At 43.4% G+C, this 137,072-nt stretch overlaps 11 protein-coding genes across 18 annotated transcripts; 4 read left to right on the forward strand and 7 right to left on the reverse strand.

Moving 5' to 3' along the window:
* Positions 1 to 256: 256 nt before the first annotated feature.
* Positions 257 to 8,508, reverse strand: zgc:153738 (uncharacterized protein LOC558115 homolog). 2 transcript variants are annotated; one of them, XM_063465814.1, is made up of 19 exons: positions 8,426 to 8,508; positions 6,970 to 7,297; positions 6,748 to 6,867; positions 6,400 to 6,582; positions 6,232 to 6,303; positions 5,948 to 6,153; positions 5,757 to 5,841; positions 5,568 to 5,678; positions 5,324 to 5,399; positions 4,803 to 4,909; positions 4,519 to 4,605; positions 4,376 to 4,437; positions 4,213 to 4,295; positions 3,675 to 3,782; positions 3,392 to 3,591; positions 2,837 to 2,923; positions 2,590 to 2,767; positions 2,252 to 2,490; positions 257 to 1,625 (listed from the first exon to the last, which is right to left on the reverse strand). In XM_063465814.1, exons 2-19 carry the CDS (start codon positions 7,174 to 7,176, stop codon positions 1,515 to 1,517), a joined length of 2,322 nt encoding a protein of 773 aa, XP_063321884.1. In that variant the 5' UTR covers positions 7,177 to 7,297; positions 8,426 to 8,508; the 3' UTR covers positions 257 to 1,514. The 2 variants fall into 2 exon arrangements, with proteins under 2 accessions (XP_063321884.1, XP_063321883.1); XM_063465813.1 differs by lacking the exon at positions 8,426 to 8,508 and adding an exon at positions 7,719 to 8,073.
* Positions 8,434 to 16,815, forward strand: alkal1 (ALK and LTK ligand 1). Of its 2 annotated transcripts, none has more exons than XM_063465815.1 (6): positions 8,434 to 9,232; positions 9,524 to 9,805; positions 11,898 to 11,951; positions 12,508 to 12,591; positions 14,092 to 14,165; positions 16,345 to 16,815. In XM_063465815.1, the coding sequence occupies exons 2-5, from the start codon at positions 9,535 to 9,537 to the stop codon at positions 14,154 to 14,156; spliced, it is 474 nt and encodes a 157-aa protein (XP_063321885.1). In that variant the 5' UTR covers positions 8,434 to 9,232; positions 9,524 to 9,534; the 3' UTR covers positions 14,157 to 14,165; positions 16,345 to 16,815. The 2 variants fall into 2 exon arrangements, with proteins under 2 accessions (XP_063321885.1, XP_063321888.1); XM_063465818.1 differs by having other exon boundaries at positions 8,454 to 9,232; positions 12,511 to 12,591.
* A 5,807-nt stretch (positions 16,816 to 22,622) lies between these two features.
* mindy4 (MINDY lysine 48 deubiquitinase 4) lies at positions 22,623 to 32,380 on the reverse strand. Of its 2 annotated transcripts, XM_063467066.1 has the most exons (18): positions 31,291 to 32,379; positions 30,841 to 30,960; positions 30,570 to 30,763; positions 30,178 to 30,445; positions 28,674 to 28,921; positions 28,510 to 28,562; positions 27,593 to 27,705; positions 27,381 to 27,497; positions 27,209 to 27,300; positions 26,937 to 27,038; positions 26,680 to 26,743; positions 26,444 to 26,509; positions 26,283 to 26,350; positions 26,129 to 26,192; positions 25,419 to 25,580; positions 24,369 to 24,549; positions 24,100 to 24,178; positions 22,623 to 23,965 (listed from the first exon to the last, which is right to left on the reverse strand). In XM_063467066.1, exons 1-18 carry the CDS (start codon positions 31,348 to 31,350, stop codon positions 23,917 to 23,919), a joined length of 2,100 nt encoding a protein of 699 aa, XP_063323136.1. In that variant the 5' UTR covers positions 31,351 to 32,379; the 3' UTR covers positions 22,623 to 23,916. The 2 variants fall into 2 exon arrangements, with proteins under 2 accessions (XP_063323136.1, XP_063323137.1); XM_063467067.1 differs by lacking the exons at positions 22,623 to 23,965; positions 24,100 to 24,178 and having other exon boundaries at positions 24,422 to 24,545; positions 31,291 to 32,380.
* A 3,578-nt stretch (positions 32,381 to 35,958) lies between these two features.
* On the reverse strand, positions 35,959 to 42,119 carry LOC134620838 (nexilin-like). The gene is made up of 11 exons (XM_063467148.1): positions 41,923 to 42,119; positions 41,694 to 41,842; positions 40,124 to 40,324; positions 39,859 to 40,032; positions 39,247 to 39,435; positions 38,705 to 38,896; positions 38,307 to 38,351; positions 37,855 to 38,049; positions 37,515 to 37,736; positions 37,238 to 37,423; positions 35,959 to 37,155 (listed from the first exon to the last, which is right to left on the reverse strand). Exons 2-11 carry the CDS (start codon positions 41,814 to 41,816, stop codon positions 36,775 to 36,777), a joined length of 1,908 nt encoding a protein of 635 aa, XP_063323218.1. The 5' UTR covers positions 41,817 to 41,842; positions 41,923 to 42,119; the 3' UTR covers positions 35,959 to 36,774.
* A 691-nt stretch (positions 42,120 to 42,810) lies between these two features.
* Positions 42,811 to 43,476, reverse strand: LOC134621307 (uncharacterized). Its single transcript, XM_063467730.1, has 2 exons — positions 43,165 to 43,476; positions 42,811 to 43,064 (listed from the first exon to the last, which is right to left on the reverse strand). Exons 1-2 carry the CDS (start codon positions 43,474 to 43,476, stop codon positions 42,855 to 42,857), a joined length of 522 nt encoding a protein of 173 aa, XP_063323800.1. The 3' UTR covers positions 42,811 to 42,854.
* A 7,282-nt stretch (positions 43,477 to 50,758) lies between these two features.
* On the forward strand, positions 50,759 to 58,898 carry tab3 (TGF-beta activated kinase 1 (MAP3K7) binding protein 3). Its single transcript, XM_063465857.1, has 7 exons — positions 50,759 to 51,007; positions 51,673 to 51,844; positions 52,004 to 53,267; positions 53,749 to 53,909; positions 54,489 to 54,582; positions 56,949 to 57,032; positions 58,048 to 58,898. Exons 2-7 carry the CDS (start codon positions 51,743 to 51,745, stop codon positions 58,185 to 58,187), a joined length of 1,845 nt encoding a protein of 614 aa, XP_063321927.1. The 5' UTR covers positions 50,759 to 51,007; positions 51,673 to 51,742; the 3' UTR covers positions 58,188 to 58,898.
* A 65-nt stretch (positions 58,899 to 58,963) lies between these two features.
* tmem47 (transmembrane protein 47) lies at positions 58,964 to 65,588 on the reverse strand. The gene is made up of 3 exons (XM_063465858.1): positions 65,136 to 65,588; positions 61,052 to 61,192; positions 58,964 to 60,944 (listed from the first exon to the last, which is right to left on the reverse strand). Exons 1-3 carry the CDS (start codon positions 65,359 to 65,361, stop codon positions 60,766 to 60,768), a joined length of 546 nt encoding a protein of 181 aa, XP_063321928.1. The 5' UTR covers positions 65,362 to 65,588; the 3' UTR covers positions 58,964 to 60,765.
* Positions 65,589 to 71,194: 5,606 nt separating this feature from the next.
* On the forward strand, positions 71,195 to 76,498 carry prrg1 (proline rich Gla (G-carboxyglutamic acid) 1). 2 transcript variants are annotated; one of them, XM_063467380.1, is made up of 4 exons: positions 71,195 to 71,280; positions 71,903 to 71,943; positions 72,694 to 72,854; positions 74,312 to 76,498. In XM_063467380.1, the coding sequence occupies exons 2-4, from the start codon at positions 71,934 to 71,936 to the stop codon at positions 74,771 to 74,773; spliced, it is 633 nt and encodes a 210-aa protein (XP_063323450.1). In that variant the 5' UTR covers positions 71,195 to 71,280; positions 71,903 to 71,933; the 3' UTR covers positions 74,774 to 76,498. The 2 variants fall into 2 exon arrangements, with proteins under 2 accessions (XP_063323450.1, XP_063323451.1); XM_063467381.1 differs by lacking the exon at positions 71,195 to 71,280 and adding an exon at positions 71,485 to 71,806.
* Positions 76,499 to 76,884: 386 nt separating this feature from the next.
* On the reverse strand, positions 76,885 to 81,785 carry cpox (coproporphyrinogen oxidase). The gene is made up of 7 exons (XM_063466277.1): positions 81,114 to 81,785; positions 80,859 to 81,002; positions 80,663 to 80,773; positions 80,398 to 80,539; positions 79,321 to 79,539; positions 77,586 to 77,690; positions 76,885 to 77,486 (listed from the first exon to the last, which is right to left on the reverse strand). The coding sequence occupies exons 1-7, from the start codon at positions 81,673 to 81,675 to the stop codon at positions 77,402 to 77,404; spliced, it is 1,368 nt and encodes a 455-aa protein (XP_063322347.1). The 5' UTR covers positions 81,676 to 81,785; the 3' UTR covers positions 76,885 to 77,401.
* A 4,373-nt stretch (positions 81,786 to 86,158) lies between these two features.
* On the forward strand, positions 86,159 to 90,808 carry ccdc181 (coiled-coil domain containing 181). 3 transcript variants are annotated; one of them, XM_063467512.1, is made up of 6 exons: positions 86,159 to 86,311; positions 87,721 to 87,836; positions 88,202 to 89,215; positions 89,300 to 89,446; positions 89,615 to 89,775; positions 90,085 to 90,808. In XM_063467512.1, exons 2-6 carry the CDS (start codon positions 87,732 to 87,734, stop codon positions 90,254 to 90,256), a joined length of 1,599 nt encoding a protein of 532 aa, XP_063323582.1. In that variant the 5' UTR covers positions 86,159 to 86,311; positions 87,721 to 87,731; the 3' UTR covers positions 90,257 to 90,808. The 3 variants fall into 3 exon arrangements, with proteins under 3 accessions (XP_063323582.1, XP_063323581.1, XP_063323583.1); XM_063467511.1 differs by having other exon boundaries at positions 86,160 to 86,311; positions 89,300 to 89,467; XM_063467513.1 differs by lacking the exons at positions 86,159 to 86,311; positions 87,721 to 87,836 and adding an exon at positions 87,844 to 87,943 and having other exon boundaries at positions 89,300 to 89,467.
* A 579-nt stretch (positions 90,809 to 91,387) lies between these two features.
* Positions 91,388 to 136,830, reverse strand: p3h2 (prolyl 3-hydroxylase 2). Of its 2 annotated transcripts, none has more exons than XM_063466329.1 (15): positions 136,302 to 136,830; positions 102,304 to 102,456; positions 101,602 to 101,791; positions 99,361 to 99,492; positions 98,022 to 98,149; positions 95,584 to 95,673; positions 95,188 to 95,228; positions 94,725 to 94,816; positions 94,482 to 94,609; positions 94,305 to 94,400; positions 94,010 to 94,160; positions 93,750 to 93,867; positions 93,580 to 93,655; positions 92,878 to 93,018; positions 91,388 to 92,382 (listed from the first exon to the last, which is right to left on the reverse strand). In XM_063466329.1, the coding sequence occupies exons 1-15, from the start codon at positions 136,716 to 136,718 to the stop codon at positions 92,290 to 92,292; spliced, it is 2,046 nt and encodes a 681-aa protein (XP_063322399.1). In that variant the 5' UTR covers positions 136,719 to 136,830; the 3' UTR covers positions 91,388 to 92,289. The 2 variants fall into 2 exon arrangements, with proteins under 2 accessions (XP_063322399.1, XP_063322400.1); XM_063466330.1 differs by lacking the exon at positions 136,302 to 136,830 and adding an exon at positions 129,970 to 130,021.
* Positions 136,831 to 137,072: the final 242 nt, after the last annotated feature.

Genomic DNA, 137,072 nt, shown 5'->3' on the forward strand with positions numbered 1-137,072 from the left:
CAGCCTTTATGCTATTGTTTTAACAATTTTTACGTAGCTCAAATTTGTGGGAATCCCTCATCAAAAAGAAGAAAACCAGTGCCAGGCAGCATTGTGTAAAGCTCAGTTTGACAGACAGTCCCATGTGCCACTGAGCCCCATCCAGTGAAACTGTATCAGCAGAGATTATCTCTGTGGGGCACAAAAAATAACCTGTCATCACTGAGAAGGAGAACGGTGGTCCACAGAAGCCAGTCTCAGTTTACAGAAGCTCATTTATTACAATGTTTAACAGGTAAAATATCGAGTCAGTGTAGGAACATAAAACATTTCGTTGTATTTCTGACTATGTTTTTCTCGAAGGCTGTCACTGTTCCTGAAGATGGAAGACGAGCAGCCTCTGATGTCTTGATCCTGTGAAGATGTCCAACAGACGAGCTTTGCATGATGAAATGTGGATCTTTGTGCACAAACTCTAAAAATAGAGTCACGGTAAAGGAACCAAGTCAATGTGAAGATCTGCTGAGGGAATTTAGAACTTGACGAAACAGCTGAACGCTCCAACTAAGCCTCTGGATCATGTTGGAAACACTCCCCCTCGTGTGTTTGGCATTTCTTCTGAGCCTGACTCTCTGCACCAGACAGAGGCAATAACAAAGAACACACTGTAGGACTCTGCAGCACGCTGTGATTATGTAAAATGTGGCTATTGTAGTCATCTAGGTGGCCTGAAAATAAATTTTACTCTGGCTTTGTGTGTGACACCTAAAAAAAAAAGAGGATATCCTTAACCTTCATAACTAAACGCTACAGCCAGGAAGCCACAGCCTGAACATTAAATGTCCTTGACTGAGCCGCCTTGGCCTCTAATAACAGCTTAGCCTTCAGTCTGACAGCCACAGGAGTCTGTCCACCAGTTTAACAGATCAATGGTCATATTTACATATTTAAAGCTGAGATATACATATATATACAAACTGCACCTCAGAGAGGCCAGGTCATTCAGAAGTAAGGATGAAGAAACTGCGTCTAGATCTTCTTCTTTTTATGGAAGGCCATTTTTAAGGTCGAGTTCATAACAGAGGTGCCCACAGTCCCGGCCTGGCATCCACCCAATACAAACAAATACGACAAAGCTGAGAGGATAAAATCCGACACCAAGCGAGCGAAACGCAGAAAAAAACAACACACTGCAGAAGTGGGCGTCCTCGTTCCCACGTGCATACTGACTGCATTAAGAAGAAAGGAACACTGTAGCAAAAAAGACGTTTTAGAAACATTTTACTGACATAAAATTGAAAATCATCAAACTACTGCATTCAATAAAATGTAGGATGCTAATGATTTGAAAATGACTGCGTTCTTTTTACAGGTAACACCTGCACAAGAGAGAAGACAAACTCTTCACTGCAAAAACACAGTGACTGCACCGTAATGAATGTTTTATTCCTTTTAGTCGTGCTGACACAGGACAGTGTAAGCCTCACTGAGGGTAAAACTCACACACTTCAGTAAAAGACAGAAAATAAAAAGATTCATTTTTTTCCTTTCTTCTTGGTATTTTTGTCTTTAGGTGGTTCTTCTTCTTCCTTTCCTGACGCAGCTTTACTTCTTTTCTTTCCCAGGGGCGTCTTTGCATACCAGCCCTGTTGGAAAATGGAAAGAAATCCTTTTATGATTTTAATGTCAGTGACAACAATACTGTCAAAGAATGAAAATGTAAGCAAATCCTAAAGAGTAACTTAACAACCTCTAATAATCTCGTGTTTAACCTTTCGCCCAGCTATAAAGTGATCCGCAGTACTTTTAGTCCATTTTTAGCTACAATTATCACAAATTCTAAAGGGCCAGAGTAAAGAAAATCTTTGTGGTTGTACAAAGATGTATTTTTTGTCTGCTTATTTTGTTGGTTTTTGTTTTTTGCCCTTTATCCCCGTCCCTCTTCTCCACTGTTTTTTTTCCCCCTCTTTCTTTCTCCCTTTTCTTTTCCTCATTCAAGTCTGTCCCGTATCTAGCAAGTGAAAATAAAAAATAAAATAAACAATAAAAGGTGAATCAAATAGACCAATACGGCAAAGCTGGGATGGTCCATTTGGTAAAGTAAATCCGTTGGGCATCTTCCTTCGCCTTTAGACAATAATTCTGATGGCAAAAGAACCAAACGGGACAGGCAAAAAAAAAAAAAAAAATCTTTGTGACACAGACGGGCGTCAATATTCTGCTTCTCAGCCTGCCGTTAAGTTACTCTTTACATAAAAGACATCCACATTACCTTCAGGGCCTCCTCCTCCTCCTGGAACACGGGGTCAATCTGGGCTAACGGGGCGATAAATTCAGCTGCAGTCAGCGGTCGTTTTGCCTGCTGGAAGACTCGATGTTTGGTAAGAACACTCTGAATCACTTGGACGATGTGACCTGGAGTATAGCCGTCAGAAATCTTTGCCAGAGAACTGAGGTCCAACGCCTCGGTCACTCCACCTCCGTGCTTTCTGATGAGTTGCTTCCACAGGACTGAAGGCAAACAGAGTCAATTTTAACACCAACGTAATCAAAATATCGTTATATTCATTACAAAAACATGAAGTTTAATTGTGGGTGTCTTGTCTTTACTGCGTCTTGAGCCGTAGTCAGGTCTTGGGATGAGGAGGATTTTGCTGAACATTTTGCACAGAGACTTAATCTCGGCACTGTGCGGGTCTCGAGTCGTTCCTATGATCAGGACACGATCCTCCCCTTTGATCAGTTTCAGGAACTTGGGCAAATCTTTCTTCAGCCGCTTAGGGTCCAACTATTAACCACATGGAAAAATCAGCTTTACAACATTTGTACACAATGATAATCCCTTTGTCTGCTTTACCTCTTTTTCCTCCTTGGGGATTTTCTTGTAAAACATTTTCTCTGCGTCTTCGATCCAGATTACTGAAGGCTGCATCAGCCTCGCAACCTGTGTGTAAATGATTAGGAGGAACTTACGGTCTAGCTAAGCAGGATGCAAATGTTCATGGCATTCATGTACAGGCCGGTGGTGATGTGGGTCATTCCTGCTGCTACACCACCCTGTTCTTTAAATGCACTCTAATCTGTGAGTCTGTATCTCAGGCTGTCAGCTGTACAGCCCTCTTTCTTCCACCTTATTTGGGTTACACTCACGCTGCATTTCAGTGGTTTGCTGCATTTTTCTATACACTGGCTTCTTTATTCTGCTTGACATTAACCAGTTTTTCATGTAAGTTCATTAAGGTTATGCCTTCATAAGTTTAAGTCTTTAAGATTATGACAGAAAAATCTGAATGCAGTCTGATTTTACCTTTTTTAAAGTCTTTAAATCACCAAATTATTCTCATTTGTGCTGTACACACGAGATTATAAGAGTGATTAAAAACATTACAAAGATTGTGGTTGGCCGTTTTACCTTAAACACCACGTGAAGCATCATGGCGAGCCCGCTCTTGCCTGGGTACTTTCCGGCTGTGTTCAGGGGAGACAGATCAAACAGGCAGGCGCCCGTCTCGTGGCAAACCGCATGGACCAGCATCTTTTTACCCACACCTGTGGGTCCGACCAGCAGGACTGACTTTATCAGAGGAGCCTTCTCATGTACCACCTGAGAGCCTGAAAGTGACGCGCATATTATTTTCAAACTACAGATGTTTTCTGTCCCGTTGATGTTAAATCTCAGTGGCTGGCTTTAATACCTAACGGCAGAACTGCATACAGAGATATGACTTGTCGCACATCTGACAGTGACGGCATGGGCTCAATGTCATGTTGCCTCAGCGTGGTCCCCAGGTAGCTATAGTCACCTAGGGAGTATACAGCAAGTCGCCTGTTTATTAGCTTTACATAGACACAATGCAAATGTTCTGCAAAACCATAATCAGTGAATAAATCTTACCTTAACAAAGGCTGGAATATAAAATAATGTAATAAGTTACAGCATTTTCTGCTATTTAATCTTTACTTAACTGAACTGTGATGTTTGAATATAGACAGTCGGTGCAAAATCATCACACATTACATCGAACGACTGCGTTAGATTAGTTTTAGCAACGTGAGGAAGTCATAAACCAGAAGAGGGCAGCACATCCACACGCCATCGTTTCTACTGAATACAGCTCAGTGGTGAACTTCCTGTGGAGTACCAGCACATCATGTACAAGCACACAAAAACAAGACGACCAGAGTTACAATTAGACAAAAGGATTTCTGTCACAACAGTATGTCGTGTCTTACCCAAGAAATCCTGCAGCTGAACGTTATGTGTGTGTTTCAGTAAGCCCTGCTCCACCAGCTCCTGACACAGAGACTCCAGAGTCCTACAGATGGGAATAAAAGATGAACTCTAAATCTCTTCTGCATTGTGCTGAACATCCAATCAGGCTCCGCGTGACCTCACCGATCAGCCGTCAGGTCTTTTTCCTTTTTCTTCTTCTTTCCACTCTTAGAGCCTTTCTTCTTCTGCAGAATGAAGCAAATACAATCAGGAACACGCTTGAAGGAGTCAGCGTAAACTGCGGCCGCCGTCTCTCAGTGAGGTACCTTGGCGTTTGCTTTCGTCTTACCGCCCTTGTCTTTATCCACAGACAGCTTCCACTCAGCCAGTTCGTGTCTCATCTGCTCATCGACCTGGTGCGAGCAAAACATCAGCAGTGAGTGAGACAAACCCGAGCATTACATCAAACTCTCTGTTAAGACCAAACAAAATGTTAATTTAAGGCTAAGCAGGAGTAAACAGGTGTTTTGTTGTGAAAGAGCCAGGCCAAAGGTTCAGGACATGAATTGCTTTGAAAATGGTGGATTGTGTGCTGGAGCCTTCACCGTACCTTCACTCGAATTTCCGCCTCAATGACTTTCCTCTTTTCTTCCTTGATCAGCTCCGGGTCATGCATTTGGTTAAAGTTTCCGTACTCGCTGCGATTGTGCCAAAAGTCTGAGGATGACAAAAATGCACTGCAGACTCTAAGAATGCGCATGAACGGTTGGTGCTGCTCATCAGGACGCAGCGTGGGAGAAACGGTTCGTCACTTGGAGACTGAAGAAGTCACCTGGATGAGCGACGAAACGTTTCTCCCACTGAAAACGTCCAGATGAACAGAACTGACAGATTTACTTACCTGCATGACTGAGCATGCATCAGGATAAACTATTATACTCACAAAGACGTCATTATTGGCCAAAACAAACAAAAACCTTTACGGTTTGTTGCAAACCCAATTTAGCAGATCACTAATTGAACGAGACCCTTTGTCTTCAACTGAATGTGAATCATGAGTTTTAGTGTTAAAAGTTTTTAACATTTACGGGGGCCGTAAACAAACACTCACTGTTTAGAGCTGGACCGTACCTGCGTAGATTTTACTTTCAACTTCGAGGTCCAGCAGAAATGCAGAGGGCAGCATCTTCAGCCCCGCCTCCTCCACCTGATCGTGATACAGTTACAGCGATGAACACAAAGTGAAGCATTTGGTTTTGCTTTGATTGAGCTCAAATTTTCCCAGTTTTGCTATATTCTTATCTAAGATACAGTAATAATCATTTTACAGATTGTTCTACTAAATTAAAAATGAAATACAGCGGTGTCTCCCCACCTCCTCGTCTTCCCTCTTCTTGTCACTTTTCCCCTTTTCCTTCTTTTCTTCTTTTCCTTTAGCTTTGGCGTTGGCCTCTTCTTCTTCTTTTGCAGCAAATTCTTCCAACAACTAAAAAACCCACCAACACCACTGTTTACGAACAATATTAAAGCATGAATAAATCTTTTAAATCAGACTGGATTCTACCTGCTGAGGGGTCTTTTCAGCAAAAATGAGGGCAGAACCTCCATCTTCTTCATCTGGGTAGTCTGGAAATGTTCCTGTAGCATTGCTATGGAAAACATCGAAGATTCAAACGTGAAACTAAACCCACCGAGTGTGAAAAAGCTCCGTGACCAGAGGAAAAAATCATGGAAACAAACTCTCTGCCAGCTTACCGGCACTCAGTGAACCACTGCTGAATTTGCACCTTCATGCTTTTGCTCATGTCGTCCCCTTCCACATCCCGTAGTTGGTTCATGACATCCACTGTGGCCTTTTGGTAAGCTTCCTCGTGCTCCATCTGTTTTACTCGTGTGGAAGCCTCGATGGCCTGGGCCGTCATTTCTGCAGGGCGTGGCACCTCATACTTTGGATCCATATTCTAGAACAAAAATTCAGCACTCTAGTGTTTCCTTATAAACATTAAAAAAGTATCTTGATGAAGCCGCATTTTACCCACCATTCCCAGAAAAATCATCTCTTCCTCTCTGGCAATTTTTGTCCTCTTCCTTTGCACGTAGCCCTTCCACACCTGCAATTACATTCAATTATACCTGTGAGCATGAACGAGTGCCTACACAAAAGAAGAAGATGGCATGTGGCACGTGGTGTGTCAGTAATGATGGACCTTTTGGATGCAGACTGCAGCTGATTCAGCACTTTCTGCTCCAGGTTCCTTGATCCTGTATATGGTGTTCATATTTAAGTTTTTCATATTGAACTTTGCCCTTTCACGTCCTTGTCGTGCCCGCTCTGCCACTTGAATAATCTTCACTGCCTCCTCTTGACTCATCTTCTTGGTCATTACAGGCTGTGGGGACCAAAAATAGATCAGACAAAAGTACGGAAACACCTTCTGCATGACGCCGAATCATTAAATGTAACAGTTGTTGCATAAGCGTGTAACAAAATGACAGGAACGAATTAAGCGAGAAAGTTTCAGGGCTTTAAAAGATTTGGTTGCTTTTCCACTCACTTCAGGAGTTTCGGTGACCTCCGCCATTTTCAGGATGTCAGTCAGCATGGCCTTCCTTTGCTGCACCTCTTTGCTGCGTTCACTGTGAAAATAGCGAGGGATGGGGATCTCGAGGTCGGCCTAACAGGACATGAGAGTAAACAGTGGTTACTATGTTGGCCCTGGGCGTGGGTGTGCGGAAGCTTAATTTGGTTTTATCTTGAACTCAGAAATCAAACGTACAGGTATGAGCTTCAAATCGTGAAGCACATCATCCATGTAGTGGTACTCTGAACACTCTTTCTCCACCATTTCATTTTTCAGCTCTAACACTCTTCCCATCACGCTTTCAAGAGCTGAATGAATAAATCTTCTCTTCTGAGGGTGGACCACCAGGTCATAGGCTTTCTCCAGCTGTCTGAAGATTTGGATGTAGCGCACAAAAAGCATGGCCAGACGCTGGAAGAAAACTACTCTGTCTTTTTCAGGGCGCGGGGGCTCAGCTGGTAGTTCTTCGGCTAGCAGACAGCTCAGCTCTAACTGGGCATCTGCCCACAGCTGGTTGTATGTCCTGAAAAAGTGGAAGCAATCTGATGAGTTTGTGCCAGAACGAACAGTCAGAGTGATAATCCTGAAAAGTACATAATGCAGGTTAGTGATTGTTCAAAGAATAATAAGAAAGATCATGACTTGCAAATGCTAATAACAACAAAGCTAAACATTTAAAGAGCAAAAACCAGCACACTTGTCAGCGCTGCTATTCAGCTGGATGGAGTCTCATTACTCATTAGGATTGACAATAATAATAAGATGAATAACCCTTTATTTATTCTATGATAAAATATGCTGCCAAATTTGAAATATCCCTGCTATGATACTTTCTTTAGTTTGACTTATTGGGTACAGATATTTTCACGTTTTACGCACAACAAGCAAACATTAAACTAACCTCACTTCACAACAACAGAGCACGTGGCTTTTGAAAAGGTTACCTTTGCGACATATTTTTGCCTCCGCGGGTAGAAAACGTGTCTCTAATCAGACATGAAACAACCAAAAAAGGTCCCACGGAGCCTAAACTAAACCAAGGTTAGCTACAGCTTATTAAACGTTAGCCTTCAGTGCGTGGTCTGTTTCCATAGTAACAGTAATACAGGAAGTCTGTCCGCTTTGGAAAGTCGTGTTTCCCTCCGCAGTTCGAGTCAGGGCGCAGGATAAGTTGAGGATATGCTGAACACAACATAACTGATACGTGTCAAGATACCTTTGGGCTCCAGTTGCGCACCCCAGAAGACGATCAGTAAGGATTACAGAGGCAGTGGTAAGGTTATGTTCAGGTAAAGGTAAGCGATGGGGAACACCTGAAATGACGCACAGTGCTTCTTTTCCACAATTAATATAAAAAAAATATAAACATCTACACCAACAATAATAATAAAAACAGTAATATCATCTTCCTCCTCGCGTTTGTGCTTTTTAAACCACCAATAAATATCGAATGACGAAATGCGCATCTAAAGCTTCCACATGAGCTCTTTACGCAACTAGGTGACGTGAATACATGCAAAGTGCAAATGTGCATCTCTGTAAGCATAAATAGAAGCCTGTTAATAACTGATTACAGATTAAACAATGAATCAATCTAAAGACTTCACGCATTAATAGATTTGCCTCAATATTACACTCATACAAACCACACTTTGTATTTTAAACTGGATTGGAGTCACAGTTCCAGGAGCTGAGTCAGCAGATGTGTCAGTATCAGATGTATCTGAAATGTAGCGACCCACTAATTACACCACTCCGTAACCCTGCCACACCTGTAGGTAAAGTTTTAGAGTTATACACGGTTGTTACATGACTCTGTTCAGCATGGGTGGGAAAAAGCCGGATGGCTGCTCCAGGAGGCGCAATATCTGCGGCGCTTAGGCGGTCACAAGACTTGGACATCGGTGAGCAATAACATCGGCACGCTGACAGGTCAGCTAGAAGCTCACATGCCCACAGATTCTTCACTTCTCTACACCCAACATCCAACAAGTCGCTCTTTTCGGAAAAGTGGACTCTCGTGCGCTTCCGCGCCACTGTCTTTGTCGGCTTTTTTTTTTTCTTTCTTTTTTAATGGAAGTTATAGTGCACGGGGGACTTTTTCAGATCTTCGCCCATTATTGCATCTATAAGAGGGTCGTTTTTATTTGAAAGTAGCCTGTCCCGTTCAACTACAACTAGTGATGTTTTTGGTGCGTAAAGGAGTGGCTCATGCCTAAGTGAGCGAGTGCCACTGGAAGAAATTACACCAAAGATGTCAACATTGCTTTACCACCCACTCAAAATCGATTGTATTACCTTCAAGAAGGTGGCTCCTCGTATAAATAGGAACGCATTATTTCAAGAAAGACGGTGGTGAGCACAATCTGTCGGCTTTCTCTCCTGTCGGATCGGAAGAATTTGCTGAAGACAACTGTGTCCACCCTCCAGGACATAAGCATCTTTAACTCCTAAACTAGTAAGTTTGAAGTTCAATTAAATGCATTTGCGTTACTCTTGTATTAAACAAGGGGAAAGTGGAGATTTCTTTAGAAGTTACCTATTTTATCTCCAACATGCAGATTTTATTAATTTTGCTGTAATAATGAAAATGTGAAGGACTTCAGATATCAGTGCTGATTCGTCCCTTCATGTAAATCATAATGCAAACTGTCCAAGTGTGTTTTTGGTCAGTCCAGTCAAACAAATAAGGCATTTCTTTTCATGTAATGACTTTCATGTAACAAAACCCGTCTGCTCATGCTTTCAGACAGTAAAGTCATGCAGGTGGAAAGGAAATGGCACATACTGCTCACTATCTTCTTTCTGCTCATCACTTCGGGTCAGTGTATGGACAGCAAGGAGGACAAGCAGAAAGAACGAAGGACCCTGTTGGATCTAATCTTACAGGTTATCAGAGACAGCCAGCAACGGGAGAAACCCATCTCCAGGCGCTGTAGCAGTGGACTCTTCACTTCAGCACAAGACATGAAGTTCTCCTCCCGGGAAAAGCCTTTCTATGTCCCTAGGCTGGATAACAGTAGACTCTCAGGTAAGCTGATAAGATTTATTTTTAGGTTCTGATGATGAAGGCATAATCCCCATTTTACAGTTGGGGACAGCTGTCAGTGTTCTGGGCAGTGCTGCACGTCTTATTCAAGAGCTTCATTTAGCTGAATGGAAACTGGTTTGTTCGAGTTAAATTTTGTAAGCACGATTCAGTTTTACATGTGTATCAATGGTGCTCAGAAAGGTCAGCATCCAGATCCGTCTGTCCTCAAGTGTCCAGCTAAATTTAAAGTGGTTTCCATGAACACAATGCAGGTGTGCTTCATTTTGAAGACCTGTTTTTTGACCATGTTTCTTCAACACGTGTGCCTGTGTTTAACTGACTGTTGGACAGATGGAGATGTGGATAGGCTAATTAAGGTAGGAGGGGCATGGTGATGCTAAACTTGTGAATGAGTCATTCAGTATGATTGGACTCTTTAACGTGAATGATGAGCGCCCAGCATGCACACAGGCACTGTAGTGTCCTAGAAAGCATCTCCAGTCACATTCACGTGTGCAGACAGAGCAGATAAAGCAGACTGGTTGTGCTGTGTCACGTACACGGCATTGCATCAGTGATACTCTAACTAAAATACTTTTTTGACCGTTATGGAATGAAGAGCCTGTATGAGGAGACTATAAACACTGGACTTTATTTATCTGGGATGACTATCCAGAGCATGTTACTGAATTTTGCCCTTGCGAATGACATTTAACAGGATTTTTACTAAAACTGAGTCGTCTCAGACATTTCAGTAAATCTGCATTAATGCTGCAACTCTTCAAATATCTAAAACCTGGCAAAGAAGGTGCGCTCGAATGTGATAAAGAAAAGGAATCCAGAAAATCCTTCTATGCAACTGTTTTTACAGACAGTTTAAACTCAGAGAGTAGTCGAGGGCTGTGCCTCATTGGTATGTGTGGGTGTGGGAGTATATTAAGGGCTAAGTTAACATAATGTGCTGTTTATTTCCAATATCAGACTGTCTCCAACAGCACTATCAATTAGATCATGTTGTAGAGATGTTGTGCAGGCGTTATACAGCTTAAAATCTTGGCTCCAGCTCATGCAGTTGGAAAAGTACCTTTCAGACCACTGACTGGATGGAATTCATCTTTTGAGGATATAAAAAGCAGCACATTAGCAAGCGGTGCGTGCAACGCTACCAAAGATTTGTGGTCACGCAAGGATGGATGTTTTGAACACAACGAGGAGGAAGGAGAAACATCGATAAATCCACTGATGTGTGCGGCACACTCACCTCTTCCTCTAAAGCTACGGTTGTTTCAAGAAACACGCCCTGAAGCCAGGCACTTATTTTCTAGCTGGTTTTATCTGTTACATTGTTACAGTTTTGGACTGGCAGCTAAAAACAGTGTCGACACATTCACTAATCCTCCACATATGTAGACCCTTTGTAATGAAAACCTGACTCGTGTTGCTCTTATGGACGTCCACTTGACGGCAAGGTTGTCTTCTGTCCGTCTTCCTAAATTAATTTTGTAATATTCTATTTTCTTAGTGCATCTAAGTGATTTTCTTCCATATTTATCCCCCCGTAGAGCATTGCACAAATCTCTGGCTCGAGGGTTAATGTAGCTACTTACTTCTTCTGATGAGCATTAAACTCCCATACAATAATCTCTTTAGCCTGTAAGCATGGCCATTGTGTTATGAGACTGCTGCCTGTGTTGCCTGGGTGGACAGTTAATACAAGCAGAGGTCCTTGGTGTCTTTATGAATACACAAAATTTCCCCAGAGTGCAAACCGTGGACAAAAACATGAGTGTGTCAATCAGTTGGAGAAAAACTACATTTGTTGCACATCTGAGGAACTTAATAGAGAATGAATAATGTTCATTTATGATTCTGCAGTTGGGACGTGTGCAGTAAAATTCAAAAACATTTCAAAGTTATTAATCATGCAAAGCAGCTGTGCATCGTCACGTAAAGCAGCGACACTGCTGAGATTCTGGAAACATAATGCAGGATGCAGGAGGGAGACTGTTAACAATGACGATCCCTCCGTCACTGTGATTCATGCATAACTTTGCTCAGATGGTGAGAAGCTAACAGTGAGTTTCTTTTCCAGAAATCTTTTCCAGAGATGCAAACATGAAAGAGAAAATCATTGAGCATTTTGGAGGTAAGAAACTCGACACCAAAGACGACACTAGGAGCACAAACTCTGTCTCTAATGCAAGACCATTTGTTTCTGACAACTAACTGTCCCAGCATAGATGGCACTAACCCAGTGCAACACTTTACTGGAAATTCCTCCTTTTGCCCCTGTGAAAAAATCGTTTTCTTTCCAAGCCAGCATACAGTATGCTCAGGTCATAGAAAACATCACGAACACTGGGGGCTGCAGTAAGTTAAGAAAGGGTTGCTTGTAGGGCAGCAGTGCTGAGAAACAGCACATGGTCTGAAGCTGACAGTATTAAGCTGAAGGCAGTGGCACATTAAGCTGATTATTTGTCTCAAGAACTATGTGCAGGGTTCATTAGTGATGTGAAAATCTGGAAGCTTAAATGTTAGATGTGCTTATAATTGAAGACTCGATTCCCCTGCACACTAAGGCCAGTTCCAGCTTTAGTTAGCACATGTCTGTTCACATTAACTGTGAGCTCAAGCTTAATTACACCTGCAAATAAGATTTAAAAAAATGATTGTTTTATCTGATGAGACCTTTTTCTGTTAAGCAGGACCAGTCAAGTTCTCATCGGAGTGCAAAACACACTTTCATAGAGTTTATCACAACACGAGGGATTGCTCAACACCAGCGTGTATGTATGACTTCTTCTCCTGTTCTGTTTCTGCTGATGTGCTCGATGTCTTGATCATCATCTGTGCTTCCTCAAAACCTGTTTTTACGGGTTTACTGTAACATGTTAACAGTTTGTTCCGTTCTTTTGGGTTGGAGTTGTCACACGCTGGTAATATGACATTTAAACCAACTACCAGTCAAATCTGATCCGAGTTCAGTTTATGAGTGCTAAACTCTGTGCTTAATAAGACAAACTTTATTGCTTTAAACTGTTCTTAAATTATAAAATCATTTTGATTTGTGGATGAGGGGTATATACACCCCCTCTGGCTAACATTTAGGGAGTAAAACCTGTAGCGATTGAGGACACAGTCGGTGGCCTTTTCTCTGTATTTATGCCAGAAGCATAAATAGAGGATCATATCAGAGCGGCTGTCCAAACTGTTAATTTTATCCAAGCCAAAGTCTGAATCACTGTCAGCCTTCTTTGTGACAGCGATATAACCCACGGCCTGCAGTACCACACTAAACTGTGTGTGTGCAGACTGACTGCAAACAGAAATCGCAGCTACACTGGAAATGAACATTATGTAAAAAAACTGAGTGTGTTTTTAAGTTCTTATGCAATCGTTTTTACTTCTGAGATCAAACCTGCGTCCACGCAGCATTGAAATAAAATGAGTTTGACACTTGAGCTGTACACGATAACGTCGAGGGTTTCTAGTAAAAGTAAACAGAGCTAACGCGCCGCAGGGATTTGAAAGTTCAAACACGATGTTTTATTATTTGATTCTGTTTTTAAGACAATTTGTGATGTATTATGAAAGTCCTGGTCTTCCTTCTGGGATATTAATGATATGGGAATTAAGAGGAAAATGTCCAGCAGACATCATCAGTGAGTGCAGACGGTAATGCTGGGTGTGCATTTGTCACACAATAAATTAGAGCGAGAAGCTCCTCCTCTTCCTGATGCCTTTCACACATGTGACCGAGTCAAACAGGCATCAAATCACATAATCAGGATTGTTCCGAGGTTAAGGAAGTTTATTTAAAGCCTGACAATAGTGAGACAATATTGGCAAATGGGTCGCATACAGGATGCTGGGTTGGGATGGCCCAGAGGATTGTGGGACGCAGTTCATGTCACGCAGATATTACAGATGTCAGGGTCAGAAAACGGGACTCTGTTTGTACTTCACTCGCAGTCAGGAATTATCATGTGGCAGCAGCGCTCAGTACCTTCTCTTAGGTCTATTTCTTTATATATATATATGTTTATATATACACATACATATATATATATATATGTATAATTGGCTTTTTATCTTTTACCAGTAAGTTAAGTATACTTTACTATAGATGCCACCAGCAGAACACGGTTTTACAAGTATTTCACTATGAACCTGAGACCTCATGTCTACGTTACTATTTTTACCACAAATCAAAACTTTTCATGTTTGTTTTTTACTGATATGGTTACCAGGGAGGCGTTATATTAACAACATGTTTTTCTCCCCAGATTACAAAAGATGTGCGAGATTGCTAACACGATTAGCGATGAGTCCACTCTGCATGCAGTCCTAGATGTTGCATGTAAGTTTTTTCCTGCTTTCCTGACTGTTTTCGTCATCATCCTCTGAATAGAAAAAAAAACGAGGTTAAAGAAGACAGAAATATTAATTTAGAGGTCTTTGTTGCTTTTGGTCAGTTTAATTGAATGTGTGATACAGAGCTGAGGGGGGAAATTTTCATGTAATTAGAAATGTTAAATTCAACATTTCTTTACTTAAGAAGACTGTATGCTTTGATGACATGCTAAAACATTAGCCTGTCAGAACAGGGTTTAAATTTAGGTCTGTAGTGGAGTGAGAGAGTCAGAAAGAACAGAGACGCAGATTTTATACATTCAGTTCTCTTTATGCCAAAAATGCACATTAGAGCATGTAATTCATGTTGTCAAGCAAATGTGAAAAAATGGCACACAGAGATAATGAGACTTCACCCGTGGTCTCCTGCATCCACAACAACAGAAGGGTTAAAGTAAAAAAAAAACATACATACATACATATATATATATATATATATATATATATATATAGTTTTTTTTTTAAACTCCACGAACGTCACTGCTTCCCGACGTTCGTGGGAGAAACGCCGCTCGTGTACTTCCTCACACTAAATCTATTAATATGACCGCTCTTAGGACAGAGGACGGACTCTGGCTAACATCAGTGGAGTAATTTACGACGCTGTCGTTGTCAGGCCTTTTTAAAATTGATCTTCTGTGACAGCAGGTCTGAAGGGTTCACTGCTGTCTAAATCCAGCAGGGTAAATGCACACATTCAGTACAGGAAATTAGCTGGAGAGTGATTGCTCTTACAGGGTTAATCTCTACAAGCGGTCATCTTGGTTCATTTGATTTTTTGGTAGTGGAGTTGGTGATTATAAATTTGAAGAGGCTGACACATCCCCAGGTATTCAGTTTCTCAAGTGAATCAGATAATAAGATCCTGTCGGCGCTGTGCTGACGAAATCTGACAAATGTATCAATTAGAGGGAATATTAAAGGATTCGTTATGTCGTCATTATGGTCATTTCTTAATAGAGATGTTAGCAGAATTACATCTTTGAGTGGAAAACAACAACAATTTGCATGGAGGTGTTGGAGGTGAACGTGGAAGTATAATTAGTTTTCTAGTTTTAGTTTTCTAAATACAGTTCCTGCTTTGCGGGGGCGTCTTAGCCTGCGGAGAACCTTCTTCTGTTTGCCTTGCATGGAAAATCTGATTTGCAAAATTTTAGTAATGAACAAATCTACTGTAGCTAGCCTAGCGGTGCCTAATCGTTAACTGTTAGCAGAGGAGCTTCTGAAAACCATCACATTTGCAAAGAAGAAATAGAGCGTGGGAGACAGGAAGCAGAAGAAGCAGTGTAATGGCGTGCAGCAGTGGTGCACAAACACGTGGGGAGTGAAAAAGAAACAGTCTGAGCCTGTTCCAGCTGAACTAAAGGATGACTCACGGTCACCTGATCCTAACTGTAAGGAAAAGCCTGAACTTACATGTACGGTGGGGGTGTCTGTCTCCTGAATCCACAGTGGGAGCTGCTTCCACAGAAGACGCTCTGCCTCCTATTCTACAAACTCTCGGAGCCACAAGCAAACATGCAGAGCAAAGTGCTCTGTTGGGATAATATGGCACTGTGCACCGAAAGACACGACAGGGCCTGATTATCGAAAACTTTATATGTGAGGAGACAAAACATAACTCTGTCTTTAAGAGCCCATGAAGAGTAAATATGGGTAAATATGGTCTCTCGTTACTATAAGAATATTAATATAACACAGACTGAGAACCAGAGAGAAACAAATGAACATGAGTCAGGTCTGTCAGTGCTGAGAGGATGTTTCAGTCCGTTACACTCGGTCTTTCAAACTGCATTTATTTCTTGACCATATCACAGAAATGGCTGAAAATAGCTTTATTGTTATTGTTATTATATAACAATTAGTTGTATTGGGTGGACGTGCGTTATTATATAATAGACACGCCCCTGTTTGTGGATAAGCTGAGACGTAACACGGAGGAACGCTGCGATGGACGCCACTAAGGACACATTTTTAAACGCTGACTTCCTCTGAAATTCAAGACCCGTCAAAATCACCTTTTCACTTAAAAGAGTGGTTGTATTATTTGTTTAAAGGGGTGAAAGGATGCAGGAACGAGTGACGGTTCATCCTCATCAAGGTTTTATATTTTCTTTTGATTTCAGGTCCCAGAATAACAGAAGAAGGATCAATGTGGTGCCAAGGAAGTGCCTTCAAACCCACAGCAGTCATGAGAACGTGGTTGTGTTTCTAGTGTTTCTACTTTCTGTTGTTCTCGCAGTCATCGATGGACGTTGTTGGTTGTTTTTGAATGGATGTACCTGTATATACCATGTATCTGTAAAGAAATATTAATTTAATATTAAATGCACCTATTTATTGAGAAGGAATGTATATAATAATTTCACAGTCATTCAAAATTTGATTCTTTTTTGGTTATTACAGTTATGGATGAGGAAGAAGCTTCTTTTCTCATCCATATATATGACTCCCACTATTATACTGATATTACGCTGTCATTGTCTTCATTACATTTTATTTGGCACTGGAGTGGTGGCTGACAATGAGAATATATGGAATAAGAGCAATGGTGATAATGCACTGCAGTACTGAACAATAAAGAATACTGAAGCACAGCATGTTGCCATCATTGAAGATGAGGGGAAACTGGTGGAGAGCAGTGTGATGAGTTGAGCTCAGGATTAAGCCAGTCTCTCCAGTTTGCAGAGGAAACACCGTTCGGTGTGGTGAACACGACTGCGTTTCATTACAGTTTTTATGCTGTGGGAATCCGTCTTTATGTTCCTTCTGGCCCGAGTATTTCTTCTTCTTTCAGCACCTTTCTGACGCTGTCTCTGAACAGGACCACCATTACTAAACTCTCTCCTCTAACTGGAGCTTGTTGCAAAATTTCTGGCAGATTCCTCTGCTTGTCTCTGGCAATCACACACTCCATCATAGCTGTCAGATATCTTGGACTCAACGGGATGTTGAGCAACTCGAGCTCCAAAGAACCAGCTTTGGATAAGCTCAGCAAAGGTTTGGTGAACTCCTCAAGTAGTCACACGTGAAAGGCATTTTTCAGAGTTGTAGCTGTTGATAGGGAGAATCTAAATTAGCTACACGATGGCTGATGGTGGGCTTTGAAAACATCTGCGTACCGTGCGGAAGACTTGACAAATTGGCTCTGGTGAAAGTTTCTTGCAGTTTACAAGTGCAATCAAGCAGGGGGAGGAAAACCGTTTGAAGAAAGTTTGTTCACGATAATCAAAATTCACTGAATGAAATGTGCTTTGTGTTCAAGCCTCAGGCCACCTGCTATATCAGTTAACAGGCTGAACTGAGCGCAGTCTCCAACTCGTCTGACTTCATGCCAGAAAAGAAAGAAATGTGTTTTTTTCTTCCAAAGGTTCTCTCGTGTTTTCTTTTAAAGCAGCAAACACTGTATGAGAACTGGAGGTCGTTCAGTGACTGATGGAGGCGTCCGAGCTGCTTTAATTGAGTTCACTGTGAATTTCGGGGAGGGGGTCAACTTGGCTGTGGTTACAGTAACAGAGCGCAATACAGTACAGAGCGCTCTAAACTGCTGACAAAATAAAAAGGTCAGAGATCTATTTTTCTTTTTCATGTCGTATCGTCTCGTACATTTGTGCTCTGAGAACAGTGACAGTGATTGCTGTTTTTATTTGGGGAGTGAAATAAATGATCCACGTACACGTGGGGATGCTGATAAGCTAAGAAAACATACCCTAAGCCAAAGATTACAACAGCTCTGTTCTCACGTCAGTATGTCTCTGCAGACTTAGCAGGAACGTTTTTCTTACACTGGATCATGCATTATTCAACAAAGTTTGGCCTGTTGTGGGATCGTTAAAAAATCATCTGCAGCGGACATCAGTTCAAAGGGTTGTGAACTTAAACATTGTTGAAAATATGTGCGTGGGGGGGTTGGGTTGTTTTTTAGTGCTGATGATGTACAGATCCTATCAGTGCAGTGTTTTCAGCATGATATGAGATGTCCTTGCTCTGCAGGGCAATAAAATCGGTGATAGCCTCCCTTCCACAAATCAAAGTTACTTAGGAACAGACGAATCCGGCTCAGAAATTTATGCTCCACCAAAACCCCGCATATTGCAAAACCTGCAAAACCAAATAGCCAAAAGGATCCAGATGAAGCACTTCCTCTGTGGCGTACTGTGCGGTAATGAACTGGACCAATTAGGCAAAAGGGTGATGTTTTCAGCCCAAACTATAAAAGGATTAGGAAGCTAAAAATACTGCTCACACCCCACGGGATGCACTGGGGATCCCTTTCCCTTCGGGCAGGCAGAGCAGGGACACCGGATCCTAATCTGAGGAGGATATCACTTATCTGGAGACAAACAGCACAGATTAGGAGAGGAGACAGAAGATGCACAGGGGACAGTATGTGGGAGGGCGTTAATACAATTACACACAAGCACCAAATCCTTCCTCTGGTACCTCTGAGAAATGCTGCTGTAATAAATAGCAAATAGAGACCAAAGCCATGCCATTTCCTTCCTGTCAGGCGGTACCGGGCTCCATCAGAGCTCAAGATCAGTGAGGAGAAACGTGTTCATGAAGCCATCTTTAGATGGAGGATGGAGGACACGTTGCTGTAAACTTTGGGCCTTGTTCGGATGTGATACCAGCTCACCAAGTGGATCCAATGCCCTGATTCCTGCAGTTTTGTTAGCCATTTGGCACTTACTAACATATTTCATGCTAAAACCTAAATATGGGCTCTTATGACGTAGATATCAAAGCCCCTGCCCCATCCACAGAAGAACACTTTAATCCAATTGCTTGGACCCCAAGGCTTCATTCAATCAAACCGCCTTATTTATAGTGATCGCAGTCGTCTTGATGACTGTAAAATTGTTGTCGAGGGTTCATTGATTCACTTCATGTCTCATGATTAATTCATCTCTCTTCTCACGTCTTTTGTGAAATGCACAAATCCTACATGAGTCACCAATAATGTCAATTCAGATAATACATCCTTCATTGGGAATCTGACAGCTGAAAGATGACTGCATTGTCATCTTCATCATCATCACAGTCGAGTTCCTTCGTGGCTTTTTCCATCGTGCTGATTGTGCCATTGTGGGTTTGAGTAATGTGAAGAAAACACCTGTTGTTCTTTTGTGTGTTTATAAAAAGATTGTTTGGGAATTCTGTGACCCCGAAACCACCGCGAGCAGCCTGGGCCGGTCCGTGCCGTGCCGTGTGATTTGATGAGAAGTGCGCACCGCAGCTCTGTCTGTGCGCCAGCCTCTTTGATCGCGTGTCCTGGAGGTGTTGGAGCTGTCTTCCTGCCACCCCCTCTGCATGCCCCACACTGAGTGTGCTGCTATGGTTAGGACTGAACGCACCGATTAACTTCAAGGCATCCTTTTTTTCACCCAGACGTGACATATAGTTAAGAGTTAATTTACAGTGAGCTCTCAGTTTGTTCCCATTATGTGGAGAAATTACATAAACCCTCCTTTTTCATGATCGTTAAAAATAAATGCTTCACATCACAGTACATCAGCTATTTCAATGAAAGTGATTTGTACACGTGGAATATCATTTAAAGTAATGTTTCTGGGGATTTTACTGTGTTTTGAATTCATGCCAGAGCCACAGACAACCGGCGATAAGCACATCATTTTCCACAAGATGCTTTCATTTATTTAGCAATTATCTATCTTCAATTCCACATATAATTACAAACACTTCTCAACCTGTGCAGTCTGAAAACAATAACGGCTCCATACGGGTTTGAAGTTAAAAGCCGTGCCGAGTCCGATCCAGCCAGCTGGATGACTTTGGGAACATTTTAGAGAGGGAGGGAATCTTTTTTTTCCAGGGAACATTGTGTTGCAAGTCATTTAGAAATGATCGAGTCTTGATCGCTGTTGTCCGAAAGTGGATGTTTTCATCCGAGACGGGGCTTCAAACATAGTTTTAGAGCCTTCTCACAGACAGAGAAAAGCATTACCCACGGCCTCGCAAACTACAGGAAAGTACGATCTTAAAGAGCTCTGCTGAATTGTGAATTGTGTTAACTAATTATTGAGAAAAGTGAAAATCACACTGATTTAATGGTCAATAAAATGTGCTCAGACTTTAAAAACTGATTCATCTCATAAGTCACGACTCTATCAGCGACACTGACTCTGTGTTTACCTTTCCTGTACTGCACAGTAGTGATGTGTCGGTCGCGAACGAAACGGCTCTTAGAGCCGGATCTTTGACGTGAACGAGGCGAGCGTGGGGTTTTTTTTTCTTTCTCTCACCCTCTCTCTCGCACTTTTTTCCGCTTCACTCCGCACGTGAGCCTTGTGCTTTGCACTGGGCAGAGGGGGGAGGGGCGGTAGTTACACTCGCAGTAGCACAGGAACAGAGTGGGAGGGAGAGAGAGAGAGAGCCAGGGACAACAACGTCACATTAGAAAGGTATAGTAATCATCCACAACTATTTTCAGTTGCAGATGATAAAGGATTCAGAAAGTTTATTCATGCAGGCCCATATGACAGAGAATGTGCATCTTCTTTTTGTTTTCATATTTTAATTTATATTTAATTGTGTTGTGGTTTGCAGTGTTTTGTGTTGTTTCACTTTAAATTTGTTTAAAAGGAAAAAGCTGAAAATTTAAATAGTTAAAAGCTGAAATATAAATAGTTGGTTTTTGTATTATATGATTTATTTATTACATTTTATGTGGAGTGAATAAATAAAAGTATATTTACGGTGGCCCCTAGAGACAAAACACGTACAAACTCCAAAACACGTACAAAAGACAACAGAAGTGCTCCAGGATGCTAGGGGGCAGTGTAGTGGCTACACAAGCCAGCAAGTACCAACGACCGGATTTGGTGTGTGGTAGTAACAGGTAAATGAACATTTTTTTTTTAAATTATTTGAATATATATGAGTGCTTGTGTATAAATACACAAACAATACACATATGCTTTCAATTGTGTAATTTAAGTGATCTAGGTAGCTCTGTTTTGGAAGTTCAGTTAACGCTAGAAATGTGTTTTAGAGTTTGCACGTGCTTTGTCTCTAGGGGCCACCGCATATATTTATATATAAACATATATAAATAAAACCACCTTTTTTTTTACATTAGTAATTCCTTTTGTGCATAATTTTATATTGTTGTTAATAATAAATTAATTAAAGCAACAAAACAACCTGAGGAGCCGGTTCAGAGCCGAAAGAGCCGGTTCTCTAAAAAGAGCCGGAAATCCCATCACTACTGCACAGGACTCGTTGACAGCTTAGAGGTGCACCTGACATGCCAGTACCTGTTTATGAGTTGTTGCACACATACACACAGACACATTTCAATTGTAAATGTACTCAAATACTGAAAAAAAGTTTCTTTTGTTTTTTTGTTTTGTTTTGTTTTTTTTAACAGACTCAGCGGTTTTATTGGTCTGGCTACTTGAGAACTGTCCCAGAGTCTAAAAGACTTTGCATCTGGATGTGAGATTTCAGTGATTTCTAACAGAAAGCTAGTCTGGTAACCTGCCCATGGACGCTAACTTTGCTGGCAACAACTTTGCAAAGAGTATCCAGGAGGCAGATCTGGTCAGTCTGGCATTAATTGCTGGCATGCATTTTGTCACTGGTTTCTCTATTGGATCCAGCTTTCCAGCTCTGTCCTCTCATCCAAAGACTGTTATTTCAGACAACAGAAAACAACATGGCAATAGCCATGCCTTACAACCATAAACTGTGGGTGCACATGTCCATATCTTTTAATGAGAATCCCCCCGATGAACAGAGCACTAGCAGAAATCCTTGTGGTCATGTCCCTCTGAGGTTTGCTTGTGCAGCCTGTTTTTCATTTATATTTTATTTATTTTATTTTTCATATTCCTATGAGTTGGGTCCAAAACGTTTCTGGATACATTTGATGGATAAATGTAAAGATGAAGCTCGGTATAGTTTTAGTTTCGGCTGCCTGTCAAGTACAGTCAGCAGCTAACACTGTAATAACCAATTGTTGGTTTTGCTAACTGAAGTGGCTTTGTGTTCAGGACTGTTCCTTTATTTCTCTTTAAAAAAAGTACATGCTCACCATGCTCTCACAGCGGTGACCTGCTATTACAGACTTATTAAAATAGAGCATCAATCCACAATAAGTAGTTACATTAAAGCTGTTGTCTTTGTATGTGTGTCAACTGGGCGGGGGTGGTGAAGTATCCGTGGATTTTCCTGTCCCAGTCTGACCCTTAAGGCTATGTTCATGGTCTTTTCTAATTACCAATATACAGACAACAATGAGCAGCTTACATAACAAAGTTAATGCACTGCAGTATTCAGTACATACTACTCGGTGTTCTGTAGTTTCCATTAGGATGGCAGGCAGCAGGAGGGTACAGTGCTTAGTGACAATAAACACGTAGAAAACGTCAAGAATGGAGACAGCTGAGGTATTCAATTATTTTATTGTCCACACAGGTGGTTTGTCCAACGTGAACAAGCATCAAGGCAATTATGAATTATGTCACACTCATTAAAAGTTAATCTAGATTATATGTGTGTGGCATGTCACAAGTCCTTAAAATAATAATATGTTACATATATTTTGTATGGAGCGCTTTGAGTACTCCGGGAGAGTACAAAAGCGCTCTATAAGAATCAGTCCATTTACCAAATATTTATCAGCAGAGAAATCAAATAAATTTAGTGTAAAATGTGGATACGATGCTTTTATGTTAAAAGGACCAGCTGACAGCAGAAGGCCACTGTGGTGAACAACACATCTAAAATATTCACATGCACATATTCTTATTGCTAAACTTTCAAAAGACCAACTATTCTCCAAAATATCGTAAATGTCCCGGCAGCAGAATCAGGCTGTAACAGACGACATGATGGCAGCCAACAGCTTTCCATGTGTCAAGTCTGCACAACGCTTCGTCTCAGACGGACAAAACAGTAACGCAAGAAGTGCAATCAAAAGGTTCTGGGAGTGTTCCCGTTACGCGTGAATGGAGCACATCGTGGTCGTGTGCATCAGCTGACACGCTGCCATCAGAAATAAAAACGTCATTTTAAGAACGTCTTTATTATTAGGAAACGTTTTGGCCTGAACAAAATGTGTCAACATTAAAGTGTTTTCTTTCCCCTGTTCTCGGCTCTGTTTTTATGTTTCTGCTACATTGTTACCTTTAAAGTCAACTGAGGACAAAACCTGCAAATTATGACGAGCTCTGCGTGGACCGCCCCGGCTTCATTTTACTAAAATGTGGCAGTAGTCTGTAAATCATCCCTGTTGAATGAAAACAAATGAAAAAGTAAATAATAAAAACACACAAACAGTAACTACGCTGAGTCATTATTCAGAGAGATGTTGCACAACCAACATCAGGAGTGCACACTTTTTTGTGACCAGCGGCAGATGCGCTTCTAAAAGTTTAACTGCGGACCTCAGAAGCAGCACTTTGGACATTCAAAATAAATAAATATATATCCATTAAAAAGCTGACTTCCAGGGAATGTGTCAGGCATGGCAGGAGAACAGGAACAAAGTAACTACTTGGAAAAGGATGGCGGCCAAATTTAAACGGGTCACAGTTTTCACTTTCTTACGGGCTCAGGCTCTGAACCTTTCGATCGCACTTTTTTGTATCCAATGTCAAGTTCATACTTAATAAAACCGACGTGAAATAAACCAGCAGAATAACAAAAAGAAACTGAAAACAGATGATCACTCAGAGAATAGGCTCCGTGTCATTCCAGCTGACAAATGCATCCTTCCACCTGCAAAAAGAAGAAAAGACTCGTCTATTATAGCTTCAAAACTCGTTACAGGATTAAAAGGAATTTGAATAAAGCAAAACATGTCAAAACATTTTATGGTTGTTTCAGGGATCTGTCTGTATGACGGCTCTCACCTTGTTCGGATACAGAGCTCCAGAGGAGGAGTGAGGTCAGTATCCACATCCTGACTGCTCTGGGTCAATCTGCCGACAGCTAAAAATAAAAACATTTTTATTTTGCAGCTTTAGGAACACTCGGAAGCAACGACTTGGAAAAATCAGACTGAAAACAGGTCACGATTAACCCAACACATTTTAGACGTCATGTAAGAGAGTTATAAACAGACTGGAAACACGGGGCTGCAGACCAAGACAAAGACAATCTGATAAACGATGCTACGTACAAACAGTGAGGCGGATCTCCTCCTGCTGGTTGGCCAGTCCATCGAAATAGTAGAGGTCGAACTCCGTGCCGCCGCCCTCGTTGGTCAACAGCTCCCTCTGCAGGCCAAACAGCACGCTGAAGTGGCTTTCACTGCACACCACCCAGATGGGGTAGCGTGGAGTCTTCAGGTAAGCTCCTACCTTAGAAGAAGAAGGCCAATTGTTTTTTCAGGTGATTCACCTGTATTTGATCACATCAGCCAGACAGAATCACTGAGTGTTGCAATATGTGTACTGAAAGCAGCGCAGGCATTACTGCTCTGTACGTAAGCCAAACCTAACTTAACCATTTATTCCCGCCGACCTGATGTAAAGACATCAGCAAAGCGTACTACGACAGAGTCGACGTAACAGAAGGTCGCCGAGCAGAGCAGTAGAGGAGTGAAGTCAGACACAGATAGTGCTCCAAGATTTCATGATGTTCATGATGAGTTTGGAAGCTCTGCACCGGCCAAAGAAAAAAACTACAACAGCTTTAAAGGATTTGGGTGTTTTTGGAGCTTTTGGTGTCCCAGGTGTGCACAAAAACAGCTAAGCCGTGACGCAATCCAAAACAACCAGACTTTCCAATCATTCCAGTGTTTGTTACGTTACCTCAACTTCACTGTCTGCAAATATCTCCCAAACTACGCCCAACAAACAGTTTATTCAACCGTTTCGGACACAAACCCATATCCTCCTTATTCAAACTTTTCAACTATGAGAGGAAAACCCTCCTCACCTCAGGGTGTGACCTGACCAGACAGTCTGTGAAATTCAGCCCCTTAATAATGCCGGTGGCCTTTCCGTCTGCGTGGACTCGATCGAATGATCAGGAGTTTACTCATTTACAAACACGCTACAAGTTTTTAGGAAAAATCAAGTTAAAAATGAAGATTTTTGAGTACTGGTTTCCAAATGCTGCGTCACATATGTTTACTTGAATATCATATAAATTAGGGTCAGGGTTTGTTGGTTTAAACATGAATCAAACTGGTATGTGGTCTGTTAGAGGGTCAGGTGTTTCTCACCTTACAGATGTTATAATGTTCAAACAAGGACAGCAGGCCAACGTCACAGTGACCTTTGATTCCTTTGAGCAGAGTCATGTTGCCGTTGCCCGAGTCCAGCTCCATGTCATTATCAAACACATTGGAAACTGCTCTGCCACACAGCAACAGGTTGACCAGCTCCTAGTGAGAAAACGCACACAGTTATTACTGGAATGTGTCGTGTTTCTGTGTGTTACCTCCTCTAAAGCTTAGACAGATAAAAGCTTTGGAGGTTGGGTACGTCCACCAAGGTCTCTACAAGTTCAACTTAATAATCTGTTGGTCAAAAAAAAAGAAAAAAAAAGAAGCCCTTATAACTTTGAAAGTATGATTCTTCTAAGTGTGGCGCGTACTGTCAACACGTACGTTTAAAAACAACAAAGACAACAAAATGAAGAAATGCTCCTGTAACAGTAAACAGCGCAGAGAGCGAGCTGCCTCTGCGGAGGGTTTTATTGTTTTTTTACTGTTTAGTTAAAGAGTATTGTTTAGGATTTAGTGACACCTAGAGGCGAATCTTCCAAACTAAACTTTAAAGACACCTGATGTCGCACCATCAACACACTGCAAACAGCAGATTTTAGATTTACAGCCCAGAAACACAACAACACTGTGACATCAGCTTTAAAAGCAGCTTAGAAGCTGAAGCTAACGTATCTGAATCTTCTTATATCCAACTAGCACAATACCTGTGTGCAGTACCCATGGGCTCCAATCAGCGTGGTGGTGGGCACATCCATATCTTCCTGTACTCTAAAGAAAGAAGAACCGCATCATAGTTGTTTCACAATCTGGTTCCAGCTACTTTATTCTGCATAAAACATGTTTTTAAAAAAAAAGTACTTTTGAATGGATCGCGAGAGAACAGCAGACACAGCCAGCAGCATGCAGCCCAACATCCCAGTTTCAAACTGTGGGGAAAAAAAACAGAGATAAAAAGGAAAGTGGATGATAAACTTTTGTGCCCTCGAGAGGGAAAAGGAGAAGAAATGTCCTTCTCTCACTTGCTCAACATGCTGCTCAAGGATCAACTCCAGATCTTTGAGGTTCTCCACAGTCAAACAGGTGATCTAGAACAAAGACAAGTCGTAAAAACTTCAACAGAACAAAGAAAAAGCACAAAGTTTCCTGGTTATGGCTCTGAATCTTACATAAGTTTGACAAATATCATTTTATGAACCTCACCAGTTATCTTACATTCATTCTGATTAGCTTCAGTGCAAATATAAAAACTGTGTACCTTTTCAAGCACTCCCTCAGATCTGTAGGGTCGAGCTGGGATGAACTGATTTCTCCCTGAATTTCTGTTTCGAAACAACAAAATCACAGCAACACCTTCATAAACGTAGCAGGCCTGTTTTGTGCTGCAGGTAAAGATAATGATGGCAGCGACGCGAGAGCAGAGTCACACCAACGCAGTTCTTAACATCTGTACAATATCTGCAGATATAACGCCAATAAAATGGTTGTGTGCATCGGTAAAGCTGGTGACCTCACATTGCAACTGTGGCTTGTTTTTCCTCGCCAGCCCTCCACAAGATCTCAGCCAGAGCTAAAACGAGACACTTTCTCCTGATGCTGTTGGACGGTCTTAATCTCCTGAAGGGGGAAAAAATCTCATCTGAGTGAGAAGCGGTCATCTCTGGTAATAAAACTGAAATACAGAAGTCACTTGCTGAATATGATTCACTGGTGTGAAGTAACAGCTTTAAAAAGTGACTGGAATAAAGTGCTCGGAGGTTCATGCCATGAACTAAAGCGTGACTTACTGCAGGCCCACGGTACAGCTCTCAGTGCTTTCAAAGAGCAGTTTCTTAAGAACAAAGGCTTGAACAGACGCCAGAACTCCACAAGGACCTCCCTTAAAAAATTCAAATCCACAATTAAATAAAGCATGTGAAAATAAAAACAATTTAAGCACACCGGCTTGATTAAAATCACCTTTCTCTGCACAATTCCATATCGGAGGTCATGCGTGTCTGAGAATGTGAAACCCTGATTCCTCCACTCAATATTGAAACAATTTAGGCTGGAACCAAGAAGAAGTGTTTTTAATTCCTAGAGGGAATAAACGGAAAACAAAGACATAATCAAAGGCAACTGCAGAAAGTCTGCGCAGCAGTTTGAGAGAAACCCTGGTGTAAATCACCCACCGTGGCAGTGCGCTGGTCCATCGGGTGACCGGCGAGGCTGTGTTCTGGTAAGGTTCCCCGCAGAGGGGCGTCGCAGAGTTCTCGCAGATCGTCATCATAATCCTCGATGTCATCTAAAAAATTAACACAAATAAATCCTTGAAAATCAAAAGTTAGGCACCGATTTGTTTTCAAAGGGCGAGAAACAATCAGTGAAGCCCAGGACCGTACATACAGAAATCTGAGGAAGTATTTGCCCTAAAATAAACTTTAATATTAGATGAAGACAGCCCAAGTGCTTACAGAATGCAGTTTTTAAATGATGAGTTCACTTTTAATGGGAAAAGATTATCCAAACCTTAAACTAATAACTGGTTGTGCCACAAACAGGAATTTTGGACCCGCTTTTTGGCAGAATTGTTTTAATCCAGTCACAATGGGGGCTTTGTTTTTGCATGCCCCTTTTTTGTTTAAGGTCATTCCAAAAGTATGATTATTTGTTTTGCTGCCGGTGTGCTTCAGGGCTTTGTGCACTTGGGCTTCACAAACAAACATATGAGTAAACATTCTCCTTCTGGATTTTATAGCAGAGAGCAGAATTTGTGGTTCCATCAATTACAGCAAGTCGTTCAGGTCTTAAAGCAGCGAGGCAGCCATCTAACTAATACTACTAACTAATCAGGCGAGTCAGGGTGTGGCTGCTGACATCCACCTCAGCTTTCCCAAAAATTAATTAACCACAGGTAATTTATGATTTAAGAAGGTTTGGATAACTTTTAAAATCTGCGTTTTGTATTTACTCGGGTTATCACGCTCTAGGGTTAAAATTTGTTTGGTTTTCTGAATGCTTAGGTGTGACAAATATGCAAAAGAAATCAATAAATCAATAATCAGAAAGGGACAAACACTTTAACAGCCCTGTACTGCACAGCACTTACCCAAGACCATCGCAGACGCATCCAGATCAGCCGCACTTGGCCTGGTCTTTGCTCTAAAAAAACAACGTGTAAATATTGAGAACAAAGCCTGGGAAAACACTTTCAGCAGTGAGCATGAAGCCATTACTTATTATGTGGAGTCAAACAACTTAAAGCTATTTTACTTTGTTGTCGTCACCATGTTCAGTCTCACTCGTTCAAAGCTGTTTTCACTCTGTGTTCTCTGTGAAACACTCAGCGCCTCGCGTCCCTCTCGTACACAGTCAGCTGAGCTGATTTCACTTCTGCTGCCTTGTAAACTTCCTCGGTGGAAGCCAGTCACTAAACGTCCATCCTGAGTGGGTCTGTTTGCCTCTTCTCTTCTGAGTAGTGGCTGGGACACCTTTCGACTGTTACGTTTTCTGTTTGATTCCTGAAAGGAGAAAGTGAAGGATTAACATCAGATGAGCACGCAATCTAGGGCTGTTACAAACGATTATTTTGATAGTCGACTAGTCACCGATTACTTTTGCGATTAGTCGACTAATCAGATCATACGTCCATTGGATGTAAAACGTACAGCTTATTGCACCAGCAGCATCTGCTCTTATATAACTATCATTAGCTTACAGCTTTAAGTGTTTAAGGTGCTAACTAAAAATAAAGACAAGATGATAGTTTATTAAATTTTAATGAAATTTGCAGATTGTTTCGGTGGAGTTTAATAAACTCCTTGCTGTCTAAAATATAACAGGACACCGGAGTATATTCTTGAGCATCTCACACTTCTGATAATCAGCTGTCTGCTTGACGTTTATTCAGCTGTGTAAAAACTATAACTTTAATCTCAGCCAAACCGATTTACTCAGGAACAAATAAAATACTGAAAAAAGCCAAACAATAACATTTTTAAGTTATCTAAGTGACTTATATATCATGTTTAACCTGAGTAGCGAAAGACGGCGGTGGGTTTGAAAACGATTTGCCGGGAGTCCGGTGTTCTCAGCGGCTCTAGTGAGCCTTGAACCCCGGCTCGCTATCGAGCTGGTGGGTTAGACGTCTCCGAAAACGTTGGAGCGCTTTTGAAAATATATGGTGTCTTGATAAACTGAGCAGATATTTGAGGTTTACATAGCTACATTCTCGCCTGAAAAATATGTTAAACGTTTATTTTGTGACCCAGAAAGAGTAATAAGAGTAATATTAAAACTAACTAGCTGCCGCCATTGTTGGAAACTGAGCAGGGCCGCGCTATGAATTCTGGGATAGGTTGGGCCACGAAGTATACACCTGACCCATCCTTCAAATCTGGGGAAACGAAGGACACATTTGTCGGAGTCTTTGAATTTGGACAGTATTCGTCGTGTCGCTGTAACGTAATCGGCCTACAAATGCGGGCACAGGAAGATGCGGTTCCTGAATTTGGACACTGCTTCTTCTTCGGGGTTTAACGGCAGCTGGCATCCTTGTACATGCAGTGCTGCCATCTTCTGTTTCAGTCCGTTATTACACTCTTAAATCCTACTACTTATTCCTGCGTCTTTTGGGATCTTACAAAGCTTCAAACAACGCGTCGACTATTAAATTAGTCGTCGATGATTTTGATAGTTGACGTAATCGTGACTAGTCGACTAATCGTGGCAGCCCTAACGCAATCACATATGTTTTTAGGCATAAAAGCTTTAGTACCTGGGGTACCGGTCCAGCCAATATGCCTCTCCTAATGCGATTAGTTCTGCTCCTTTGGGTGGTCTCAGAGGTGGAAGTGTTTTTTTCTGGTTCTTTTTGGATTAAGCTCTTATTGTCTTGGAGGGAATCCATCACTGGATGGTCTTTTTGAACTCCTAAGTCAGGACCCCGGAAACCTGTTCGATTATTACTGGACTTTCTATCGTTTTCTGGCACCAGTGAAGCGTTTGTAGCTTGACTTGTAGGGAATGTTGCTGTTATATCAAGCCTGTGAAAGAGAACAGCATATTCATTTAAGCACATTATTTAAAAAAAAAAAAAGAAAAAAAAAAAGAAAAAAAGAAGTAAAATTAGTAGAAAATAATGCATCACAAACGCTGTCTGTAAAATACCTTGATCTGGTCTGTTTGCTTGGAACAGAAGCTGGGGTGCTGTCCTCCTCTCCTGCAGGAGCATTATCCATCGAACTAGTTTGGGCTCTCCGTGAGGAAACACCGTCACTGCTCACTATTTTCTCATTCTTTACTTGTTCAATGAGATGCTTTACAATAACCTCCAGTAATGTTTTCAGAGGGTTATTTTGAAGCTGCAGTGACAGAGAGATCAGCTACACACGTTACCTGTTATGCACCACAGCAGTCACCTTCCAGCTTTAACACTTACCTTGTTCTTCCTGTAGAGATCCTCAATGCTGAGAATCTGCCTCAGCTCCGACCTGTTGTTGATACTGGCCTCTGTGCGTGGATGCTCCTCTTCCATGCAGGCAATAGTCCTCTTGAGCCCCTGAACAACATTTCCAACAAAAAACAAACAAACTGGGAATTAGTGTATTTATTTTTTACTCATATTGCGAAAGCTTGCATCTTGGTCGCATACTCTCCCTCATGCACTGCTGCTACGACTACATGCACGTTTTCTTATTTTAAATAAAGCAGGGCTGCTTACAGATACGCTCGCTGGACCGGTTTAAATCTGCTGGACCAGAATCGCATCGATATAAACTCACAGCGGAGCTGCAGCTGCAGCTGGCTGGCTAGCTAGCAGCGTTAGCGGTCTGCACAGACACGCTGTGATGGGCTATCAGTCTGAATTACCACACGTTAGCCGACTTACCTTACGACTCAAATACTCCCGTACAAGGGACGAAGACACCTCTTCGACTGAAGGGACCATGCCGAGGACGAGTCTGTCCGTGTTAGCATAAATGATCAACGAGAAGCGGCCATGGTGTTAGCAAACAACAGCGGGATGCTGCGCTGCACCGACAGCACTGAAGAGCTGAGTTAGCTGCTTATTGTTAAGGTCTTAATAAATTATAGCTGGGTACAGTTTAGGTTCAAACAGGGTGAAAAACGTAATTTCCACTCGGTGTCGTGGGGTGTCCTCGCAGGGGCTACAGCTCCGTGAAACTGCGGCCCTTTCAGACCGTGTACGGCTGCTGGCTGCGTTACCATGGCAAAGCTAGTCGTTCACGGACGCTTCTAGCTTTTATGATACCCTAGGCTACTTTAGCTAGCCTTGGTGCCCTTCTCTCAGGTTTGTGGAGATGTACACTCATTCTATCAGGTACAGCTCCGTAGTACTGGATTGGACCCCCCCCCTTTGAATTAAATTTGTTCAATTTGTGTAGTGATTTGTTCACTACACATGATGCAAATCTCCTGTTGCACCACATCCCAAAGCGGCTCTATAGATTGAGATGTGGTTACTGTGGAAACCATGTGAGTACAGTGAAGTCACTCTCATGTTCAAGAAACCAGTCTGGGATGATTTAATATTTAAATACCACAGAGATGCACCACAGATAATAAATCAATATTTCGTATTACATTGTTTGTTATGGACAATAAACAGCTCAGGAGCGTGCTGCTGAAATGATGTTTCATCCTTAATTTAAATACATCATCACTGTGATTTTTTTAATATTTGATTCATGATCCCTTTCCCCTCCGTGACTGTTAAGTTTGGAGAAATCAGTGTGATTGTGAACTGTTTAAGTGTCACTATTTCAATTATCACACCCTGCCAACAAAGAGGAACAATGTGTGCTTGGAGATGAGAGAAGACAAAAGGAACAGACTGCCCATGAAATAATCGCTGTGCAGAAAAATATCTTAGAGCTTTATGTGACCTTGTATCTAATCCATGTGTCTGAAAGTGCTATGAAACTATGCTGGGAAACCCACTGTTCAAGTAAGAGAAGCTGACAGGACTTCTCTCAGATTATCACAATTTTGCTTCTTCTTGCAAGAATAAAAGAAAAAGCTTTTTCAGCACATCGATCGGGGTCTCCATTGCCTTGGTTTTTATTAAAGTGGTGTCACCTTTGGATTTATCTGACATTCCAGTCCTTCAAGCCAGATCCTACATCCCAACCCTTTGCCCAAAATAAGGAACCTGCAAATTGTGGGAGGCCTTGGAACCATTGCTGGATACCTTATTACTCCCATTGACCACAAATTCAAAAGACCTCTCCGACAACATTTGTGTTATCTGAATCTTATCCAATAAATTTACCAGGAAAATGTTTGATGATAAAATCAGACTTAAGTGTAATTCCAAGTGCAAAGGGAAAGCTAGCCATGAGGTTAGCGAAAGAGAAGCTTGCTTGTTAAGTCATTGAAGGGCAGGGAACTTCTGCAGCCCGATCCTCAATAACGTCTGATCTTTGCAGAAAAACCAAGACGTAATTATGCCATTTAGGACAACTTAGCAACAACTGTCAGAACTACATTGTACCTTATATTATAAACACAGATGCCTGACCTGATTTAAATGATCATCAACAGATCAAAATGGGAAGCAAGCCACACACAAAGAGATGATGTCTGATGCATTGGGAACTACTTTGAGATAACATAGCCACATTTAACTGTAGACAGCCTTATTGAGCCATGGGCCATGCTATGCCTAAACAAACAGGAGGGATGGTACAGGGTTAGAAAGATTTCTATGTGATGCTGAGGGAGACAGCAAGGGTGTACGATGTGCTCTGCCCTTCCAACTTTTCAACTGCATTGGAACCAAAGAGTGAAAAATCACCCTGCTCCAACCAGACTGGCCAAGCTCCAACTAAGTGATGTGCAGAGTGAGTCTCTGGATGACAGCACTGGGCAAAACTACTGGGCTGGTGGGGCTTGAAAGGTTCAGTGTAAGTAATTTTGTTTCAGTTATGGTGGGTGCTGCTAAACCTTTACAATGCTTACACGTGAAGAACATGTGACTCCACGTGACTCTACAAACATCACAAACACGAGAAAAGTTATTTTTTAATTGTTCAAAGTGTTTCCCAGAGAAGTTTCAACACCTACGTCGGATATGCTGTCGGCCCATAAAGGAGGTGTCTGCTCCACGTTTGCCGATGTGTGATGTATCATTCATTCCAAACAATACAGATGGTTCAGTAACAAAAGCATCACAACCCTTAAATCTTTGTCTGTTAGTAAATGTAGAGGAGTACAGCAGCTGTAATTGTAATCCTGATGTGTCTGACAATACTGACGATTACTGGTTGTTGCTGTGTGCCATGTCTTCACGGACTGATTCAGAAAATTATTATACAGCACTGATTAAGGTAGATTGCATAGATGATATAATTCTGTATACAGAGGTACCCATGAGATGGGCAGATGGTGGCCATGATGACAACAAGTATTGGCGATCTATAGTTTTGTGTTTGGTTTGGCTCCTTTTACATATGAACTTGGTTGTAGCTTTTCTTTTGCGTTTATTATATTTTATTTGCAGTCTGTTTGGGTTCTGGTTAATCTTCCAAGTTTAGTAATATTAAATTGATTCCCTTTGTGATCCCTATCCTTTTTCCCAGCCGTTGATGGTCCTTTGTCTCATGTGTGTGATGTTCTGCTTTGCTATCCTTGGTTCTTTTGTGTATTCTGTTCAGCTGTGTTCCCCAGGTGTTTCCACTCTGCTCTTACCTCATGTGTGTATCTACGTCTTCAGTCTTCCTCTGTTCTTTCTCACATTGTTGTCATATGTGTCCTCACGCTGTGTGCTCTACGTTTCCTCCATAGTTCATGGCTTTCCATGTGAGGTATTATTACCCTTTATACTCATGTATTTTGATCTTCTTGATATTGTTTATATATATATATATATACTACTGTTTATGCTTTTTCATTAATATGTAGCTAAATTATAAACAGAAGGGAAAGTTAATGAAGTTCTGAGAAATGTGTGTGCTTGTAAACTCTTGTTTAAGTGTGTCTGTTTCACCCTCTACTGCGCAAGAGGAACAATGTGTTCTAGGAGATGAGAGACGACAAAAGGAACAGACTGACCATGAAATAATTGCTGTGCAGAGAAATATTGTTGACCTGTATGTGACCCTGTATCTAAACCATGTGTCTCAAAGTACTATGAGGAAAAGCTGAGGGGACTGGCCCTCATCTTCCTCTCAGATTATAAGAGTGTTGCTCCTTCTTGCAAGAATTAAAAAAAAGCTTTTCCAGTGCATCAGTCTGACAGTGACGTAGTTCCTCCTGCAATGTGCATGTTGTAATTAGCAGCAGCACTGTATACAGAAGTATTAGCCTAAGCTTATGCTAGCACAACTTAAAACCTTTAGAAACCTCGCCCAGAGCAAGGAGGGCTAGAGGGGCCTCTAAACCACAGGCGTAGACCCTCCAAATATGTGGATAGGAATGATTAAAAAAGAAAATACATCAAATACATGTTTTTAAATTGACAGTGTGTAAATTGCTAAGACTATAAACCCCTTTTTGAGGAACTTGCTCCTTGGTTGAACATTATAACCACGGAAAGGAATCTGCTGTTGGTTCCTGCTGTGTAACTTCTCAAGTCTGAATGCAAACTGTATTTAAATCATGTTTCAGCTGTACGTGTTCTGAATACAAATTTAGAGATCCAGATAAAGAAAAATAACAAAACTCTAATACCTACATTTTGTGACAGAACAACAACTAAAAAGGTGCAAGTCTCATCAAGTCCAGCTGATGAACGGGCAGTGGGACGATGTGGTTCGAGGGCAGTTGCCTGCTTTGTCTAAGGTGTAGTCAACCAAGGATGGGATCCAAACATGTCTTTGTAAGGGAGGAAAACTTTGTGCGGCCTCCTCCTTGAAGCTGCTTCATCCTGTGTTCACATCGTGTTGCAGTTTACTCAGCAGTGTTATCCTGTAGTTACAAGGCCCTACTGCAAATAATGTCTGGTTATCTCTGCCCTTTGTAAGTATTGTGTTCAAATGCAATCAATGTCAGGTCACAAGACATTTTAAATACTAAAAAATAAAACTTATAGAAAAAAAAGCTATGAACCTATTCTCTGATTTCATTCTTAAAAGGTTATATTTATGTATTTGCAGTTACCTTCCCACAGTCTTTTCTTATGAACATGTATAATGTTCCTTTATTATGTGCATGTCTTTATTGTTGTATGTTTTCTCTGCACAGCTCTGTGTTGGACAAAAAGATCTCAGACGGTTTGGAACCATGGTGCGCTGTCCATTTCTTAACTGATCATTCTGAGTATTTGAACACATTTTCATCATTTTTATGGAGGAATTTTAATTTTGATAAATTACCACCCACTGCATTTCCATGGCATACAGCTCCAGCTCCATTCATTGTACTGTACTATGGATGCATGCTACACTGTGTTTGTGGAGTGATGACGGGTTTCCTCAGGTGTGGCTTGTGGTTACTCATTCTTGACGGGACGGTCCGTCCTTTCAGGCAACAGGTTGCAGTTTGTTGCTGCAAAGGTTGTAACAATGAAAGAAATCAACAATGCAGTTCTTTGTGTTCATTTTATTACAAGTTTTTTTTTCTATTTATAATATACGACAAATAATCGGACAAGTCTACTTTTATATTCATTATCAAACCTTAAAACAGTTGTCCTCGACAACTTTAAGTGTAGTACATTTAACACAAAAATGGTTGGTGCATGAAAAATTCATCTGTAGAGGCTGCAAGTAAAACTCAGGGATGCAGCTGTTTTGTTCCTGCAACACGTGGCTGCCTCTAAATCGTCAATATAACTGCTGTTCTTTAAGTGAATGCACATCTTACATTTAACATTTCAATACCTCAAGCTTAACATTTGCCATTTATGGACCAAAACATGTGATATTTACAGAACAGTACCAGAACAGTGCAGGAAATGTGCTGGTATGACGAATATTGTCAGGGCTGTGCAGGAGAGATCGTTTTGAAGTTTTGGTGCAGCCCGTGTCGTGGGAACAAGAATCACGTCTGTTTTTGGCACAGGTATCATCTTCCATCCTAGAGGGGAGTGCAGCTTTACATTTGAGCAATACGTAAACAACATCTTGTCTTTGTTTTTTGCATGTGTGTTATGTGTCCCTCCCTTAGGAATGCCAAGCACACTGCTATTTCCTTCCCTCTGTTTGACAATGCCAGGAGGGACGACGTTTTACAAAAGGAGTGAGAGACAGAGGGAAACTCTCCAGAACACGAGGCGGCATCAGTAGTCGTAAGCTGCAAGAAAGAAACAGAAGAACGGTTATCCAAATCGGCCATCTGGCCAGAGTCTACGAGGAAGAGGAGCATGCGATCCACTTCGTGAAGAGAGGTTCATATCCAGACGGGCATGCAATCACACCAAGGTGGTCTTACTTTCTATTGTGAGGATGCAGGTACTTGCTGCCGTGCCTCTGCTGTTCACAGCCTTGCACATGTACTCTCCCTCGTCCTCGGGGAAGGTCTCCGGCAGGTAGAGGCAGTATGTCTCTCCTCTCTCTATGTACTGATAGTCCTCACAATCTTGAAGCATCTCTCCCTCAAACCACCAGGTCACCTCTGGCTTTGGTTCCCCGGTGATCTTTACGGTGAACCGAACTGGCTCAGAATCTACCACCGACTGGTTTTTGAGGGGCTTTTTAAACCACGGGGCCCCTGACCTGGCGTGATCCTCCTCATCTTCGTAAGCCGCAGAGCCGTTAATGATGCTACCCTCGTCCTCCACGTCATCATCCTTCTGCAAACAGAGGACAAAACAATCACCAAAACTTGTTCGTGTGTTATCTCGGCGCAGTTTGTCATGAAAATGGAAGATTTACTTTTTGGAGAGCAGCATCAATCTCCTGCTGCTCAAACTGCATCCTCTGCAGTTTCTGCTCCTCTATCCTCCTCCGTTCCTCCTCCTCTCTGGCTTTGGCCATCTGCTCAAAGCGGGCTCGCATGTCCACTTTCTGTTTGAACGGTGACTCTTCGGCCCTCGCTGGAGTCGTTTCCTGGTCCTCATCCTCCGGAAAAAACAAAAACTTGTAATACATGCTGCTAAGATCATCTTGATATGAAAAAAAAACACTTACATGTGCTTTAAAGTGCTCTTACCTCCTGGAACCGCTCAGCTTCTCTCTCCTTAATTTCATCATCGATGGCCTTCCTCTTGGCTCTCTCCATCTCGATCTTCTTCTGAATCTCCTCCTCAGTCAGCTGCTTGATCTTCTCAAACTTGGACTTGAGGCTTTTGGCCTGAATGGAGCCGGTTCTCTTGAGCTTAGTGAGCTCTTCGTACTCTTTGCTTACAACTTCTGAGCTTTCATTTATTTCTTCCTGTAACGATATTTGGAACACAACTTTAAACATTTAGTTACATTTTTCTGTAAAACACGCTGTCCACTCGACTGGCTGTTGTCTGTATGTCTGATATTTTCAGCTGTTCGAGACTGACCTCGCCCATCTCTTGTCTGAGTTGTTCGAATTCCTGCTTTTCTTGCTCCATTTTCTTTTTGCGCTCCTCTGCCTTGCGTCTCCTCTCAGCTTCCTCCTTCTCTTTCAGCAGCTCTTCAAAGTTGATCTCCAGTTTCCTGGGGTGCAGGGCTTCCTGAGACTCACTCTTTACCATCCCTTCGTTCTCATCTAGTACCTAAACACAGAAGCACCCACAAAAGTGTTTCAGTATTTTAATGTTTAATGAAATCCTGCAGCAGTAACGTCTTCAATTTGCAAAAGCAATTACAAATCTAAAGCATTACAAACATTAGATAAACAGCTGCATGCAAAAAAACCCAAGATGCATCGTCTGGAGGCCACTGTGTCCTTGTATGTGTAGGGAAAACATTGATAATAAGACTCTTGGAGTAAAAATAATATATACTATATTTGAAACTGAAAATCTCTTACTGTTTCATCTCCAAATGCAGACTTTTCCTGATCCAGACCAGGGCTCTTAAAGAAATAATTGAGACAAGGAAACAGCAGTGCAGTTGTAGCATCTGAGCCCATCATTACTGATGTGCAGCATGAATCTATTACAGACAACACTTCTGCAGGGTCACTTAAAAAAAGTGTTGGCTTAATTCCACTGATGCTGAATGAAACTGTGTTTGATTGTTTTACAAATATCGTAAAACTGCTTTTTATGCATGTTTTCCTGCTCTGTAACAAGAGACAGCTGAGCAGCAAAGCAGCAGCAAATCAACTTGAAGCTTTAACAGCACAAAAAAGCTGTAACACATTAGTGATCAGTCCAATACATGCAGACTGTGCGATGCTTTTGTCACCAAGTGATGGACATTTACCATGCTCTTGCGGGCCTCAGCAAACAGCCTCTTTTCCTCCTCCAGTCTCCTCTTAGCCTCCTCCTCTGCCCTTTTCTGCTCTTCCTCTCTCCTCTGGCGTTCCAGCTCCTCAAAGCTGACACATATCTTCCCAGGCTCAGTGCCCTCCAGGTTCAGCAAGGCCATCAGCACCTCGTCATCCTCGTCTACAAGCTGAGTGAAAACCCAACAGTGCAAAGACCACATTAATGTTAGAAGTTTCTGACTGCCATGGTTTTAAAAAAGCAGTTGATCTCAGCGCCTGTACACACAGAGTAAAGGCAGCTCTGCACAGAAAGCTCGATAATTATCCAGACTAGTTTGTTTCACTAACCAAGCCAACCAGCTGCTGACTAGAGTCTAACATTCAGCTGGCAGATGATCGCTTCCTCACGCACAAAATTTCAATCTACACTTTTAAGGCAATATCAGACTTTTGACAAACAAATTCATTGATATAATCAACAGATATGTATCCACTCTGAGAGAAATGTTTTGTATTAAAATGCAGATTTAATATTGACCATGCTTTTCCTGGCTTCAGCAAAAGCTCTTCTCTCCTCCTCCATCCGTCTCTTGGCCTCTTCCTCTGCTTTCTTGCGCTCTTCCTCTACCCTTTGTCTCTCCAGCTCTTCAAAGCTCAGTCTCAGTTTTCCTGGACGAAACTCCTCCTTGTCTTCCTGTTCGGGCTGAGTGCTTTCCTCGTCTTCTTCCTGATGAGACACAAACATATCGCAAACCCTGATTAGGCCATCTTCACAACACAAAAGTGATTTGGAAGCGCAAACACAAATCCCCTAAAGTTGTTTTTTTGAGATGTTAATCCCAGGAGGACTTCTGAAATATTTTCACATGGCTCGTGATTTATATCTGCACTTCTTGCTTGAAATAACTGTACACTGGAAGATGATGGCAGTCAGAAGGAAGGTTGTTGTATCCGTCTGTAGATATGTATATGTGGCTTTTCTCTGGTACCGCCCTAAGCTTGCATAGAGGAGGGTTGCAAAGCAACATGCAGATGTACAGCAACTATGGGAATGCTAAAGCTGCTAAAGCGCACTTGTTGCCTTCATGAGATCTGCCAATGAATCGCACATGTACAAAAGCTATGCTTGCTGTTTTGCAGTCATGTGTACCATTCCCAGCCTGGCCTCCTCAAAAGCTTTCTTCTCCTCTAGCAGGCGGCGTTTGGCTTCCTCCTCAGCTTGCTTCCTCCTCTGCTCCTGCCTTTCTTTCTCCAGCTCCTCAAATGTCAGTTTCAGCTTTCCAGGAGTCACTTGAACCTTATCGGAAGCTTTCTCCTCTTCATCCTAATGCAAGAGAATGCAAGAAGGCAGACCTGTGGCTGTAAAACACAATATCTCTTGTTAACACTGCATTCATATTGATATCTTCATTTACCTGCTGATTAACTGAGCGTCTCTTCACTTCCCGGAAGGAGCGCTTGTTTTCGTCGTAGCGTCTTTTTTTCTCCTCTTCTGCCTTCCTTTTTAGCTCCTCCTCTCGATTCTTCTCCATGTCTTCAAAATTCACTTTGATTTTGCCGGGAGGTCGTGACGGCTTCGCTGGGACCACACGTACCAGGATTGTCTCATCTCCTTCCTAAAAAGTAAAAATAGCCGATAATCACGGTCTAAAGTATTCACAACAACAATATCATAACAATTTATATTAAAGCAAATGTGACGAGTCAGATATGTTTGTTTACTGTGGGTTTTTTGTCTTTCTGGCAAATAAACTCAAAGGGAACACAAAGAAACTGTGATTTACATCATTATTATTATTATAATGTGTGTCGTCTGCAGCACTGAGAGAGCAAAGCTCCCACATTCACTGGGACTGTGTGTGGGTAGGGAGCGACTCTGCAGTTCGCAGTAGGTCAGTGTACGGGTGTCAGTCTAAGATAGCAGCAGTCACAGCAGGGAAGGCTAGAGCTAATTCTGTCTGTGGGAGGTGTGGGAAACAGCTGCCAGTCATCTGCTGTCTACACCTGGCAGCTCTGTTCCAGCTGTTTCCAGATCACAGTCAGTGCATTCCTATATGTGAACAGGCTCTTTTTAATGGTGTGATCATTGTCTTATGTGGTCAACGAGGCACAAAGAAAATAGTTAAAACAGCAGTCAGGGGTCAGAGTAGCTTTTTAGACAAGCTTTGAAGAAACTGTGATTTGACTTCATGATCTGATCTTTACCATAATCTGTCCTGGATACACGTAATTTTGTTACATAAGTACAAAGTAAAATGGAATCTGTCGAATGAAATTCAGTTCACTGGTACAGATTCAGTCGAAATATTTGAATAAGCAAACATTTCAGTTACACTCAAAGTTATTGTTTCAAGTTTATGAGGACAAAATATCTTTTGGGTTTGTCTTTTTTCCGATTGTGTTTCAGTGAAACCAACAATGTTACGCTCCTGCTCTTTCACATCCCAGAGGAGAGGCTCACAGTGTTATTAGTGATGACTGAGGCAGAGCTTTGCAGCCACATTCAAAGTTTCAAACTGAACAGGATCCATATAAAAGTCCCATTTTCAGACAGCATTGTGAACCTTATTGTTTTGCTACAGCAGCAGAGTCAGGGCAAAGAAGTAGTGCACTGTTGCTTGTAATTGCCTATTTGGCACGAGATCACTTATGTAACCATTTCCAAGAACTGCACCGTCTGAATGTATAAGAAGCCTGAAAGTGGACTAATTGGAAATCTCCGTCTGATTTAGCTTGAATCGTTTTCCTGCATAGTGAGGTTAAATGTGTGCCAGCAGTTCACAGACTGGTCGTGTTAGCAATGCTACTGGTGGATTCAGACCTACATCCAGTCTGTGCCAACTCTTTGGATCTCAAATGCCAATTACAACTCATCCGAGAGGCAGCTGAGGATTAACCTAATCATTACAGTAGTAACCACACTGGTTCATCGCAGCCTAAACACCAAAACACACTTTGTTTTTGGTTGAGCCCAGGTTCACTGACCTCAGCGGCTTTTTGAGCCAGTTCTTTCTGGATTTTGGCTTTCTCCAGCTTATCCTGGGCCTCCCTCTTCTTCCTCTCTTCCTCCATCCTCTTCCTCTCCTCCTCTTGTCTTTGTTTTTCCATTTCTGCAAACTTCCCCTTCACGCTACCTGAGGATTTCACAAAGCGAGACACAACCCTTAAGCCTCGTCTTCCTCCCGGATCGTTATCGCTCATTACCATCCCTTACCTTTGATTTTGGGGACGTAAGATTTTTCCACCTTCGCTGGCTTCACCTCCTCTTCCTCATCACTGGAAGCAAGCAGTTCTTTTATCTGTGATCGAGCAGATAGAAAGTGTGACGAGGTGAGGTTACGGTTTAGCTGGGATCATCTCCTTTGCCACTCAGGAGCCATGCTGGTCCCAGCAAGAACACGAGCCTAATCCCTGCTAATAGCAGGGTCATGTGGCTTGCAGCAGGCCTCTGATTGGCCCGTCGTGTTGTTGAACAGATAGGGGATGAGTGCAGGTGTCCGAGCCTGGCCAGCTACGGCACAGCAGTACACAGGAAGGCCGTTTTGTCTGAGTGCCTGATAATCACATAACACCGTATCACTTTATTTCACCGCAGTCGATTAGGAAGAAAAGCCGTCTTAACCCTGGAATTCTTGATCTCTGACATTCCCAGTGGGGACTGTATGTTTGTATTTGTGATGTCTGCTTTTTTCTAATGGATCAATGACGTTTTGGTGATATATTAAATCAATTCAAAGCAGTTTACCATCATTGACTAATCTGATTAGTTGATCACTGGATTCAAACATTTCGGGCATCGTTGCTGTTTCACTATCATGTGACCCACTGGATATTTGATATATGGTGAATTCTGAATTTAAAGTAGTGGTGAGAAAGTTGTTCAGTGCACGACTGGCAATAACAACGTTTCAGTGCATATTAATATGGTTAAAGATGGCTTTTTATAAAAGGTCACTTTAACAACAAGCACAGGCCAGTTTGACTGAAAATGAGCTCATATCTAAAACGTTTAGCAGGTTAATACATGAGATGTGACAGATGTCGGTGCAGTGTAAAAAAATGAGTTCTCTCACAAACCGGCAGTCTCTGTCACGGCGCCATGCCTCATCATGCCATGCAGATCACAGTGGGAGGTTAGTGGGGTTATCAGTCTTTGACCTGCTGCTTCCTGCGATGCCACTCTCTCTCCTTGACGTATTGCTCCTTCCTCTTCTGCTGCTCCTCCCTGTTCCTCTGCCTGCTGCGCTCCTCCCTGGCCTTCTGCATGGCCTCAAATTTGCTCGTCACGTTCTCCTTGTCTTTGTTGAGCTTTGGCACGTAGCTTCTTGCCACCGGCTTTCTGGATCTGAGGAGTTTCTGTGGTTTAACAGTCGAAAAAATGATGAGTTCATTGATGTAGCTGTGGGAAAAAATGGTACCAGAAATGTAAAGATGCTGTCAGTGTTTTTCATCTCACCTCTTTTTTGAATGCCACATCAGAAATGTTCTGGTCTTCATTTGTTTCAGGCTCTTCCTCCTCCTCGTCCTCCTCCTTCTGTGAAACACCATTAACATCTCCCGAGCTCTCATTTTTCTTTTCTTTGTGCTCCAAGCCGTTCACGTGTGTCTTGTCGGTCTCATTGCTCGCTGTTTCATTCCTGCGACGAGGTTTTTTATCTTCTGTGGATGCTCTCTCACCTCTACCCTCGACGTCATTGGCTGTCACATCGCTTTCTTTATCTTCCACGTCGTGGGCATCTACAGCTGCCACCTGCGCCACCTCAGTCATGTTTGTACCACAGTGACAGGCCGACAAACACACTCTGTTTAAAGTTCTTCACCTGCAAAGCACACAAGTCATGGTTCAAACACTGATGACCAACCAACCTTTTTATTCCACCAAACGTGTTTTTAAGAATCTGCTGTTAAACACACAAAGACAAATGGTTTAGACACAACTCACTCATCGACACAGCAGAATAAAAGCTTCAAACTGAGCTGACAGATACATGCTAGGAGGGGTTTGTTAACCTTTGCCATGTAGTGCTGCACATAAGTGCTCCCTTTTAGCCGACAGCATGGCAGACTACATTCATTTTACATGATTAAAATCCTAATTTTAAAGTTTTTTTTTATTAATCTGTGTTTTGAATGAATCATTTTAATGCCATTTCCATCTTTGTCCAATTTTATTTTTCATCCTTTAGCTGAATATCAACGTAGTACTTTACTGTCATTTTGCTACATTTCGCAGTTACTGTCTGTCCGCATTGTCACATTTTTACCACTTCAAACAGAGCTGTTACTCAGTATCTGGAGAAAGAGTGCAATGGAAGCTTGCCGGCCCCTATTTATAGCCCACTTGTGGATCTAGGGCATGTGATCGTGACTATTTCTGATGACTGATAGGCAGTTGGACACAGCTCAAGCTGGCACCCACATGTCGCCCCACAGACCCTCGACAAAATGGCCAAACTGAGAGCAGGACAACTGGATGAATGAGAGCTGTTTGGACTGTTAGTCACCCCACACTAAAACTGTTGCTGTGTATCAGCGTCCCCAAATACCTTTCAGACTCAGATATGAAGATCTCACTGTGACCCGGCACAGCTAATCAGAAGCTCTGCCATTGAACCAACAGTCACCACACTGAGGCGGATCACTGTAGGCCTCACAGGTGGGCTCAGCCCGACTTCAGAAGTATTCTACGCACTTTTACATTATAGCAGAGAGTGGCTAATTGAACCAATTATAGTTACCAATTTAGTCCAAGCATGATTTTAGGCCTACAACACAATGCTGGAGCCAGGGCATCTGGTAGATTGTAGCTTGATTTAGGGATGGCTGATTTGATTTTCCACCCTCATTTTAAGAGGTGAATGCCAAAGTCAGACAGTGACAGTGTTTGCTGCCCTTTGTGGATTTTCACGCCATATTCTGACTGTTTAAAATCCAATTTAGAGGGATTTTGAAAGAAATCCACTATAAATCTATTGCTGCTGATAAATAAAAATAACCTGCTTTGTAATAAATACTCTCAATATTTAAACACCAGCGAAAGTAAAAACGCTAGTGTGATTTCTGTACACAGCTGGCAAAATCATGACATAAAAGCCTGATTCTAACCTCAGTAACGTTTAAAACAGTTATTAAGCAGTGAGGCTAGCCACACTAATGAGCATGGCGTAAACCAAAGAGTTGGTTAATCCTAATTCAGGGTGTAGGTAAATAATCTAAAAACCACACACTTTGGTCTTTTCAAATCCCCCCTCGTGCTACAGAATGATGAAACCAGACTTTACCTCTTCAGTGCTTTCGTCCTCCTGCTTTGATTTATTTGATTTCTTATTCCTCTGGGAAGCCACAAAACTTAAAGTGAGACCAAGCGGAACAATCCGAGGAGCGGCCGCTTCCACCACCTCGACTGGCTTCTGGTTGCTGGTTGCCTGTTGGTGAGCAGTTTCCTTAAAAGTACCGTTACTTTCTACCGGATACTGCATTCCGCGCGCGCCTGCTGCAGGTTCAGCTGTTCAGCCCCGCACGCGCTCCCACACGCACGCACGCGCGGACCTATCCCGGTCATTTACTCACAGCTGCATAAATAATCTCGAAGCCTTTCTTTTTAATTTTGTTTAAGATGAACAAAAATAAATACAGTAATTGTTTTGGAGGATTTCTGGCTACAGACACAGCGTTACTTTTGTCAGATTATTATTTATGTATTTATGAAAAGATCATTACCAAAGTGTAATTAGCGAGCTAATTATTGCTGTGATTTTATACCAATGACAACAGATAGATAGGTTATCATTTTTGTGCAGTTTTTCGGTTTTTATTAATTTGTCTGATTAACGTTTTTGTTTTGTTTTGTTTTTAGAATGAACAAAATGAGTACCTTGCATCATCATCATCATCATCATCATTATTATTATTATTATCGTTGTTGTTGTTAACCAAGGACGAACTGCTGAGATAAGAGCAGCTCTTTTGGACTGTCTGGTAGAACTGGAGTCTAAATGCAGACAGATTATAATTATCTGCTCGTTATCCAGTTCAGCGCAGATTCAGGACTTATCAGTTCAGAGGGACAGCAGCTTACCCTTTCTTTTTTTCTAAAATGACCTAGATGTCGCTGTCAGTATGCTATGCAGTGACAGTTGGTGCTGACATTGTTGTGCCAAGAGCAACACAAATCCAGTTGTTCAGTGTGTCACATGCGCTCAGAAACCAGGCATCTGTTTAACTTATCTTAAGTCAAATAACTGAATAACAGCTCCATGGTAGTGCTGATAAGCCTTCTTCTTTAAACTGAGGTGACAAAGTGTTTCTCTCACTGTAGATGGATGTAAATAGAAACCTGGCTGCAGACAGCCCGCTCTAATGCCCCCATGCACAGCTGCTGACTCACTGACCACACAGGCATCCGGCAGAAAGTGCACAAAGTTAAGTCCCCATTCAAGCACTCTAGGAATGTTGCAGACAGTTTTTGAGAGGCTGCACACAAAAGGCTCTGCTGATCATGCTGCTCGATTGTCTTTGCCTGAAGAGTCAAAGCTTTGGTCATATCCACTTTTTGGACATGCCAAAAATGTAGGAAAGCTTCATGATTCTAGCAATTACACTGTGACTATGTGAGAGGTGTTGATATTTTGGACCCCCCACCCCCCAAACCGAAGAGCTAAAACTCTGGCTAGTGTTGCACTTCTAAGTGAAACATGAGAGTCACGGTGCCTCTGGAAAAGAAAGAACTGGAAAAAAGCTCGAGGAGTCCTTTGAGGAAACAACATTAAGACTGTTTGAAAGTTGTGTTAACTCGTCCGGTGCATACAAATCAACAAAAGTGCCCAGTGTAGATAATAAACACAGAGAGTTTGCCAAGGTCACTGCACGTCTTCAAGCAGGCATCGAACTTTGGATTGTTGTATCTGTGTCTCGACTTTGACTGATGTTTGCATTTGAATGATCACATGGACTTCACATGTTCATTGCACTTCCTGCCCAGATTAAAGCATTAGCTGGTCAGGGGTACTGTTCAGTGAGCTCTCGGGGCACTGGGGTCTTGGTCCTCCTCTGTTTCCGAGTCCGGTGGGGTATTAGGGACAACAAGGGGACTGCTTTAAATAGCACCACAGCTGTGGCAACTAATCAGCACTGCAAGGACAGCTAACCTGAGTGAGACTGGGCCTTAGCATCAGCTGCTGCAGCACAACAACTCAGACTCCCCTATGGATATTTCATGGTGGTACAGCCCGCGCCCCCACGCTGAAACCTCTGTAAAGTGGCTCACCGGGTCAAAACTGTGCCATGTGCTGCTGAATGGACACACCTGTCCACTCAATAAAAATGGACAGCACTATGTGACATGCTCATGAGCTCAGCAAAAGGAAAAAAAACTCATCAAATCTTTTATGTCTCTTTTCATTTAAGTCACTTATAAACAGGCTGATTCACACAAGCAGGACTTGGAACAGTTAAAACACATTTCAGCGACCCTCTGATTCTTCTCATCCACGCCTCATATAAAATATATTCCTCTGACACTCGGTCATGATGAAGCTCAGCCATGTCGGAGCTGTCTGTGTATTCTCATTCTGTGTGCCGATAGTATTTAGAAGGACTTTATTTGGTGTTTGTGCCAAAAGAGTCGTCATATTTGTGTGTCTATTAAAGTGAAGCAATCCTTCTTCCTGAGCAGACAAGCCAGTCCAGTGGCATGCAATCATGATACAAAGTTGTGCTTTGGAAACAGTCAAAAGGCAAACGGAAAGTAACAGAGTGTGCTGTTCATGAGCAACAGCCTGATCAGGCCCAGAGCAGTACTAATCTGCAGGTTGAGCTGGATGATTGCATTTTTAGAAGAAATTGCTGTGTTCTGACCAGACTTGGCAATGCACTGTAGGACATGAACTCTGTGATGCCTCTGCCTTTTCTCCAGCCTACATAGTTAAATGAGATCAAATTAGGTGGTCCGGAAAGGACAGAACAACCCTTTATCAGCTGAGACATGAACAGATGTTTGTGCTGTTTTCAGAAGAACAAGCAGACTGTTGTTCAGCTCGTGCCCCCGTGTGTCTAAATCAGAATAATCAGAATGAATGGTTGTTAGCATCCATGTTTGTTTTGTTGTTGTTTTTAACAGTTTCTCTCTTGAACTACATTATAACTAATTTGGGTTGATGTTACATACAAATAACATGAGATCAATGTGGTTTTATTTGGCTCTTCTATGTTAAAGTAGGACTTAGAACATTTCCATAATAATGATTCAAAACAGCCCAAAGTTAAAATATTCCAGTCATCTGATAACAGGCACTGGCTTCCACTCTGCACCACTGGCTTGGTGACAACCCTCCGAGGGACGGTTATTATGGTACTATCCATGACTGGACACAATATCTTAACAAGGATAGATTTATATGTAATCGTGCAACAGTCAGCAGCTGGTCTCATGGCCCGGGGCTTGTGTACATTTATTACCTGAAAGCATGAGGAAAGCTGGTTTATCCTCCTGTGCTGTTAAACAAATTAAACCTTAGTGTACATTTTTCTTTTCCAGACCTTCATCGAGGCGCCTTCCTGTCAGCGTGGATGCAGAATATGAGCGTCTCTCACTGCCCCCTAGTGGAAACAAAGGGAAAATACCTGTGACAGTCCTGACCGTAAAATTAAGGGCAAGAAATATATCATGTGAGCTGGTGACTAATTATATATATTCATCATTCTGCACTTGATGTCTTTATGCTTCAGTTTAAAGGCCGTTCAATGACCTGAGCAAACTAAGAAACTCATTATGATGTGTTGACCTGAAGCCCCTTCATTAAAAGCCTGTGTGTATGTATTTGCATTGATGTCGTCAGTTTGTGTCACTGTGGCTGAACCAGTTATTAAGTAACAAAACACGTTACTTCACTTTAGAATCAGAGCCTTTCAATCTCACTGAAATGTGGAATTAAGTGATTTTATGGAGAGAAGATGAAGATTTTCTTTGTTGCTAAATTTTGTTTTTTTTTGTTACTTTATTTGAGCTTTGAATACTAACACCCTTGTGTCTTTTATTTCCATAATGTTGTGAAACATGTGTCTACAGGTCTGTTTATGCTTTATTGGTAGTGCTGTAAGAAAGTAAAACATTAATCATAATCAGTGGATTTCAGACTATGGGCTGGGCACTGCTGGGCACAGAGCCAGTGGACGTGTGGGTGTGGACTAGTGGAAATATCGATTGAAATTAAGTTAAATGAATGTGATGTTTGTTGTCATAAAATGATGACAAATATATATATATATATATATATATATATATATATATATGTGTGTGTGTGTGTGTGTGTGATTTTTGTAGAAAAAATTACAATTTTCTTATATTCCACCTACCTTTATTTCACTAAAATGTGACATTTGACATGTTTTCAGCTTCCAGAGTTAAAGTATCTTCTTCTTTTGGGTTCCAACACATCAACCCTCTGCCTGCTCTGCTTCAGTACATCCATGAATCTTCTCTGAGGTCTTTCTCTTTTCCTGCTGCCTGGCAGCTCCATATTCAAGATCTTTTCTCCAACATATCCACTGTCCCTCCTCTGCACATGTCCAGACCATCTCAGCTTTTCCTTTCTCACTTTGTCTCCAAGCTGGTCATCCTGAGCTTCCACTCTGATGTACTCATTTCTATTCTTGTCCATTCTGGTCCCTCAGGCCAAAAATCTTTAACTCTGCCACCTCCAGTGCCACCTCCAGCTCCTTCTCCTGTCTTGTTGTCAGTGCTGCCATCTCTGAACTATACATCATAGAAGGTCTCACTAAACCTTCCCTTTTACTCTTGTTGCTATCCCTTGTCATAAATCAGCCCCCTCTAACCCCCTCCGCCCTGCCTGTGCAGTCTCCGTTGCTGTGGATGGTTGAGCCCAGGTATTTAAACTCATGCATCTTTGCTATCTCTATTCCTCGCAGCGTCGCCTTTCCCTCTGCCTCCGTCTCACTCACACATATGGATTCTGTCTTGAGCTTTCCACAGCTTATGCACACCTTACCTGGCTTTATGTGGAAAAAGTAATTGCTCCTAAACCTAATAACTGGTTATGCCACCCTTGGTAGCAAGAACTGCAATCAAGCATTTGCAATAACTAGCAACTGTAGAGGAATTTTGGCCCACTCTTCTTTGCAGAATCGTTTTAATTCAACTGTATTAAAGGGTTTTCAGGCACGAACGGCCTCTTTAAGGTCATGCCGAAGCATCCCAATCAGATTTAAACTGGATTTTGATTACTCCAAAACCGTCACTTTTGAGCCATTCAGAGGTGAACTCTCTGGTGTACTTCAGATCATTGTGCTGCTGCATAACCCAAGTGTGACTGAGCTTCCGGACATGAGCTGATGGCTGGATATTCTAATAGAGAGCAGAAGTCATGATTCCATCAATTACAGTGTGCAGTCGTCCAGGTCCTGAAGCAGCAAAGCAGCTCAGACCATCATACTAACAGCCTAGCTATGATGGTCTGTTTATGAAAAAGCTCAGTTTTTGTCTCGTCAGTCCGCAGATTATTTTTCCAAGAGTCTTGGGGATCATCAAGATGGGGTTTTTTTTGGAAAATGTGAGACGAGCCTTTGTGTTCTTTTTGGTTAGAAGTGGCTCTTTCTGTTTTTGCCCACTCTCTCTTCCTTATTATTGAATCATCAACACTAACAATAACTTAACAGGTGAGGCCTGCAGTTCTTAGACATTGTTTTAGCCCTGTGTGGAAAGCTTTTTGACACAGGGCCAGGTAGGTTTGGATGGCTTTTTTCCCCGTAATAATTTAAACCATCTGTCTATTATTATTTGCCTGAGTGTGACAAATATGCAAAAAAAAATAAAAAAGATAGAAATCTATTTATATATCTGTATGAAAATGTGTGTGTGTGTGTGTGTGTGTGTGTGTGTGTGTGTGTGTGTGTGTGTGTGTGTGTGTGTGTGTCGGGGGGGACTGGCTCAGTATTTACAGGAAATACATTGTTATTCACAGGCATTTGTGTCCCTGTGCCAAGACAAAATACTGAAAGCAGTTTAGCGCGCACGCTCCACACATGCGCACTATTGACAGCGCCCATCACGTCGATTAAACAACTTCCTGGTCCGGGAAAATCTGACATTATCGCGATAGACGGGCTGATCTGTTAGTACTTCTGCACTTCAGCGGCACGGGCCTGACGCTGGAATGCAAAAGCATAAGTTATTTAGCCCAAACAAAGAACCGGGAAACGTCGGCGCACCTTTTCAGAAGTATCACAGCTGTCCCTCGGGACTCCGCTACAGCCCGAGACATGAGGGGGACTCTTAACGTGTGGTAAGAGCCATGGAGCCGTTTTAGTGGCTAACGTTGGCTGGCTTTAGCATAGTTAGCTAGCTAATCCATCAACACCCGGGCTTGTGACAGCTGACCAGCCAGCCGGACCGAGCTAGGGTTAGCATTAGCATATTTAGCTGACAGGCTGTTGAATTAAGTTAGCCTGGTTTAAACGCATTGCTGGTTTAGGGGTTTATGACGCTGCGTTAGTGACAGGTGACATCGGAGCGTCTTCCAGGAGTGGCAGGACTGTCTTTTAGGGTGCACAGGTGCGGTTGTTTATGTGAGTGATGTACGGAGGCTAACTGATGCTGATAACTAGCCTGCTAGCTAGCATTGGTATGTCGTCGTTGCTTGGTGCAACAGTATGGCAAACAAACAACAGACTGACAGCCACCTCCTTACTTAGCACGCGTGTGCTAATGGGAATAAATGGCACAATAATCCGTGTTTTCGTTTCGTCTGTGTCTTCCATTCACGGATTAACTGTATTCGGTTAAATAAGCAATATGACATGCCGCACAGTGACTGTTTAATTGATACGTGCGTTAAGATTACTGCTGACACATAGGGTGTGTGACTGTCATTTGGCAGGCCGACAGTCCTGATGGGATTATTGCAGGAATTTCCATGTTCATTTATTTGATTGCTTTGTTTGTCATCAGGGGATGAGACGAGATCGGTTATTTCGACATTTGCAGCTCTGGGCTCGTTGACTCTCTGTTTTGGCTCAGGATGGCGCAGGGAGGCTCTCAGCTCGACTACCACATCCTGCAGGACCTCAAGCAGCGTTTCCCAGAGATCCCAGAGGGGGTAGTGTCACAGTGCCTTCTGCAGGTACATATTGAAAGCTGCTATTTGGATTGAGACTTGTTATAACATATGTATTAGTGCATCATGCTGTGTTTGCACTAATTCTTGCATCGTAAAAACATTGCAGAAGATATTTATGATCAGAACATCGATACCTATTAATCACTCTCCTTTCTGCCTCAGAACAACAATAACCTGGATCTCTGCTGCCATCTGCTGGCTCAGGAGAGTAACAGATACCTGTATGGTGATTTCCATCCCAGTCCAGAGGAGGGGCGGCTGAACCGAAATCACATGCTACACATTAGCTTGGGCTACCCAGGTTCAGATGCAAGCAAATCAAATGGAGGAGCAGGAGGAGTAGGGCGCTCCCTAGTGCACAGCACCAGTGACAGTCACATCGATCCGCAGCGACCCAACTACCCCGAACCGCTATCAGCCCCTGCCGCCATGGCTCCTTCACCTGGATACAATCCTTTTTTCATGAATGATCAGAGCCGTTCGGCCAGTACTCCCACCCCTCCACCCACAATGCCAGGCATGTCTCCCACATACTCTTCTGTTTCACATTACACCATGAACCCTATAACAGTCACTCTTTCACAAAGCATACCCAACGTCCCACAAGCTCTGCAGATCCCTCCTGGACACTACGCGAACAACACCAACGCAACCCTGTACATTCGACCCTCGCCATCTCAAAGCCCGCAGCCAGCACCCTGGTCCTCCTCAGGTGCACCTGTCTATCAACATCAGCAGTCCCCTTACAGCACTCCCACATACGGCTCACCTTACAGCTCCCCACAGCATCAGGTCCAGGCGCAGCCCCAACCACAACCCCAGCTACAACCCCAGCTGCAGCACCAGCCCCAGCACCAGCAGTATGTCTTCCTCCCTATTAGCTCCCCAACTCTTCCCAGCATGCCCTACCATCACCAGCAGCCGCCCCAGCAACAGCCTCCTGTTTACAGGCCGTACCAAACAAAGAACCTCCTTAAGAACCAGATAGAGATTACTCTGGAGGGTCCGCGGCCTCGCAGCAATTCACCTGTGCACACTCCTCACCCCCAGGGACCACTTTACATGTCTACCAGTTCTTCGCCCAGCTCCCCTTCGAGGGGCATCGCAATGAGCGCAGGTCCGCAGTCGTACCACCCTGGGGTGTACATGCAGGGAAGACCTCGGCCCGCCTCGTCCCCTCAACCGGGGCAGTCAGCCTATACGTTCAAAATCAAAGTGTCCCCAGGAGGCCAGGCTCAGAGGCCCCCGAGCTCGCCACCCGTCACTGAAGCCGAGCCTATTCTCAACATAGTAGACCAAGGGGCGCACAACGCTGCCCCTGCACCCATCCTGCCCATCTCCGCTCTACCGGGGACTATCACCAGTCAGTTTCAGCCAATGCCCAGACGTTCCAGCTCGGGCTCTGATGACTATGCCTACACGCAAGGTAAGGGCTTCTTATTTTTGTTTGTCCATCAAAATCTTATATTTCAATATTCATATCATTTTATATATGTTATGTTTTGCAATACTTAAGATCTCACCTGTCATGGGTTTATATAAGCAGCATAACAACATTGTCTGGACAGTGGTCGCAGCTGCACCTCCAGCCTTATAAATGATATTTTTTTACTGCTTTGTGCTTGATTGTCATCTTTAAATATGTTTGGTTGTCTGCGTGTTGTGATGAGAAAAGGTGATTGTCAGCCTTTTTCTTTTCTTTTTTTTAAATTTAAGGCTACATATTGGTCTTTTGCGTGTGTTAAGTACACATGACACTGCTTTCATGTGATTGTAGTCTTCCCCACGCCCTCTACCTGTACCATCACTTTCAGGCTTATATAGCAGATTGGAGTCGCAGCAGAGCATTGCAGCTTTTCTTTTCTTTTTAAAAAAATCATTTTTGTGTTTGGTGCGTTTCCCTTCAGCTCTCCTGCTCCACCAGCGGGCGAGGATGGAGCGTCTGATGAAGGAGCTGCGGCTGGAGCAGCAGAAACTCGAGCAGCTAAAGGGTGACGTTAACAACATGGAATACGATGCCCTTCAAAGACGCTTTCGACGAGTCAACTCCACCAGTCTTATCCCCCGAGTAAGGCCTGAACGTGTGCTTGTCTTACATGTAGACCTACTCGTTCATGTCAGTCTTTGTGTACTGCTTCACTGACCAAAGCTATAAAGGCAAGCTGTGAAATGATCACTGATTTTATTGAATGCTTTTTAGACTATTCACTGGGAACTCCTTGATTATTCTCCCAAGTTATCCCCGCCTGCAGACGTTCGTAGCTGCTGCTTACCTTGCAGAGTTTTCACTTGATTTAATTTTCATTGATGTACTGAAGGACTTGTCTGTGCATGTTTGTCCTGTTTGTGCAGTAGTATCTAATTTCACCCGCCTCACCTGCCGCACACGCCTCACCGGTCCAACACCTGGCAGTGAATGGCTTCTGTTTTTTTGTGGTGTTAAGGTATATTGCCACCACTTTGTGGTGATAGTCGACTGTTACATCCTACATGTTGCCTGTAAAAACACCATATTTAAGGAGTATTAGAAAATAATCACTGAGACAGTCAACCTGGTGTTAAGACTGGTTTGATTTCACTGCTAATAAATATGAAAGTGGAGTGGGAGTGGGCTAATCAGACGGGCTCGTGTGTTTACTGTCTGCAGCCTGAGGAGATGACCCGACTACGCAGTCAGAACAGACAGCTTCAAATTGATATTGACTGTACACTGAAGGAAACAGATCTACTGCAGTCGAGAGGTATGCACACATCACTCGCACACAAATGCATTCCCACACAAACCTTTGAAGTGTGCCTCTGATTTATTTGAAAGCATTGGTCTTGAAAGAGCCGAGGCCTGAAGCAGACAGTGTCGGGTCCAGAATGATGGACGAGTATCCGCTGCAGCGCATACAGATGCAGGCTTCTGAAATGACTGGCCGGTGCGTTGCAGGCCTCGGGCTGATCTGTGCTTGACCCCCACTCTGGGCCCTGCGTAGTATTTCACTGGCACATGATTCTTGTTGATTATTCAGTTGAAACACTTGGCCTACAACACAGCGTGTGGACATTAGTTCCAATCCTTTATCTGTTTACCAGGAGTGATGATGATGATGGAAGCTGGAACAGTGTTTCTGGCAGCACACTCACAAGTGTGACCAATTTACTTGCAGTCAGCCCAGTGCCACTGAACATTTAAGAGGGGGTCTTCTGCAGTAATCCTTCTGATGTCAGTTATCTCAGGGACTGTTTCCTTCAGGATTCATTTGTATTTTGCTGTGTTTGTCTGACCCTCTACCTTGCAAGATATGCTGCAGAGAGCAGCCCCCACAACTCCATGCTGCCACAACACACTCCATGGCACATTGTGTGTCTGTGGATGTGAAGTTTTCGGATTACCCTTACCGTGACATAAATGTTGGCCTTGTGAGATCAGACGTTTTGTTCAACAGGGCGGCAGCAAATCACAGCGATCGTGTTCACCTGTGCCAGCAGCGTTAGGAGTTGGCAATTTCTGATACCTAATTTTCTAACAAAGACAAGATTATCAGTGCCGTTAATTCAAGATAAACTCGTGTGCCTGTGAGATTTGGCCTCATGTTATTCATGACACATCGTGAGATTCTTGTTATCCTGAAACGGTAGCCGTTAAAGATAAAATTAATTTGACAACACGCAAACATTTTACATAAAATTTGTTTACAACTTAAATTCTAAATATAATTTGGCTTTGGGTTTTTTTTATCCTCAATGTTGCTGTAGTTCAGTTTGTACAAATCTATAAATATATCTACATCAGAAAATCATCAGGAACAAAGTTGTAAATAAACATTTGTTTTTAATGACTGTCGATATTTGGGGCTCTAAGCTGTTTTGTTGGGACTACATGGGCTCAGAAACAGAGAACTGGAGCCCTTGAAAATCCTGTTGTTGTGGTCCTTGTGATAAACACAGTGTACAGGCATAAATTGCTTCAATGGTTTTTCTGTAATCCTGGAGTTTCTTCTTCAAACACGAGGACTTTGCTTACAGAGAAAATCCAACAGTTCTTTAAGTAAATGTCTCACCAGCCTCGGCTGCTCGCTGTCCTTCTTCTTGGTGATGAAACTATTCTTGTCCTTCTCTAAGCAGCCAATAAAATCCCATGTTGTCATAAATCTTATTTGGAGTTCTTCTTTCATTTTGTTCTTAAAATATTTTTCTAACCACTGGGAGGCTGATGCACGGTTGGCCTCGTCACAGCGTTGCACGCTCTCCTTCGCCTCCCTTGTAGCTAGACGTGCGATCCTACTAAGATGGAGGGGTGCCCCCGTGCCCACCCAGGCTCAATGGCTGAGGGACCTTATGTACTATCTGAGCCTTGAAAAGATCCGTCGCGCGATTAGCAATAACACTGGCAAGTTTTACAAGGTGTGGGGGCAAGTCCTGAAATATTTTTCCAGCCTTCAGGTTGTGAACCCGACTTCCAGCATTACTCAGTAAATCCCCCCCCCCCCCTTTTTTGTCGTCTTTTTTTTTTTTTTTTTTTTTTTAAGTCATTTGGGGGTTTTTTTGTTATTTTGTTCTGTTTTGTCCTGTTGTATTTGCGATGGTGTTTTTGTGTTTGTTTGTTTTTGTCTTTAGTTTGGTGTGTTTGTTTGTTACCTGGCCTGAGGGATAGCGCTACTGTGTGGTATTGGAGGGGGGGGGAGTAAACTGATAAAAGCAATTACAAGATATGTGTATTTCAGTTCAAACAATCATTGTGAAGCCTACTTGTTTGTTGTTTAACAATTCTGTGTGTATCTGTTTTGTTTTTTTTTGTTGCTTCAATTTAATAAAAATATCTTTGAGGAAAAAAATATTTTCCTATAGATGGTAAAACACTTGCAGGAATTCCCAATTATTTGTCAACAAACGATTGCAACAACAATTACTTTATGCTCCCAAAGTAGGATAACACATTTCAAGTAGGCCTGCATGATGCACGTCTTCTTCCAGGTGTTTGATTGGCCGACAAGTTGTTGAGTAAACTGAGTCTTTGTGACAGCTGACTCTCTCTCTTTGGTTTGCCTGTTGGTACAGTTCTGATTTCACATCTGGCTGAAACAGGCACAAACTAAAGCTTTCTGTCTGATCTCTGCAGGGAAGTTTGACCCCAAAGCAATGAACAACTTTTATGACAATATTCAGCCTGGTCCTGTAGTGCCACCCACATCTGGAAAGAAAGGTAAGCACTTCTGCAGAAGTCAGAGAAAGACAGAAACACATTTTAATATTTTACCAAGATGCAGATTTGAGGCTTCATTCAGATCTTTGTCTTAATTCTTACTGTTTGGTCTGTTCATGCTGATAGCTGTGAAATTATAAAAAGCTCTGTATCATTTTAAAGTGCTGTGGATGCATAAAAATGTGTCAGTTTAAACGTGCTCTGCTTGGCAGCATCGTGATGTGATAGCAGATCATGTGTAATTCAACGATAAACGAGTTTTTACTGCCTTAAGATTAAAACAAAAGTCTTTTATAAAAAAGGGTTTTAGGAACATAAACGTTAAAATCAGGTCAGTTTAGGTTAGTTAGTTGCTAGGCAACGTGACGACATTATAATATATCAGACTCAACTGAACTTTTGTGGATAAAAATTTGATTTCACTGTTGTGAAATTAAAATGCTATGTAGCTTTTCTAAGGTGCTATGGTGGCCCCACAGCTTACACGATCACCTCACTGAAACCCTTTCGAGCATCTGGAGAAAAAGTTGGCCAAAACAAACATGCGGCACTTCCCACACTACCCACCCAAAAGTAGAACTGGCTGTAGTGCAGGCCATTCACTAATTGGAAAGTTGGTGGTTTGATTCTTAGCTTCTCCAGTTTGATAGCAGATACTGAACCCAGAGCTGCTTCACTCACATTAGATAAAATTATAGTTTAGCGTAGACAAAAGGAATGAGTAGAGTAGGAAGGTGCTGTATGAGAAGCAGTTCATTTAGCATCATAATATCTGATATAGATAAAAACCTTCAGGGGCAGACGATGCACCTGTTTGGTTGCTCAGCTGTTGATTGTGTAGCAGGACCTTGGACAGAGATGTAAGATTCGCTCTGCTGTTTAGTAAATGCATGTTTCTGTCAAGTTTCACCCTTGAATGATTAACTGCATTTGTTTTAATGCAGCTCTGAGTTGCAGACTTTCATTACTGGTGCGCATGTTTTACCACGTGAATGAGCTTCTTTCTTTTTGTCAGAAGGGACGCAGGCCTCCAAGCGGGTGCCCCAGACGGACGAGGACTTTGAAGGCGCCCAGTGGAACTGTGAAAGCTGCACCTTCCTCAACCACCCTGCACTAAACCGCTGTGAACAGTGCGAGATGCCACGCTACACCTGAGCTTACGCACTGTGCTGTATCTCCACTCCTGCCTCATCCCTTGCAAATCCCTGGATACTATAAGCCCCGCCCCTCTACAATCTGCAGAATCTGTGTAGAGGTCTCATCCCATCAATCAGTATACAAGTCCCCTCCTACCTGCTGAGGAAGAGCCACTTATCCCTCTCGTCCTGCTCTGGTCCCCTACTCCTGTGCACTTTGACCTTTGTTTTCTTTGATGGATAATGACCATGGAGGGCTGGAGCTTCCGGCGGCAGACATGTAAGAGCAGACTGCGGCTTAGACGGCGGGTGCAGCAGGCTTCAGAAATGTCAGAGCGCTTTAAGGATTGAGGAGAAGGAGCTGTGGTTTACCTGGCGACCATTCCATGCAGAACAAATGACTGCCCTGTTTACACTGTGCCCATTCCTGAAGTATAAATGGAGACACTTGTTTTATCCAGGACCTCCAGCTCCCCCTTTCTGACAGTGGAACAATGAAAGCAATGAGTATATAAGTTGTGACTAATGCGAAATGTAGACTTTACACTGTATCTGGCTCTGTATGAGAGCTCATTTCACTGAAAGAACACTAAAGACACTTGCATATGAGTATGTTCCTGGTACTTTTATGCATATTATTACCACCCTGTATTATGTGTTCAACAGATGTTGATTTCCTGTGCAAATGCCTCAACTTGCTGTACTTAATAAAAGAGCTGATTCTATGTGACTTGATCCTGCGCAGGTGCAGAGTTTCTCATTGATCACGGCTGTGATCCCTCCTTCCCAAATTAAACAAGCACAATTTATTTATTTTCTACTACATGTTTATTGTTTATCAGACCAGTGGGAATTGTAAATGCATGCACACATTCATTTACTTTGATGTTGCAGGAGGGAGTTCATGAACGCTATAAAGGCGCTTTAAGAAGACGGCTGTGACCACAGCACGCCGGCGTAGGTCGTCTACCTCGCGGTCCTCGTTTCACTACTCGTACACAGCACGTCTCACTCTGGTGTGGACCTTAGCTCAGACGCTCAAACCAAGTCTGTTGCCTTTTTCAGCTTCAGTGGATTTCCTGCCACAGCCTGTCTATAGGGAAGCACATGTATTTTTAATGGTGCCTGTTGAGAGCATTCTCATTTCCTACTGAGGGAAGATAAGGAGGCATCACACGGGTAGGTCTGTGAGCACATGCTGGGTGGTATGATCATGCACACTTGCTCAGCAGACGTGGTCATTTGCCCTCTACCTTCCTACTGCTGTGCTTAAAACTAATAAGCTTTTATTATGTAAACTGCATAACTTGGATATGATACAATTTCCTGAAAAAGCAGGTATGACTGGGGGTATTTGAAAGGTTCTCACAGCAGGTCTACTAAAGCCAAGACTTTAGGTGATCTCACGATCGGCCGCTACTTTTAGATCGCCCTCTGAGGCTGATGCTGGATCTGCCATAGTGTAAAAACTATGATCCGGGGCCGGGCAGCAGCCTAAGCAAGGATGCCCAGACCTCCACAGCCCAGCCACCTTCTCCAGTTTATCCTGGGAAATGCTGAGGAAACTCTTCAGCTCGACTCCTGTAGCTGGACATCTTATAACCAGCGACTCACGTTCAAACAGAAGCTAATATTTGCAGTCTGTGGTCATGGGATAATTGGAATTCCAGGGAGCGATCTAAAAATAACAGCTGTGCTAGAAGCTATGTGGGCGTGTCGCGGGTAAAAGGTAACTTTGAACGTTAGGTGACCAAATTAAATTCAGGTAATGCTTTGAATTTTTTTTATAGTTTTGTTCTCAGAACTTCTTGATCGCATCTTGTAAATCAGGTTTTGTGTAGAAGACACTCATGAGTCATTAACTAGGATTGTGTTACTTTCACCCATTTGGAAGGTGTTAGCTGTCTTAGGTAGCTTCTGTTTGTTTATTGACCCAGTTATAATAGACACAAGCAGGACAGGACAAATGCAGTGAGTCCAGGGAGCTCCGTGACATGCTTTCTCCGATATATTAAAGTCTGCTGGCAGCAGAAGAAAGCTTGGCCAGCCTCCAGTTGTTGTTGCGTCTCTGGGGAAATGTGGCATGTTGCATTCTTTAGGTGTGCCCCGTCTTCCTCACTTTGTCATCCTCAGGATATCACTTCAAAAGAATGTCTTCCTCTCTACATTTCCTTCTCTTCTCTGATTGGCTAATTAGTCCATCGATTCCTCCGGGTATGGGGCCAGCAAATCCATCTGTTCACAACAGACCTTGTGTCCAGAACTAAGACCTACTGGAGTTACACTTAAAGGGGACGCAGAATTATCTGACCGGTGGCATTCTCTCCCAAATGAAAGTGCCTCGTTTCTTTTATATCACTGGATTTGCTGCCAGCTCTCCTAAGAGACCTCAGGGCTTCGGTCCAATGAGCAAGGACAGTGTTTGAGACAACAAGTTCACAGTATCAAATACAAGAGCTCCTTTCCAGTCCTGAAAATTTTAATGAGCATTTTTTTTTCCTATTTCTGGTCTGTTTGTGCGATGTGTAACAGACAGAGGTGCTATTACTAATGTGGACACTAGCTGGGTGAGGTCCCAGGTTTCTCCTCTTGTCTTTTCAGTAGTAGTCTTCATAGTTTTTGGGGTTGAGGCAGTAGAGGAGGGCACCTCCGAAAGAGAAGATGGTGGATCCCCATGCCAGGCCGTAGCCCCAGTTAAATTCATGGTAGATCCTCAGACTGACCGTCTCTATGAACTTGATGGGGAAGAGAACCAAGCTGCACACTTGGAGCACAACTGCAAGAAAAACAGACAGTTCAGACGCAAGATGCATCATTAAAGTCGTCAAAGGACCTTGGGGTCTTCCTGTGCACATTCGATGAAAATTGAATTTCTTTACATACCTGCAGAGAAAAGCATGATGGCCACAGGCTTGTAGCAGCGACTCCTGGAGCCAAAGCACAGGGAGAACAGCGCCACGAGGAAGGCGAGCAGCGTGAGGGCTGCTCCCCCTAACAGCAGAGCCAGGGTGGCGATCTGCCAGTCTGAGACGAGCACAAACACAGGGGCAGAGAGGAGGGAGAGGGTGAGGGAGGAAAACCGTGAAATCACACTGAAACAGAGAGTGACACAGGTAGCTAAAAAAAGGTTACTCTGGAGAGCCGTGTCGGCACTGCTGACAGGAGGGAGGAAAGCGGAGAGACAAGATGAGGACGGATAAAGGGAAGAAGAGAGAGGCAGCAGAATAGGTCACAGGCTGCAGTGGTTAGCCACAGTAATATTGCAATACTCAGTCCCTCAAAAGTAAATAACACTGGTGGTGAATTGCCACAGTGTAAACACAAACTATTTGTGGTTCGGAGGCTGAGCGATGGCGGCGATGGCTCGTAACGTTTCTGAGCCACCGGGGACCCGTTGGCGGGTTGGCAGATGAGGAATGCAAACCCTCAAACTGAGCACAGCCCTTTTTCTGGCTGGCACGAACACGCGCTTGGTTACGCGTGCACATTTCCAACAGTCCAGTAATGGATCCCAATGGAGCAGAAAGGTGACTGTGATAATGAGTATATCCCTCCCTGTCGGCTGATGACTGCTCAGCAGCATCCTCAGCATCCCAGCCACACTTGAGTGTACATAACTGTCTTCCCCAAACAGAAGCAGCTGTGAAAGGCAGAAAAATATGATCGTAGGCTTCTTCTTCTTTTTTTTAGATGCCTTGCCTTTTTCTCGAGAAAACAGTTTTTCTTAGTCTTAATTAGCCACGGGACAGCAAATGAGGACTGTTGAGAGACAATATACGTTATTGTTTAGAGATTAGGGGTCTCTTTCATTGCTTTACTGTTTACTTGCGGAAACAGGAGGTGTGCATGTAAACAGGAGGAGGATATTATGATGAAGCATTTGATTACACAGGAGGAAATCATTTAAAGTACGGTGGGTGGAAAAAGGTAAACATCAAAGCATAAAGGGGATTGGGCTCTGTATACGCGGCTCAGTATTACAGAGTGTGGAAAAGTTTACAGTGACTGACTAAACTTTATTTAGTCTTTTTTTAGTACCTGTACGAGGTATTGTTTATTACGGAGTCTGGGAAATAAAAAAAAGATTAAGCATGGCCGAGAATACTTCCTCTCTGCTGAGGCAGAAAATCATTAAAACAGCAGAAGAAAGTGACGGAACATAAGCTGCTTAAAATACAGTTCCCACTCTTGTTGGAGGGAAACATTATTGGAGGGGCCAAGCAGCTCAAATATAAACAAACATCAACCACTTCTGACCAAATATGGCTCAGGATTTAGAGTTTAAAAAATGGGCCCTGTCACCACAGGATGTTGGAGCGAGCCCACAAAAAGCAGAGCACCACTTTTCCTTCAGCCTCCCTGCTTTCACAACCAGAGCGACCCCCTCGCTGCTGCTGCCTCTCAGCAAAAAGGGAGGGTTACACTGACTTGACCCGCAGCTGTCACAGACCCATCGCTGTTGAGATACTGTATCTTTCCTGGGTCATTTTGGTGCCCGCAGCCCAGCCGGCGCGCAACTTTATCATGAAAACAGCAGGATGCAGAAAGTCATCTCATCTCAGAATTGGAACGGATCCTGTTCGCTGTGCGAGAGACACAGCCAGAGTTAGGGTGCTTAAAGGCTTTGACGAGCAGGAAGTGCCAAACTATTAATCTGAGCCCCGCACGATAACAGATGGAAAAGGAGATACAGTACACAAGATCCAATCTGAGCATTAATTATGGTCCTCTGTACGGATGTCAGGAACTGCTGAAGTGTTAAGCAAATAAATCCTTCAAGGCCCCCGATTCAGTTGCTTTGTCTCAGACAATTGTGGAAGATCTGTGTCACAGAAGTGCCTCGAGTGTCTCTCTCTCTCACACTGTCACACAATCTCAGCCTCACTCTCTCAAGGCAGCAGGATGAAGGACTGTTTGAAGAAGCACCATCTTCAATCGGAGGCTCCAGGTTCGTGTCCTCTGTGTCTCTGAGCTGAGGCTCTGTCCCACAGAGCCGGTATGTGGCCTGCACAGTTCTGTGACCTCCCGTAAAGAGAAAGCAGGCACCCAGAATGGGATAGCTAACATATTACATTATTAATACGCTTTGCCATCACTGCATCTCACTGAGCTGGACGTGCTCACACTCTGGCTCCACATTGGTATCCTGATCTCGCACCACCCTGGCATCAACACACTGCTGTTGCTGCATTCCTGGCTCTATGTTGAGTCTGTAGCGTTTATACTTGACCACCGACAGCTCCTGACTAAATGTGTGTGCGTGTCTGTCTGAGAGAGAGAAACACACAGAGAGGATATCCTCTATGCATCTGTATATTTTAAACACTAGAGCATGTAATGAGGCCATACTTGATGTCTACCTTGCAGCACATTATTACGGTTTAAAGAGAACTTTGTGCAGAACAAGTTCAAAACATCTGAGTGGTCCAGCTGCTGTTTCAGACTAACAGGATTTATTTAATGCCCGAAGCATGACACTGAGGAAATATCGGGGGTTGATGAGGGGTGGGGGGTGGTTAGAAACTGATTACTGGGATTCAAATCAATAAGCCCTAGCCAAGCACAAGCCTGAGGAAATGGGAAGTTCACTGTGTGCATTTACTGTGGTATGCTGCTGCTGCTGAGAGCTGACACGGAGACTACGTGTCTTTATATGGCACCAAAGTGCACTTTGTCTGCGCTGACAGAGGAGGAATGGGGCCAGAGTGGCCCGCAGTTACTCATCTCAGACAGAAAGAAAACATTTTGTCAGACTAACAAAAATGTAATTCACCAGTCAGCACGCAGGAGCCAGCAGAGACAGCAGAAAAACGAAACAGAGGAGTAAACACAGACAGGAAATGTTAGATAGTCTACTCAGGGATACGGCAGGATAAACCAATGTAAGCTTTAGGCACATTTACAAGAAAATGAAAAACCCTCTCTGTGAGATCAGTTTTGACATTTTTTTGCTTTTATTGTGTTGCAAGATGGATCGTTATCTACAAACTGTGGCTTGAAAGCCTGCCAGTGCATTAGAAATGTCATAAAGGGCTGTTGCACTGCTTTACGTATGCATTAAATATTTTGTACAGCGCTACAAACACTCACTCATCTAGCGATAGGATCAATTTTCTGAGAGTTCAGCCAGCTTCTCTCTTTCTTTCTCTCGGTGGATTAGTAGCTGTGATGGAAATATGAAATGCTTCTAGAAAAAAAAGCTAAATGAGGGGACTCCATAAATAAATAAAAAAAGTTTCCCTAATAGAGAAAATTTCTGGAGTGTTTCAACTTGTTTCCCTGGTTACTAATCTGCAGGCATCTGGATCTCGGGGGAGTTCTCTGCTCTGAGCTGCCCCTGCTCCTTGGCCGGTGAAGAAACCCACACAAAGGCTCATTTTGATCGCAACAAAAGGCCAAATGAAACCCCAGCTGGACCGCTCCTGGCGAGGCAACATTCCCACATCATTCTGTGGCGCACTGAGCAAACGTTTTAAGGAAAAAAGAGTCAAACGGCCTAGAAAGAAACCAACGCGTCTTATTAATCAGACTTGTGAGACTTCACTTTTTCCTGTACTCGATTATTTCCCAATTGGACAGCAGTGCGCAACACACCGTTCTAGATCCTATTTCATGCAGAAAAGTTCGGCACTTTAAATTAAACAGGCAATAGCTAATTATAAAGTAATTAACATCTAGCACTCTCTGGGGTGATGTTTTATAATTCTCACCCACAGAACAGATTGGTTCAGCAGCGCACTCTCCGCGGGGACCCTTTGTTATCCCTGAGAGCTGTGCATCGCACTTCCATTTGAATATGAATGTAGGTGTCTGTCTGCGCCCACAATCCTGCCATTTCGAGGGTGAAGCATCCCTTAAAACTACAACACCCAACTGGTTTAAAACTTTCAGCCAACATGGTGGCACGTCACGCCAGCAGCAGCCAGTGTTAAGCGTGTCTGTGCGGGCACATGAGCGTCTTTCTCACCCGTGGCCAGCGTGTTGTTGCAGGACCAATCCTCGGAGCTGACGGGCTTCCAGCAAGACTCCCACAGGGACAGGGAGTACTGGTCATCCGCGGTGACCCACGCCGGGCTCAACATGGCACCGACATCCAGGCAGAGAGCGAGAAAGACGCACACAAGTCCCACCAACTTCAGGGGCGTCAACGCCGTCACCCGCACCTCCTCTGTGCCGCTCACGGATGAAGCCATGTCTAAAGTATCTTACTCATTAAATAACAAATAGTAGCAAAAAACAATGAAACAAATGCGGGATGTGCTCTTTTCCTCAAATCGCCGACCTTGAACCAGTAATAACTTGTGGTTGTTCCTCTTGCCCGCGCACAGTGTGGTGGCGAGCCTCCGCTCACTCTGCGTCCTGAGCCCAGAGGACGCTGCTGCGGTGTGTGCTGTGGATCCGGCGCTCTGCCGACGGGACCGTGCTGCGGAGCTCTAAAATAACGGGGCTGCACCTGCTGGGTCCTAGTGCCAGAACACACACACACACACACACACACACACACACACACTGTGTGTGTGTGTGTGTGTGTGTGTGTATTCTAATGCTCTCACTGATAACCAGACAGACTTATGTTTCCATATTCAGATATTTGGGTGCTCTCAGCTGTTGTGGTTCTGCTCTTTGCAACAAGCTGCTTGTTGATTTGAGATCAGTTAAATCTGTGTGTACTTATCTTACAGACCTTAATGTCACGGTACTGGGTCGTGTGACCCAGTGTTTGAGTTTTTATGTATCTTTTGTATTCATTTGGTTTCTAGTTTAGCTCATCTAGTTAATTTCTAGGTTGCAGTTTAGTTCTTTGTTTCTTAGTTGTTTCTGTCATCTCCCCCTGTACTGTCTACCTGTCATGTTTCATGTCTGTGTGGTCCTTGTTGTCAAGTTCGTGTCATGTCCGTCTCCATGTTTCCTGTTTTATTTTTATTTAGTGTCACTGCCCCTGTCCTGTCATTAGGTTCATGTGTGTCAGCTGTTCTTCCTCATGTGTTCCCCTGATCATCCCTGTGGGTATTTAGTCTGTTTCATTCAGTCTGTGTCGCGTCGTCTGTGTACCTTCCCTCTGGTCAAGTTAAGTGTTTTTAAGGATTCTGTGCAGTTCATGTTTGCCGTTTGGTTTATGCTGTTTTTCATGCACCCGCACGATGAGGTTCTGTGCAGGTCATGTTCATGTCAGTTTCATCACGCCATTTGGTTCACAGTTTCCATGCATCTGCACAGCATTCTGTTCACAGTGATCATAGTTATCCCATGTTAGTGTTTTTCCAGTTTAGGTTTCTGGTTAGTTGCGGTCTCTGTCCCTGTTATGTTTTGTCTACTCTCCTCTATATCAGCCCAAATAAAGGCTCGCTTTCAGTTTAAGTTCACTCCCGTCTCCTCACCTGTGTTTGCACCTGGGTCCACACACACACCTCCGCACGATCTGTCTCCACAGACCGTGACACTTATAGCGCTTTATCACCCCAGTAGAGCGCTTCGTTCTCAGACTGTTGGCTTACTTGTGGTTCCAGGATATTTAAAAGTAGAATGGGAGACTTAAGCTTTAGCCCAGTTTGGATTTGGGCACCAGACACCCTCTTAGGCTTAAAAAATTATTTTTCATGAAGCATATATTTAGGGCTGCATCAGGTGACCCTGAATTCTCCCTCGGTTATTCTGCAGAAGGCCTAGGCTGCTGGAGGCTTCCCATGATGCTATGAGTGTTTTTTCTTCCTGCCCTGTGTGTTTATACACTCCTCTGTATTTTGTTATTAATTCCTGGCTTTGTTCTACACCTTGTCTTTTGTCCTGTCTCCCTCCCCTCACCACGGACCTGTCACAGCCCTCCCTAAGCCTGGTTGTGCTGGATGTTTCTTCCGGTTAAAAGGGAGTTTTTCCTTCGCACTGTCACCAAAGCGCGTGCTCATAGTGCTCATCTGATTGGGTGCAGTTTTCTCTGTTTTCTCTTTATTGGTGTAGGGTCTTTACCTTATAAATAAAAGCCCCAACTTAAAACCTTTTAATGACACAGCCTTCAGTTAATAGACGTTGTTTTGTTAAGTTTTTCACTCCCTTAAGTCACTTTTCCAAAAACTGACTGCAGCTTCTACCTGGTGATAGGAATGTTCTTTCTGGCTCAAAAGGCATTGATATTATTCCTGAGAGGTATGTTTGACATATTTTTGACAGATTATAGGCCAAGAAGTCATTTCTAAAAGTTTACATTCTTGCAACAATGGATGCCCAATGCATCCATATGGCAGCATTTTAGTGCAAGAGTCTGAGCTAATAATTAACTAATTTTTATTCTTTAACTGTTATTTTACAAATTTTAAGTCTTGTGTACAATTTAACATCAGTTTTCACTGGATGCCTGAATACATGCCATAGTGTGAGTGTTACAGTAGGTGTGAATTCAATGTTTTATTGTAGGATACAGGAAGTCCAAAGAGCATAGCTGAATATTCCTGAGATGCTGTCTGTGATCTCTATGTTATATGAAATCATTGTTCAAATTGCATTATATAACCAGTCAATATAAACTCACTGGACACTTTATTAGGTACACCTTGGTATTACTGGGTTTGACCCCTTTTTGCCTTCAAATCAGTCTTAATTGTTTGTGGCATAGATTCAACAAGATGCTGGAAATATTCCCTGCAGCTTTTGGTTCATACTGACATGATAGCATCACACAGTTGCAACTGCGTGACCTTTACAGACCATTCTCTGTAAATGCTAGATATTGCTATGTGGGAAAAATCCCAGTAGATCAGCAGACCGTCTGGCACCAACAACCATGTCATGCTCAAAGTCACTTAAATCTTCTTTTCTTCCTCATTCTTATGCTCAGTTTGAACTTTAGGAGGTTTTCATTTCTATGTCTACATGCCTGTATGCACTGAGTTGCTCCCATTGGATTAATTCATTGGATATTTGCATTAACAAGCAGCTGAAGAGGTGTACTTAGGTAAGGCAGAGAGGGTTTGGACATGTGTAGAGAAAGGGTAGTGGATATATTGGACAAAGGATGTTGAAGATGAAGCTACCAGGAAAGAGGAAAAGAGGAAGACCTCAGAGAAGGTTTGTGGATGTAATGAAGGAGGACATGCAGAAGGTTGGTGTGACGGTATAGGATACTAGAGACAGGGTGAGATGGAGGCAGATGATCTGCTGCGGTGAACCCCACAGCAAATCTTCTGCAGTCACCAAAAGTAGAAGATGAGGGCTGGGCTTTTGTACATTCACTTGGGCTTTAAGATCATCCCCCCTTTAGGCCAGCTTTGTTCTGATTGGCTGCCCTTCCCAAACAGAGAAGCTGGTAGGTGGAGCTGCTGTGCTGATAAAACTACTTTAAGGACGTCTCCACACAATGACATCATCAAGAGTGCTTTCAGCAGTCTGAGGTTGTGGATCACAGCACAGACACCGACCGTATCACTTTAAACTTTATAAAAAATGAGGTTCACTTTAAACCCCTTATTCTCTCTCACACAGACACAGAGGTACGCTTAGAAGGCTGCTTGTGTCCTTTCTAATTGAACTCAGTGATTTTCTGTCCCCAGGGACGAATCTTGGAATTAATTCATATTGATCACAAATGCACCCTGAGAGAGACACAGACGAGAATATTGTTGAAGTAAATTAACTTCATAGCTACATTTAATTAGAAATGCACCATCAGCATCTGTGTTGGAGTCCTTGTTAGTTTTAGGTTACGTTATAGACCGTAACTGGCATTAAAGGAAACTGAAAATAAAACGTTTTAAGTTTCATGAACCAGTACATTGATATTATATGCAGGTCTATACTGTGTTGGGGAAAAAAATCTCATCTGACTTTGTGTGTGTGTGTGTTTATATTTACCCATCCAGCCTCTCCTGATTACAATCTGTTTTCATCAGTAATGATGTTGAAAGACTTTGCCGGCAGGAACATTTGACCTACACTTTGGTAACACACACACACACACACACACACACACACACACACACACACACACACACACACCCGTATACCACACGACACCATAACTCATCAGTGTTAATATACTGCTCGGAGTTGCATATTTGATTGCACGTCTAAGGCACAAAATATCAATGCTTAGATTGAACTGTTTAAAATGACTGACACAGAACACTGAGCAAGAGTGAAACCATGTGGAAACAAAGTGAAATTAACAATTGTATCTTCCTCTGCCATGAGGAATTGGAAAATGTGGTGACGTGAGCAAAAAATGAAATGTCAGGCAAACGCTAGAGATGAATATATTCTTTAATACTAACGTCGCTGAAAGAGGATGGTTTTCTGGATCTGCATTTTAGAATCACCCTCACTATCTGAGATTTGAAGTGAAATTCGTCTCAGCTTGGCATCCTTTTGCTGCACCATCTGGTAAATATTAACGTCCCAAAATCTCAAACCAAACAGCATGTCCTTGATAATCTTCTGAACTGCATTTGGTTTCCATTTGATTGATAAAGCTCCTCTCTCAGTTTAGTTTAAAGTAAATACTAAATAACATGTTATCTACAAAAAGATGAAACATTACATTTTTGTAAGGACAGAAATAAATGGCTAAGGGCATTGCAGTATGCCAGTAATTATAATGAAATTAATATTTATCAAATACTGATATGATATAATAAACAGATGGTATTATTTAAATTATACAGGCCAGATTGTTCATTTTGTATGTTTTAGTTTAAATAGTGTCATTGAAAATGAGACAGAACACACAGTAAACGAAATTAAAGTGAATTTGACATCTGACATTTGTTTTAACTGATTATTGATTATCAAACCAAAATCAAGCAGCAGAAATAAAAATTGAATGAAAAGGGGATTTTTTGTAGTGTAACCCGGTTATAGATTACATATTGTTATAATTACACAAAATGTGTTCTTTATACCTGACTGTCTGTAGTTATATTCATGATCAGTTAGAGCCCCTCCTCATCTTTTCTTCTTCGGTGCAACCCAATAAATACAGTGTACCCCTTTGGCCTCTACAATGTGGGAGAGGTTGGTGTCATTGCTTTCCCAACACTGTACAACACACATATAATGTATATTTAGCCACCCTGATGTTTCTGATTGTTACTTTAGTTCAATTATTGTCATCATTGTGCCTGTTTTTGTTAGGTGCTATAAATGTGTAGTATGTGTGTGCCACAAATGTGTTTTAGGCGCCGTTAACGCTAGCATGAATATATAATTCTGGCTAGCTTGGACGTTGTGATGGGCTGAGCTAAGCCTCTCCCCCACTGTTTGTATTTGGCCGCAGGAGCGAGTAAGTTAACGACTTGGAGGTCTTTCTTTTACCTTTCTTTGTCAGGCACAACGCAAGAACACACGGTTACAATAGCAAGGGTTAGATTTATTCTATTTTAATATTTTCTTTCACTTTTTGTTTTTAATTCTGCTTAGTTTCATTTTAGCGTCTGTGATTTGAAAGCATGTAGGTTCAGTTTGGTTTTCGTTAGTTTCAGTCTTTTTAATTATTATTGTTCTGAGGGTGTCGTGCGGAAAGCAAGGCTTCAGTACAGATCTAAGCAGCTGACTCAGTCTTAGACATCCAAACTCTCAATAAACATGTCAATCAAAGCCTTATCAGAAAAGTGAAAAATGTTAGATATAAGATTAAAATGTTTTAACTAATTAACTAAAACTACGAATATTCCCTCTTTATTTTGTTTTATTTTATTTGAGCTAGTTTTCCAAGTTCACAAAATAGTTTCATTATTTTTTCATTATTCTTTATAGGTTTTTTTTTGTCTCATACGATTTTAGCTTCGTTTAATTAACCTTGGGGAGGATGGAGAAAACAAGAACTGCCGCCTTTCATCGATGACCTTTGATTTTTATTGGGTGGCCTATTTGTGAACTAACTTACATAATTAGATTATTGGTTACATTTATGTATCTTTAGTTATTTTTTCCATATACATTTATTTACCTGCTATTCTTCGTCCTAACGGTGGTGTGGACTGTCTCTTTAACTCGGGGGAGCGGGGCAGTTCGTGAAGCCGCGTTCCCAAACAGACCTTGTGCGCCTGCGCAGTTTGTACAACAAATCTTTCGGGCAACGGAGGAGACGAATGGTCGCTAATGCGCATATTTGGGGACGAAAAAAGGTAAGTCGGAGCGATAGGCGTTGTGTTTCCAGCAACACGCGGTTTCGAGAAGCAGTGATGCCCGTAGCGTTTGGCGGGACTCTCTCCCTGGAAGTCTTTGTTTGGCTTTGTTTGGATCCTGTGTTGATGGCCAGATTGAATTTAAAGGTGAAGGCTCCGTGAGCCCACTAATCAACCTGTCAGCACACTAACCCGCTCAGCCACACATCACCGAAGCTAACCTAACCCGATAGAGACCGTTAGCACAGCGCCGTGTCCCCGGTGACTGTTTGGGGCGGAGGCGCTTTGTGATGGATGATTGTGCTGATGGTCATCTATTTTTGGATCCCGCTAACACATCCGTGCGGAGCGCTGGCCAGCAGCCGCCATTGGTCGCTGTCACTTCAGCCACGGATGTCTCATGGTCATGGCGTAACAACGCCCTTTACCGTGTCCCTGTTAGAAAACGGTTTCCGTCGGTCTGTGTGAGAACAGCAGAGATGTGGTGTTTGAAAAGGAGCTTAGAAACCGTGCTGCTTATCTTTAAGTAGGACCAAAGGAAAGGGTGTAGCTGCTGTAACTGTCATCTTACTCCATCAGCAGGTTCAAAGCTGAAGCTTAATGCCTGTTTGCTTTTCTGCAGATAAACCCCCCCAAACAGACTCGCAGGAATCATGGGGAGTGGTAAGTTTACCCACAAGCAGAGACAGAAACACGGATTTAACCTTCCTCTTTTTTCCACTCTCGCTTGTTTTTTCTGTTCTATTGTGTTGATTTTCCACATTGTCCCATGCTAGTAAACCACTGCAGTGTTCCCCCCTTGTTAACACAGTAACAATTCCCATTCTTTCCGGGGGGGAAATTCCTGTTTGGATTTTGCTCTTTGTCCTTTTTTTCTGCTTTTAAGCCTTTTGTCGATCCCATTCCTGAAGTTATGAGTCAGACAGCCATTACTTGTTAATTTGGGCATGTTGTGGCATCTGGATGGCTGTTTCTTTGGGGGAGTTTCTGTTTATATTCTGGATGTGAGAAACAGAGGGCCACCTTGTCTCTTCAAGTCCGTTCTTCCAGTTTCTTTTATTTGGCAGAGGGACGGATGCCTAAATCAAAGGAGCTTTTGTTTTTATGTAGAAATGTGGGCACTGACCAGCACTCGGCTCGGCTCTGCTGCCTTTGTTTCAGTCCCCACCTCGCTCCCTCTCCCGATTTTCCTCATTATTTTTTTCCCAGCATCTCTATCCTTTTTGCCGCCCTTTCAATGCTCTCTAAATTCCTCCCCCATGCTGTTCTGCTTACTGACTCGCCTTTACTTTGCTGTCATCTTCATTCCTTTCCTGTCTCTGCTTGTTGATTAATGCATTTTTTTCTTTCCCCTACTCGCTCCTGTCTTTGCTTCCTCCCTCCTCCACTCATCTGCTGTTTCCCTCGTTTCAGTGTTCCTGCCAGCAGAAGCGGCCCACTCGGTCCTGCGGAGGCTGCGCAGGGCCAACTTTTTTCTGGAGGAAATAAAGCAGGGTAACATCCAGAGGGAGTGTCGGGAGGAGACCTGCACCTATGAGGAGGCCCGGGAAGCTTTTGAGAACGAAGAGAAGACGGTGAGAGGATAAGGAGGCGTGTCGCATCACACAGTGCACATCAAAACTCCAACATGAACCACACGTCATTTTTCTTTAACAGGAAATCATTTCCCATTGGGGCACATTTGTGGAATGCTGGAAATAAACAGCTTAAAGTGAAAGATCCTTTATTTTCCTGATTCTTATAGATGAGGACAAAATTATTAGCCCACCTATGAAATTTAAAGTCTTTCCCAAGTTCTTTTTTAACAGAGCATGTTTGTGCACAATAACAGAACTGTTTCAGATTAGTTTGACCGGGGTCAGTAGTATTCGCCCTTCTGGAAAAACAGACCTTTTTATCGTGCCACCGCACAAAGCACTGCTGTGAAATGATGTGATTTTACTTGGTAATGCTCAGAGCTTCTAGAATCAGGATAAAACTGAAGGTTATTTTCCTATTTTCACTCAGTATAAAAACTTCAGTGAGGGTCTGAGCTGTCAGTTGAGAAAGCATCAGGCCAAAATCTAAGTCAATCAGTTTGGACTCGAGGAAAAGAACTGCTGATGATCACAAAGCAGGAGATGGATATACAGAGTTTCCACAGTAGAAAGCAGAGTGTTAAACCACAGAGACGATGCTTATGTTTGGAGAGAGAAGTGAGAGGTGTACAACCAAAGAGCGCTGGCTCCACAGTGAAACACGGGGGTGGGAGTATTATGCCGTGGGAATGCTTCAGCCCACTTTAAACAGAGAGTCTCAGGATGGAAGGAATCATGAAGAAAGAAGGAAATATGAAGCTTTAGAAAGAAAACCTCAGACAACCAGCAAATCTGGGTCCTTATTTGTCTTCCAACACGACAACAACCCAAAACATGCCTGGTGAAGAACAGCGACTGGTCTGCACGAAGCCCTGACACCAGTGCCAGTCTGTGGGGTGGCCTGAAGATCTAGGCCAAGATGATCAAGTCTGGAGGATCTTGGGAGATTCACTGAAGAAGACGCGTGTGACTGTTAGCATTGGGGAGCTAATAATTTTGACCCTGGTAGTAAAATAACATAATCATCCAAAAAACTAGGATGTTTGGATAATTGAAACTCCTCGCCCTTTTTAAAAGCACTTGGGAAACACTTGAAACATGAAAACATGGCTTCCACTGCAGCTAAATTCCACAAGTCAGCATCACCAGTGGAGAGTAACCCACGCCAGCCACTCTAACTACAAGTGATATTTTGTGGCGTTCATGTGTCCAGCAGTGAAATCCTGTGTTTGTCAGAAAGTGATTGCAATCAGCAGGAAGAACAGCCCAGTGCACCATTGTGTGGAGGCTGGAGAGCTAGGTCATGTGTGCACTCATGTGGTCTCTCTTTATGTTTGTTTGGGTGTTGTTGTCGGCTTCCTTTGCGTTGCAGTAATCTGGATAAAAAGCGCTTGCAGTGGGGGGATGTGTACTTTTGGGCTGTTTTATTGACAGTGTGGATGTTCTGTGTGCAGAGGCAGTTCTGGGAAGAATATGTGCGTGAAAGCAGTCCGCCTGGAGGCCTGGAGGCAGCGGTGGGCGGGATCCACTCGCTCTACCTGATTGTGCCGCTGCTGCTGGTCGTGGTCATCATCGCCGGCGTCGCAATCACTGTGTGGCGCTGCCACTCCCGCAAACGCTCACAGCGCAGCCCCAGCATGGGACTCTCGCATCACAACAACGTCTTGTCAGTGGTCTCTATGGACCATTGGGGGAGGGAATACCACGGTGACCAATCAGAACTCAGCATCCACAGCAGCCCAGCGTATCCAGGCTCAGAGTTTACGTCAGGGCGCGGAAGCGCTGGCGACCCGCCGCCATCTTACGAGGAGGCTGTGGGCCACACGGATGTCCAAATAGAGACGGAGCCGCCCCCACAGTATGAGGACATAGTCAACAGCAGTTCTGTTAGTGTCAATGGGGGCCAAGGGAAGTGAACGTGTTTTTAACCAGCAGCCTAACAAAAGCCCTAACTCACACTAAGACTATTATTGTTTAGCAGTGCTACTGCTGTGGTTTCACCAGCCCCCCCCCCCCCCCGCAATCCAACACACACAACAGAAACACTAATAACTGTTTGGTCAGTGGACTAATGCAATCATTAGTGCTGGAACAGAAGTTGCACTAACCTGTGGCATTGAAGGAACGAGTGATGGTGCAATACCAAACCGGTCTACACGCTGCTGCTTCTCCTCACGCTGTATCAGAGCTACAGATTCACAAACATGGTTTGTATCACAGGTGTGAGACCAATGCTTTAGTGACGCTCGGTACCAACTGATGCCAGTTTGAGACCCGAGTAGGCAGCGTCACATCATTTGTACGTATTTTTCATCTTTGAATACGTCCTTGTCAAAAATACTTTTTGTTACTCAAAACATTCATCCACAAGTTTATCGTTGTACATTTGCTGTGTGTGACTCGATCATAAGTGAACATAACTCCGACTTTTAACTTGAGAAAGGACATTATTCACCAGCCTGTCTCTCGTGGTGGGCAGGGAGCCTGCATGTGGCTCCAATGAGGGTTTTACCTGTAAACAGTAAATAGATGTCAAGGCATAATATATATTTTTTAATTTAACCTTTGTTTAACCAGGAAGATCCCATTGAGATTAAAAACCTCTTTTTCAAGGGAAACCTGGCCAAGATAGGCAACAGCAAGTGTCTCCCAGTTACAGAAATTACTCAGTTAATATGCCTTAAACCATGAGGTGACACGCCAAACCAAAGCATTGGTCCATCTTTAGTAAACACTTCTGAATGTTCAAAGGGTTACGGGAAGGACGGCAGTTATATGCGTCATTACCTGCTTATGTTTTGGTAATGCCTGTAGTTCATGCTGTCCTCGTGAGGTTAGAGGTGTCTCCGTACTGTTTAATGGTCAGGACTCACTGGCCCATGAACACTAGTGGGGCCTCTGACAGCTGCTTTAACTGTGGAACAGCCTCCTTCCCAAACGGACCTCCTGGATGTGAAACTGTAGCTGTGCTACAGTTACTGACTTGCACATGAATGTGGGGCAGAAAGCAGCAGAGACGGGTTGTCAGGGGAAGCTTCTGTATTTACAGTCACCATGGATAAAGTCTATGTTTAGCATGAGTAATGTATCTATGTAACTGTGTATCTGTGTGCAAACATTACGGGGAGGCATTTTTTAAAGGCCAGTGACTGCACCGGTGCTGATGTAACCGTAGTACAGTAGGTTGTGAATAATGAAGGGACGAAGCTCAAAATGAGCTGTTTCATGAAAAGTAGGACAGTCTGGTTTCACGTTTGCTGTGTCACTCAGCAGTAACAATGACGTTGTAATCCTCAGAGTGCTCAGTCTATATGAAACACTGCTGCAAACACTCAAAGCCAAATATGTTGTCACTAATGCTGATCACTGTCACACAGCAGAGCACTGAACTTTTGCAGCGTGACCTTTGAGCCTCAGCACTCGCTGTGACACTGAGCTAACTCGTGCTGGTAGAGGTAGCAATTTTGGTTAGGTCACTTGTTGTACTGTTACTTAACAGAACCCTGTTTTTACGAAGCCTTATCGAGGAAAAACACGTTATATAACACTAAAAGTAAGGAGCTTGTTATAAATCTTTCACTTGTGCAAAAGCTTGAATTAATTTGTAATAAAATATTTAAAACGCGCTACTCGCTGCATGAATCTTTCAGCGTCTCGAGAACATGTTCAGTTTGTTTGGGTGAGCACTTGTTGCCCCCCCGCATCGTTACCATCATCACTCACAAAGGGCCAAATTATTCATCGCCAGGTGGTTTTCCAGGCTCTCACAAAGTGAGAGACAAAGATTCTTACGAAGGATACAAATGTATCCAGTGTGAGCTTCACTTTATTTTAAAGAAACAGAAGAAGAGAAGAAACTGTAACTGTAGAAAAAAGACAGATTCTTGTTTCCACCTGGCCTGTGACTCACGTTCGTCCTCTGTGGGTCCAAAATCAGAGTATTGTTTACTGCTGTTCAAACAAACCATAAAGTGATTCATTAACCACAAATCAAAGACCAAGCACAAAGTAAATGGGCCTCAGCAGAGAGTGGTGAATATCCATTTATTCATTTTGTGGCAGAAACAGTCATAATTGTGGACATTGAAACCAGCTTCTATTAACATTAGATAGCAGAGCTGACACAGTGGCTCAGTTTGTCCTTTTCAGGTTTTTGTTGAAAACGAGCAGAGGACGGCTTTAACAGCTTTAAGCAGAGCGAGCCACACTTAGCTGGTCATAGAACAAAACACACACACGCGTTTAAAGGAGCACAACGGAAGTGTAGCTGACCTGAAAAGGAGGTCGCCCATTAAGTCACATTATCTTGCAGCAAGCAATGGCACCAAGCTCATGAACGGAGTTTGACATTATTACGTTAGAATTCAGGGTCCGTTTTACCAAGGCTCGTTGGACAAAATGAAATAGAAAAAGCTCTTCAGACATCTACAGCGCAGCTCCATATTATAAAAGCAGTATTAAATGTTGCCCAGCTGGTCGATCAGCCAGCTTTATAAAATAGATGTTTTTGTCCATACTGGCGTCCAAACCCGGGGGCGCTCTGGTCACACCCAGTCTTTGGGGTTTCGTAACGCATCCAGCATCTCAGCCTCCCGGGTGCCTTTGGCAGGCTCGTGCATGTACTCCCACCTGAGGATGAAGAGCGATTCTGTTACCACGCGACGCGGGCAGCCTGCTGTCGTTACACAAGCGAGGTACAAACAGTGCTTTGAAGAGGCAGCAGCTTACCTCGCGGTGAGTGGGAGGGACATGAGGATGCTCTCGATTCTTGAGCCGGGCGTGGCCAGGCCAAACTTCACTCCCCTGTCGTACACCAGGTTAAACTCCACATACCTGCAGAGCAACACATCCTCACTGTAGGCTCAAAACTTACTGTTCATTGTGCATCAAGTTCAGGTTCTAATTTCTTTAAGGTGATCAGGTACTGTATGAAAACACATAAGAACGACTCAGAGCACAAACCAAGGGCAGCTCATTCTCTGGGTTTACTTTCACAGGAATAATATTGTAAAGTGTATTTATTCATTTTGTTTTCTTTGTTACTGTGACAGGTTTGTGACGCAATTAAAATCAGATAAGGGCAGCATGTTAATGCTATTATCCATTACCCACAGCTACATAATGTAGCATATTAAGTAGATAAGTATATAACATTACAGTTTGTTTCTATCTCAGCAGCTCGTTGCTTTTTCTTGATAATAGTTTCTTTGAAAATATGAGATTTTTGAGTCACCTTGGAAAAAAGGCAGATGTGAAATGTAAACGTGAGGTCAGAGGTCAAATATGACATGATATCTGGATGCAAAACTGATATTTATCATCCCCGTATACCAGCGTCAGTTTGTAAATGCTGCTAATGCAAACAGAGGAAGCAGACGTTTAAGCAAAGATCAAACAAAGTCTGACTTTATTTGACCTTGAAGAAGGTCAGAGGTCCACAGTGAGGTCATATTTACAATCCCCATATATGCTGCATGTTGTCAGTACAAACAGTGGCAGTAAGAAGAAGCTCTATATGCTCATTGTTATCACTTTGACCTTCACACCAATCACTTACCCTGAAGGAGAGGTCAGAGGTCAAATGTTACTGATATTTTAAATCCTTACATGGTGCTTTCTGTATGTGCTAACACATACCACACTGAGCTAATCTGAACAATCTAATCACTCTACTGGTTTCCAGCTTGCTATCGTACTTCCCATTCTCAAACTAGCCCTTTAAGTCAGTCTCTGTGTTGTTAGTGACTCCCTGCCAGGATCCACTCCAGCTTCAGACCACACTGCAGTCAGAGCTCTTTAAGTAGCTCAATCACACAAGTGAAGGAAGACTAAACCTGAGACTGGCAGTCACTGCAAGTCTGTGGCCTGAAAAACAGGACGGACTGACTTGGATCAGCTGGTCTGTGAACCCTTTATAATTTTGTGTTTATTTGAGCTCAAATATTCTTAAAGGAAAATCTGAATAAAAATTATATCAAACTTTGATGTTTTACTTGTTGTAGAAAATGAGCAAAGGTGCAAAAATAAGTGAACCTTTGTTTCAGTATCTAGTGTGGATCCTTCCTGCAGCAGTTACTGTAACTAAAGCTTTCTGTCGACCTGTAGCCTCCTCGTCTGTAAAGCACAGCATCACCTCTGGGACGTCTGTGCGTTTCCTTGCATGACGTGCTCACTGCAGGTTCTTCTGCAACATTTCTGTTGAATGCGTGTCAGGACTCGCACTCTGACTTCAAAACAGTCTCTTTAGTCTTCTTCGACTCCTCTATGATAAAAACACTTGTGTGTTTAAGGTCACTGTGTTGATGTGTGAATTTTATTATTTGTGCAAAATCCAAGATGAGCATGAACAGCTCTTTGTTGAAGACCTCAGAAGTCTTGTTTGTAGACTTCCACAAAGATCTGAAAATCAAACTCTGATGCCTGATCAGATGGGTTCTCTTATTTACTGTTTGGTGCTACTCACCGGCCTCGTCGAACCTGCTGCCAGTCCTTCTCCTCATTAGTAAAAGAGTCACTGAGATGTTTGTACACAATGGGCAGATAGCAGGGCACCACCGTGCGGGCGCAGCTCTTGACGAAGCTGAACACTTCCTCCTGATTCGGGGAGTCCAGGTCGTCAAAGAAGATTCCTCCTATACCGCGGCTCTCTCCTCTGTGGCGGACGTAGAAGTACCTATCACACCTGGGCAACATGCAGTAATATATACTGAGACAGAAGCAGGGCCAAATAAATACCCAAATATATGGCATGACATACGACAAATGAAGTCTGAAAGACATATTTGCCTGTATGTTGATATCAGTATTTATAATGACCGAGTAATGAAAATTTAGAAAGTAAAATAAAACGTTTAAAAAAACTAAAGATGCAAGAGAAATGTCCTCTGAACCACGGTATGAGCATTGATGTTCCACAGTTTGTCCACCAGAGGGAGCTCTGCAACTTCTCTGTTGCTTGGATCACCACAAACACACCGAGTGATCTCAGCAGATTCAACAAAACAGCAGTATTATCTTAGTGAGGATTAAAAATAAATATGAGGGAATTGTGTTTACGTTCCATTTTTCCTGAGAGAAAAAGAAAAATATCGGCTGATATATCAGACTTTTAAATCATCAAACATCAGTATAGGTATCAAAGCTCCAAATGGGCTCTAAATGAATTAACAGCAAGTCAACTGAAAGCATATCTGTAGAGACAGTAAACTGTGCTACATTTAGTGGATGAGAGGGGTGCCAATCGTCTCTGTAAGAGGAAAGGCATACTTATGAAAACATCACATTATTCCTTAAATGTAAAATTTTACTTCATACAGCAAACATCAGATAAACCACACCCATCATTTCCCACTGAAGTCAATCCCTGACTAACGTCTTGGCTCAACGGTTTTTCTGCAACTGCAGATTTTAGACAAAGACTTCCTCTTATCATCACTCCACAGTGGGGATACACCCAGTGTAAATCCACACACAGATGCGTACGTGCTGAAGGACGCATGTGCAAGTGGAGGGGACGAGCGTGGGACTAACCAAACCGTACCATTTCTTAAAGTCGGGGTAGTACTGTGGGTGGTGCTTGTCACAAGCCTCCTTCAGGGTTTTGTGGAAATGAAAGGCATCTTCCTTATCTATATACACCGGGGTCAGGTCTGTGCCTCCACCGAACCACCACTGCTTAGTGCCTGGAACAAGGAAGACAAGCCAGAGAAGGAAGAAGGAAACAAGGGTTATCCTTCACTCACACACTCAGTTGTGTCACTGACACTGAGAGCCAACTGCTGACGTGATGAAGGCCCAATGCTTACCATCTTCCTCCTCAATCTCAAAGTATCTGTAGTTGAAGTGCACAGTGGGAATATGGGGGTTTTTGGGGTGGATAACGGAGCTTACTCCCATGGCGACAAATGGCAGTTTACCTGGGAAAAATAAAGATACCAATATTAAAGTTTAAACCGCTGTATCGAGGGTTCAATAACACAAATCGCAGTAGTCAAAACTCACCATCTTTCCCTTTGAGGACCTTTCCTCTGCTCCTCATCTGCTTCGCAGCCTCCTCTGTCAGGTTCCCAAACACCACTGACACATTAACACCCGCCTTCTCAAACACCTTTCCGTCCTGCATCACACAGCTGATGCCTCCACCACCTGACACAGACACAGTCAGTTTACTTTTGGTTCTTTTTTTAAGCATATATAATCATGTTACACTCTGTTACACTGTGCATGGATATTTTATGTCAGGCAGAAGCGCCTCACCTTCCTTCCTCTTCCACCGGTCAACCCTGAACTTCCCACCGTCCACTTTCTCCAGGGCTTTGCAGAAGTCGGCCTGAGTCTCCATGATCAGCATCTCCATCTTCGTACGCATCTCGTCCTTGTTCCCCTGCAGCACACTAATGTCAGTCACCGGCGGAGACATAAAGCCCCGGCATCTCTGAAGAATGTCCCCTTCTTCCTCTGTCTCCTTTGCGGCTCGGGGGACCCTCGTTGCCATCTCTGCGCGCTGGAAGTGGTCAGTGTTAGCTAAAAACCCCGCTACGGCCGCCGCCGCTGTTACTGCTGCGGCTCCGCTGAGCGCCAGGGCTCCCCTCCTGGTTTTCCCGGACCTGCCTGCGGTCCCATGGGACACGAACCTCACGCCGGTACCCCTCAAAAACCATCTCGTTCCCGGAAGCAAAGGCACTGACCGACTGTGAGTGGAGGCTAGCCGCGAAACGGATTCTCCGGCACTAGCAAGCCCCTTTAACGGAGAAGTTAAACATCGTCTCGCGGCGGTGTGAGCCGTTCTGTTCACCGAGTAAAAGACGATGGTGGCCATCTGTGGAAAAGACACGATTCTCTGTCCGTGTGTCAGTGTGTTCTCACCACCAACTTATTACTGTGTCAGAAGTTTCACCTACGTGATATCAGGCATGTTTTAGATGAAGGGGCGTGGTTTCTCAAAGGAGATAAAAGCAACATGGGAAATGTCGTTCTCCATTATCGCGGTGAGGAGCTCAGAATGATGAATGCCTGCACAAAACTCCAAGACCCAGAATTCAGTGCGCCACACAAACGTTGCATTCAAAGACTTGTGCTATACTCTCTGTTTGGGGACGTATTTAAGGACGTCTGTTTCTCATACGATTGTTCATAACAGGCAGTCCTGCTGAGCTTGATTTATTAGACTTCTGCGATAACTTCGACGACGTAACCGGAAACCCCATTTAACCCTAACGCTGCAACCTCCCACAGCTTCCACGTCATTGCGGGCTACATGTTACATATCCTGGGAAGTGCACATCCGGTTACATGGAAGTTTATCGGGGAGCGTTAAAAGGAGTTTCTGCTTACTTCCTAAGTTATGACTTAGAATTGCAGCAGAAGTGTAAATGAGGCATTACTCTTTATCAGTGAGTCAAAATATAAAATAAGCTGATTCTCTGTCACTGTGCAGTCATCTGTCAATCTGAGAAATGCACCAAATGTGAGCTGGAATGTGACGTGTAATTCAAACGTTACACGAAAAGTCACGCTAGAAATGGGGTGTCAAACATAGGGCCCAAGGGCCAGAACAGGCAAACTGTAGTATGGCCCACTGGATGTCTTTGGAAAATGTAATGGGAGGCAGTTTGGACTTCTAACTGTACTTTCATAAGTTTAACAGCTTTTTCTACGGACAAACACCACCATGGCCATTCAAACTACACCAAAGTAATTAAGAAAAAGATGGGAAAAAACATTTTTGGACTACCTACTATAGAAATATATATATATATTTTTAATTATTTCTTTATTTTAAAAGTGGATGCTTCTGAAAATTAGCAAAAACTTTGTGTTTAATAATTACAGCACCACCTGGCCAATGAGCTACTAGAACTTTCTGTAATTGTACACAGTAATTTCTTACAATTTAAGCCCAGAGAGCCATGCTGACAGATTTCATTTACTACAGCAGCATTTGTTTATCGTGTACAAAAAAGACATATTGTTCAAATAGCACTCCTTTTTCTTATATTAGGATGAATGCAGGAATAAATGTGTTGTTAAACATTTTCACACTGGCAGAAGTTTCACTGCTCCTACAAACATAAGATCAAAGTGGGCCGTATGTGTGACTAGTTAGAAATCTCTGCTCTGGATCCCTGCTTTTCTTATCAAGAAAAAGAAAAAGTATAACAAGTAATGATTAAAAAAAAAATTTCATCCATCTAAACTGGTTTGATCGTCCTGGCATTGTGCGTACAGACTCACTATCATATCTTCTTCAGTATTTTTAATTATAACGTCTCTGGTTTTATACAACATTTCTGGATGTAAAATCCTCAGGCTCTATGGCTTCCCTTCTTATACCTTTTTATCATTATCTGTAACAACGAAAGAGTTTCAGATTAGTTTAAAGTTTGTGTTCAGGGTTTCGACACACTGAGCTGCACAGTTGGAGGTGGTCAGTTCTGTGGGGCTTCAGTGTTTCTCCACACTTAAAGAAGAGGCAGTTGGGAGTAAAAGGGAAAAGAAAGGGTCTGATAGTGACACAGGAAAGGTAGAAAGGTAATAAAGAGGGTGGGGGAGATAAAGATATAACAGGGGTTATGAGGAGGTGGACAGATAAGAGGTAAAGAGATGAGATAGGGGAAGGAGAGATGGATGAAGGCTGGGGTAGATAGAAAAATGTTAGGGGAAGGGTGGAGACAAGGCAGAGGCATGGGAAAGATAAAGGAAGGTAATAAAGAAATAAAATAAAACAGGGATACATATTCAAAGTGGGAAGGGACGAGGGTTTGATGGGACTGTGGCTGTAAAAGGTGTCAGATTTTTAGTGCGGTCCCTGCAGTTCTTTCAAAGAGCCAGAGGAAAATATTTCTCAAAGATTTTTATTTTGATTTCCTCTGAAGCTGAGTGCCTTGAGGCAACTGTTATTGTGATTTGGTACTGTATGAATAAAACCTATTTGAATTGACTTGAACATTATCGACTCTGTCCTTCTGCCTTCTTTGGATTGTTTATAGTTTTAGCAGGAAGGTCTTTTCCTGGCGCCCATGGCTTACTTGATTGACCCTGATTGGTACGACTTGGTTGTTGTGTCTCTTACTGCTCAGAAATTAGGCTCTTTCCTCTTCTGCTTAATCTCTTTGAAGATTTCCTACCTGCTGTGCTGCGACCTCAGCCTCCTTTGTCTTCTTTTCATTAAACACACAGAAACACATTTCACTGTGTGTGATGAGACAATATACGTACATTGGGAGTAAAACCCTGAATTCCACATACAGTATAATATGTGAAATAGTTATGTGTGTTTTTTCTCCTATATTTATTCATTAAACTATTTTAAATACTTTACTGACTTTGCTAATGTTTTTTTTTAACAAACTATAGGCTGAACACATACAGCAGCCTGGCACTGACTCAAGAAACCATATTTACACAATAAACATTACTGATTAAACAGTCGCCCATATTACTATTATTTACTAGCAAAGCTCTGTGCAAAGCAAAAGACCCTGACAAGGAAAAAAGTCAATAGGAGGTTAATCTGGATCAACGCCTACCCTGTGGTGGCAGGACGTACAAAGGGATCCTATAATGCTGACACCCCAGAAGTTTTCCTGCAGTCAGGATTCACTCATAACACTTTTCATTATGTTGCATGTATCCATAAATAACATGTATAAGTAGCGCTTTATAATAACGTCACACTATTTATCATTATTAAAATATTAGTAAGCTATTAGCAAGTGCTTAATTATTTATATAGCATTACGCCTCCTTAGTGTGTCATTTATAGACACAGATATATGATGACGACGATTATGATTAAAATATAGTCATACAGGGTGTAACAGTAACAGAGAGATAAACATATCTGTATTTATAGATGACATACTAAGGAGGGGTAATGATATATAAATGATGAATTAAACACTTACTAATACCTTACTAATGCTTAATACTGTGACATTATTTAAAAAGTATATATATCCAGTTGCTAGCTTGATAAAATCGAGCTCTCTTGCGGAAAAGAGGCAGAAACTTGTACCCACGTAGTGTGCACTGTTGCTGATTCCAATCATCCACTAGTGTTTTTTGTTTTTATTGACTCATACATAAAGAAATACGAAATTTACTTTTGAAAAGTAAACACATCATATAATGTGTTCGTTTTTATAAAGTCCTGAATCATTCACCAGCATCTGCAGCATTGCTGTACCGGCCACAACACTTCATGCTGAAGGCTTCTTTCAGTTGTTTCATTTTTGAGAAACATCTTTGCAAAGCTTCACCCTTTAATCATAAGGCTTATTATAAACAAATGAGAGTATGCAAAAGTATAACTTCCAAGTTTTTTAAACTACTTTGGGGTGAAAGTCTAGAGTTGCTTACTTTGACCGCTAACCATTTACACTGATGTGTTGTACACATACTTCTTATCAGAGAGGTGGTTGGAGATAAATGACTTCCTTGTAAATTTTCTCTTTTCTCTGCCCTCTTGACACTTTTTAATCTTTCATCTGTTTCCTGATTTTGTTTTACTTGCCTGCCTTTTTTTATTCTTTAATAAAACCCAAAATTAGATTAAAAATGTCACGACGTATAAAATGCAAATAAAAACGGAATGCAAAGACTCGCAAATCTCATAAACCCAAGTTTTATTCAGAACATGACACAGAAAACATATCAGTGTTTAAACTCATTGTATTCTGGGTCTTGATGCATTCTCAATCATCCAGGAAAGTAAATCTCCAAAAGTTGATTCTGTTCATCTGGACGTAGCGTTTTGTGGGAGAAAAACGGGGAACGGGATTTGGGAAACCTGCAGTCAGCTGAGACTGAAGAAGTCACTTGGATGAGTGACGAAACGCTCCCACAAAACGCTACGTCCAGATGAACAGAATCAACTTTTGGAGATCATTGTATTCTGGTTTTGTTTACATTTTACACGTCGTCCTGACATTTTTGGAATTGTTTTTTTTATTCTCACCGTAATAAAAGAGGCGATCTTCTAAGTGCAGCCTATCCTGGCTCAAATGTGTGCTTTAGTTTTGTTTAGTCATAAAGATGTGCAATAATGGAAAGACTCGCACAAGGACCCAGTTTATCTAGATTAGTGCTTTAAATTTAATCGACCTCGCTCAGCCTGGAGGAACAGATGACTCATTTAATTAACTTTACTTTGTTAAATATTTACGATCTTTTAATACCTCCTGGCTTTTCCCTCATGTTTACGCTGTGTTCATGGAGATTTTCTTTTTTGTGAATGCGTGTTTAGCGGGTGGCGTGCGCATGCGCGTGTGTAAAGCGTGTTGCTGGTCTCTATGACGACGTGTCTCTTAAACCTTTTAGGGGCCGTGGAGAGACTTGAAGCAGATTATGTGCACAGGTGTTGCTCCACAGGCCGGCGGGGACTACGCAGGCCAGTTAGACGGTCGGTTTGTTGTTTTACTGAAACAGGAAGAGGACGGAAGAAGCTGCTGCCGGTGAGTTTAACATCACTGTTGTCACACTGCTGCTTGTTCGCTTTAAAACAGATCGATGTAATCCGTCTGGGTACAAAGTCTGCTCTACAGCCTGCCCTCTGTATGCTATAAAGCATATAGATTGAAACAAAGTAAAAGCTAAAGATGACTCTGTTTCTGTGTGTTTTAAGCTGCCTGGTGGAAGTGGAAGTGGCTGTGACCCAAAGCACACATGTACTGAGTCAAAAGCGCGTATAGATGTTAGCAAGTGAGGGATATATAGGTATTAAAACCAAAAAGCCAAAAAGAATTGTAGATTTTGACAGTTATTCAACTTTGATCTAATACATGAGATGGGGACAAAGCCCTGATACAGATTTATACCTAACATAAATGAACCCACTTAAAAATGGCTGTGATGGAGTTTTTACCATCACATGGCAAATACAGGTGCTCACAAAAGCTGCAATACAGAAATATATTTCTTTTGAATTGTCTGTTGTTAGTTTTCTTAAAGCACAGGCCCTCTGTGAATAACCCTGGTCTGCCTCTATGTGCTGATCTTTGCATTATTCTTTATACTTAATGTTAACGTGCTGTTAGTGGTGCCCAGGTCGCTGGACATCAGCACCATGACTACCATTGAAGAGCCATCATTGGCTGGATGTCATGTGCAAACACTTGGGTAAATAAGGTTATCTGTACTGATATGTACCTCCTTTGTTTTCTGACCTTTACTGTTATATTTTGGCATAAAATAAACAGCACATATTCCTAGAGGGACACTAGATTTATTCAGGTTTCTGTGTGATCACCACAAATAATGTATTTAATGAGGAAGACGATGATTATGCACTTTTTTGTCTCATGTATTAAGCACTAGTCAAGAAATCATCCAACCTGTTGGTGGCAGCCTCTCTGTGATTAAACACTGCAAGAGAAACCCGAGAACACAACCAGCAGATAAAAACAATATAACAACACAATTCACACTAATGCAGCATCATAAACACCAGGTCAGATACTAAGATTTAAATCAAAGGAAATGTAAGCCTCAAGTTTGAGAACAATGCACGTTTTACTCTACAGGAAAGATGCTCACCATGTAATCCCAGATGTATCCTGGAGGGTGTTTACTGCACTGTGATCTGTACTTATTAGACTTAAATCAATAACATAAAACGGCTACTTTTCTCTTGAAGCCAAGTCACCCTCTCACAGAAAACAGTGAGTAGGAAATAATCATCAGTGATTTTAAACCTGAGGTGTTGTCGGGCTGCACAGGTGATCTCCACGGTCCACAGCGATGATCGCATCGTCACTGTGCTGTCTCAGGCTTGACTTCACTTTCTTTGGGTGCTACAGTCTGAGTGTGTGCAGGGAGAAAAACTTTGATAAGCATCACGTCACATCTTTCTGTCCCCGTTCAGTTCGGTGGTAGATGATGAGCGAAACAGTTTGCACAAAGACTCAGGAGGAGTACGAGGACGACTTTGAGAAAGATCTGGACTGGCTGATCAGTGAGGAAGGCCGGAGCGAGGACCAGGTAGGTCTGACATTACATCTCCTGCATCTCGTCTTTCTAATCTTTCTTTCCTTTTTAGCATGCAGTATATATCTGAATGCTGCTCTACTTGCTGCAGGCTGAATGAGGTGTGTATACCTGAGCCTGCTCTGTGAAAGTGTGACAGCGAGCAGTGTTGAGTTACCAGACCTGGCACACCGAGTTTGGATGTGAAACCTATGCTGCTGAAATGCAGCGGCATACTTTCACTGTTCCACTGCTGGATGCAATATTGATGAGCAAAATAAAACATACCTGTTATCTGTTGCTCAGTGTTGATGTTGCACCTTCATTTACATGCAGACTTAATTAATGCATGCAGAGTACGTCTGTCTTATCCCCCACAGGGCTCTGACTATGAGGACATAGAGGCAGACACTGACAAAGAACTGGAGGAGGGTGAGAAACGACAGGGAATGAAAGGAAAGGAGAATAACTACAAGGAAACAAACCGAGACAACAAAACAGAGCAACTGGAAGAAGATGAAGAGAGATGGCCATCTCCTATGGAACCACTGGAGTATGACTCAGACAGGGACAGTCCCAGTAAGTCATCACCTACAGCCCCACCTCCTCCAGGGATGGATGATCAAACAGACGAGGAGAAGAAGTATATCCTCGAGAAGATCCAGCAGGCTAACCGGGAGCTGCAGGATCAGGAAGTGCCAGATATGACACGACGCAGGCGGTTGCATTTTAAAGAGACATTGGTGGACCTGGTGGTGCCTCCACTGCAGTTTGAGAGAGATGGCAGCAGCGATGAAGTAGAGGGGAAAAATGGGAGCAAGGAAAGAGCTGAGGATGCACCGGCAGATACTGAAGTGTCAGGAAAGCTGTCCGAGCTAAAGATTTCACCTCGCAATGAAAGCAGGAGTTCTGAAGGAGGTTCTGGCAGGGCTGGGGAGAGCAGCGAGGGAGGCCAGGGGATGAAGGAGGGCAGAGTCCTTGTGGAGAAGGACGGGAAGTTTGACCTGGTCAGCCTAAAAGAGGTGGAGAGTCTAGCCCTTTTCCCTCCTTTAGCGAACAACGTCAGTGACAGTTCACGCTCCTCGCCTCGTGTTCAGGAGCAAAATGTAAACTCTGTTAAGATCCACAGTTCCTCCTCTTCTCCTCGCCTTCGGGCTGCCTCCTCCTCGTTTCCACAGGCAATAGATCACCTTCGGGCCCCCAGACCTCCAGCACAACCAAAGAGCAGGCCTAGCTCAGCCAGCCAGAGTCAGAGAGGCAGCCAGAGGAAAAGCAGCAAGAGGCGGGTGCAGTCTGCCACGGAGACACCCAGCCAGGCCACGTACACCCTGACCCCACAGCAGAAAGAGCAGCTGCAGAAGATCCAGGAGAGGAAGCAGAGGCTGGCCAGAGAGGTAGGAAATGCAGCGAGTTAGGTCATTTCAAAAAAAGGTCTGGCTATGGTTGCTACATTTCTTCACAGTTATTATGTTTCTCAGGCAGAACAGAGGAAGCGTGAGGAAGAAGAGCTGAAGAGGCAGGAGAACGAGCTGGCCTTCAAAGCCTGGCTGATGAGGAAGAAAGAGCAGCTTCAGGAGGAGAGAAGGATCCACAGAGCCCAGGAAATCGAGAGAATGAATTGTCAAGTATGGCCACACGGGGGCACAGTAAGCTCATAACACAGTCTCTACACGAGGACCACTTTTCCCCCCAACACTTTTTGTGTCTTAAACTTTGATGCAATACAAAGAAAGTGTCCGGTAAAAGTGACCCGACTGAGGATGGTAATACGCTGCTTCTGCGTCCCCCGTTAGAGAGACTCCAACCCGGACCCGGAGGAGGCCTTCAGGTCATGGCTTCAGAGGAAGCAGGAGCAGCAGCAGAAGGAGAGGCAGCTGGTGGAGTTCAAGAGGCTGGAGGAGGACAGTGGGTACCTGTTACACAGCCGTGAGGAGTGCGACGAGGCTTTCAAACTGTACGTCTGCTTTTAAACTTCGTAACCTGCAGAAAGTTTTCATATGATGACTTCCTGGCACACGTAAGAGTAGAGACAATCACGTCTGTCACCGCTTGTTTCTGCTCTAAGGTGAAGTTAAAGATTTACAGGTTGAATTTTGGTTTATTGATTTATATCCTGTCAGGAGTAAAGTTACATTTAGACAATATTAATAATAAAAAAGCAGGCTAATGATGCAGCCCTCATCTGGCTACATAGGGCAAATATTCTGAAAGCGTGCTGGAAGTATCTATCAGCTGACTGACAGATACCTTTTTCCTCCCTCAGGTGGCTGAAGCGAAAGCGGACGGAGAAGCGAGCGGAGCAGCAGGCGGCCCGAGAGCACTCCCGCAGGCTGGTGTTAGAGGAGCGGCGTGCGCGGCGCATGAGGGACTTGATGTGCACCGCCGGTGAAAGCAAACCGTTCAGAGTCACTGAACAGCTGGCCTACCGCTTCTGAGCCGAACCAACCCGGCACACCGACCAAAGCCACATGTTACCTCTAATCAGGGTCCCCACAAACTCAAACTAAGGACTCGGGCTCGTTACAGAGAGCAGGTATAAACTCCCAAGTTTGTTAAACACGAGATGACGGAAATCCAGGTTATTTGTTCCAGAAAGAGGGTTAACTTAAACTCTGACTCCCCCCGACACACTGTTTCATTTCCTCATTGACAGGGTTAATATCAAAGTGTGTAGCAGAATGCATTAATATGCACATGAAATCCCAGGCAGATGTTAGTTCAGTGGTGCATTTAACACGAGTGCTTTTAGAATCAACCAGCCTTGGATCGTGGATGCGATCAGCACACACTGTAGATTTATTAACAACTCAAAATCTGTTGGCTACATGTTTGTAACATGCTGACTCTGTGGTCAGTAAGGCGGCTGCCTGCTAAATATTTAAATGACACTTTTCTGTCCACCTGTTTTCTTTTTTTACGATAAATATGACTCAGTCCACTGGATGGGTGCGTGGGTGGATGGATGGATGGGTGCGTGGGTGGATGGATGGGTGGGTGCGTGGGTGGATGGATGGATGGATGGATGGGTGGGTGGATGGATGGGTGGGTGCGTGGGTGGATGGATGGGTGGGTGGGTGGATGGATGGGTGGGTTCCCCGCTATGGTGAACTATGACATCACAGCTCTGCTGTTTATCTACTCGTGTGTTTAACTCTGATCAGTTCTGAGTCTGATCATTGGGAAGCACAAACTCAGAGTTTACTGACCCTGGTTTCTGTAGCAGGGCCCTGGTGGAGTTTCTTGTTTGTCATTTTTGAGCTCGAGTACATTTGTAAAAGTACACCACAGTGACCTCTCCTCTGTAAATAACTGAATAACATTAAATACAGGTGTGGCATGGTTTGAGTAAATGCTTGCACAAGTTTTGAGTATGGGCGGAGCTCCTGACAAAGCGCTGTGATGTAATCCTGAATAAAAATGACCTTTTTCTTATCGTCTGTCTTTTCTCTGAGAGTTTGGTTACATAAATACAACGTTTTCTGGTAAATAGTATTGTTAGTTGCTATACGTAATTACACACGAAACAATATGGACACAAAACACATGAAATATTTTTAATTTATAGGCATGTACACATACATGTGTTCTTCAGCTTTTCAGAATTAAACAGTAAAACATTTTGAACCCACGTAGAAAAGCCAAGTTACTCTTATTTATTTTTCTTCTCCACCTGATCTCCAGTGCACGACTCGACCGTTCTGGACCAACCACACAAAGTAATAAAAGACCGTTATTCAACACGTATTCCTTGAAACAGGAATAATTGGCATCTTTTATGAAAAAAAGTTTCTTATATTAAATGTAGCCAGCAGCTGTCATTACAAGACAAACACAATGAAAAACCAAACACACTCTGTCCTCGTGTCAGTGAGCATCTTAGGCAGTGTTGTGCAGTGATTTATTACAACTAATGAACTAAACTGACTAAAGATGTTTCCTGTTTCACTTAAATATTCAACAAGACACTAATTATTCAGATGAGTCTCATTTTAGACTCTGAGAAAACAACAGTGCACCGCGTATTTAAAAATATATTACAGTCATAGAAATACAAAATGATAAAAAGGGATAATGTGCTTAATATCATACTTGCCTGTACCATTTGTGAAGACACATGTTAATATATGAACATACAGTGAAAATGAAATATTGGTGTTTAAGTCTGCTGCCCAAACACGACCCAAAGAGTGAAACTTCACAGTTGAGTGAGATTACAGACGCAAGCTGACGACAGTCTGTCGCTCCAAACACACGGAGGCTGTGATTGGATCGAACGCCCAAGAACCAAAATGTAAACTCAAGTTTGAATGAGAAGCAGGAGGAAAAATCAAAATAACACAAAACGACATTAACCTTGCACTTCCAAAACAGTAGAAAAATAGAAATGTTCTGATCCAGAGGTCATTCAATAAATAGTGAAAACATATACAAGTGTTTGATTGAAGAAGGTGGCGCCATTCTGACGTTTCTACAACTCATCTTTGGGGTTGATGTTGAGACCTTGACCGAACACATGCTGCATGTCCAGGGCCTGGACCACCTCGTCCGCCTGCAGTCGCTCCTGTAGCAGGAAACAGTTTGTCCAACACATTTATTAAACAGCACAAATTCAGTGAGATTTTTTTGTTTTTGTACATTTTTGGTTAAAACATTCTTCCTTTCCAAATGGTCCCAGTGATTTCTACCAGTATAACCAGTATCACAAAGGATTATTTTTCACAATAAGTTGTTCTACTGTTGAGACTTTAATACAGCAGCACGTATTTAAGTACACAGTGATCACTGGCACATGACTCCTGCCTCTTAAGAGGTCCCGACATATCGACAGAACACCTGAACGTTTTCTTGATAGAACGACAACAAAGCAAGTGTCCAGGACACGGCACTGAATCCTCTGACAGCGTCCTCCATTATAAACTAAGGTAGTTTTTATTCTACCAACTGAGTAACAATGTGACACTGTTACAGTGTAACCAGTTACTTTTCTCAGTTTATTCTGCAAAGACGGTAATTAGAGACTCCAACAGCAGATGTAGAAAAAGAAGCTACGTTTTACCAGTTCTCTGTAGAGTGGGTTCAGGGTGAACCAGAGAGCCACAGCACACCTCTGCCCACTCGTAACGGCCTTCACGCCGTGTGGATTTTCCCCTCCTGATGAGAAACCTACCATTCTGCCACACTTTGGTTTCACTGATGCCTGAAGGGGATGACAGAAGGACAGACGTGAGGCTACGATGATCTTGTGATGTGAGCACAAAGCTGAAGATAAAAATCATCAACTTCACACATTATTAGGATTTTAAAATAAATATTGTTATGTTTGTGAGTTTTTGGGTTTCCAACGGTCCAGTTCCTCAGAGTTTTTAAGGTCACACTGCACACCATGCTGGGATATTCCAGCTTTCCAGCCATTAACTCTCTGTGAAACACCTTGTTGGTGCAAAAATACTCATGCTTGTCAGACTATGTTAGCTTTTTTTGTAGGCAAAAATGTGTCCTTTGGCTGGTTTCAATTTAAAATGAGTTCCTTGCCAGGTTGTTATAGACACAGTAAGGTTCCTTTTAAAAAGAAATCTTTGAATGATTCATGTGTCAGTGTTAAATGGCTTAAACAGAAAAACATTCCTCTGAAAACTAGTGACAAAGCAGCCTGAAGAACTACTGCTCAAGAATATTTAACACGAACTTACAAGTAAACCTGTTTGGAAGCAAAATAAATAAAAGCTAGGAAATCATCTTTGCTGGGCAAACTTCTCACCGTGACGGTTTTGGCATCCATTTCTGTAAATATGAACTCCCCTCCTTCAAAGTCGCCATTTAGATATAACAGTGCACTGAAACAAAGATGGACATTAAAGCAGGAACATCTGCACGTCTCACAGTATAAAACAAACCTCACAAACACTTCAGTCTGGATAAACCTGGTACCTGTAGTCTCTGTTTGTGTAAGCTGGAGGTTCCTTCCAGCACTCATTGGCATCAGGGTCCAACAAGCAGTTGTCAGCATGGATGGGATGGCTCAGGTCATTCCTGTGATCTTGCTGACCTAAGGGAAAAATAACGACACTGCTTTTCATGTGACGGTAAATGCAACAACCGTCCATCTTCCTGGATATTTGAAATCATCGGTGTGAAAGGCAGCATTTTATTTCCTTTACTAAACACTGGTTATGGCATCAGCTGAAGACCTTTGATGGCTGTCCGGCACACCAGGTGTGTGTAGGAGAAGTGCAACGTGGAGTTTAGCACGAAATACGACTCGATGATTCGTCTCGCCCGCTCGCTGGTTTCGTAGAAGAGGCGAGCACTTCTCATTGGCACTCTGCCCTCAAAGCCGTGCTGGGAGGAGAGAGAGAAAAGGATTTTAAACGCCATCAAAGTGGAGGTAACCTAACAGTCCTGTTTACAGTTTACGAAGCTTGTCCTAATATTGATAACCAGACTGGAAATTAGAGACTTGTTTGTTTAGTAACCAGTGTTTACCTGCAGGGTTTTAAGCACACTGGCTCCTTCAAACATCTCATTGGGAGTGTGAGGGGACATCCTCCCTTTGTAACCGTCTCCTGCCATTGTGACAGTCTTTAGGACAAGAATACAAAAACAATACAGTTTCACACACTGAGACAGAAACAAATGCACGATCTGTAAAACTGTCCTTACATGTGCCAGCTGTCTGAGCTCTGCACACTCTTCCTCAGATATAACATGATCCAGCAGCACCCGCTGGGTCCCGTTCAAAGCCGCCGAGTTCTGCACCAGCTGCACGCCCTCGTACAACAAGGGGCCACCTGCACAGATCACAGCACAGCATTGGAAGAACGCAGACTGTTATCTCAGCCAGTGGTGGTCTTCATCCTTTTAGCTCCTCATTCTGCTTCGTCTGTGTTAGCAGCAAAACTTTACCTTCCTTGAGACTCTGCAGAGACGTGACGGTGACATTTTTCTTATGCGAGATGGGAACATACTCCATCCAGCCATCGGTGCCTGAGGGAACGCTGAATGTGGAGAGAACCTGGTGTGAAGATACCCACTCAGGAGCAGCAGCGACATACAGTATGAACATTTTCTGAATTTAACGCATACAGGATCAAATTTGCATGAAGCTCACAACACAAATACTGGAACTGTGTTTAGCTTCGTAGACGTCTCCACCTGCCTGGAGCTGGAGCAAACCAGCGAGGTGTGCTGTTTGAAGGTTTGACACACAGATTTAAAAACGTCCGTCTATAAAGCTGAGCGAGCGTGGCGAGGGTGAACCAGCACATGCCTTTAATCTAGAAACTTTGGATTTGTGAACTGAAAGGCAGTCTTTTCATTACCAGACACTAAAGGATGACTATACATCACGTTGTTTAAAGTGTTTCACCTGTTTGAGTCATCTCTTCCACCTGTGCTCCTCCAGTAGTTCTGAAAGAAAAGAGAAATCTGTAAATTTGACATTTTTAGCTGCACGTATTGTTACGTGTGGCGGCACGGCCAGCAGATGGCGCTGTTAGCTGAGCAGATAGAAGTGCAGCAGCGATGCCAGACACCTGTTACCCCTGCTTTGAATGAGCCAGCAGCAGCAGGGGCGCATTAAGGCTGTTACACACTCTGCAGGAGATCTGCTCTGCATCACAAACATACGGACTCACTTACCAACAACTGCTCGTTAAATTACAAACTAAATCTCCTTTCATTTTTGGGGGAAAACAAAATTAAAGAACGTCGGTTTGTTATTAAGCGCGCAAAGGCTGCTCCAGGGTTTTATAGCATAACTTACCCCTTCTGTGAATTCTGCACCCATGATTTTGCTGCCAATCAGAAGGAGCTCTAGTTCCTGTTTGTGCCTCCTCAGGTACCATGCAGCTTTCTGTTGAACAAAAAAGGTGGAGGATTTATGGTGAACAGAGTAAAGGAAAATGTCATTTGCATTGTTTTTCTGCAGATAATGAAACGCTGCTGTCTGACAAACTCCACCTGTCTGAGGTTAAAACCCTGTTAGCGACTCACCTGTTAACAACAAAACTAATTAGTTGCAAATTGTTTCTGTTTTAGTTCCGCTTACTTTTCCAACCCTCGACTCCAGAGACACAACAATGGCATCAAATTTAAAATGAGCCAATATTTAGCAGCAAACAGTAAAATGTCTCACTTTAAACATTTGATTTATTTCTACGTTATATTCTAAATAAAATTTGGGGTTGTGAGATTTGCGAATGGCTGTTTTACACAAATGTGTAAACCACGACAACATATGAAAGAAATAAGAAAATGGGAAAGACAGCACGGTTTTATTTGTTCTCTCTTGCAGAAAACGCCTTCAGACAAAATTATTCATATTTTAATACGAGTCCTAGATAACTCAGAGGTCTGTCCATAATTTCTCCAAGCTCTAAAAGTCACAGGGTATTCCTCTTGTCCGCATAAAGGAAATGAGAATGAGACTGTGTTTCCTTTGGCTCTCTGCGCTTCAGTGCCAGGGCTAATGGTTTGTGATGAACTCTCCTCATTTTCTCAGAGGGAAACTTTCCCTCCTCAGGGTAAAAAAGGAATAATACTGCAGTAACACAGAGAGCTGCTCTGAATTGAGGTGGATTGTGTAAAATCTAATGCTCCCACAGTGTCTCACACACTTCTGTGGGCAGCGTGACATGATTTTTTTCTCCTCCCGAGTGCCTAAGAAGCCAGACTCATTAGCGGGGAGGCGGTCGGACGTGGCAGGGGATCCCGGACTCTGTAAATGAACTCTCCCCAAAAGAGGGAGAGGACGCAGAAGGAGGGAGTCTGCGGCCCAGTGACTTTTCTGTAAACTGATGGGGATGGAAAGGCTTAGACAATATGCAGGCTATGAGTGAAAACCAAAAAACCAAGCAGTTTGACTTTCAGTCTCACACACACACACACACACACACACACACACACACACACACACACACACACACACACACACACACACACACACACAGTGTCTCTAATGAGTAACAGGCTTTAGGAGAGAAGCTGTTTACTTGGAGCTGAACTGAGGCAGCGTTTGACTCTTAAAGCAGCTGATCAGAGTTTAGGAAGAACAAACGCTCAGCGCACAAGTAGCTGATGAGCAGTAGTCAGCCTCTGCAGATTTAATTTTCACTAGCGTGCAGACATTTAGCCTTTAGTTACTCAGAATAACAATAAAAAAGATGGCAGGGGGAAAATATGTTGCCGTAAACATTGGATGTCGATAGAGTGAAATGTGCCGAGTGCTGCCAGCTGGATAGAAAACGTACACAAGTGAAAAGCAAACTTGAAGAGGCAGCAGCTGCCAAGTGGCAAGTAGCTGCTTCATCCAAGACATACAGCAGGAGGGCTGCTGCCTCTCGTCTCCTCGGTTTTCCTTAAATCCACACTTTTCCTCTCCGGTCCTGGACGTCTCACGCCAACACTCCTGTTACATTACTGCACATCCATCTCAAGTGGAATCTTTAGCCTTTATTTAATCTTTCATTACTGTTTCTTTGAAGCACTTGCCAGTTACCTCAGCCTCATTCCTCTCAGTGCAGAAAGGTGTTTGAAAGAGTTTAAACATTGTTCTCGTAACTTAAAAGAAACCATATAAATCCCCAGAGCGCCTCGATTAACCTGATTGCACCGTCCAGCTTTGAGTCTTTGAAAAGAGGAAAAAGAACGAGCAGAATCTGCAGCTTCGTCCTCACGTCTGCAGATAATTAACAAATACCGGCGGCGATCAGTGCTCGGCCTCCTAGTGATGCACATATGGTATGAATTTCAAAATCCTACGTCACCTTGTTCCCAAGTTATCGCATTCACAAGATTTTCAAAGAACATCACCTCTGACCTCTAACCTTGAGGTCAGAGGTCACTGAGACTCGAACTTGTCCGAGGTTTTTAGTAGAAACATCTATGCCATCAGTTTGTGTCCACGCCACCTGCCTTCCAGTCGCTTCAGTGAAATCTTCTCAAATGAATTGTTGGTGTTTTATTTGCATTTTTAATTTCTTCGGTAAAACTTCCATCTTTACAAACAAACTCAAACAAACAGAGGCCAAAATAAATGATCACAGCTCTCTCATGCAGCATCCTGCATATTCGAGCAGTAACATAGCCGGGCACAGACACTAAACACACTCAACACATTGCTCTTCTTATTAAGTTTAATTTAGAGGCCCATTCACTAAATTCACCTATTTTCTGGTGTCTTCACGTCCATCAGCTCCTTACCTCTCGTGGCTCAGCATCATGTCCCAGCTCCTCTCTGTAGTAATCGGCGTTTTCCTTCATGAACTCCTCTCCCTCGTGGAACAAAAGGTAGGTGAGAGCGCACTGCAGCGCCTCCTCCAGCCTGCCCGCTGCAGAGACACACACAAAGCAAATGAAGGAGTTTTATCTTGGAGTTTCCACAGGAGTAGACTGTAACATACATGTCACACATGTGCAAAGCGTGTAACGAGTGTTTTGTGAAAGGACTGTGGAGTATGTGAGTATATGAGATCCATGTATCACAGCTGACGTTTCAAAACTCTCATTACAAATGAAGCCAAAGGTTGACGTAGTGGAGACGGCACACACACAGGCTCAGGGTTGCTACAACAGAAGGAGATCAGCGGCCCGTCACCGAACGCTTCCTGAAACATCTGTGAGCACAAACGCACTCCTGACGACAGGCTGAAGGTTAACCAAAGATCTCCTACCTCTGCTGAAGTTTACTATCTCCTCCCAGACGTCAGAGTGTGGAGTTTTGAGCTTCAGCAGATAGAAAATGCCACTGACGTTTTTAGGAAACATAAGCTGCAACGGTATGAGTCATGCTGGTGCTGAGGAGCGAAACAGCAGGAGGCCACAGTGTAACAGGCAGCGACATCACTGCCTCGCAGGCAACAAGCAGCTGCCTTAAATTTCCAACCTTTAAGCAACAGGATGTTAGCACGAGTGCTCCGCGGATAAACGACCACTTTTTATCAAGAAAACAATGTCGGACAAAAGTTCAAACTTTTTAAGTCTGATTAGAAAAAATAGTTTCGCCTTTTTGTAACTGAGTCATTTCCATTATTATCACACAGCAGCCAAAAAAAGAAAGAAAGAGACACACCCACACTTCAGACCCACTGATCCACGATTCCTTATTGGAGCCACATGTTTACAGGTCACCACGTATAATCAGTGATGTCACAACTCGCCAGCGCGCCATCTTTTCCCGTCTATGCTTTGTTGCCATGCCAACACTCCCGTGCTGAACTCTTCACTCCCTCGTTTAGATGTTTTCACACTCGCGTACACCACAGAGCACCAGCGTCAGATTCAGCCACGCCATTAATGCTCGTGATACAAGGTGAGACTCGACCGGGCGTGCCGATCCGCTCGGCTCGTCTGCAGCTCTTTGCGGTCGTGGGGCCTTCGTGTACACACACGCATGTGTTTGTGTGGGCGTTGGATTCATGGGTGGATCCATGATCCATCTTCTTTGTTCATAATTGTGCAGTCAGACTGAGCTTCACACAGACACAGATAATGTCTGAAAGTATTGTGCAGTCACCATTTTTTACACTAAAGAAAAACCTACCTTTGAAGTAGGCAAACTGAAGGTAATCGTAGTGTAGAGGCAGGTAGTTCTCCATAGGTGAGAGGCGGCCGGGTCGAGTAGCGAGGTCTCTGACACACTCGTGCTCACAGTGCAGCACCTGAGTGAAGTGATCTGCAAACAACCAAAGGAAAAAATCTCAGAGCTGGTCTTTGATTTGGAGTTTAGCATAAATTCCTTCCGCTGTGAGACGAGGATGTGACTTTTCCAGGTAGGTAACCACGGGATCATGCAGAGAGTGAACTCTCATATTGTTGCTTTATGTTCATAGTTCCAGAAACTGAAAAGATGTTTGACAATAGGCCTGAAAGAAGCTGCAGGAGGGATCCTGTTACAGGATGTCCTGTGTTCAAAGTGGACAGACACTCTGCGCTGTGTCCACAAATACACTCCAACATACACACTTAACAAACAGACACTTTATGTTATAATTACTGCAACTTATACAGATGGTATGAGACCAGCTCAGGGGTAAAGAGATCTGTGCACATTAAAGGCCGACTTTCAGCTGGTCTCATGGAAAAGAGCGAGAGCTAATCTCAGGGCAGATACTTCATCAAAACACTGACGAATCCCAGTAAAGTCTAATCTAAAACACAGAACATCTGAGAACTTTACGAGTCCAAATTTGGAAAATAACTGGATAAAAACGTTGATAAATAAATGAAAAAGGTTCTCGCAGTTTTCCAGTCTTGGCAGATCTTTTTAGAATTAAACATTTATGGAAATTCAAAAAACAAAAAACAAGACTCAACATATGATTTGCTCATGTTCATCCCTGAGAGGAGAGCCAGCAGAGCTCGATGAGCGTGCTTTATGAGGACGTGTGCTCATCGTTTATGTCCAAGTATACTGAGGTGATGTCTGAGCAGCTGCAGCAGCGCTTTCCTTACTCTCTGTTTTAGGAGTCTCGCAGGAGCAAAGGTCGGATCTGAATCATGCAAAGGGATTTGACTTTCTGGGTCAGTGAAGGAGAAAGTAATCCTTTAAAACTCCCGTATATGCGAGTCATGTTGCGCATTATGACGATCGCAGCCTGTGCCGTGGCAGCGCTGTGGAAAATAACCCTCCAACTGTAAGTAAAACAAAGCCTCTCAGCGTTTATGCATCCTGGATACGACTAACCTGCAGCTAAAACTCGCCTCAGCTTCCACAGACAAAGATCTGACTCTTACAATAATAATAATAATAATAATAACACCCCTGCCCAAAGTCCCAGTGTAATATAATAATACTAAAATTATAATTGTGATCTGGTAGAAGAGATTTTACACGCCTGGTTCTATGCAACAAGATCATTAAGGTCTACAGAAACAACACAAACTGATAGCAGTATGTGAAGCATGAGATAAGTGCGTGTTATTTATCCAGCTCATTAAAAACGTTTGAATAATATTCTGTGATGAAACTATGCGGTTAACCTTTTCGCCAGCTGTCAGTGTGATGGACGCCAGTCTGCCAGTGACCTTTGGAGTTGAACTGAGAGACGCCATTAGGAAGATAAAGTCGTGTAAATTACACTAACTTTCATTTTTGCTGTTAAAACCCCCCAAAGCTGTCAATGTGAAAAAACACTGAACCGTTTAAAAAAATCTTATCTCGTGGTGTGTTCAGGTACAAGAATAAAAGCTCCTAAAAGTCAGCTTCACAACACTTTTCCTTTTATCTGTCACACCTCTAGTCTCAGCTACAGAAACCTTCATATTCTGAATGAATAAAAACCAAAACACATCCAATAATTGCATGGATGTCACTACAATTTTAGTTAATGAGCCCAGGCATGTAGTAACTAATGTTCCTTTAAGCAAAGACGCCAAGAACAACAAGTTAAATTGCAGCAGTGGAATGAGGTGACGGGAGAGAGAGAGCTGGCCTGGGTTCAGGCCGTTTCTGCCAAAGATGGTTATGAAGCATGTCGACTGACTCCCAGAGCTAACCAAACAGCTCTGCTAATAATTCTGAACAGAATCAAATAAACTGAAATTTATTGGGACTCGTATTCTTAAAAAACATGCAGCTCAAACTCGACTGACTGGTGCAGACAGATGTGCCATGGCTTTTGACTTTGCGCGGGACACATGAGAGAAGACATGCGACCTCGGTTCAACTGCTTTCTTTTATTATTGGATGGCAGTGAAAAGCGGGAGAGCAAAGCAAAGGTCACAGGGCAGACTGGAACCCAGACGCCTCCTCGACAGAGGCACCTCGAGACTGGTTTCTTACCTGATACGACTTCATGGAGGCTGTAGCGGTATCGGAGGTGGTCTTGGCCCTCAAACTTCTGCGGGCCTTGGCACAACGCCCGACAGTCCACGTCTACCTTGTAGTATTCCACCAACGCCTCCTCAAAGAGAGCAATCGCTCCTTCGTAGTCGCCTTTATCGTACAACTGCACTGCCGCTGTGAAGGAGCGCTGCGACAGGAGGCGAGAACCAAGACAAAAATGATTTCAGCCATATAGTCACAGAGCAATAGGATTCCCATAATGATGACAGCTGTGAAAAAATAGATCTGATGTTCCTCTGGTGAACGTCACGTTCTGCCACCGAGGAAGGGCGGGGCAGCAAATGCTTCAGCAAAAACACTTTGGACTAACCCACGTTTTAAGTTAAAGCTTTGAACTGAGGCACAAGTTTCACTTAGTGAGACACTGAGTGGCAGCTTCACCACAGCTGCCGCTGAGATGTTTCCAATCATTAAATTACAAGCACCATTAACACAAAGCCCCTTCAAACAGGAAGCGCCGTTTCCCATGGTTTCCAATTTTTGGAAAGAAGCAAAGTAGGAAAAGTGAAACCTCGGGCAGAAATGCTTTTTGTAAGTATTAAATTCAGTACATGTGGTTTATGAAGATGCATCAGGACATGTGCGGCATGAAACCCAAATAAACTGAAATGTCTGACTGATTAAGATTTTGTGTCTTGCCTGGTGAGGCCGGGCTTCTCGGTCCACAAAGTGGGTTTCCTCGACGCCCTGCAGGTTTTTGTACTGCTCCAGGTCCCGGCCCATCTCCACATGCTCTGGATTGGCCTGGAAGTAGGTGTGAGCCGCCTCTGCAGCCTTGTCGGGCCGCTGCAACTGGAAATAAAAGGAGCACAGACAGAAAGAAAAAGGGGTTATTGAAATAGTCGTGTCAGCAGAATTAAGAACTGTGGCTGACCCAGAAATGGGATTAAAGTTTGAGGTGTGACGGGCATTTTGGAGCAAACTACAGTAGAATTCAGACAAGAAAAGCTTTTTATCTTCATGTTTGCAGCATTAAACAGATGGACAGCTCTCTGCTATCCATAAGCTGACGTGCTATACCTGGAAAAGAATCTGCAGCCGTTCTTCTGAAGCATCTGCCCGAAGAAACAGATTACTTTCCTAAAATTTTTGGCATGCAATTTTTGAACTCACTTGAAATAAGTAATATATCTACATTTGTTTCATTAAGCCAGAGAAGAACTCAGTAAGCAGATTTAGTAGCCCACACTGTCTCCATCCACATCCTGTCAATAAATAGAGCTGTCAGTGTTACAGCTGCTGGATAACTTCTTTGCACCCAGTGAACTCTGTGGGTTTTATAAGTAATATAACAAAATAATCATCTGTACCTTGGAGTATTACAGTGTTTCTTCCTCACTCAAACTCAAATGCATCCAAGGTGCTCGTCTGCCATAAAGGAGCAACACGGGGTGGCAAGCACACGTTCAGCATGTGCAGGAGTCGGAGGCTGAAACAGCAACGCTGCACCTGAACAACTGCTGCCCATAAAGCCAAACGACGAGAGGTTTAAAAATTCAACGAAACGAACATTTGGGCGTGACCACTGATGCTTTTTACACACCTCTGGTTCTCCATCGCCTGCTGAAGTTCAAACCAAGCACAAAATAGGAAAGAGGGGACTTTATTGCCTGACAGGCTAATATGAGTATTTCAGAAACTGCTGACCAAACAACAATCAAGCTGATAGGAAGGAAACTTTATCTCACATAATTGTTACAACCAAAGAATATAGAAGAGCATCTGTGAACACACACCACACTGAATCTTGAAGCAGCCACAGAGCCCACCGAGTGCTGAGCCTGTCAGCCAACAACAGGAAACTCAGTACCAGATTGGATAAGAGAGGAAACTCGCTGCCCGACCTGCTGGCTCTCGGTGGGCTGAGAATTTGATGTAAACGATGTGAAAACTTGGATCCATCCTGCCTTGTATCAATAACTCATGCTGGTGGTGGTGGTGGTGTAATGATGTGGGGGATTGAACACTTTGGGCCTCTCAGTACTAAGTTAGCACTTGGTTACTGTTACAAACCAAGTCCATCCCTCTATGACCGCCGGGCTGGTTGAAGCCACGCTGGGCTCAGAATATATTAAGCTGCTTTTTTTAGATGTAACCTTTACAAAACACCGCTGCTGGCTCCAGCCTCAACCGAACAGCAACAAACCAAACAAACAAAAGAAACGGATCAGGGGGAAGATTAAGGATATCTTGAGCAATTTGAATTCCAACGTTTGCCTTTTTCATCTCTAAAACGACCCACTGTAAGAAGTCGGCTATCAGGACGTGCCTGGTGCCATTCAGATTAGATAGTCATCGTGTTCAAGCCTCAACACGGACACATTTCTCTCTGCAGCCAACTCTGTATACAGTCAACAACACAAAAGGGCTCTAAACAGCAGCCTGCATTGGATCTGGTTCATTGGATGTCACTCTGTTTGAACTCAAACATGATAAGTGCCTGCAGGTTTTTAAACACGTTAACCAACAAAGCCAAAACTGAGCGATAAAGAGCTTCAAAATTCAAATGAAGTGCTCGACAGTGACTGAACTGTAGGCAGAAGCAGCCGAGTAGAGAGCCGAGAGGATGACAGAACGATTACGAGAGAACAAAACACAGAAACGGAAAGGTGAAAGTTGACAAGGTTGGAGACGATGTCGGCTGCGTATCCCCTGGAACGGCACGCTCAGCAGCAGAGCCATCTGATGCTAATTGTCTCAATCCATCATGTCGCCAACAGGTGCAAATTTAAAGCAGACCCCAGCATTTCACAACCTAACCTCTCTCCAGTCGAGTATGTCGGACTGACCCGGCTGCCAAAAACAGAACTCCACACACGCCACCCCCTCATTTCGCCACCAGGTACCGATTCATGTTTGCCAGTAAAAAGGCATTTGTTACAGTAAAGGTCTCGTTTTGTGCTCCTTTGTTCTTTATTAGATAACGTTTGGGAAAGTCCACATGTATGCACGGATATCCTTTTCTGCAGGGACCTTAATGCACAGACTCACATGCTGAAGATTCACAAACAGAGAAGTCTTTGTGTTTTCTGTGGGGGATAAAATCTTCCAAGAACTGTACATCATGAAAGCTGGAGTGGCCTGCTCTGATGGAAGAAGCAGAATCCCTCCCCCTGTCTGTCTGACGGCCAGCTGGACATGCTGGGTTAGTCCTGAGAGTGAGGCGGCATTCCTGGACTGAAGACACGAAGACGACTATGATAAGACCGAGGTGTCTTCAGCACGTTCCTGATGAAATTCATCAGAGGTTTAAGATAAGGAATAAGATCAGATGGTTGATAAGTAGATGCGAACATGTGTTCTGAAGATCAAGATCAGCTTCTTATTTTAAAAAAGCATCGATGATCTTTGTGGCACGAGTTTGGCTACCAGCCCACTCCTGGTGCAAACACTAGGAACTCCACATTTTAACTCAGTGTAAAATAAAAGGTTTGAAAGCCTTTGAAAACCACACAGGAAGAAACGGAAACATCAAATTTACATAACCACGACATGCACATACATGCACGATGACAAGTGAGTGATGCAACCTTCCCTGGAGTGCACAGTCTGAAGTGGGCCAGAGGGAGGAGCTTTCCTCCCTCTGGCCCACTTCCAGCCAATCAGACAAAGCGCACAGCGTGGAGGACCCCTGCACACTCAGGACTAAATATACTGTTCATTAGCAAATAGCAAAGTTTAATAGTGCCAGAGTTCATCAGTATGAGATGCTCGCTACCATTTTATGGAGAGATAATAAAACAAAGTATTTCTGAGAGTCGGTGTACTGAATCAAACTGCGAAACCCCCAAGTGAGTCCAAGCTGGAAGCTTCTGCATTGAAAACACATGTTCATATATCAAGCACTCCCTCAGCATGACGGAGCCCGAATCAATCATGGCTGTGAGATTTCCATCACGCTATTCAGCAGAAAATTCGGCATAAAGACAGTCATGTGTAAATCCAACTGATGTTTTATTAGCAGCAATATTTCTGCATGTGGTGCAAATATTGCATCATTGTTATCCCAAGAAATCACTTCTGAATACACTCTGACTAAATGCTGAAACAATTCATCTTTTGCTGACCGTGCAAATCAAGCACCTGACTGCAGCAGATGGCCCCGCCCCTCCCTGAGCCTGGTTCTGCTGGAGGTTTCTTCCTGTTAAAAGGGAGTTTTTCCTTCCCACTGTCGCCAAAGTGCTTGCTCATAGGGGTCATATGATTGTTGGGTTTTCTCTGTATGTATTATTGTAGGGTCTACCTTACAGTATAAAGCACATTGAGGTGACTGTTGTGATTTGGGGCTGTATAAATAAAGCTGAAGTGAACTGCAGTGTCGTCCTCACTCGTGGACCCAGCAGGAAACAACAAATTTCCCACGCGTGGGACTAATAAAGGTTATCTTATCTTGAACCAGAGACATTACAGGCAAATGTTACAGACAGACTTTCTGATGGTAGTCTTTTTTTTCTGTCAAACAAACGATTGCAACTGTGAAAACTGACAGATTTTAAATAAGTTAGCCATATTACAAGTATTAATTTGATTGTTAGAAAACTGCACTGTCAGTCACAGTGAACAGAGTTCAGCTTTCACTCTCTCCAAACTGTAAAACAACACAGCAGAAATATTTTTCCTGTGCATTTAAAACTCACAGTTTCTGCCACAAAAAGCAAATCTTATGATGTACAAGATGTAAACTTCTGAATGTGCTGACTTTCTCCTCCCTCGTGAATTTCAAAGCAGCACCTGTAGAGATGAATAAGCACCAGTCAGTGTGTCCAGCTTTGAAAAGAGCGACCTGCGTACGAGCTGCTGGACCGCCCTGCCACTCAGAGACGTGCTCTTGATGTGGGAACGTGTTAGTGCCAAGTTAAATGTGCGTTTGCATGCTTTTCTCCTCTGGGGCTGCACCTTCCAGTCAAAAGTATGTAGATAGGTGTGGGCTGGCGCTGCAGACGCAGTGATGATATGACACAGTGCACATATGGCAGTGCTACAATTTTCTCTGCACACAGTTCTGAACAGCTGACAGATGAGCAGTCTTTATAAGCTTCTACAGATACCAAGAAGTTTGAGCTTTGAGAGTGTTACACAGATTTTAGTGTTTACATCAAAAGTAGGGGCAGGAAAAGCTGCAGGATAGTAATGATTTCAAGAGTATAGTGCACAACTCCTCTCCTATTCCACTTGTTCTTGCAAAGGTTTCAAACAAACTCCTCCCAAAATGTTACAGCTTTCAAACTTGAGGGCATGCAGGCTGAAAGGCGTCGGCGCTGTATGCTTCAGCCACTCAGTGAAACTGCAGTTTGTGTGCATCTGTCTTGATCTTTAGGATATGAAAATGTCAGTACCTCGGTTTATCTGCCAGATGCGTGATATGAAATGCTGTCATAGTTGGCAGGAGAAGAGTCAGTCATGGTTCAAAATACGTTTCCTTACCATGTTGTAATGGCTCAGCAATGGCTGGCTCTAGCAGATCAATAATAAACGAGGACAGGACTGGGATTGCTCTCACCTGGTGAAGAAACCTGCACACACCTGCTGACTCTTAAGGCTTTTTATTGCCAGTGAAAGCTGCGGCAGCTATACGGAGTGAAAACTTGACACCAGTGCCTGCAAGAGAAACCCACCGTGGGAAAATGTGTCCAAATGGATGATCACCTCCCAATGAGGCGAGCGCATGCTTTGCTTCAGAGGTCACCAGCGAGCGCTTTGATTGATAATTCAAGTGCGAAATTTCAGGAAGTCTGGAAAAGACCTCGTGTCTGTTTGACGCTTTCATTGCCACATCCCCGTTTTGAGACCACATGCCAACATTAACAGGAATGAAGAACATTTGAAGCCCATTTTTAAAAACACAAACTTTAACAGAAAAATATTACAAAGCGTGCTTTTGATTTACGTGACTCTAATTGGCAAGGAAAATGTTGTTACACCTACACATTAACCTTTCCATCTTGCACACTTAAGTCTTTGAATCTCTGGAGCTTTGATGGACAAAACATTGCTTCAGTAGAAGCTAGCTGGACACACGGGCCACATAATGTCTTTACTGTGTGCTGAGGAGGAGGCGTGACCGAGCCGCTCCTTCATCTCAGCTAAACCAAGGCTTGATGTTTTTTGCTCTACTGATATAATCAAAAAGCCTAACACATTATTTGGACTCCAGCTCAGTTTTTCCATGCTAGTGAGGAAAGCAGCCAGACGGTCAAGGTGCACATTACATGAAACACGGCTAACGCATTAAGCACATGCTGTGGGAGAAGCAAGACAAAAAAGAAAAAGTGGGCCAGTGGAACTTTTCCTCTCAGTGATGTCATGGTTAAAGTGGTCCGCTTTGATCTGCTCCATCCTCCTCCTCTCTCATTTGTCCATTCCTGCTGACAGATCTGCACAGTGGCCTCTTTCTGCCCGTCCTTGACCCTCCCCGTCCTCGGCCCAGCATGTGCTGATCTAATAAGGTCACGCCAAAGGAATTCCTAAAAAACCCTCACCGCTGTTGCTGCTAAAAAGCCTCTTTCATTACACCCATCGAGATAGGAGTCCCGTGTTTCTTCCTGAAAGTGCCTCAGACTGTACATTGAAGACAAAACAGCAGTAGATAATAACGCCACTGTTCAGCAGCGAGCTGGATTCAGACACGTGTTGTGAAACTGCTGGCTGTCCTTAGAGAGGGAGGGGAGGGTGAGCGTAAGTGACCACAGTGGTCTGAACTCATAATGTACAACAGGCGCTCATGAGCCAGAATCTTATTAGCTATCCAAACATAACGAGTCCATGTATAAGCTCATGTGGATCAGACAACCTGACCTGAGGCGGCTGGAATCTGCAGGCATGTCTGGGCTGTGACTGACGACACTGGGCTGCAGGGGGAGCATCACTCCCTCCAACTTCAGTGACATCCAAGGAAAGACTTGCAGGAATGCCAAGACAACCTGACTTTCCCTCTAAGCTATGCTGACGCCACCACATGAGCTACTGTATCCTTGGACAACCATCACACTCTTTCCCACGTCAGATCGTGCTTCCTGGGCAGCGTCAGGGCACACAGGACCGACTTTGTGTGGAAACGTTAAAGAAAACATTAGGTGCAAATGTTTGAAGCAGTGCAGACAGGGTGGAAAATCACCCATAATGTCTTTCTCCTTTTCCCCTCCTCCCAACACCTTCCTCACATTCCCTCCTGTCTGAAACACAATAACACACTCTCTTCTCCCAGGGAGAAACAGGCCTGGTTAGCCAACGTCTTTATTTTGTTATTATCCCGCAATCTCACACTCCATCGGTTTTCATCCACATAAAAATAGGTGCCTCTTTCCCAAACTGGAAAAGTGTTGACCAGTCCAAGAAGTGTGAAAACAGTCTTTTGTCTGTCGCTTTGTGTAGATCTTTTTTTAGACACTGACAGAAACAGGAGCCCGTGAACGAAGTGCCACAGACACCGGCCCAGCTTTCTCAGCAGCTTTTACCATGTTGCACAGGATTAAACACTTGGGAAAACTGGCTTTCTTGCCGATATATGAAAAAAGAAAATTACAACAAACCGTGTTTACTTCAGGTTTTACTCTCCCACAAGATTAAAGGGGAAACGTGCGGTATGTAAGAGTTTAAAAAAAGCTGTAGCTTTACATTCACAGAGGGTGGAAACCTACACACAGAGGGGAGTTATGGGTAACATGAGCTGATTAATCCCAGCATGCAGCGCTGCAAATGAAACAGGCTCACGCAGCCGAGGATCAAACTCGTCCTTGGAGTTGGTGAGAAAGAGACGAGATGTCACAATAACCTCTGAGCGAAAGCTGTTTGCTCTCATCTTATCTCTCTTTAAATAACCACAGAGTGAGGAATTTTCCATTTCGGAGGATGTTTTGAGAAACGGCACATTTAAACAGTTACACAGCATGCCAATCAGACTCGGGGGTCAAAGGTCATTCCCAGACGTGGCGTTTGTGTGTCAAAGCTAAAATAAAGACAAATGTTGAGCTTACACAAGAGACGCACAACAAATGAGCAAAACTGTCAGTGTGAGAGAGACTGCCTCTGCAGACAGCATTCATCCAGCTACCCCCCAAATCTCAGCCCACACACCCCAGAGGAACAGAAAATATATTTGTTCATGGAAATCTGCTGATTACAGCTACCAGCTGCCTTTCAGTGACAAAGGGCGCCCACACCCACCAACTTCTTCTGTGGGGTCTGAAATGCATCCAAGAGCCACAGCTGGACCAGAAGATTTCAACAGAAGATTCAGCAATTTGGAAAAATTTGAAGCCTTCAAACTTGTGTCTTTTTAGTTTGATAGAAATCTCCATTAAATGTGCAATTAAGCTGATTTTCCCACGTCTCTGTAATACTGAGCGCATCAGCTACCACGACAGAAGGAACATCCAAAAATCCACTCAGCTGCCAAGAGTCAGGAGACGGTTCAGACTTGGTTCAGCCTCACTCTGATTGGAGTAATGGATCCACCTTTTTCCTCGGGGGTTAGAAAAACAAAGAATGATGGAGTGGTTCTGTTCAAAGTGTCATAAAAAGACTACAGCCCATAAATTACACCACAATCCTCTGAGCCTCAGTCAGGGGGGAAAAGAAAAACCCTTTTACTGCATGGGAAAGGTGAAGAAATGTCCCAAAAAGTAGAAACAATAAAACCTGCGTGAGTCAAAGACAGAGAAGGATGTACCACGTCTAAGCTGACGTACTCCATCATGTCATGGAAACCAAAAAGAAAAACGTCTCAAACCAGCTATGAACGCTTGGTGTCTAATTATTCCCTTTCACTACGTCCCGCTGAGTTTCGCATCTCCTGCAGAAACCACCATCGCTGGAGAGCGATGCAGCTGGATACAGGAGGCGCTGCCACCACAGGGGTCAAAGGGTGAGACATCGAGGAGGTGGGAATGGGGAGAACAGCTTAGTAAAAAGGGAAAAAAGAGGAAAAGAAAATGCAGACAGGAGTTCAGCATGTTACCTCGCAGTAAGAGGCAAAAAGCCGAGATCATAAAATATTTGCTACGAACTTTTGGACGTAGAGAGAACCACTTGGCGTTTCTTCTGATGTGGCGTTCACTTGTTCTCATTTAAACCAATCACATTAAGGATGTTTTTCCATGTTAGTTTAATACTAATAATATCTGCTCAGTGAATGCAGCGTGCTTTTTATTATAACTCTGTTATAAATCTGCCACAATGGCAGCAGACTCTGTTTTGTGAGCTACAACAGAAAAAAAACAAACTATTAGCTGCTCCCTTATTTACAAAGGGCTCGTCACAGCAGGAAGACGCGTGTCGCCTCCTGGGAATCAAACCAGGAATCTTTGGCAGGTTAGCCAAGTGTGCAAACTGCCACACTACGGAGACACTATGGGGAACTACAGAAGTGAACAAATAAATCAATCAAACCACATCTGTGTCAGCTAATATGAAAATAAGAGTGAATTTATTTTGATTAGCAGCTGTTCAAGAATGAAAACCTCAGGATAAATTAGCTGCATTATCCACTCACAGACTGGAACAATTATTAGACACAGAAGAAATTCTCGATGTAGCTGAAACCAAACTGCACCAATGTGTGCGCAGACACGCTTTTACGTCCTCCCGCTGCGAGATTTCAGCACAGCCTGCTTGCATGTGACAGCGACAATAACTCTGATTCATGAGTCCAAATACATTCTGCACATAATGGGATGATGCAAAGAAAAGCACATAAATCCTCAGTGGAAGCACTGGGACGAGTGTTTCAGACGTTTTCTCCGCATGTCGCCACTTCCCTCTTGGGGGCTGTTTGAACGCTCAGCCTTTGGGGGCTGAGCGAATGTGGCTCTTTGCACACATTTGCTGGGGACTGCAGCGGAGTGTGGACACAAACGTACGTTTCAGGATGTGTTTGGACATGTGGCGTGGAGAAGAACTCCCGCTCCCATGAAAAGGGTGAAAACATCTGATGTCAAACTGAGGGTAAAGCTGAGCAGACCTGGGCGCTGCGCTGCATTAACAAGTCAGTTCAAAGGGCTGCTGTAATGATTTCATTGGTTGGATACCTTCACACGTGTTTTCTAAATTTATCCTTGCCTAGAAAAGAAAATGAAGAGAAGGAATCCAGTCCATGCACTGTGAAACAAAAATATTTTAGTGTGATTTCTGGAAAAGAACATAAGATTTTTTAGCTTAGTGGAAGCAGTTATGAGCCAGCTACAGAGCAATGCTGCTGTCTTTAATGGCCTCGCAGCTGCTCTGTACTCACACAAACACAACATGACTGCTGATGCTGTCACATTACACAAATGTAACATTCTTGACACCCAGCAGGGGGACTGGAATTCAGCTCAAGCCTGCCAGTGCATGCACACACACACACACGCACACACAGACACACAGACACACACACACACACAGACACACACACACACACAGACACACACACACACACACACACACACACACACACACACACACTTAAAATCACATGATAATGGTTATGAGACATTTTTAATGGGAACCTGTCAGACCTGAGGCTTTGGGGAAATTAATGTCTGTGTCCCGTGCACGCTTTCCACAGCAATGGAATTCAAATGTTTGTGCTGCAGTCACCGTTTACTCCTCTGATAAAGAAGGAAAAAAGTTTAACCAAGCAGGTCTGTGCCTGTCTCCCTCTTCCTGTTTGTGGTCACATCCTGTGCAGAGGCATTCTCCCCCTTCCAGCCCTTTTATTTGATGGGCCTGGCTGCAAGGAGCTGGACAGGTCTGAGGTCAGGGGTCGTGGAGGTGTCGGGCTGATGACCCAGAGGTGACATGTCGCATGAACATGCATGCTTTGCATTCTTAAGTAGTCATGGAGGAAGCATGGAGCATAGTAGGGGGAAACTGTTCAATAAAGAGAATATCGGGTGTCGATTCCAAACCAGCTTCACGTGGTGTAAAACTGGTTAGTGACATTTATAATTACAACATAAATACCACACCTAATCTAAAAATCCATATTTATTGAATTATCTTTAACTTAAGAGTCAATTTAATATGAAATCTCTGGATTTTATTGACTCTGTGTCCAACGGTCAGGAGGAACAGATGATGAGTAATAGACCCGAGAAGAAAAAAAAAGGTGTTTTTAGTTGTAGCAATAAGACAACATGTCTTCATTCACCACCAGTTGTTTTATGAAGCAAGACTAATGGGTTAGTGAGCCTTTGCTTGGCTGAATCACCTTATGCTCAATACATAACCCGGTCTGAAGCTGCTCATGTTCAGAGTTTCAGTTTAAAATCAGCTGGAAGCAGAACATCTTTACTGATTCTCTGCTGGGCCGATGAATTTACAGCTGAGGCCCGGCTGTAAAGTTACCGCAGCACAAACTGTGTGTCGTCAAGATGTTTTCATACTCGACTCTAATCTGTGCAACTAATTCGTCGTCTTACTGTAGACCAATCGTAGCATCTTTTACCATAGTATTTGTGATGCTCTCTGTCATCAAATCAACAATTAGTCGGCTAACTTTGATCTCCACTGTTGAAACCTAGATAAGGACTATTTATTTACTTTTACTTTTCAAAAGCAAATCTTGATGTAAAACGTCATCAAAACTGTTGACAGGCTCAAAAAGTGTTACAAAGGGTGAGATGCGATAGTGCTGCCGTGGAGAAAGGATGTTTTTAAAAGGTTAGTGCTCCTAAACGGCACAGTGGAATCTTGTTTGTGGTTTTTGGGAAGCGTGAAGGACAAAGAAAGACAAGTTAACTGTGAGGTGGCTGCACTGAATATTTATGTCACAGTTACAGAGATGAAATGATCTAGAAAATATAACCTGGAATAAAAAGCACTAAAGCCACTCTAATCTTACAATCATAAATCCAGACCTGCGGTGTGCATTTCCTCCTTCGGGCCTTAAATATGATTACAGTCAGGATTTCCCTGCCTCACTACAAAAACCTGTTTCGACTTTACGTCCACCCTCTGTTCGTTGTTACAAGAGCAACCCTCACATGCCTCCGCTCTGCGTTTCCATTAGCCTGCCCCCCAAGTTTGAGTGAGAGCACATTTGGTATTTATTCCACGGCAAAATTAAAGAAATATGAAGTGTGTATCTGTGTCTCCATGAGTACTGAAAAAAAGCTGAGCCCTTGTAAACCTCAGAATAATCCGTCTCCACAGCGAGGTAGGTGAAAGTAGAAAGAGAGTGGGTCAGAGACACCCCACGGAGCAGTCTGCCGATGGTCCTCAACTGTTTGCCACTGGTTGTAACAAATCCTACGTGGCCACGAACACTGAAAGCCTCACAGTGTCTCAAATTCTGCTTCCTGATTAAATACCTGCAGGACTCCACAAAACACTAAAAAGGAAAAAAGCAACAAAAAGAGAAAAGGCTAACAATGTACAAAATGTAGAGTTATTAATTACAAACATTCAAATCCATCCGACTCGTGTTCATATTTCATTACTGTCACCACAGCAAAGATAAATGACACCACGACAACCGCGTTTGAAGGGTGGAGCTCGTGGACGTTACCAGGAAACCACCAAAGCAGGAATGCTCCACCCTCCGATGACAACACAAATCAAACAAGGACAAAGTGGCTCAAACTCTCGTGTTTGTGGCCTCTTGGCCCCATAAAGCCCACAGCCACAGAGCCTTTGCAGCAACGTTATGAACCCAGAGCTGCAGTCTTTGAACTGTTGCTGCTTTGCTCTTTAAATATATCCAGGATCCACCACAGGCCTGTCATTTTGGTAAATGTTTCTGTATGTGTCGCTTCTCTAAGTGTTGCTCGTGATAGTGACTGACGGCAGCTAAAGCCTCAGTATCAGCCGTCACGAAGCACGTCGAGATTTCCATCTGCACCCCCGAGTCTGCACTGGTCCTGCTGCAGTGCTGCAGTATCAGGCAATACAACCGAAACATCTGCCGAGATCATCTGCTGAGGTTAATCTAGAGCAGCGGTCCCCAACCTTTTTTTGCGCCACGGACCGGTTTATGCCCGACAATATTTTCACGGACCGGTCTTTAAGGTGTCGCGGATAAATACAACAAAATAAAACTAGTACCGGTACCGAAAAAAGGAAGATTTATTCATAACACACGTGAAAAGACCCAGGAAAACCGAGTTAACGATAAAAACGATAACAAAATAACGCTGAAAACCGATAAAAACCCTGAAAACCATACATTTCACACCTGAGCCTCAACTCTTGTGGCCCGGTACCAAACGACTCACGGACCGGTACCGGTCCGAGGCCCGGGGGTTGGGGACCACTGATCTAGAGTATCGGGTCAGGAGGAGATGTGTGTAGGCAGAATGAGATAAAAGTGTTGATTTAGTGCCAGAGAACATGTCCCACATGTATGAGCTTTGCCGCCTGTGTTTGTGTGCAGCCTTGCATGTCTACTCCTCAGGCAGAGGTTTATTTGAGCATCCTCTGCTCTTGGATGACTCTGTGCATCTGCACGTACACCCATGAGTCCTCCAGCTTCCCTACAGGGACTGAGAGCTTACAGACTGCTCAGTAGCAGAGCGAGGAGATTAAATTACCACAAGCGGTGACCCTTGGGGGTGGGCGGGGGGGTGGGAGGGGCACAGGTGGCCTCGTGTATGTACTCTGTTAGTCTGGCAGCTCTGACACTGCTCGACTTCAAACTTATTTTCAGGGCGACGACTCTGCCAGCTGTCGTAAAACACTTCAAAGAGCAGCTTCTGGTCCTCAGCTACAATAAAACCCCGGAGAATATTTTGAGATGTTTGTTGGATGGACGTGAGCTGCAAATGCAGAGGTGACGTCTCAGTTCCAGGTCTGGGACTCTGCCCTATTAATAAACTGTGAGGAAGTGGTTTGGCAAAGATAAACACACGGGAGGACTTGAATTAGACATCTGTTCATTACAAGAGGTCTGCTTCTCTTCTCTGAAAAATCTAGGTCATCAATGGCAGAGCGGCCAGCAGAACCCTTCACAACTCACTTTGTTTCACATACACGTCGCTCCAGTTCACAGAATTATCAAATAATGTGTTCAACATCTGAAAACTTTTCAAAATGCCCAGAAATACTCATAACTCATAATACCAATCACAAACAAGCCAGAGAAATCCAGGACGAAAGGAAATTCCCGACAAAACATTTGGCGACCAAAGCTGACAGACTGTTGGGACAATAAACGGATTGTCCAGTGGTTGTTTGTGCCAGTGAAACTTTCAAAGCAACATTAATTAAACTGGTCTTAAAAAGGTAAATGTGTCGTGTGCTGTGTGCGGCACGCAGGATTGGAGGACCCAAAGTGCAGACTCCAGGAGGCGAAAAGTGCACTCAGAACGGCTTTATTGCTGAACACCAAAATAACTAAACTGAATATCCTCCTGTTGGAGGAGTTTGATCTGGGGAAAGTTTTTAGGCTGAAATTACATAATTGATAAAAGCACTGCCCATGTTAACATCTCAGAGAAAACTAAGATGTACTGTCCAGCTTTCTGGGGCCTGGCTGGAGCTCTCTGAAACGTCGTAGCCAAAGATTTGTAGCTGTAAAGACCTCTGTGTGAGAATGCAGTACCTACTGATAAAAGGTCAAAGGTCAAACATGACATAAGACTGTTTTGTTTCCATTTCCATGATGTCGAAGATATTGATCCTGAAGATCATTCTTCAGACGCAGACACACTACATGCGATCGCTGCTGTAAGTTCTTGCAAAGGAGGAAATGAAGAGTGGAAAATGTCTGAGGCTAAACTTGGACAAGACTCAGAGTCTGAGCCAAGACTTCCAGGAACTCCAGATTAATCATGAACCTGAGATTTGGTTTTTCAGACAAGAAAGAGGCAAACATGTGGATGCTTCAGTTGTGTGCAGACAGCTGAAGCATCCACATGTTTGTGTGTGGCTCCGTTTGCCTCATATTATCGGTCTCAGACTTTGGATGATGGCTTAGAAAATAAAAACAGTGAGTCTTAAAAACTCGTCTCTCAGGATCTTTTTGTTGTTGGTGTGTGTGTCAGTGCTAAAAAAGCATATTTGGGGGGGGGGGGTAAATGAACGTTTTAACTGAAGTTCACCCCGCCCAGCTGTGTAACAAAGTCCTTCAGACACAGCTGGGCACAGCTGGCCTACATTTCTCTAACAGCACAAAGGGAAAACTTATGTGACACATTAAGCATCAATCTGTTTTCATGGTGCTTAATTATAGGAGCCGAGGGCAAAAAGACCTCCGAGGTCAGACTTTTATAGCGGAGCGGGATCTGCCGAGGCCCCATTAAACCGTCATTCCCATTTGGACAACTGAAATATAAACTAAAGGACACAAAGAAGAAGTATCTGAAGGATAAATCCTCTTCATTTCCCAGCTCAGTCAATTCAGGAATTTTAAAGCCACAATGTTGGACGTATTGTAGGACTTAAAGATGTGACAACAGTGTCAGAGCTGAGCTGATGTTCACACCAAATCAGTCAATAACCTCAAAACGAGACTGGAAAAACGATTTTTGTTGTCCAAGTAGGTGAACTTGCAGCGACTTCGTCCAAATTCCTTAAAATCGGTTTTTCCACAACCAAAAAGTAAATTTTGGAGCTGTTATTTGAATTTCCCTTCTGCAAAAGAATGTGTTTACTCTTGGCCAGACCAAAGTCATCCCACACACAGCTGCTCGAGTGATACGAGGGAATGATGGATTGGTTTCCTTGTCTTACCCTTGCATGAACTGGCATTCACACCTAACAGTGTAGTAATCTAACGCAGTACTACAGCGAGGCAGCTTAATGTGAAGTTTAAGATAAGAAAAACTGCCCTTGAATCAATCAACTAAACTAATCTAGAGGGAAGAAAAAGTCCAGTCACTGAAATGAGGCCTTTCCAATGAGTCACAGCTCAGATAACAGGATGTCCCGGGGGGCGAGAGGAAATCCCCCACAATCTGGAGAGGAAACATACCACCAGACCTCCCAAAGCTAGCTGTGTGGAAACGTTTGACTGTCGCCAACATGGGGTGCTTTTCCTGGTGTTGATCTACGCTACCTTCTACACAAATACGGGAAAGAAATGCATCATCATTACTGCTGATGTATGTGGGGGCAGATCCAGAAATATGACTTCCAAAGAGGAGGCTGATCTCATTTCCTCTCCATTCACAGCTGGCTCTTGCTGAGCTCCTGAGAAAGAAATCAGCTCCAATGTTGCCTTTTTTTCTCCCATTTTCTTGTCTCCATCCACCCAGGACAGAGATGTGACACAGCCTCCGGCCGCGACTGCTCTTTCCATTAACTTCATTAGCTGCGATCCACAGACGCGATATTCCAGAGACGTTTGTTTGGGTTTTATTGGCTTCAGCGTCAACGCTGTGATCTTTATCATGTGCGGTATTGTGAGGAAGACTAATAGATGGAAACAGGCAAGAAGAAGAAAAAAAAGTAATCCATCATAAAACCTAAAGGCTCACATTCTTCACCATCACGTCAGTGGAAACGCACACTGGGTGATGGCTGTGGTAGCCCGAGGAGGCGCTGTACAGGAATGCTTATGTTAGCAGCTGAAAACATAATAACACACTTACAACATGTGTGTTTGTCCCAAAGCACAGTGCCTAATTACAAAGCGGGGGTGACGAGTATGTGTCTCAACTTTCACTGAGGAATCCACCCACACTCACACGCTCCGAGTGCTGGAAAAACCCTTTGGTGCCGTAGGTAATAACACCCCCTGACGTGTTTCCTAGGTCTGCAGGATAACCACAGATGAAGCACTGTTTGAAAGTAAGCCATGACAGCTGTAAGAGGTGGGACTGATAAAGCACACCTAAGACAAGAAACATCCCCCTCCCCCGCTCTGACATGACAAAAGTCAGTGAAGGTCTACTTAACACTTAAACACGAGACAAATTTAGCTTCATTTAAAAATCCTCACATACAAAGGTCTTGAATAACCAGGCTCCATCAGCCTACCTTAAGAAATTCATCCCATCATATTCCCAATATCCCAGTGGAGCACTTTGCAAAAGTAGAATGGGAGGCAGAGGCTTCAGCTTCCAGGCCCCTCTCCTGTAAAACCAGCTCCCAGTTTGGATTCAGGACGCAGACACTCTCTGCTTTTTTTGATAAAGCTCACAGTTTGGTTCTGGATCAGCTGATCCAGCACTTTCCCCTGTTATTCTCCTACAGCCTCTTTGTTTATACACCATCCTCATCCTCCAACTGATCCGGCAGGTGGCTGCCCCTCCCTTATCCTGGTTCTCCTGTTAAAATGAAGCTTTTCCTTCCTACTGTCGCCCAGTCCTTGTTCATCAGGATCATTAGATTGTTGAGGTTTTCCCTCTAATAATGTAGGGTCATTACCTTACAGTATAAACTGCCTTGCGGCCAAATGTGTGCTTGAACTGGTGATACATAAATAACAGAGGAGTTGAACTGATTTACTACCAGATCACCTTTATAGGAGACACTTAACCAGAGCCAGTCAGGAGGTGTGTCAACACCATGGTTTATACCATTAAAATAAAAATGAGCATTAATGAAGAATGCAGGCTGATGTCATCAATATCATGTATACTTCAGTAAATGTGTTGTTATGGTGTTCACTCAGTGAAATATTCATAGAGCTAAGCCACAGTTCCTTAACAAGACTCTGAAGTTGTTATCGTGTGGGGAAAACTGTCTATTGGCTGCTGGACGATCCAGTTCATTCATTCCTACATCCAATGGGGAGTACTCCTCATGATGTCATGGCTTTTATAGCCAGCTATAAACAGCTTCATTTGTTTTGTTGTCATACCTGCTGACACATACTGAATAAAAGCAGAAAAGGTTCAGGAGTTTGTATAATTTCCTTCATGTGTTTGGTGGGAACTGGGCACAATCCCATCCAAACGTCTGGAACCACGGATTCAGATGAGCTCACTCTGACCTGGCAGCAATGCAGCGTCTGAGGCCATTACAGAGCTCGCCCTTCACGCCACACGTGCAGCCCGGGTGGAAGCCTCCCACTCGTCGTCGGTGCACCGAAACCTCACTGCCCGTGCCATAAACCACAGCCAGGCTGTACTGTAAAGCCATGGAAACATGAATGGCCCAGACTACACTGTATGTATGACACGCCTGCATGCTGCTGAAAACCACACCGCCAACGGCAAGTAAGAGGACAAGAGGGTTGTGATTGTTAGCTGTGACAGAGCCACCGAGTGGAGGCCCACACTAGAGTTTGAGTGAGGAGGCAGAGAGGATGAAGAGGCTGCTTTATACATGGAGCATCTTCTAAGAAGGTATTAATGTGCTCTTATTTAAGGATAAAGCCGGCCTGCTGTCTGTTTATAGCGTGAACAGGCTGAATCTAGTGCCAGCTCCATCGTGATGAACAAATGAAGTCGTCATTGCTGCAAAACTTAAATTCACAAAAACGACGTTTTTAGCCCAGAGCAGCGTTTTCCCCACAGACTATAGCAAACAAAAGGAGAGCTGTTTACTGTCCAACATCCACATGATGTCATGAAGACATTTCTGCACAATGGCTCTACTGTATAGAAAGTCGCTGGCCCCAATACGAGTCCATATTACAGACTCTCTGGGGGAATTAACCACTCATTTCGTCAGTGACACAGTTTCAAAGGTTCAGCTTTCTGCCCAAACCATGTAAAAATTCCTCTTTGATGAAGAGATGCTATAAACCACTGACCCAAAGAGAAGTAGCCCTGTCATTGGGTCTGTTTGTATCCCCACTGCTGCTTAGTAACCAACCCACAAGGTGAGTTTCTGCGTGGGTTTCATTAATATTGCCAGACGTATGCCAGTCTTTTTGAGGTGGATGCTAATTTTAGGAAGAATTAATTTTTTCCCCTACTTCATGCGATATTACACCATTTCTCAGTTATTTCAAGTATTTTTATTATATTATATCCACTTAAAAACCCCCTCAAAAAACATCTTAATTCAGTTTTTATATGTGTATATATATATATGTATATATATATAGCAGTTGTCACCCACCTCCTGTACATGGATGACATCAAGCTGTATGCCAAGACTGAACGAGACATCGATTCACTGATCCACACTACCAGGATATACAGCAATGACACTGGGATGTCATTCGGGCTGGGGAAGTGTAGTCGGATGTAGGGCTGTTCGATATAACGATATATATCAGATGACGATATAAAAACGTCTCGTTTCATTTTACGCTATCGTTTGTTTCGTGGTGTCGCAAAACAAACTGTTTACGGCAATATTTTTTCATGGTTTTGATGGTCACTGTAGTGGCTATATTAATTTCTTAAAGTTCTCTCTTTCTCTTATATTTAATATAACCACACTACGGACGGACAAGCGCCTGTTTTTATGGGTTGTCGTTAGCAACAACGACGGTAAAACCATCGCATGTCCGCTTGTTTATTTTCCACATAAACATTTCACAATAAAGCTCAAGATCCTGTTGAAACTTTTCAAAATAAACTGAATCACGTGAAAAAAGTATGCAGAGTATTGACGGATGAGAAGTAAAAAAGAGCCGTCAGGTGCTAAAAAATAAACCTTAGACTCAAACGTTAGAACAGGTTTTTCCCCAGAGCACGCCATGTAATAAATACTCACAAAGAAAAGCGGTTGCAACCTATGTCTAAAAATGTGTAGTTTCATGCATCGGTTAAAACACTCGACTCCAGGTACACGACGCCCAGCTGGAAACACTTCACCTACCCGAGATTCACAGAATTTACAGAAAATATTAAATTTTTTGTGATTTATATCGTTATCGGGACGATAGATGTTTTATATCGGGATATGAGATTTTGGTCATATCGCACAGCCCTAGTCGGATGATAACAAAGAGAGGGAAGGTAGTCAGAACTGAGGGGATCGAGCTACCAGAAGGCAACATTGCAGACATAGAGGACAGTTACAAGTACCTGGGGATCCCGCAGGCGAATGGGAACCATGAAGAGGCCGCTAGGAAAGCTGCAACCACCAAGTACCTGCAGACGGTCAGGCAAGTCCTGAGGAGTCAGCTGAACGGTAAGAACAAGATCCGGGCTATCAACACCTACGCCCTGCCCGTGATCAGGTACCCTGCTGGGGTAATAGGCTGGCCAAAGGAGGAGATAGAAGCCACTGACATAAAGACAAGAAAGCTCCTTACCATGCATGGAGGGTTTCACCCCAAGTCCAGCACCCTGAGGCTGTACGCTAAGTGGAAGGAAGGAGGCCAGGGACTGGTGAGTGTCAGCACCACAGTCCAGGATGAGACAAGAAACATCCACGAATACATCACGAAGATGGCCCCAACTGACAGCGTGCTCAGTGAATACCTCAGGCAGCAGAAACCCAAGAAAGAGGAGGAAGGCGAGGAACCATCATGGAAGGACAGGCCCCTGCACGGTATGTACCACCGGCAGATAGAGGAGGTGGCTGATATCCAGAAATCCTACCAGTGGCTGGACAAAGCTGGACTGAAAGACAGCACAGAGGCACTAATCATGGCAGCACAAGAACAAGCTCTGAGTACAAGATCCATAGAGGCTGGGGTCTATCACACCAGGCAAGACCCCAGGTGCAGGCTGTGTAAAGATGCCCCTGAGACAATCCAGTACATAACAGCAGGGTGCAAGATGCTAGCAGGCAAGGCATACATGGAACGCCATAACCAAGTGGCCGGCATAGTATACAGAAACATCTGTGCCGAGTATGGCTTGGAAGTCCCGAGGTCAAAATGGGAGACGCCCCCAAGGGTGATGGAGAATGACCGAGCTAAGATCCTGTGGGACTTCCAGATACAGACGGACAAAATGGTGGTGGCTAACCAACCGGACATAGTGGTGGTAGACAAACAGGAGAAGACGGCCGTAGTGATCGATGTAGCGGTTCCGAATGACAGCAATATCAGGAAGAAGGAACACGAGAAGCTGGAGAAATACCAAGGGCTCAGAGAAGAGCTCGAGAGGATGTGGAGGGTGAAGGTAACGGTGGTCCCCGTGGTAATCGGAGCACTAGGTGCGGTGACTCCCAAGGTAAGCGAGTGGCTCCAGCAGATCCCGGGAACAACATCGGAGATCTCTGTCCAGAAGAGCGCAGTCCTGGGAACAGCTAAGATACTGCGCAGGACCCTCAAGCTCCCAGGCCTCTGGTAGAGGACCTGAGTTTGAAGGATAAACCGCCCGCAGGGGCGAGATGGGTGTTTTTATATATATATATATATATATTTATATGTGTGTGTGTGTGTGTGTGTGTGTGTGTGTGTGTGTGTGTGTGTGTGTATATATATATACACACACACACACACACACATAAATATATATATATATATATATATATATATATATATATATACATATTGATTTATATTGATAGATTTGGCGATATATATATGTGTGTGTGTGTGTGTGTGTGTGTGTGTGTGTGTGTGTATATATATATACACACACACACACACACACACACACACACACACACACACACACACACACACACACACACACACATATATATATATATCGCCAAATCTCAACAATGGTCGCCTCAAGGTGCTTTATATTGTAAGGTACACACTATGTGATAATACAGATGACCCTCCATAAGCAAGCATTTGGCAACAGTGGGAAGGAAAAACTCCCTTATAACAGGAAGAAACCTCCGGCAGAACCAGGCTGACAGTACAGTACATCCAGAAATCTGTGGTGACGGGAGGGAGACGGGACAAAATACACACTGTGGAAGAGAGAGTTTAATAATGACCAAGTATTGAAGGCAAAGTGGCGCATAAACACAGCGAGTGAAGATTGTTGAGATAGTATCGCGAGTTTTGTATTTGTTTTTAACACTAGCTAGCAGCTGATAACTTTAATTCTTTACATTTTGTCGCTTCTGTCTGCAGAAAAACAAGCTGTGAGAGTTATGATGCTAAAGTGCATGCTTCAAAATGAAGAGTGGGTTACATACAGGCTATGTCCATCTTTTAGCTACAGTCTGATAAGCTAATATATTGATCTGGTCCAAATTAGCAACCTTTACTGTGAGGAAGAAGTAGCAAAGCAGTAAAAGACGGTCGCACGTAGTTCCACACTGTTGACCGACATCCAAAATGTTGATGGGCTCCATTGCACGTGAGTCACGGTTAAAGTAAGAAAGTCAGTTAATTACAGACACAGTTTATGATTGATTTCAGCTGTGCCAAGGAACATTACACTCTCACAAACATTCGCCATGAACCAGTGAGATAATCTTAGGGCTTAACACCTATAATTAACAAAAACACTAACTACTCTGTATGGCCTTTAAAAAGAAAATATGTTTTATTTTACAAGTTTCTGGTCATCCAGTAAAGCGACATGAAAAGAAATCTCCCGCTATGTCAGCACTTTGTGGCTCCATGGAAAAATGTACAGAAAGCTAGCTTTAAACCAAGTGCGTGTCTGCTCAGTATATGCTTAAAAAGCTTCTTTGGCATTTATGTTTCTAATCTGCTCGGGTGTGAAAACAGCAGGACCTCATCCAGAATAAGTGGTATGGTTGCTCTGCAGATGTTGTTTCTGATGCAGCCATGAAGTGTATACAAAAGATGCATTGTTCTCAGCCTACGGCCCCACTCTGCAGCGCATAGTTTCCACATTTACACCACTTTATAGCACAGTTACACAACAGCACAGGCTGTAAATCACAGCATATTCTAATATGTTTATGTCAGTGAAAATCATTAAGTAACATTTATTTTGGAATGGCATAGTACAGCTTATTACTGCAAGATAGCACCACATAACACTACTCAAACCCCCAAACACAGTATATATTTTTCTGAGTCAGTGAGCTTGGCCTGCTTTAATAAATCAGCTGTTTACTTGCAGTTTGCTGTGGCTGTAAACAGAGTTTGGACCCTTGCTTAGAAACATTCAGCTGAAGCTGATGTGTTTATTATCAGCATGCTTCTAGGATTTAGCTTGTAGCAAAGTAAATATTAAAGATTCAAATCTAAAACTTAAAGTAAAAATGTTCTTTATCGTCTCTTGAAGGAAAATGTCCTGTAACACCACAACAAGTGCGACAGCAGTAACACGACGCTGTAGGGCAGCTTTTCTAAGACAATGAGCACAAAACAACATCAGGATTGAGGTAATGCGACATACCAGTGCATGTTCATGCGCAATTCTGCAATGCATTGTGGGCTACTTCTTGTTGAGTCTGACCGTGGCTGTGAATAGAAACGTACACTGCAGACAAACTAACGGGCTGCTCAGGACCTCGACCTTTCCCACTCGATCAGTAACTCTGTGCCAGACCTAAAGCACTCCAAGTATTTGTGTCTGCTAAATTAAGAGGCCTGTCAAATCCATTTGATGGGCCATGTTTCCACACCAGGCAACAATGGAAGAAGATAATCCTGCAACTATTACAGTCCTATAAAACAGACGTTTTGCTGCATGAGAAGAGACACTGGAGCCTTTTTTAAAATTTACATCTATAAAAATAGTTCGCTGCTGTTCAGGAGAAGAAAATAAGAAGGAGATGGTTCCACTGGGTGAACCCTCATTATCGTTGGTTACAGGGTGGAAATACAAAGACCTGTCGAGAATTACGACCTCTGCATGGAGAGAGAAAAATGGCAACATAGTCATCAAAAGCAGATTCAGTTTCAATTCTCAAATTCAGTTTTAATTATGAATGAAAATGACTGAGTCAAAGTAGAGGCTTTCCTTTATCCTCTGTGCAATCGAGCCGCGAACCTTCGGTTCCTCGTGTCTTTCTCAGGACCCCGTAATGATCAGCAATATCCTCCATAACCAAAACCACAAAACTCAGAGATTAAGCAAACAGGAACCAGAGAGGGCGCAACAAAGCAGCTCCAGGCACAAAACAATAAACGATTGTAAACACGCCACCTCGCTATACGGAGCAGGCGTAGCTATGGTTACGCTGGAGACCCTCGGGATGGACTTTCTAAACTAATGTGACTCTGCTTTCAGCATAATGTTTACGATTACAGCAGGAGGAAGCGTTTATGTTCCCGTATCGCTCCGTCTAACAATTCCATTTGCACGTCGACACTCAGGAAGACTCGTGTCCTCTCTTTCACTGAGTGCATGTGGTCAGGATGTAATGCATCGTCTTGAAGTGGCAGCTCTCAAAATCACAGTGGGAGAAAAAATGTTTACGTTCCACTCATGTGGCGTCACATCGCAGAGAGTGCTTCATATCAGCCGCTCGTCCAAACGATCCACTGCTAAACTGTCAAACTGAACGCAAACAATCCAAAGCAGAGGCGAACCAAAAAACAGCATCAGAGTATGGAGTAGTGTTTTAAACAGGCCGAACACGCCGCAGCACACAACCATTACATCGGTGTGTATCAGCCAGGAAGACTGGATCTCTGGATTTGACCCAGCGAGGTTACAACTCTGACCTGGAGCAGTGTTACCTACAAAAATGTACCTATTACATCATATTACATTATATATCTTACTCATCATTATCTGGTTTTAATTCTGGTTCATTTGCCATCATGTCATCACAAACACATAAATACACATTCAATTCTTCTAACTAGAATTCACAGACCTGTATACTGTATTATTAAAAATAAAAAAATAACAGACAGCGTCTAGTCCTGAAAGATGAAGCCGATGGGGATGTGCCTAAACTCGCTTTTATTAGCCATTAGAGGATATCTGTTGTTGCAAACAGAAGTCTGACTATAAAAGTGTAAAAGAAAAAGCTCCGCTGCTCACTGTCACCGCAGTAAATGCTTTCCTTTAAGGTCTCAGGAGAGTGTAAAGTGCTGAATGCATCACCGTCCTGTGAGAATAAAGAACCCTTTTAGAGTGAAGAACGAGAAAACATTATTATTATAACGTTATTAAATAACATGATGCTACTATACTCGTCAAAAAAAGAAATGCAAGTCTGCATTTTAAATACTTGTGGTGCCAACCCAGCAGGCCCGTTCAGAGGAGACCTACAGGAGGCCCGTGCTACTGTCAGTGTGTGCACAGTCCTGCTGCTACAACAGACCTGGTCAGAGCGGGCTTCCTTTGACTTGGACAGACACGCCGCGGTGGCACTGAGGACAACGTTGTACATGCACCGGTTTTTGTGTCTCACTGGCTCGAGCACGCGGTAGACTGAACGAATTCTGAGGCGTACGAGTGGATTTGCTTGTGTTTGACCGACCTCTCCATCGGCTGTGACTGAAAAATATGTTTGGGTTTATTGACGCGTCGCAGTGAAATGGATTTTTTGTATTTCATGACATAAAACGTTTGTTTTTTGACTAACAGGCAGTGTCCCTTAGTCCCTCGCTCACGTCCACATGATGATCAAAAGGCAGCTCAAAGCTTTCCAGACCAGTGGGTGTGTGCGTCTTCATACACACAGTCTTCTTCTCTTGGCCGTTTTGAACAGACTCTTTCCATTAGACGGATAAATTCATTTGTTTTGAACTCTTTTACTTTTTCCCAGTCCAGGTTTTAAGTCCTGCATACGTTTGTTTGTCTCACATTTTCAGCCATTAATCAGTTTAAAAAAAGAAAAAGGAAAGGTGCCAGCTGATGTAAAAACTGATTTAAGGTTTCACAGATGATGCGATCCGGCTGCTTGGGTGGAAATCCTTCATTTATAGCAAAGGTTCTTTAAGGACATTTGGCTCGGCGTGCTGGAAGAGCCACACACAGTGTCTGCTCCTCAGGCTCCACCTCTGGAAGGCACGAGACATAACTCCACATATGTTGGGGTTTAAAAAAACTGCTCGCAGCTTCCTTGTGGTATTTTTTCATTTAGAAACTAATGCATTATTTTTGTAATCAACAGTGTTGTTTTAGTCTAAGCACCATGTATAATGGTGTAAACAAGATGGGGAAATGTGATGTTATAAAGCATCTCTGTGATATGACAGCCAGTGCTTTTAGACGGCTTATTCTAACAAATGACATGAAGTTTACCCAAAATACACAGACCAGCAGCTTACCCATAGCCATGATGTCATTGGTCCATGACCTCAGCCGCCAAGAAGGATCTCTGCTTGGCTACAGATGACATAATGTGCAGCCAAAAAGGAAAAAAGTCCCTTTGGTTGCACACTTTCTCCTACTTTCTCCCATTGCTGTCACATCACTGTGATGAAGCAGACAGGCCTGTCGTTAGCTGCCTGTTGAACTCTGTTAGTAGTTACAATTCAGAGATCTACAGCAGATGTGAAGGCCCGAGGTCAGTAACAACCAGGGTCGGGTCAACACGGGATCGTGAAAACACGACTGGGGAGAAAAAACGTTCTCTAAAGACAAAGGAGCAGGTCTGAGCAATGCTGAGCATCAGGATTTCCAGCTGGTTCTTTGGTAGTTAAGAGTCAAAGGAAAAAGGAGCGATCTGAGCAAACTGGAAATAGGAAGGCGTGGCCCTGCCAGCTGTTTAACTTGGTGATGTGTAGCATAGGGTGGATGCAGCTGTATGGCTGTCTTTGTATGCTCAGGAAAAACATCTGCAGTGGGACATTTACAACACAGTCTGATAACCGTCTACAGTGTGCCAGTGTCTTCTGTGCTAAACACTCGAAAACCCACTCAGCAAATGCACTGCAGCTCTGCAGGACGTTAAACCTATTTTTAGTCTTCAAGCTTCCTACATGGTCGGTCATCTCAGAGGCCGAGTGGAAAAGAGAAAAATCATCATTAGAAGTAAACAAGTGAGAAGCATGTGCACCCTCGATTAAACCACCACCTCCCAGTGTGTGCCCAATGTGAGAAAAACCAGACAACTCCGGACAATCTCCCAACACCGTCCGCTGTTCCTGTGGTAAAACGAATACTACGTAAATGTGTGCACATGTCAGGTCCCTGTGTGCAGCCTGATGACAGCAGACTGGGCTGATAAATAATCAACACTTTAAATTGAATTTTCCTGGAAACAGCTGTGGGGTCAAAGCAAATAAACTGTGCACTTAATATTAATGAGGAGCCTGGTGAAAGCTCCAAAAGGAAAGAAAATTAGACACATTTCACTTTCAGCTACTTCCTGCTTACGCTGGTGTGAGAGCTTTGGTGTGGACCAGACAACTGAACCAAAGACAACAGTCACGTCAGCTTTTTAGGCAGAACAGAGGACAAACATTTTCCCAAGCATTTAGGGGATATGTTTCCACGTTGCATTGGAATTTAAGATAAAGACCTCAGAATTAACTTGCATGCTTCAATTTTGGGCACTCTCCATCTCCTGGTGACGAGGTCTCCAGTTTCCAGAGTCAGTAAGGACTATTGGACCCATATTAGATCCTCAGCTCTTAACATCAGCCAGGTTACCACACACTTAGCTTCACTACGCATTAAGACAAGCCACACTGGGCCCAGCACAGCTGTGTTGCTTTATCCCTGCACTCCTTTTGGAGCGCTACAGCCAAACTACACTTGCACAAGCCTCAAGCTAAACCCATTATTGTCAACACAGCAAGGTCGAGAGGGTGGAGACGATCACGGCTTGGCCCAAGCAGAACCATAACAGCAGAACAGTATCAGTTACCTTCTGCTTTGCTAGTTCAGTGGAAATGTATACACTCACATCTTGCCATTGTCGTGTGTGCTTAACCAAACAGACAAAGGGGATAACAGGCATGTGACCTTACTCTGCTCTGAGGCCTGCAGCTCTGTGCAGCTGGGACCTCCCACAAAGTACCACAAACCTCCTGCCATGAAGAGTCATTTTACCCACTTTAGTGAGGAAGATTCAGGTTCCCGTGCACTCTTCCTTCTTTGCGGTTTCCACTCTTAACAGCGCACAACTTATTGTGGTCGAGCACAAAACCAACTTACCAACTGCACAATTGATCAGATCAAGCTGTGGGCTGGATATGAGACACATCACAACCTGATGAGTATTTTACCTCCTTTGAGAGGTTGGCTAAAGTGGCTTAAACCAGTGCCAACAGTTCAATTAGAGCAAAATGTTTAGTCTGAATAAGCAAATGAGTATAGCTCTTGAAGTGACCACTGGCTACGCGCAAGCAAACATTTTGATTAAAAGAAAACAGCAGCAGGGGAGATGATATAGAGTTTAGCAACGGGCATGCCAGTGGGTATACGACTCCCTCTGCTGCAGTGATCACTGTAGGCTGTAATTCATGAGCATTATCTGTCCCTCCTCGTGGTTTCAGCAGGCAGCTCTGTCTGTAGCAGCACATCCTCCAGACCATCCAAAGTTGACTTTAGTATTTTTCTGGGAAAGTCAACACACATTACTCAGGCACACTTTGTGCAAACACACGTCTCCTCCCTGTGTGCTTTGTAGATGACACATTTGACTGAAATAAACATGGCCCCCACCCATCTACCAAAAAACACCTCACAATTTACCAAAAACAGTGAAAAAAAAAAAGTGTGTAAATGCAAACCCGACTTTTTCCATGCTAACTCAGGTTTCTGTGCTCAGACACCACGGAGACGTTTCACAGTCACCAAACAAAGATTGACAGCCCCCATTAGAGGCATGCAAACCCTTCAATGTGAGAAAAGGGGGAAAATCCACATGAACACGTCTAAATACTGTTCTTCCGCTTTTACCCAAATCCTGCTTATCGGATAAAGAGGATATTGTGAACTTTCATGAAAAAGGAATACACTGCAGTCACCATGTGGTCAGTGTGACAAATCTGTCAGTGAATCCAAACTGAAGGCTGAATCAAAGACGTCCTGATTCCTGTCAGATCCAACTACGTCTGTTCTTCTACTTGGACTCATTTTCACAGAGGCCAAGTCCATCTCTGCTCCATTCATCTGTCTTTTTCATGACTGCGAACCGATGCAGTGTTTTCAGCTGATCCTGAACCAGCCTCTGCACCCTGCTCTCCGGCAGCAGTTTGTGAATCAGGGCAAGAACAATATAGGTGCCACGCCCCCACATTCCTGTCATGGGTTATCCGCTGAAATCCAGTCATGCAGAAGACCTTTGGCACTGCTAAGTGCCACAATGTCTGATCATCTGGGCAAAGCACAGCATGTTTCGCCCAGGAGGGCATTATGATGGTGCAGGTGTGGAACATTTTGACTCTAAATGAGGTGTTCAGTCTCACTTTACCACTCCTGTTACTGGAACAACACAGCAGTGCATTTGTTTTTTTGGAACGTTTCCATTTAATCTTCATTGTGTGACAGTTAAAGAAACACCAGTGAATCCATCACTCACCAACTTGTGTTTTAGATCTGCAATGTTTAAAATTCCTGTTTGGCAAGAAAGCAGCAGAGAAGCAGCAGCACAGCTAAAACCTTTTAAGGTGGACCTGAAGCATCAAGCCAGCTGGACTGTTGGACTCAGGCACACACACAGGCTGACTAAAGTTTAAACTCAACACATCACAATGGTGAAGATGCAAGTCGTAGTCGTTTTTCTTGGCTTCGTGTGCAGATGATGACATTAATTACGATGTACAAGTTTTTGGTTCTGGTGAGATAAGCCGCGATCTTTGAGGGCTTAATGTCTTGCAACTTTGAGCACGTGCAGTGGAAGCACAACCTGCTGGTGATCCTATGCATGCACGTGTCCTGGTGGCCCCTGAAACTAAATTTGCAGCTCTCATTCATTTGGACAACAGCTTGGTCTTGTTAACCCAAAATAACCGCCCAGAGGCATCCTTTTCTTGGCTCGCCATTTGACAGATGGTTACCAAGTGGCAAGCCAAGTCTTGTATACCTAAAACTAGAACTTGCTGGTTTAACTTCAGTTTTTGCTCAGACTAAAGCAGAACACGCTCGAGACCAAGAGCAGACACAGAGGCTGCGTCAGAAAGCGCAACCAGACAATAAGAAAAAAAAAATCTGTGACAAATCATCTGCCAGGAGCGGATCAAGCAGCCATTCATAGTTTCCTCTTTTCAATTCTCCAAAACATCAAACCAGTTCTTAAACATCACGATTAAAAACAGTCTGGGTGTCAGTGACAAACATTTGATGAGACCTTTAAATTCAATGATATTCTCATCTCGCAGTCACTTTTCAGGTCCGATAACCGCAGAACGACTGCTGCCGACACAAACACACGAATCAGACTCAGCAGCAACTGGACTGTTTTTGTTTGCTGTAACTGTGCCAGATGCAGAGCTCACTCTCTGTGTGCTTGAACCCTCATATCCCCTTATTATGTGCAGATGACAACATCATCATCATCTCAGACTCAGGCTCACTGCTCTGAATGCTTTTAATACAAAATCTTTTCATTCTCTCTTAACAAACAATCACTTTGTCCAAACTAATGTGGACGCCTCAAAACAAGGAGCAGACCCCTGGCCCAGCACCTCCCAGGGCGCTTGAGTCTCACCAGTTCTGTCAGTTTCTTTTAATTTAGCTTTTCTCTGATTCAGGTACACATCCGAGGTTTTATATAAGCATACAGGATGCAAGCGGAGTAGTATCGCAACCACAACCTTCCAGCTGTGTTGTAATCAAATCATCGTATTCATGAATGAGTTTGATTTTTTAAAAATCCCAAGGAACAGCAGCAGACTTTAGTGTCCTGACCTGCTGCCACGTTCTAGCACCATGCTGGGAGACACGGGGAAGTCCTCAAAGCAGAAAAGATCAATGGGACAGTCAGACAAATCGTGAGAAAGCTGCTTGCCTTCTGTTCTCATCTCTCAGAGAAAAGTAAACTCGAATGAACAGATTTACATGATTCCTGCCAAATCTTTGCATTTTTCCCATCACTGCTGATGCATTCAGTCCCGTTCATTATTAGAACAAAGAGGACAGCTGATCAACAGGGTCATTACACCATCCCACTGTCCCAAATCTGTACGAGAAGAATCTAATGACAGTGGGCAGTCTGAGACGAGCCCTGCTGGGTCTGAAAAGTCTCGGCTTAATCTACAGTAAAATGAAAATTAAGTAAAGTAGGAGAAAATGTCTCCACAGCAGTAATAATGCACCATTACCTGTACACAATGGAGAAAGGGACACGCAGCTCACTTTGGACCACAACATCCACTACGCTGACTTTAATGCACTGGTTGTTATGCTGATGTATCACTGCACCATTACATCCACTACATTTACTATCAATAAGTTTTACTGTTAAAACGAATGTTTTTGTTCTGCAACATGTTTTTACCTGCTTAACTAATCACCAAAAAGACCTATACAGCGCTTCCCTTTCAGACTACAGGCTATTGAAAAGTAGAATGGGAGGCAGAGCCTTCAGTTTTTAGGCCCCTCTTCTGTGGAACCAGCTCCCAGTTTGGGTTCAGGAGACAGACACTATCTCTACTTTTAAAGCTTGCAGGGCTGGATCAGGTGACCTTGAGTCCTCCTGAGTGTTTTCTTCGTCACTGTGTGTTTATACATCACTCTGAACTTAACCATTAGTTATTAATAATCTCCTGCACAGCGTGTTTTTGTCATGTTTTTCTCTCTTCACCCTGAACCGCTCACAGCAGATGGTCGCCCCTGCCTGAAGTTTGTTCCTGTTGAAAGGGAGTTTTTCCATCCCACTGTCACCCAGCGCTTGCTGATAGGAGGTCGTTTCATTGTAGATGGTTTCCTCTGCACCCTTCAGCGTGGTCTCCTTCTTTCCGGTTGGTGTCCTGTTTTAAAGTTTGCACGTGTGCTGGATTTTCTCCATTTTATCAAAAAGGCCATCCTTCAGCTTGAATTTCATTGACAAAAGCAATGAAGCAAAGTTAGAGAGTAACAACTGTTTTGGTGCACTGCACAAATCCAAAAGTGCCATTTCAGTGCCCTTTGTGGGCATTTTCTCTGACCTGTGGTTGAGGCCCTCACTCCCAGCGTACTGCCTTCAGGCTTGGAGCACACTGAGGACTCATCCAAGTTTTTGGTGAATTGCTGGAAACCCTGATGTAGGTCTAGTGTGAAATGCCAGAAAAGCTGATTGACACTTCGAATGTAGTAGAAGCACTGGACTCCCCGCAGAGATGCACAGGGAGAATATGGTGACGTAAACAGCGGACGAGAAAACTTCTTGAGCACACACAATATTTGGTGTGAACTTTGAAGATTTAAAATGTGTGGTGTGGGACTGAATGATGGCTACCCCACCGAATGTCATAACAAAGAAAAATTTGTCATGAAACTTTTTTGAGAAGTTAAAAAGAAGTTCCCCTTTTCAAAGCAGCTCTTGGAATAACAGTGGATTAAAAACAAACTGTTGCTGGGAGAGTTTAGCGAGCGCACAAAGACCGCTACACAAGTTTCCCTTAATACTTACAAAAAAAAGGTGACATGCATCTTTTTTTAGAAAGGTATACAAACCACAAAAGGAAAATAAAATATTTGCCCTGCTGAATGACGGGCGAGCTGGAGACTTACACCCAACAGCAACATTATGCTGTACAGCGTCAGGAGGAGGGTGTGGGACAGCGGAGCGTCAGAGACTACAGGAACACGCCTTTTATTTTTAATTAATACCACTAAGAGCCTGCACGCTAGCACACGTGAGGGTCTGTGTGCACTTATTCAGAATCTGATAAAAGTGTGCACTTAACGGTCACTGTGGCCAAACAGAGCAGCCCTGCTCTGCCCCTCCTTACCTGTGGTGAGCTCGCTGTGTTTCCAAAGGGTTCGGTTCACGAAGGTGTCAAAACAGCAAAGGCAGGGCTGTGTGTGTTTGTGTGTGTGTGTGTGTGTGTGTGTGTGTGTGTGTGTGTGTGTGTGTGTGTGTGTGTGTGTCCCCTTTTGTGGGGAAATAAAAACAAAACATTATGTGCCATTTTGTTCTCAAAACAGATGTCAGAGAAAACATCATTCTTTGCACAAAAGTTGAGCAATATTGTCATAGCTGGACGAGCATCTGTCTGTAAAGTCGAGTCTGTGATCACGTCTAGACAGGAGAGAGTGCTCAGCTCTCAATCTTTCTCTGCTGATTCAGGAGAAAGAACAAAAACCACCTCACAGCGAAGCAGCAGACCTAACACGACCGATCAACTTCCTACCACAGTAGCAGCTGTGTGTCATCACCTGGGCATGTGGGGCTGGTCTACAGTCAGCAGCAGTCCACATGTGGGAGGACGGTGCCAGCTGTCAGCCAACTGGGTTAAACTGCCCTCGTCTGACTTCAATGAAACAATCTTATTCCAGTTTTTCCTTTCTTACATTTCATAGCTTGATTGGCACAATCACATGCCGCGTGATAGTTGCACTCAAAATTAAAGCATCCAAACATCCAAGCTAACGCGTTTACTGCTGAGGGACACATGAAGAAGTCGTGTCACAGCTGTAGCCATGCTGAAGTCTTCTGGCTCTTACAATCCATCCAAAACTCCAGGAGATGCTTCCCTCACCTTTTCTTCCCCCTCCCACACAAACTAAGAAGAACAGTGACTGGACTAAATCAACACGGGACTTTCCAACTTTTCTCTAAACATCCTTTAATGAGAATGACCAGCAGTGTTTACAGTTTGGTGAAACCATGCACAGACAACCCACAAATATTCACAGACTACCAGGGACACAAACCTACTCCTCCTTGGGGGACAAAAAGCAGCACACAGAGCCTGAATAAGCCATTACACTTTGTTCCCAACTCTCCCGCTTTATCTCTCTCTCAGATTGTTCCCACGCTTTGCTTTGCGCTCACCAAATGATGAGCCTCATGGGAAGTTCCATTTAGAAAGTCTGTGATAATGCAGACATCATCTTAATTCGTGCCTCTTATAGACCTGAAGCTGTCCAAAGAAAAAAAACCAAAGGACAGGCTGAATTTGTTAGTTCAGCGCACTTCAAGTGGACCTTGGTGTATCCGCTTCATACAAACAAGCGGCTTTGTAACACTGTGGATGTGGGACGGAGCCGAAAAGAGAGAGATGGAAAACCCACAAACATATGTTGAAAAACCAACAGTGCACGCTAAGAAGCCGCAAAGCCAAACAAAGCAAAGCGCTGCTGTAAAACAAAGGACAAGTGCACAGATCAGCATAACAGCATTCACAGCAACAGTTTTATGTTACAGCACATTGTTGTGGTCATGGAGACTGAAAGCATCACTGTCAGCCTGCAGATGTATAAAGCTGCATTTGGCTTATCATGACAAGCATGATTGAGCTACAGGTAACTGAGCTGGTGGAAAAATCCAAGTATTTGTACTTGATAACAAAGTGTCACTTGATGCAAATACAGATGCCAAAGGCTCAGCAGTGGATCTATTGTATAATGTATTTATGAAAATGCTGTATTTGTGTTTTACTAAGTCTTCTAATATTTGCTGGTCTGGGTCTCTCAGCCTGAAGAACAACGATGGATTGAAGCACTTTGTGAAACAGTGTCGCAAACAGCAGCTCAATTATCTCCTGCGCTCCGTGTAGAGTCTTCTGGGTGGCTGTGTTTCGTGGGGTATCAAATTGCCCCCTGGGGATCATAAAGCGTATCTTGACTCTTAAAGTGATGGTTGCCAAGTTTTCAGTAAAAGAAAACTGGCAAGTGTTTTTCTAAATACTTCCATTTTCCTTTGATGACCCTGATGTGTATTAACGTGTCTTGCAACAATAATACACCTACTGTACGCACCGTGTACGTGGGGTATATTGCGCAACACTGGCACAAGCAAAACTTTGCTGTTCTCTCCTCTCTCTGCTTCTTGTTGTCAGGCAGCAGAAACCTTTTTTTCTTTTTAATGAGAATGCAGCAGGTAGCGTTGAGCAGACCAGCCAGACAAACCTTCCCCCGCCGCGTCCACAACAATAGTGCTCATTCAGCTCCAGCAGTTCACTCCTTCTCCCCCTTCCTTACCTTCTGATAAGCCTGCTGGAGATAGTTGTACGGGATCCTCCTGTTGAAGTCCTGCACCACATCCTCGCTGACTTTGTGCAGAGACTGCGTGCCAACTTTCTCCTCGATGCATTTGTTCATACACGCTGCTCTCCGCAGGACCGAGTCGAAAAAGCGCAGATCCGAGAAGCTTTCATCTAACGGATGCTGGTCCTGGCACCTCAGCCGGCATCGGACTCTGGTGGCCCGGACCTGTCTGTGGCTGCTGAGCGCTCCCTCCATGTAGCGCACCACGCTCTCATAATCGGCACTGTAAAACGCTTCCACCGCGTTATCATATAAAAGGTCGTACGGCTCCAGCACACCGGCGGAAGATGGCCACACGGCTGAGAGCAGGACCGGGAGAAAGATAAGAGTCGGAAACAAGTTTCCATCCATCCTCTTCTCTTCAGGCTGCGAGAAGCGGCAGGCGGAGAGCACACAGAAATCAGCTCAGCCTCCTTTTCCAGTTCATCCAAGCGCTCCTCTCAGAGGGACCAGCCGAGCGAGGCGGAAATGGAATAATTACTTATCGAGGACACACTTGTTATGACCCCCTCTCGCTGCTTTAACTCCTCCCCTCCGAGATGAATGGCTAGGGTACACTCAAAGCTCGTTTTCGTAACAGGGAAACAGCCCCCACGGGGAGGCACGGGCAGTCCCGTGGGTCCCGTTTATTCAACGTTTAAAACACGAAACGCTGCGTTTAAAGGAGGAATGCACCGTTTAAACTGTTTGGGTTCATTGAGGTAA

The sequence above is a fragment of the Pelmatolapia mariae genome, linkage group LG23, assembly GCF_036321145.2.
Source record: "Pelmatolapia mariae isolate MD_Pm_ZW linkage group LG23, Pm_UMD_F_2, whole genome shotgun sequence".
Lineage (NCBI taxonomy): Eukaryota > Metazoa > Chordata > Actinopteri > Cichliformes > Cichlidae > Pelmatolapia > Pelmatolapia mariae.

Bases quoted from the DNA above. Each gene is read 5' to 3' on its own strand.
- LOC134621307 (XM_063467730.1), bottom strand. From the start codon at position 43,476: ATGACTGAGGTGGCGCAGGTGGCAGCTGTAGATGCCCACGACGTGGAA. The intron at 43,065-43,164 runs GTGAGATGAAAA...GTTAAACCACAG, and splicing joins ATGTGGCATTCAAAAAAGAG to AAACTCCTCAGATCCAGAAA.
- prrg1 (XM_063467380.1), top strand. The intron at 72,855-74,311 runs GTGAGAGGATAA...TTCTGTGTGCAG, and splicing joins TTGAGAACGAAGAGAAGACG to AGGCAGTTCTGGGAAGAATA.
- tmem47 (XM_063465858.1), bottom strand. From the start codon at position 65,361: ATGGCTTCATCCGTGAGCGGCACAGAGGAGGTGCGGGTGACGGCGTTG. The intron at 61,193-65,135 runs GTGAGAAAGACG...TGCTCGTCTCAG, and splicing joins CAACAACACGCTGGCCACGG to ACTGGCAGATCGCCACCCTG. The intron at 60,945-61,051 runs GTATGTAAAGAA...TTTTTCTTGCAG, and splicing joins CATCATGCTTTTCTCTGCAG to TTGTGCTCCAAGTGTGCAGC.
- LOC134620838 (XM_063467148.1), bottom strand. From the start codon at position 41,816: ATGGAAAAACAAAGACAAGAGGAGGAGAGGAAGAGGATGGAGGAAGAG. The intron at 40,325-41,693 runs GTCAGTGAACCT...TTTACTTTTTAG, and splicing joins TGGCTCAAAAAGCCGCTGAG to GAAGGAGATGAGACAATCCT. The intron at 37,424-37,514 runs GTAAGAGCACTT...TTTTTTCCGGAG, and splicing joins AAGCTGAGCGGTTCCAGGAG to GATGAGGACCAGGAAACGAC.
- tab3 (XM_063465857.1), top strand. From the start codon at position 51,743: ATGGCGCAGGGAGGCTCTCAGCTCGACTACCACATCCTGCAGGACCTC. The intron at 51,845-52,003 runs GTACATATTGAA...TTTCTGCCTCAG, and splicing joins TGTCACAGTGCCTTCTGCAG to AACAACAATAACCTGGATCT. The intron at 53,268-53,748 runs GTAAGGGCTTCT...GTTTCCCTTCAG, and splicing joins TGACTATGCCTACACGCAAG to CTCTCCTGCTCCACCAGCGG.
- p3h2 (XM_063466329.1), bottom strand. From the start codon at position 136,718: ATGGATGGAAACTTGTTTCCGACTCTTATCTTTCTCCCGGTCCTGCTC. The intron at 102,457-136,301 runs GTAAGGAAGGGG...TTTTATTTCCAG, and splicing joins TCCAGCAGGCTTATCAGAAG to TTGCAGCGGCCCGACAAGGC. The intron at 94,401-94,481 runs GTAAGGACAGTT...CTTGTCCTAAAG, and splicing joins AGCTCAGACAGCTGGCACAT to ACTGTCACAATGGCAGGAGA.
- ccdc181 (XM_063467511.1), top strand. From the start codon at position 87,732: ATGATGAGCGAAACAGTTTGCACAAAGACTCAGGAGGAGTACGAGGAC. The intron at 89,216-89,299 runs GTAGGAAATGCA...TATGTTTCTCAG, and splicing joins AGCAGAGGCTGGCCAGAGAG to GCAGAACAGAGGAAGCGTGA. The intron at 89,776-90,084 runs GTACGTCTGCTT...TTCCTCCCTCAG, and splicing joins TGCGACGAGGCTTTCAAACT to GTGGCTGAAGCGAAAGCGGA.
- mindy4 (XM_063467066.1), bottom strand. From the start codon at position 31,350: ATGGTCCCTTCAGTCGAAGAGGTGTCTTCGTCCCTTGTACGGGAGTAT. The intron at 28,563-28,673 runs GTAAAATAGCTT...TTGTTTTTTTAG, and splicing joins AACATGGTGACGACAACAAA to AGCAAAGACCAGGCCAAGTG. The intron at 27,498-27,592 runs GTGGGTGATTTA...TATTCCCTCTAG, and splicing joins TGGACCAGCGCACTGCCACG to GAATTAAAAACACTTCTTCT.
- alkal1 (XM_063465815.1), top strand. From the start codon at position 9,535: ATGCAGGTGGAAAGGAAATGGCACATACTGCTCACTATCTTCTTTCTG. The intron at 9,806-11,897 runs GTAAGCTGATAA...TTTCTTTTCCAG, and splicing joins GGATAACAGTAGACTCTCAG to AAATCTTTTCCAGAGATGCA. The intron at 11,952-12,507 runs GTAAGAAACTCG...TTTTCTGTTAAG, and splicing joins AATCATTGAGCATTTTGGAG to CAGGACCAGTCAAGTTCTCA.
- cpox (XM_063466277.1), bottom strand. From the start codon at position 81,675: ATGGCCACCATCGTCTTTTACTCGGTGAACAGAACGGCTCACACCGCC. The intron at 80,540-80,662 runs GTAAGCATTGGG...TCCTTGTTCCAG, and splicing joins TGAGATTGAGGAGGAAGATG to GCACTAAGCAGTGGTGGTTC. The intron at 77,691-79,320 runs GTGAGTAGCACC...GTTGCTCTGCAG, and splicing joins CAGCAGGTTCGACGAGGCCG to GTATGTGGAGTTTAACCTGG.
- zgc:153738 (XM_063465813.1), bottom strand. The intron at 6,154-6,231 runs GTGGGTAAAATG...TTTTTGTTCTAG, and splicing joins AGATGATTTTTCTGGGAATG to AATATGGATCCAAAGTATGA. The intron at 4,606-4,802 runs GTACGGTGAAGG...TGCTCGCACCAG, and splicing joins AGGCGGAAATTCGAGTGAAG to GTCGATGAGCAGATGAGACA.